The sequence below is a fragment of the Mirounga angustirostris genome, unplaced genomic scaffold (assembly GCF_029215605.1).
Source record: "Mirounga angustirostris isolate CCGP_5_RB_7025 unplaced genomic scaffold, mMirAng1.0.hap1 SCAF_14, whole genome shotgun sequence".
Classification (NCBI taxonomy): domain Eukaryota; kingdom Metazoa; phylum Chordata; class Mammalia; order Carnivora; family Phocidae; genus Mirounga; species Mirounga angustirostris.
The window spans coordinates 73,341,251-73,461,139 of NW_026991722.1; the positions used below are offsets into that span (position 1 = coordinate 73,341,251).

At 43.0% G+C, this 119,889-nt stretch overlaps 4 protein-coding genes and 1 long non-coding RNA gene across 16 annotated transcripts; 2 read left to right on the forward strand and 3 right to left on the reverse strand.

Moving 5' to 3' along the window:
• Window positions 1-411: 411 nt before the first annotated feature.
• Window positions 412-40,943, reverse strand: CCDC62 (coiled-coil domain containing 62). 10 transcript variants are annotated; one of them, XM_045887757.3, is made up of 13 exons: window positions 40,741-40,943; window positions 38,206-38,398; window positions 35,378-35,544; window positions 33,203-33,304; window positions 30,837-31,008; window positions 27,688-27,789; window positions 22,151-22,239; window positions 21,703-21,818; window positions 19,200-19,928; window positions 16,680-16,836; window positions 13,215-13,340; window positions 1,965-2,058; window positions 412-714 (listed from the first exon to the last, which is right to left on the reverse strand). In XM_045887757.3, the coding sequence occupies exons 1-12, from the start codon at window positions 40,774-40,776 to the stop codon at window positions 2,005-2,007; spliced, it is 2,043 nt and encodes a 680-aa protein (XP_045743713.1). In that variant the 5' UTR covers window positions 40,777-40,943; the 3' UTR covers window positions 412-714; window positions 1,965-2,004. The 10 variants fall into 10 exon arrangements, with proteins under 10 accessions (XP_045743713.1, XP_064434346.1, XP_054366515.1 ...); XM_064578276.1 differs by lacking the exons at window positions 412-714; window positions 1,965-2,058 and adding an exon at window positions 8,269-8,595 and having other exon boundaries at window positions 22,151-22,236; XM_054510540.2 differs by lacking the exons at window positions 412-714; window positions 1,965-2,058 and adding an exon at window positions 8,269-8,595.
• Window positions 40,944-43,593: 2,650 nt separating this feature from the next.
• DENR (density regulated re-initiation and release factor) lies at window positions 43,594-57,526 on the reverse strand. 3 transcript variants are annotated; one of them, XM_045887754.3, is made up of 8 exons: window positions 57,390-57,526; window positions 56,436-56,550; window positions 52,304-52,323; window positions 51,512-51,596; window positions 49,286-49,369; window positions 46,602-46,718; window positions 45,352-45,491; window positions 43,594-45,245 (listed from the first exon to the last, which is right to left on the reverse strand). In XM_045887754.3, the coding sequence occupies exons 2-8, from the start codon at window positions 56,539-56,541 to the stop codon at window positions 45,201-45,203; spliced, it is 597 nt and encodes a 198-aa protein (XP_045743710.1). In that variant the 5' UTR covers window positions 56,542-56,550; window positions 57,390-57,526; the 3' UTR covers window positions 43,594-45,200. The 3 variants fall into 3 exon arrangements, with proteins under 3 accessions (XP_045743710.1, XP_045743709.1, XP_045743711.1); XM_045887753.3 differs by having other exon boundaries at window positions 57,346-57,412; XM_045887755.3 differs by lacking the exon at window positions 57,390-57,526 and adding an exon at window positions 56,648-57,298.
• Window positions 57,527-74,107: 16,581 nt separating this feature from the next.
• HCAR1 (hydroxycarboxylic acid receptor 1) lies at window positions 74,108-77,894 on the forward strand. Its single transcript, XM_045887752.3, has one exon. The coding sequence runs from the start codon at window positions 74,914-74,916 to the stop codon at window positions 75,925-75,927; it is 1,014 nt and encodes a 337-aa protein (XP_045743708.1). The 5' UTR covers window positions 74,108-74,913; the 3' UTR covers window positions 75,928-77,894.
• Window positions 77,895-87,973: 10,079 nt separating this feature from the next.
• On the forward strand, window positions 87,974-90,415 carry HCAR2 (hydroxycarboxylic acid receptor 2). The gene has a single exon (XM_045887751.3). It carries the CDS (start codon window positions 88,460-88,462, stop codon window positions 89,549-89,551), a length of 1,092 nt encoding a protein of 363 aa, XP_045743707.1. The 5' UTR covers window positions 87,974-88,459; the 3' UTR covers window positions 89,552-90,415.
• A 464-nt stretch (window positions 90,416-90,879) lies between these two features.
• LOC135362558 (uncharacterized) lies at window positions 90,880-108,080 on the reverse strand. Its single transcript, XR_010407393.1, has 3 exons — window positions 107,800-108,080; window positions 94,849-95,056; window positions 90,880-91,067 (listed from the first exon to the last, which is right to left on the reverse strand). It is a non-coding gene; the product is annotated as an uncharacterized LOC135362558 (long non-coding RNA).
• Window positions 108,081-119,889: the final 11,809 nt, after the last annotated feature.

Below are 119,889 nucleotides of genomic sequence, written 5' to 3' on the forward strand. Positions count from 1 at the left end.
AGGGAAGTGTTCTGGTTTTTAATGATAAAAAAAATGCATATAAAACTTGATCTTCCAGCAAGCTTTTGTTTGTGTAAGTAGATGGGACTTACTACAGACCCAGATGAGATGGGGCTCTGTTCAGCTTTGGGACAGAAGGACCTCAATTGTCAGTTAACTGAGGAGATACTTTCCGGTTAAAAATATTTTGTATCATATCATTTTATGTCTATTTTACACAGCAAAGTTCAGGGCTAAAGCCACAAAGAAGAGACTACTACTTCTCATATATCTGCAGCTGACTCTTGAGAAGCTGTTGGTTATAATTTAAATGTATGCACAGGTTTTTAAACAATCAGATAGTTAAAAACAGCATTTTACATGCAGGGATTCTCTATTGGATGTCCACACTTTTAAAGAGCTTCTCTAGTATTTAACTGTAGTCTGCATCTTTATAGAGAAGTCCTTTTCTCTCTGAGCATAATTCCGAGTTTGTATACAGATAATACACAGTAAGGTCTAATTTCTTACACATTAAAAAAAAATTTCTCCAACATGAAAATGGTCAGCTTGAAAACAAACAAAATATAGACGTTGAAAAATTAACTTTCAGTTTCTGCTTCCCTTTGGTATTAAATGTTGCTTACAAAGGATTACAATCCCCTTTTTGTTTTCAAGGTTAAGTATTAGGTATTGATGTCTGCCTCCTGCCTTCCAAAGATGAGAAATCAGCTTCTGCAGGAAGGAAACACAGAATTAATAAAACCAAGGCAAAGAGAGCATTGGGTGGTGTGCTCTTTAAGTTCCCAGCCTCTAAAAAATTAACTATACATCCTGATTTTTATCTACATAAGGTCATGCAAAATACCATAAATATGAAAACTTCTCAGCAAAGAGAGAGAAAGAACAGGAGAGAGGAAGAGGGCTACCTACACTTACTGCTTTCACAGTGTTCTTGAGATGCTCTCTGCTTACAGTGAAAGCATCTGAAATGATTATACTTTTTAACTTACCAAACTGGATTCTGAAGAAACTTTGCATTTGAAATGCAGGTTTGATAGAAGGAAACAAAAATCAAGAAAGTACTTACTACATCAATGAACCTTTTTTTTTTTTTTTTTTTAAAGATTTTATAGTTAAGTAATGCTTACACCCAACGTGAAGCTTGAACTCACAACCCTGAGACCAAGAGTCACATGCTCCATGGACTGAGCCAGCCAGGTGCCCCAGTCAATGAGCCTTTTTATAAAACTTAAAACCCCATGAAAAGACTTCTTTCCAGCCAAATGAAATGCTGAAGTGTTAATTTTAAGAGAGACAGAGGTGGGAGGGAGGGGCAGGGAGAGGGGGAGAGAGAATCCTAATTAGGCTCCATGCCCAGCGCAGTGCCCGACCTAGGGCTCGATCTCACAACCCTGAGATCATGACCTGAGCCGAAATCAAGAGTCAACGCTTAACCAACTGAGCCACCCAGGCGCCCCTGAAATGTTAATTTAGATTCTGATTTTGAAAGCTGTCTGTAGGGGCGCCTGGGTGGCTCAGTCAGTTAAGTGTCTGCCTTCGGCTCAGGTCATGATCTCAGGGTCCTGGAATCAAGCCCCACATTAGGCTCCCTGCTTGGTGGGAAGCCTGTTTCTCCCTCTCCCTCTGCTGCTCCCCATGCTTGTGATCTCTCCAACATGCTCTCTCTCTCTGTCAAATAAATAAATAAAATATTAAACAAACACAAAAAAGCAAGCTATCTGTATTTACTTCCTTGTGTTTAAAATTCTAGGCACTGAGATCAAGAACTTTTTGATCTGCATTTCTCAAATAATTGACATTTTACTGATTAAATTTAGAAGGTATGTATAAATAGGTCAAATAAGAGAAAGGATTACAGGTCAAACAAATGCATGGCCTTGACTCTACATTATCAATGTTCCCAAGTTACTTATTAAATATCAAGGGAGATAGAAGGGGAGATACACACAAAGGTGACTTACCTATGACCACAATGAACAGTGAAGCTGACTTTTGTTTTCTTCAGTTACTAAGAAAGGCAGTTTTCTGAGCTGACTCTTCTGAGACTTCTAAGTTCTACAAAACAACTTCAAAATTAGTACCCAGGAGAGAAAAACTGGACAATACTTAAGACAATACACAAATATAGCAGAAATGCCTTTAAAACTTAAGGAATTAATGAAATACAAAGAAGTAATTTCATACAACTACCATCCATCCAGCAAAGAGGTACTGATTTCCTATTCGTGTGTGGGGCCCTTTTGGGTCTAACTGCCTAGTAAGAAGGCTCTGTTTGCTTTACCACGTATGTCATCTCTTCAACTACGGCAATCAGCTAATGCCCAAATATAACTGGCTCTTTGTCAGCCTTAATATGGACTATGTCGTGAACCCTTAATGAAGACAGTGGTCATCAATAGGAATGAACAACTGTGTCACTGTTAATAAAGTCCCTACTAAGGGCTGATTAGCATTGTTAGTTGTTTCAGGAGATATTTTTTAAAAAGAAGAAGAAAAAAAAAAGGAAAGAGGAGAATGATACCTGGAAAGACATGGGTAGACGCAGGTGGTGAACTTCAGCTTGCAGGGTAAACCCACCTCCTCAGCCTCTTCCTCTTTCCCTGTGGGGCCTGCATTTGAGCTAGGCTAGGGTTATTCTCTGGGCTTTCACTCATGCTGCTTCCTCTCTGCTCAAACAGCCTTCCTATGTATTTTATAACCCGATGTATTTTATTTTATTCATTTAGAAACATTATTCTAATGGGAGAAGATATTTGCAAATTACCTAGTGGATAAAGGGCTAGTATCCAGAATCTATAAAGAACTCAACAAAATCAACATCCCCAAAATAAATAATCCAGTTAAGAAATGGGCAGGACACATAAACACACATTTCTCCAAAGAAGACATACAAATGGCTAACAAACACATGGAAAAATGCTCAGCATCACTCATTATCAGGGAAATACAAATCAAAACCATGATGAGATAGCACCTCACCCCTGTCAGAATGGCTAAAATTAACAAGTCAGGAAACAACAGGTGTTGGTGAGGATGTGAAGAAAGCGGGGCCTTTTGCACTGTTGGTGGGAATGCAAACTGGTGTAGCTGCTCTGGAAAACAGTATGGAGATTCCTCAAAAAGTGAAAAATAGAGCTACCCTACAACCCAGCAATTTCATTAGTAGGTATTTATCCAAAGGATACAAAAATGCTGATTCGAAAGGGTTCATGCAACCCATGTTTATAGCAGCACTATCCACAATAGCCAAATTATGGAAAGAACCCAAATGTCCATTGACTGATGAACAGATAAAGAAGATGTGGTGTATATATGTACAATGGAATATTACTCAGCCATCAAAAAGAATGAAATCTTGCCATCTGCAACAATATAGATGGAACTAGAGTGTATTATGCTAAGCGAACTAAGTCAGAGAAAGACAAATACCATACGGTTTCACTCGTATGTGGAATTTAAGAAACAAAACAGATGAACATAGGGTAAGGGGAGGAAAATTAAAATAAGATAAAAACAGAGAGGGAGACAAACCATAAGAGACTCTTAACTATAGAGAACTGACGGTTGCTGGAGGGGAGGAGAGTGGGGGGATGGGCTAAATGGGTGATGGGCATTAAGGAGGGCACTTGCTGGGATGAGCACTGGATGATATATGTAAGTGATGAATCACTAAATTCTAGTCCTGAAACCAACACTACATTATATGTTAACTAACTTAATTAAAAAAAGAATACATATCAAAACAAACAAATATTACTCTAAAAGGGATCTATAGGGTTTATCAGCCTGCGATAAAAAAAAGTTAAGAACCCTGGCAGACAACACCAACAGTCTCAAAAAAGCAATGAGGATGTCCTGTCCCATGTACTTGTCAAAAGTCCAAATTCAGATTCCAGCTGAATCTCTCCCCATTCCCACCCCTCAAGGAAGTAGGAAGCCTGCTGTGGGGGAAGGTGACGTGGTCAGCTGTGCAGTGTTTTACTCTTTCTTTCCTTTTTTCTCTTTTTTTAAATTACTGGGGCTCTTTTTAAATGGTTACTACACTGACAGAAAATAAAGATAACATGTTCTTACTCCCATCCCCTTTTGTACATGTGAAGAATACCACAGAAACCTTTCAGTATCTCGCTTCTATTCACTTAATAATACATCCCAGAAGTATTTCCACATCCAAGATCTTCCTTATTCTGGTTAATGGCTCTGTAATATTCCATCGTGTAGACATACCATCACGACTCCCCCAGTTCTTTTTTGCTGGAGACCTGGATGGTTTCCGAACTTTTGCTATTACAAAGCAGTCCTGCAGTGAAAAACTTGTACCCGGGCCCCTTTGTACACACGTGGGTGTCCTCGTAAGAGAGATTCCCAGAGTGACACTGGTATGTCAAAGGGTCAGTTCCGCAATTTTTAGGCAACAGTACCAAGTTCCCTGGCAGAAGGTCTGAATCACTTTGTGCTCCCCCAGCGATGTCTAAGAGTGCACTGCAGAAAAAGGCTTTGAAATAAGACCCTTGTTCTCAGCACCAGATGGCAAAAAATGGTCAAGCAGACAGGACGCTCAGAATCTTATCCTGCTTCCATATTGCAAAAATTAAGGATTTTTAACCAATTATTTGCTTTCTCCTGTAACTAGCTATACCCAGTTCATAGGACCAGACGAAGCGAGTTGTAAAGTACTTTGCCAAGTAGATTTGTTTTGTTTTAAAGATTTTGTTTATTTATTTGAGAGAGAGAGAGACAGCGAGAGAGGCAACACAAGCAGGGGGAGTGGGAGAGGGAGAAGAAGCAGGCTTCCTGCTGAGCAGAGAGCTCGATGCGGGGCTCGATCCCAGGGCCCTGGGATCATGACCTGAGCCGAAGACAGACGCTTAACGACTGAGCCACCCAGGCTCCCCTCTTTGTTTTTTTAAAAGATTTTATTTATTTGAGAGAGAGAACGTACGAGCACAAGCAGGGGAGGGGCAGAGAGAGAGGGAGAAGCAGACTCCTCATTGGGCAGGGAGCCTGACTCAGGGCTCCATCCCAGAACCGTGGGATCATGACCTGAGCTGAAGGCAGACAGACACTTAACCAACTGAGCCACCCTGGCACCTCTAGATTTGTTCATTGTTTTTACAACATTTCCAGAATTAGTTAATAATCTTCTAGAAAATTTATTACATCTGAAGCCAATATTTTTTCCAACTAATTCCAAATGATCATCTGATTCTGGCTATGGGATGTTAAGTAAGAGATTTAATCACTTTTCCTTACCAATAAGATGAAAGGTTGAGATTACGTACCTCTTCTGGGTCTTTCTAGCCCAAAAATTCTCTTAAACCAATTTTTCATCAACATCAATAGTTTTAGCATGTTTTCAGTCTACAGCTGAGGTTACTGTTTTGTTTTTTTCCTATCATGTCCATTCTAGGTATTTACTGAGCAATCTCCGTAGCAGATACTGTCTGTGCTACAATGGGAATGCCAAGATGAATAAGAGGGGCTCCTGAAGGTGCTCACAGAGAAGAGGAAGCCGAGCATGTAATCTGTCATGCACTGTGACCTGCATGTTCACGGAGACACATGCACAGACACAGATACATGTAACCGGGCCACGAGGACAGAAGTGAAGGAGCTCTCGATTTTATCTCAGATAGGAATTTAACATAAAGTCCTACAGAAGAGGTTAAGAGCCTGAGGCCATAAGAATGAGTAGGAGTCTGTCAGGCAGATCATACTGAAGGACGGTCAGTTCTGTTATAACAGTTGTTTGGGAAAATATGAAGATGTTCCGACATAGCCGATATATTAGGGAACAATTTGGGCATAATGTGAAGTTTGCATTTATTCACGTGCAACTTTGTCCACGAGAAACACTAGGTAAACTATACCCAGCTGGACTGAGCCACGGCATGCAGGAATACATACATCCACATGCACCCCTCAAACATCCGCTGGCCCCCCAGCTTCCCCGGTGTGTTATAAGCCACACCCACCCACATTTGCTGCTACAACTTCCCAGCAGATTACCTTCCTGCCACTTCCCAGTGAATCACAAGCTGCCATCTCCCTGACACCCAATTCGACGTGCAAACTTCAGGTCTCTTTCCAGATAAAGTGCCATATTTATTGCAATATTTATGTATTTCTTAACCACCCAACAGGTATAAAAACTCCTACCATTTTGATTACATTCCTGTCCTTTTTAATAAAAATGTATCATTGGCAAAGTGAGTGTTATGCTCCTAACCCCATTTTTCCTGTAAGCTGTACAGTTTTGCACTGTGTGGACATATTTAGGAATCCATAAGTTGTATTACAGAAGTAATGTGGTTATCAAAATATTAAACAAGGCTGTGATATAATAATATGCACCCTTTTTTAAGTTTTAAGTAATCTCTACACCCCATGAGGGGCTCGAACTCACGACCCCAAGATCAAGAGTTGCACACTCCACCGACTCAGCTAACCATGTGCCCCTTGCACTTTTTTTTTTTAAAGATTTTATTTAGGGGCGCCTGGGTGGCTCAGTTGGTTAAGCGGCTGCCTTCGGCTCGGGTCATGATCCTGGAGTCCCGGGATCGAGTCCCGCATCGGGCTCCCTGCTCGGCGGGGAGTCTGCTTCTCCCTCTGACCCTCCTCCCTCTCATGCTCTCTGTATCTCATTCTCTCTGTCTCAAATAAATGAATAAAATCTTTAAAAAAAAAAATTAGTTAAAAAAAAAAAGATTTTATTTATTTGAGAGAGAGATAGCATGAGCAAGGAGGAGAGGGAGAAGCAGGCTCCCTGCTGAGCAGGGAGCCGACGTGGGACTCAATCCCAGAACCCTGGGATCATGACCTGAGCCGAAGGCAGACAGAATCTTAATAGACTGAGCCACCCAGACGCCCCTGTACCCTTCTTTTTTTTTTTTTTTTTAAGATTTTATTTATTTATTTGAGAGACAGAGAGAGAGAGAGCATGAGATGGGGGAGTGGCAGAGGGAGAAGCAGACTCCGCACAGAGCAGGGAGCCCGACACGGAGCTCGATCCCAGGACCCTGAGATCATGACCCAAGCGTAAGACAGACGCTTTAATCAACTGAGCCACCCAGGTGCCTCTGTACTCTTCTTTATTAAAGCATTAAATAATAAGATCTAGCAGCAGGTCTACTATTCTATAATTCTGAGGTAGTGCTGAGTTATAAAGGATATTTCAAGATATCTGCAGTAACTGTAATGTGATATGAAACCATCTATGATCTCTACTAGGGACAAAGTCACAGGCTTTACATACTACTGTGGCTTGTTTCCTATATTCATAATTAAAGGAAATGCTAAATTTCAATTAGAGGTTAGTTAAAATAAGCTTATGTGTGATTTCTATTCCCAAAGTTTATGGATCCCCCAAATTCTATTCAACAAACTGATTAAAAATCTCTGCCCAAAAAATCCATAGAGGAAAAAAAAGTAGATTAACAGTTGCCAGGGGCTAGGGGAGAGGGAATGGGGAATGACTGCTAAAAGGTACAGGGCTTCTTCTGGGATGATGAAAATGTTCTAAAATTGGATTAGGGTGACGGTTACACAACTCTGTAAATATACTAAACTACTGGATTGTACACTTCACATGGAAGAACATTGTTATGTACATTATATCTCAATAAAGCTGTTTAAAATAAAAACCCTTATGAATACTTAAAAACATTTTCTGCACCAAAGTAAATAAATTGCTTCACTAATGCTTTAAAGAGTTTGTCAAGAAAAAAAAAAATCTTCCCAGAAAGCACCACAAAGTCCATCAGGGTTTCCACTTTGAAAAGCTCGTATGGCATACATGGTATATATACTTTCAAAAATCACTATTTTGGGGGCCCATTATTCAAAGGTAATCTTTGAAACTATATTGAAGCTCAAGGCAATGAGCGTGTTGATTCTAAAATGGTTAATGTTCTTGGGGCGCCTGGCTGCCTCAGTTGGTGGAGTGTGCAACTCTTGATCTCGGGAGTTGTAAGTTCGAGACCCACGTTGGGTGTAGAGATTACTTAAAAATAAAATCTTCAAAAAAAAAAAATAAATAAAACGGTTAATGTTGTAGTTTCAGATCATCTGTGTCACATGGAAACAGTGCCATGGAACTCTGAATCTAATAAAATACCAATATGATGGAGAGCCAAGCAAGCAATACCCCCACCAGAGAGCATTTCATCCAACAAGACAAGAATGTCCACTCTCACTTTTCTATTCAGCATTGATATGGAGGTCTTAGCCAGAGCAATAAGGTAAGAAAAAGACATAACCTAAAGATTAGAAAAAGAAATTCTTTATTTATAAATGACATGACTGTCTATGTAGAAAATCCTAAGAATCTACAGAAAACCTACCAGAATAGGTGAATTTAGTTAAGAACAATTTACAAAAGTCAACTGTAGTCCTTCATACCATCAACAGACAATTAGAAAGTGAAATTTAGGGCGCCTGGGTGTCTCAGTCGTTAAGCGTCTGCCTTCGGCTCAGGTCATGATCCCAGGGTCCTGGGATCAAGTCCCGCATCGGGCTCCCTGCTCGGCAGGGGGTCTGCTTCTCCCTCTCCCATTCCCCCTGCTTGTGTTCCTGCTCTCGCTGTTTCTCTCTCTGTCAAATAAATAAATAAAATCTTAAAAAAAAAAAAAAGTGAAATTTAAAGTATCATGTATAATAGCATCAATAAACAAAGTAATAGGAATAAAATTAACGAAAGATATACAAGACACCTATGAAAACTACAAAATATGGTTAAGAGAAATGAAGAAAGACCTAAATAAATGGAGATATATACTCTGTTCACAAATGTCAATTCTTGAGCACGTGGGTGGCTCAGTCGGTTAAGTGTCTACCCTCGGCTCAGATCATGATCCCAGGGTCCTGGGATCGAGCCCCGCATCAGGCTCCCTGCTCAGCGGGGAGTCTGCCTCTTCCTCTGCCACTCCCCCTGCTTGTGCTCTCTGTCTCTTAAATAAATAAATAAAACCTTAAAAAAAAAAAAAGTCAATTCTTCCCAAAGTTATCTATAAATTCAATGAAATCAGAATATCAGAGTGTATTTTTATAAAAATTGACAGGTTGGTTCTAAAACTGCTATGGACCTCAAAATATCTAGGAGAGACAAAGCAATTTTGCAAAAAAGAACAAAGTAGAGCATGTATACTACTTGATTTCAAGACTTTCTACAGAGTTACATAATCAGTACAATGTGGTCTAAGGAGAACAACCAGATCAATAGAACTGATCAGAGAGTCCAAAAATAGACCCTTGTACATACAACCAACTGATTTTCAACAAAGTCACCAAAAGTAATTCAATGAGAAAGGACAGTTTTTTCAACAAATGGTGCTAGAACTGGATATCTATGTGAAGAAAAATGAACCTGATCCTTACTTCATACCTCCTGCAAAAATTAAACTGAGATAGGGGCGCCTGGGTGGCTCAGTCGCTAAGCGTCTGCCTTAGGCTCAGGTCATGATCCCAGGGTCCTGGGATCAAGCCCCGCATGGGGCTCCCTGCTCGGCGGGAAGCCTGCTTCTCCCTCTCCCACTCCCCCTGCTTGTGTTCCCTCTCTCGCTGCGTCTCTCTCTGTCAAATAAATAAATAAAATCTTAAAAAAAAAAAAAATTAAACTGAGATAAACCATAAACCTAAACAGAAATTTAAAACTTTCAGGAGGAGAAAATATTCACACCCTTGGGGCAGATTTCTCAGGATACAAAGAGCACCATTTGAAAAAAATTGATAAACTGGACTTCATCAAAGTTTTACCTTTCTGCTCTTCAGAAGACACTTAAGAAAATAAAAAGGCAAACCACAAACTGGGAGAAAATATTCATGATATATCTGACAAAATACAAGGCCGTGTGTGCAGACTATGTTAAGAACTCTTACAATTCAATAGCAAAGGAAACAATTCAAACTTAAAATGGGTAGAAGGCTTGAACAGACACCTCACGAGAGAAGATACCTGAAGAGCCAATGAGGATGTGAAAAGATGCACATCATCAGGTTATCAGGAAAATACAACTGAAGCAGGAACCAGATGCCACTTCACATTTACTAGGACGGCTAACTAAAATCAAGCTGACAAAACCAAGTGTTGGCAAGGATGCAGAGACCCTGGAACTTGCACACACTGCTGGCAGGGACGTAAAACCACCTTGAAAAACAGTATGGTGGCTTATTAAAAAGTTAAACATATGACTGTCCTATAACTAGTGATTCTACTTCTAGGTATTTGCCTTAGAGCAATAAAAACATGTCCATTTAAAAAAGGCTTATATAGGGTGGCTCAGGCAGTTAAGCGGCTGCCTTCGGCTCAGGTCATGATCTCAGGGTCCTGGGATGGAGCCCCACACTGAGCTCCCTGCTCTGCGGGGAGTCTGCTTCTTCCTCTCCCTCTGCCCCTCCCCCCACCCCGCTTTTGCTCGCTCTCTCTCAAATAAATAAAATCTTTAAAAAAAAAGGCTTATAGGGCGCCTGGGTGGCTCAGTTGGTTAAACGACTGCCTTCAGCTGAGGTCATGATCCTGGAGTCCCGGGATTGAGTCCCGCACTGGGCTCCCTGCTCAGCGGGGAGTCTGCTTCTCCCTCTGACCCTCCCCCCCTCATGCTCTCTCTATCGCATTCTCTCTCTCAAAGAAATAAATAAAATCTTTAAAATAAATAAATAAATAGATAGATAGATAAATAAATAAATAAATAAAAAGGCTTATATAAAAATGTTCATAGCAACTTTATTTGTAATAACCCCAAACTGGAAACAACCCAAATGTCCCATCAACAGGTGAATAGACAAACTGTGGTCTATTCATACAACAGAATACTAATCAGCAATAAAAAGGAGTGAGGTACCAACATATACGACGACATGGAGGAATCTCAAAATAATTCTACTGAAAGAAGCCAGACAAAGACTACATACTGTATGACTGCATTTACAGTAAGTTATAGAACAGGCAAAAGTATTCTCTCATGATAAAAATCAGATTGGTAGTTCCCTGGGGTGGGTCTAAGGGAGGGGTCCACTCCAAAGAACATGGAGAAACTTTCTGGGGTGATGGAAATGTTCTATATCTTGACTGGGATATCGGTTACATGAGCATATATACGTTTATCTAAACTTACTGAACTAGTGATCTGTACTAGTTTTCTTTCTTTCTTTCTCTCTCTCTCTCTTTCTTTCTTTGAGAGAGAGAGAACTCGAGCTGGGAGGAGGAACAGAGAGAGAAGCAGACTCCCCACTGAGCACGGAGCCTGACTCGGGACTCAATCCCAGGACCCTGAGATCATGACCTGAACTGAAGGCAGACGCTTAACTGAGCCAGCCAGGTATCCCATGGACTAGTTTTCATTAAAGAATGAGTATATATGCATTAAAGGCTACAAACAATTGATTTTAAAAGAAGTATTTCAGTGTTCTTACAGACCTTTTTTATTTTAGTTTTTCAGTCAGGGATACAAAAAATTTAATTTGATGGCTTTCAAGTTATCTTTATGCACACAGCACACCCAAGTAATGTACCTGGTCTCTTAAATTTAAAGCATCAGTTCAAAGCTCTTACTTGACAGATTAGGAAAATGGAGCCCAAGTATCCTGATTTCAAGTTCATTGTTCTTTTCACTATTTATGTTAAGGCTATAAAATCCACAAAGCAACTTACATCACTGCTATTGAAATGTTACTATGCTCAGAAAAAGCAATTAAAATTAATTTGTAAAACACTCCCTGAAGGAATGACAGATTTAGAATTACTATTTTGCAATTCCTAATGAAATAATAGATCTAGGGACACCTGGGTGGCTCAGTCAATTAAGCATATGTCTTCAGATCCGGTTATGATCTCAGGGTCCTGGGACCGAGCCCTGCATCTGGCTCCCTGCTTAGCAGAGAGCCTGCTTCTCCCTCTCCCTCTGCCCCCCTCCCTGTTCTCGCTTTATCTCAAATAAATAAAAAATTAAAAAAAAATTTTTTTTAAATAAAGAAATAATAGATCTGAGTAATAATAATCAAAGAATGCTAAAATCATTAAGTGAACTTTATGATAATAAAAGCTCAGGCTGACAAACTCTTGAATTTGCGATCAAGCTTTACATCCTCAAGTAGCACAACCAGATATTAGGATCTTCCTGGTATGATGGAATACGCAGCAGACGGCATCATCAGTGAAGGAGTGATGCCAAAGCAAACAAAAACCCCAAACTGATCCCAAGTCTAATCAAGTCACTAGATCTAAATACCAGTTCCTAGGAATCATGGAGGATAGGGGAATGTGTTAAATAACAGTGAGGACAGTTAGCAAGACCCAGAATGTGGGAAATGCTACAGGACAAATGACCCAATGTTTCTTCCACAAATTAATGGTATTAAAAAAATGAAGAAGGAGGGGGCGCCTGGGTGGCTCAGTCGTTAAGCGTCTGCCTTTGGCTCGGGTCATGATCCCAGGGCCCTGGGATTGAGCCCCGCATCGGGCTCTCTGCTCAGTGGGAAGCCTGCTTCTTCTCCCTCTCCCACTCCCCCTGCTTGTGTTCCCTCTCTCGCTGTGTCTCTCTCTGTCAAATAAATAAATAGAAAATCTTAAAAAAAAAAAATGAAGGAGAAGAAAAAGGAGGAAGTAAGAAGGAAGATGGGGAAGGACCTGTCAGTGATTAAGACTTTACTATTTTTTCAAGTTTATTTTTTTTTACTAATCTTACTACACCCAATGTGGGGCTCGACCCGAGATCAAGAGTTACATGCTCTTCTGACTGAGCCAGCCAGGTGCCCCTTAAAAGATACTTTATTATTTTTTTAAGATTTTATTTATTTATTTGAGAGAAAGAGAGTGCATGAGAGAGAGCACATGCAGGGGGAAGGGGCAGAGGAGAGGGAGAAGCAGGCTCCCCACCAAACAGGGAGCAGATGCCCAACCAACTGAGCCACCCAGGTGCCCTGTAATATTCTACTTCTGTATTTGAAATTTTCTATAGTAAAACATATATTTTTTATATCCCCAAGAATTTATATTCATAAACCCAGGCAATCAGGAAGAGGAAGTTTGGGTGCAGTGACACTGGAGTGTGATTTTTCCCTCATCTTTAAAACCAGTGTGCTACCTCTCTGCCTCAGAGACATAAAGGAACTTTCCTTCTAATAGAAAGGGATGCCCGACCAGTGATATTTGCAAATGAGTACTCAGTGGAATATTCAGATACACAGATGGGGTCAAAAGAAAAGTAACCACATACGTTTCTGGCATTGCTGCTGAGATTCTCAGAGCTGATGGGGAGCAGAGTACTCAGCTCCAGGTCTGTAACCATCTGGCGAGACTCTGCCAGCAAACGCTGAAGCTTGCTTGTGGGCGAAAAGTCATCCTGGGAAAACAACACAATGTAAGCATTCAAGAAATCAGGAAGCATTTTTAAATGTTTATAGTTACAAGTACAATGTTATAAACACAAATGTTAACTACCCATTAATATTTCTCTGACTTTACATATTATATATCAAAGCAGGACATTAAATACTAGAATAACCAAACTCCATTTATTTCTTAGAACCTACTTAGCTAGGGGCACGTGGGTGGCTCAGTTGGTTAACTGTCTGACTCTTGGTTTTGGCTCAGGTCCTGATCTCAGGGTCATGAGATCGAGCCCCAAGTCGGGCTCTGCGCTCCGCACAGAGTCCGCTTCAGATTCTCTTTCCCTCTCCTCTCCCAGTTGTGCACACTCTCTCGCTAACAAATAAATCTTAAAAAAAAAAAAAAAAAAGTACCTACTTGGCTAAATAATTTGATTTCAACAGAACTTACAACAAATTAAGTAACATCTATGTGATAAAAAGAATTATAGGCTAGGGTGCCTGGCTGCCTCAGTAAGTAGAGCATGCAACTCTTGATCTTGGGGTTGTGAGTTCGAGCCCCACACTGGGTGTAAAGATTAAAGATAAAATCTTAAAAAAAAAAAAAAAAAAGAATCCTAGGCATTGTTTAGCTCTCCTAAATCCACTTTCTAAAGCCATAATTAGCATGCTAATTAATTAGTATTAGCCAAAATACTTGCAAAATGTAGCTTTAACACTAAAGGCTTGTAAGCTTTTTAAAATATGTGGATATGTGCCTTAGTTTGTTCTTGTTTAATTTTCAACTTTGGGACCTGAAGTTTTAGCATGACAACTCTCAAAAGTACCTAGACTAATTTTTTCATTAAGGAAAGTTAATTCTGGGCGCCTGGGTGGCTCAGTCGGTTAGGTGTCTGCCTTTGGCTCAGGTCATGATCCTGGAGTCCTGGGATCGAGCCCCATGTCAGGGCTCTCTGCTCAGCAGGGAGTCTCTGCCTCTCCCTCTGCTCCTTCTCTCTCTCACTCTCTCTCTAATAAATAAATAAAATCTTAAAAAAAATAAATTTAGGGGAAGTTAATTCTAGGGGCACCTGGGTGACTCAGTCAGTTAAGCATCCGATTCTTGATCCAGGCTCAGGTCTTGATCTTGGGGTTGTGAGTTCAAGCCCTGCACTGGGCTCCAGTCAATTCTAATTTTCCAGGAACAAAAATGATCACTAGTGACCTGGATCTAGAAGATATGTGTGTGCATGCGTGCATACACACAGACACACAGGCACAAACCTAAATATGTATGTATATAAGGACTACATAAGCATGCAATGTCATATATTGCCTCAGAAAAATAGGTACAAATATAGAAAAAAAGGTCTCATGGAAGCTAAAAAAGATAGTAGCTAATACCTGAAACCATACCCACAATGTACAGGGATCCTATTCATCAAAACCTACGCTCCTTTGGAATTCCTTCCTCTTGAGTCCCTCCTCTCATTCTCAAGCAACATTGATCTGTTTTCTGTCACCAGAGACTAGTTTGCATTTTCTGGAATTTTATATAAACACTTTCATACTTTTGTCTGTCTGGCGTCTTTCATTCAGCAGTAATTATCTCGAGATTCACCCATGTTACGTATGTGTAAGGAGTTTATTCGAGAAGTACTCCATTGCATGGATACACCACAGTTTGTCTCTTTACCTATTGATGTGTATTTGGGTTGTTTCCAGTTTTCCAGCTAATACGAATAAGCTGCTTTAAATATTCACATGCAAGTCCCTGTGTGGACATGCTTCCATTTCCCTAGGAGTGGAATAGCTGGGTCATATGATAGGTGTATATTTAACTTTTTAAGAAATTATCGACGTGTTTTCCCAAATGAATTTCCCCACCACCAGTGAAAGTCTGTGTTGCTCCAGATTCTAGTCAACACTTGGTAGAGTCGATTTTTAACAAAGAGAACTAACACTCATCAGATACCTGTTAGGGGCTAGGCCCCATAGTATCACATTTAGACCAAGCAACTGTAATGTTATTATTGCATATTTGCACATAAGAAACTGAGGCTCAAAGAAAGTAAATAATTTTACTCAGGTCATTGAGCTAAGACAAAGCAAAACAAAGATCTGAACTCAGATCAATTTCAAAGCCCATTATCTTCCCCCCAAATAAGACCAAAAGTAATTAAGTTCACTTGAACTTATTTTCTCTGTGAAAGAGCTGCAATGAAGATCCCATTTATGGTGAAGATACTGACTGGCTCATCCATAATAGTGACAATGTAGTAACAACCTCACTGACCATCAGGAGGAGTGTATTCAAATCAATGGACTACACATCAGTCAAAAATCAAAATGAAGAGACTAAGTCTTCAAGTATGGGCATGGATAAATGTCACAAAATATTCACAAAGTTGGAAAAAATCATATTGCAAAAGGATAGAGACAGTGTTTTACCACTGATGTACATTTTATTTTATTTTTAAATATTTTATTTATTTGACAGAGAGAGCAAGAGAGCACAAGTAGGGGGAGCAGCAGAGGGAGAGGGAGAAGCAGGCTCCCCGCTGAGCAGGGAACCTGACAATGTGGGACTTGATCCCAGGACCCCGAGATCATGACCTGAGCCAACAGCAGACGCCTAACCAACTGAGCCACCCAGGCGCCCTTATTATTATTTTTTTTAGATTTATTTATTTAAGAGAGAGAGCACATGTGAGTGTGCAAGAGCAGGGGGAGGGGCAGAAGGAAAGAATCTCAGACTCCCCCCTAAGTGTGGGGCTCAATCCCAGGGCCCTGAGATCACGACGTGAGCCAAAATCAAGACTGGGATGCTTAACTGACTGAGCCACCCAGGCGCCCCCATTTATGTACATTTTAAACATAAAACAACATTATGTAGTGCTTAAATATATATTTTTACATAGGTAAAAGTGTAAGAACAAGGATGAATGCAACTTCAGGATAGTGATTAACTGGTGGGGGGCTGGGGCATGGGGAGAATGGTGCATGGGACTCACACTTTATCTGTAACATTTTATTTCTCCAACAAGAAAAATAAAGCAAATATGGCAAATGTAAACATGTTAAATCTGAATGTAGGTGCACACTGCTAGTTATAGCCTTCAATATATATATACATGTATGTATATATATATCTACCTATCACCTGGAGGGCCTGAGGGACATTTTAACTAGACTTAACTATAGGAGAATATTTTAAGGAAATTCTGACTTCGGTTAAATGACGTAATTAAAATAAAAAAATTGAAGAATGACCAAAATTAAGCTCACTAAAAGCAGTACTACAGAAGAATTAAAAGTACGTTGGGGAGAAGTTTTGCTTGAATAAACTGGGTATTTCTAAGTAAAACACAAACCTTGTCAGTGGATAATGGTGCCTCTTTGTTGAATAACAAAATCTTAGGTGACTTCTTTGTATCAGAAGAGGGCTCTGTCTCTATTAATTTCTCATCCTCTCTTGTGGCAGATTTTGAAGAACCCAAACAGTGGGAATGCTGGATGGCAATTAGCTCACTATAAATAATAAAACCAAACAGAAACAGACAACTTAAAACAGTATCAAACATATTATCACCCATAGTCTTATACTTAAAAGTATCTCAACAGGACCCCCCCCCCAAAAAGTTGTTTTTCTTTTTAATGAAGAAGCTCAAGTTTGAGTAGAACATTATAGATTTGAATGGAATACTTGAGTGGAATATTATAAATTAATGCATATACTCTGCAGTAAGAATTAAATCAAAATTCTTAGTGTAAGGGTTAACAACAGAACAGAGAATTTCCCTCCCCCTTCCAAAAACAAGAAAACAAAAAAAGAAGGTTCAAGGGACAGGATCATCCAAAAGGGAGGAAAAAACCTGTGAAAATTTTGGGTTTTTGGTTTGTGAAGTTGATTTTTGTTAATGGTTTTTAAAAGTCCTTTTGTGAAAGTAGAACAGCATTGTCAGCTATTAATTCTTCTGTAAGTCCTCAGTATTAGAGAAGAGACACATGCAGCCACGCGTCTGGTATGTTCTTAAAGTGTGGGCTCAAGCGGAGTGAACTGCAAAAGCTGTTCTGGAACAGACCAGAGGCACTGGAGCCTCCTCCTCCCACGTTCCCCACACCTGAAGGAGAACAGGCTGCCGCGGCTTCTCCCTCTACAGCTAGAGCCCTATTTGCCATACGGAATGGTGGTCTGATAATAGAGCAGGTACACAGTAAGTTCTTATAATCTAAGGAAAACTAGGAAAACATAATTATCTTTTGTTTAATCACATGTTTGGCATGTGCCGTCTCGGCATGCACCTCTGCCCACAGCACAGGTCGTTTGGGTTATTTCAAGCCAGGGAGGTCAAAAGGGTCTTGAAACAAAACTCCAAATTTAAATTTGAATTTCTTTCCTATGCTAAATTTAAGATAGGTCCAACATGCTCTTAAAACTAACATAAAGTTTTCCCTTAATATATATGCGTGTTGTTTGTTCAGTAGTGAACAATGTGCAGCTGTGCCCTATTGATACTTGCAATTATTTTTTTTAAAGATTTTATTTATTTATTTGACAGAGAGAGACACAGTGAGAGAGGGAACACAAGCAGGGGGAGTGGGAGAGGGAGAAGCAGGCTTCCCATGGAGCAGGGAGCCCGACGCGGGGCTGGATCCCAGGACCCTGGGATCATGACCTGAGCCGAAGGCAGACGCTTAACGACTGAGCCACCCAGGCGCCCCGATACTTGCAATTGTTTAAAGAAAATCTTTAATATGAATAGATAACATTTAGTGGGACAACCATTTTTTTTAAAGTTCACAACTGACAGAATAACTATCTGTATGATTTTTAAATGACTCAGGCTCCTCAAAGGGCCAAAGAAAAATCCAAATAATGAAAATAACAGAAAGAAATTTTTATCATAAGTCCTAGGAAAGTCAGTGTGATGATTAAAATAAGGCTCTCAATATAGCAACTTTGTCCTTTCTGTAATTTAAGATCCAAGGGCTAGCTTTTAAAAATAGCAAATATTATTATAGCGCCCCTCAACCACAAGAGTTAGCAATTCTAACAATAAGACGAGATTGAATAATGCAGCATATGCTAATAACTAATCCATTTTCTCCTCTTAAAAAAACTATTAACTTTTACCAGCTTGTTACGTAAAAAAATTTTTTTCTTGCATGATTTTAAAAAATAAGAAAGTTTGGGGGGGCGCCTGGGTGGCTCAATCAGTTAGGCATCTGCCTTCGGCTCAAATCATGGTCCCAGGGTCCTGGGATCAAGCCCCACATCCAGCTCCATGCTCAGCGGGGAGCCTGATTCTCCCTCTCCCATTCCCCCTGCTTGTGCTGTCAGATAAATAAATAAAATCTTAAAAAAAAAAAAAAAAAGGAAAGAAAGTTTGGGAGATGTAAAGTGAACAGAAAGGCAGAAGCAGTTGGATATGTAAATATGCCATTGGGGCGGGGGCGGGGTGGGGAGGTGGCCAGCAAAATTCTTATCAGGGGTCTAGGGAGTGTGATCTCTGCACAGACAGCTTATCAATTCACACTAGATCCAGGGGTGAGGAATGCTCTGGGGCAGCATTCTACTCTGTAAAGTGACCCCACTGTTAGTTTCTTTAAAAAAACATATTTGCCCAACTCATGACAACTGGCTTTGTTTTCAAACAAAACCTTTGCCTCAGAAGCTGTCCTAGGTACAAACTCTTCACTGGAATCTAATACGGTCTCCGCACAATCGAAAACTCAACAGCCTACGTGCTGATAGAGAGAGTACCGGGTCTGCCTCAGACACGACTTGTGTTCGCAAACACCGCTCTCCACGGAGCAGCAAGCACTCGGCGGCTACTGCAGCCCCTTCCGTTTCCCAGCATCGGCGTCGCCCAGTACGAAATGTTACTAACCTCGTGGCGGAGTTGTATTTCCTTCCACCGGCACCTTCTGAACAAGTACACACAGATTTATGGCGAACAATTCTTTGCACTTTAGAAGGCTTGAAAATGCTCATCCACTCCATGTCAGACATGTGGCCTGGTGCTTCAATGATGAAGTTACTCGGGTGGCAGCACTTGGATTCATACATGTCACTCTCCCCAAGACAGGTTTCATTTTTATGGCAACAGGAGACTCCAGACCTTTCTATGTCATCCTGACTTTCAACATCCAGCTTTTCTGGTTGTCTGGAACCAGAACAGCTGGCCAGGCCCAGGTACACATTGACATCATGCCACTGTTTCTCATCAGATAATGAGGTGGATGTTTCAGAGAGTTGTTTCTCTTCATTCTGAATCCCGATCCCATTACCTTTTGGTGACTTTGCATGGATCTTGCACAATGTACTTTTGTTTTCTGATTCGATCTGCATTTTTCCTCCCAGAGACCAAGACTTTTGCTTCTCCAGTACGTCTTTTGTAAACAGAGATGAGACAGCAACTACACCTTTTTCCCCAAATGAAGTATTACCCTGTCGTTTCTTCTCTTTGCACAGATCACAAGGGCTCCTGTCTGACCGATTTTGCTGAATCAACGTGGTCTCAAATTTTGGATCTTTAACCAACGACTTCTGATTTTTCTCCCTCTTAATACCGACTTTTGGGTGGTGATTCTCAAGGTCTGACAAACACATGTCTCTGCTGTGGTGGCATCACAAAAAGCAGAAGTTATAAGATACACTTGATACTGTCCCTTTAGATATTTCCCCTGAACCTTATTCGTTGAGCTAAAGCCTATTAAGACCCATCTGTCTGAACTGAAAACATAAGGGAGAATGTGTATTCTTTCCTCAGAGCCTGATTTCAGCCCAACTGCAAGGAAGTCTCTCTGACCAGCAGGCCCACATGCGCACTTTCCCCTTCCCGTCCTCAACTCCCACCGTGCTTACTGCCAATACCGCAGTCCTCGTTTTACTGTGTGTATCATCTACTTAATCAGGCAGCAAACTTCCTATTATAACTAACTATATTGTTCACTCACTCTCATGCACATATCCTGTCTTTCAATAGACTCCTAAGTTTCTTAATATGTAGACGCATTTTTAATCCTCCTGGCACTTTAGGATAGCCTTTCACAAACATTAAGTGTTCTGTAAATACTTGTTGATTGATCTGTTATTTCCTCTTCCTAATTCTGTTAGTTTCACAGTAAACAGAGGTAAAGCCAGGACTGAAAGGGGACAGAGACTCAAGGAACAGAGACACAGTGGGAAGATACAGCATTCACGGCCATCCCAGTTATCTGCTGGATATTTATATGGCGACATACTGAAAGCTGGTCTAAAGTAAGAATGACAGGTGTGCATAAAATGAAAATATATACAAACATGATAAAACTTTTCATAAACTGTCTTCAGGTATTTGGACATGGAGAGTTCGGAGCCCTCAGAAAACTCAACCCCCACCTCCTGGAAGAGCACAGGCCACTCCACACTCTTAAAGAACAGCCTCACTCATCTAGCCCAAGTGTCTCCCAGGGGCAACCAAGTACAGAGAAGGGAATAGCCAATACGGTAGGGGCTTTGGCCTGTGCGAGCACTCCGGGCCGGTGTGGTGTGAACCAGCGGTGGCAGCAGCCAGGGCACAAAGCAAGAGTGTAACACCCCCAGCAGAAGGCCTGGAAAGAAAAGCAAAGCCGGCACAGCAGTCACTCTGTGTAGCAAGAGCTGCTCCTTCCAGCGGTTCCTGCAACTACTAACTGCCAGGCCAAGGAGCCGCACGGTCACACCTGGTGGCCAGGAACTTCCCTAATTCCTGTTCCCATTCATGACTCCTTGTCACACTTCTGTGTGGAAAAGTAGACTAAATTTAACTGTGGGACAGTTATATGCCTATTAAATTAAACCACACCTCATATATTTATATTTTAACTTTACAAAACCAGTTTAGTTCACACACTGATTATAGGTAAGAAAAGGTGTCTCCTTCTATTAACAAGGAAAACAGGAAAATCCAGCTAAAAGCAGAGATCACCCTCAGCTAGCTGAACAACTACTACAGTTATTTATACCATTCGTTCATGTTTTTTTCTTTTAGGCAACTACCATATCCTATGTATCTTTATTTCCCCATTCCCAGCCCAGTGAGTGCTAAACACTAAACTCTGAGTCCGCATGAAAGAGTAAATGACTCACCTCTGGTTTCTACTTGAGCTCAAAGTCTTATACACAACAGACACACAAATAAGACTAATGAATTTCTTTTACCAAGTGGCTAAATCAGGATCAGGCCTAAAATTCTAAGATCAGGTCTCATTACAACCCAGGATTATAACAACAATTACTAGCTCATATTTATTGACTCCCTACCATATAGGAAATGATAGTAGATACCGGCCCATAGTAAGTACTTCATAAATAGACTGAATGATAAAATAAAATACAAGATCATACTAACAGCATCTTGCTACGATTACCTGGACTCCAGAACCTTTGATTCCTCCATCTTTGAGTCATATATCTGTATTAATTCCTGAGAATTTTCCACATTAAAATTAAGAAACTGCAGATCACTCTGTTGTTTTACATAAATCTGCCGTAGATATTGATAAATCAATAAGATGTGACAACTATAATGAGCCAACATTCAAATGCTAAAACAGATCAGTGATAGAGAAATATGCTAAATATGTTTGCTTTTATTTTTCCTATGTTAGCACTCAGATTTGTTAGTATAACTAGTTTCCAAACCTTTCATTACCATAAGCAAGATCCTATCAGCTATGCTAAATATGACATACCTTTAATGTAGTTAGGATTCCAAAAGCACCATAAACAAAAATTGACAGACACACACTTTTCCTAATTTGATGTTTGTTTATAAATGCTTCCCAAATAGTAAGAACAGTATAACTGGGGACATACCTGTCTCAGATTATGCAGTTCTGCATTTGTACGTTCTTGCTTTGACTTTGCAATATCAAGTAACTCATCTTTCCTTTTTTCTCTCTCTGCTATTTAAGAACAAATATTATTAAAATATTTTTCATCAGCCATATCAACACAAACCTTTTCATTTCCAAAAATTTAGTGTTCCAGTAACTTGTTTTCCCCTTGTTCCTGAACTTAAAATTTGCAAAATGCATGGCTGGGAAGAGCTTTAATCTGTGATTCGGACTAGATCTTTCACCAAATCTGAAAATTTTCACAATATAATTAATGGTGAGTCAAAAAAGGATTCAGAATTGTATCAACTATATGATCAAATCACACTGTATGTTTGTATACACAAACACACAGGAAAAGTCTGAGAGCAAATACACATAAGTATTTAAAAAAGCTTTTTTTGGGAGGATTAATGACAATTGTTTTCCTCTCTGTTTTTAAGGGGGGCGGCATGATAAAATACATATTACTTTTTAAATTTTTTTCACATTACATGAGTAACTTATGAATGCATTTGCATTGTAAAAACCCAAACAACATATTACCTCTATCAACAGAAAAAAAAATTAACATTACAAGGTATAAAAAAATAAATCATGATTTTTACCAGTATGCAGGTGAGTCTGATACAATCTCACAATCAGGCCCTTCCTATATATTGTCACTGACCAAAGACCAAAGATATTTGTGTTTATGAAGTGCCCGCATAGCAGATAAACTTGCCCAGCATTCCTTTAAAGATTTTCTACTTCTTGGGTGCCTGGGTGGCTCAGCTGGTTAAGCAACTGCCTTCAACTCAGGTCATGATCCTGGAGTCCAAGGATCGAGTCCCACATCGGGCTCCCCGCTCAGTGGGGAGTCTGCTTCTCCCTCTGACCCTCCCCCCTCTCATGCTCTCTCTCTCAAATAAATACATAAAATCTTAAAAAAAAAAAAAAAAAAGATCTTCTACTTCTTGAAAACTCTTCACCTGATAGGTAATTAAGATTCCGAATTCTCTTGAATACACATAGTTATATACTCAATTTTTCTCAGTGCAAAAAGACAGCAAAGAGATAATTTTTTTTTTTTAATCTTCATTATTTTACAAAGACCATCAACACTTTGCTGAAACACGGACACGCCACTAACTAGAGTTAGGGCACAAGAAAGTCATATTCTAAAAACAGTTTCAGAACTTGGTAAATGAGGGGCACCAGGGTGGCTCAGTTGTTAAGCGTCTGCCTTCGGCTCAGGTCATGATCCCAGGGTCCTGGGATTGAGCCCCGCATCAGGCTCCCTGCTCCGGGGGAAGCCTGCTTCTCCCTCTCCCTCTCCCCCTGCTTGTGTTCCCTCTCTCGCTGTGTCTCTCTCTGTCAAATAAATAAATAAAATCTTAAAAAAAAAAAAAAAAGAACTTGGTAAATGAGAACCCAGAGGAGGGAAAGAATCTAAAGTGCTGTACAGGGACGCCTGGATGGCTCAGTCGTTAAGCGTCTGCCTTCAGCTCAGGTCATGGTCCTGGGGTCCTGGGATTGAGCCCCACATTGTGCTCCCTGCTCGGCAGGAAGCCTGCTTCTCCCTCTCCCACTCCCCACCCCCCTCTCGCTGCATCTCTCTCTGTCAAATATATGAATAAAATCTTCAAAAAAAAAAAATAAATAAAATAAAGTGCTGTACAAGGGCTAATATCAGAAAAAAAACATTAATATTATTCTTTAGGAGAAATAAAGTGATTCACACAGAAGTGAGAAATCAACAATAAATGCTTAAGAAAAACATCAGTATCGGGAGCCTGGGTGGCTCAGTCGTTAAGCGTCTGCCTTCGGCTCAGGTCATGATCCTAGGGTCCTGGGATCGAGTCCCACATCGGGCTCCTGCCTCGGCGGGAAGCCTGCTCTCCCTCTCCCACTCCCACTGCTTGTGTTCCTGCTTTCGCTATCTCTGTCTCTGCCAAATAAATAAATAAATAGTCTTTAAAAAAAAAAGAAAAAGAAAAACATCAGTATCTTTATAACAAGTTCATGCTAAATGTATAAAATAACCCTCTACATGAATCAATTTTAAGTAAATCTGATGCAATCTAAATAAAAATTTGTATCTATGGTTCTTTCATAAAACACTTTTTTTACATGTCATTTTCCTCATGGATGAAAAAGGATAAAAATTTTTATTATCACTTCACATATGGACATCGCATAAAACACTTAAGGACAGGGTGCCTGGGTGGCTCAGTTGGTTAAGCGACTGCCTTCAGCTCAGGTCATGATCCTGGAGTTCCAGGATCGAGTCCCGCATCGGGCTCCCTGCTCGGCAGGGAGTCTGCTTCTCTCTCTGAACCTCCCTCCTCTCATGCTCTCTATCTCATTCTCTCTCTCAAATAAATAAATAAATAAATAATCTAAAAAAAAAAAAAAAAACACTTAAGGACAAAGGCATGCACTTTACTATAGACTGCAACTCCACTGGACCGCTGTTCTGCAGTGTTTGTCCGTGGTCAGGGGACCAAGGAGAGGAAAGAGTGACAGGGGTCTGCGCACAGCACCCTCTCTCCTCCCCAACATGGTTAATGCTCAGCCCTTCAGATGCGGGTCTGTAGTATCACCTCGCTTTCAAAGGTAATCCTTGTGCACAAAATCGAAAATGTGAAGACAAGCACAGTGGCCAGGTTTAAACTACTACGTCTTTTCTATTCAATTTTGAATTTATTTCTTTGTATTACATGAGTCAATACCATAATGAAAGCATATAAATGTAATGGATTTGCATTATTTATGCAGAATTGCATCTAGCTTATGAATTCGATCATAAGCACAAAGAAAAAAAAAATAAAAGGAATCACAGCTACTTTAACAGTAGAAGCAATGCCCACAAGGCATCTGTGACTCTTTCCTGATCTCACTTCCACCCCCTTCTTGTGTTAACAGCACTGTGACATGCTGGGTGCAAATCCTAGTGTGTAGAGATACTTGTTTTGAATTCAGTATGGCCCCTAAACAAAAGCCAACTACTTTATTTGGAGTTCAAGGATAATTTGTTTATTTTTTAAAGATTTTATTTTTAAGTAATCTCTACACCCCACGTGGGGCTCAAACTCATGACCCCGAGATCAAGAATCGTATACTCCACCCACAGAGCCAGGCAGGCACCCCTCAAGGGTAATTTTAAATATATCTGAATTTTGCCTTAATCCCTGACTTTAGAATAATCTATTATTGCATAGGAAGCAACTCCACTGGAAATATAAATGTTTTCCTAGATGAGATACTTTTCTACATGGCTGGGTTTAGCTGAGAGACCCAAGTGGAGTGGTCCACCTATTTTCACAAAGTGGTCACAGAAAACAAAGAGGTATTGGACTCCGCTGATCACTGCCTGAGCAAGGAGCCTAAACAAGACAGCACAGGGGAAAGGGGCCTGGAAGTCTGCAGCTGCCACAGTCTGGCCAAGGCTCTGCCTTTTACGGCCTGGGAGAACTGAGGCAATCACTCGATCCCATGGGGCCTCATTTACAGGACCGTCAGGATCCCAGAAATGTGAACTGGTATCCTCACTTTAATTGCAAACTTCTTATAAGCAGTATGTACAAACAAATGAAAACATGTCTCTAAGCTTATGTGAAGAACTTCATCTTCAATGAGAGGGAAAAAGTTCTGAACTTAACATAAAAGTGTAATTTTAAGACATCTTCCAGCTTCAAATAAAATATGTGCATTTTTAGCCAGAGCACCTGGCAACATATTATCATGTTAAGCCTTTTAAAATTATTTTTAGGCTTAATTCACTTTTATAATTTAAACATACAAAAACTGTTTTGAGACAGTGGTATGAGTAGAAAAGGTGTTTAATAAGCTTAGGGGGTGCCTGGGTGGCTCAGTGTTCAACTCTTGGTTTCAGCTTGGGTCATTATATCATGGGTTGTGGGACTGAGCCCCTCGTGGGGCTCCGATCCCAACAGGGAGCGTGCTTGAAGGTTCTCTCCCTCTGCCCCTCCCCTGACTCATGCGCTCACTCTCTCTCAAATAAATAAATCTTAAAAAAAAAAAAAGGAAATCAGCTTAGGAAATGATAAAAAAATATTTCACAAAATGGATTTTTTTTTTTAAGATTTATTTGAGAGAAAGACAGAGAGCGTGACCACAAAAAGGAGGAGCAACAGGCAGAGGGAGAAGCAGGCTCCCTGCAGAGCAGGGAACCTGATGCAGAGCTCGATCCCAGAACCCTGGGATCATGACCTGAGTTGAAGGCAGATGCTTAACCGACTGAGCCACCCAGGCGTCCCAAGCCTAAAAATAAATGGATTTTCTGTGGGCCTAGGAGTTTCTTAGCAACTAGCAGAGTTCCTGGCACACAAAAGATGATCCAAAGATTGTTTATAAATCAACTGTAAAGCTTCAAATATACATATATATTTTTATATATATTTACATATGTATTTTTATTAATAGATTAACTTTGGGAGAGCAATCCTAGAAATAACAGAAATAGTGACCTCTAATGGTAGAAAACTGTATTTTCCCCATCCTTATCATCAGACATGAAAATTAAGAATTCCATTTTATGTGAAAAAATGTTAATGCATTTTGCCCTTTAGCTTATAGAAATGTATTCTCCTCCTAGAAGAAAGGGAATTGAGGGTATATATAACTAGACCCCAAAAATGTCAATTTATTTAATTCTGTTTGGAACTTCACCTCCAAGTCTATGATTTTCCTCATACTAAATACAAAGCCTAATAAAATTTGGCTGGCAGGGACAGAGATAAGATCTATACATCAGTGATTCTCAACCAGGAACGGAGAGGGAGAGGTCTGAACTAGTGGAAACTAGTGGGGTGTATAGGGGACGGTGTGGGAGAATGTGGCTGGGGAGATGGAATTTTTTATGTTTATCTGGAGGGGGGCCTAAGGCAAACTACTGATAAATTTGCTATTTTTAATTATGAAAAATTCATCCTTAACATTATCACTTCAGGTTCATGCTGATATAACAAAACACATGTGCATTTTTCCAACTGTAATCACAAGTGATCTATTTGCAAAACTGGAAAATTGTTGAATTCCTAATTTTTACCTAGTATTTGCAGAAGTATAAACATCCTTCCTTCTTCAATTGTATCTCCTCATTTTATAGAAGAGGAAACAGGGTTAACTGGGAGGCATGATGACAACTTTAATATTCCCTGCCTGGTCCCTCCTGGTCCAAGTGTATTTAAAAAGTTACTATTTTGGGGGCGCCTGGGTGGCTCAGTTGGTTAAGCGACTGCCTTCGGCTCAGGTCATGATCCTGGAGTCCCAGGATCGAGTCCCACGTCGGCCTCCCTGCTCGGCAGGGAGTCTGCTTCTCCCTCTGCCCCTCCCCCCTCTCATGTGCTCTCTCTCATTCTCTCTCTCTGAAATAAATAAATAAAAATCTTAAAAAAAAAAAAGTTACTATTTTGAGAGAGGTGTAATTCCTTTAATCTGTCATAGTTGTACCACAGAAAGTTTAGGCTACAAAGAACTATTCAATCACTTAAATTAATTATCTGTTTTTACCAGTAAAAACCAATTCATCATGCAGGCAACTTTTCTCTTGCTTGAGACGAATGATCTCTTCTCGTTGTTCATTATTTTCTGTTGTCTTTTCATTTAGATCCTCTTCACAAATAGAAGAAAACAAAAGTCCTTGAATAAATACTATTTGCTAGAAGAATATACACTGTGAGTACCTCTCATGCCCTCGGCACCCTTTCCAATTAATGTGAAGTCCCGTCGGAGCTGCAGCCAACATATATCTAAACTCGCTGCATCCCTGGCAATGACCTTCTCAGGCTTCCCTATTCCTGACTGGTCTCTCTACTCAAACCATGCCTCTCCTGCTACAGCCTATTGCCCAGAGAGCAATAAGGGCATTTTTTTTTTAAAGAAGTGGGGCTCAAACTCACAACCCCAAGATCAAGGGTCACATGCTCTTCTGACTCAGCCAGCCAGGCACACCAGGGCAATCTTTTAAAAGTAAAAAATCTGGGGGCACCTGGGTGGCTCAGTCGGTTAAGTGGCTGCCTTCGGCTCAGGTCATGATCCCAGGGTCCTGGGATTGAGCCCCGCATCGGGCTCCCTGCTCAGCGGGAAGCCTGCTTCTCCCTCTCCCACTCCCTCTACTTGTGTTCCCCTCTCTCCTGTCTCTGTCAGATAAATAAATAAAATCTTAAAAAAAAAAAAAAAGGTAAAAAATCTGTGGGGTGCCTGGGTGGCTCAGTCGGCTAAGCGTCTGCCTTCAGCTCAGGTCAGGATCCCAGGGTCTTGGGACTGAGTCCCGCATCGGGCTCTTTGCTCAGTGGGGAGTCTGCTTCTCCCTCTGCCTGCTCCCCCTGCTTGTGCTCTCTCTCTCAGATAAATAAAATCTTAAAAAAAAAAAAAAGTAAAAGATCTGCTCATGTCACTCTTCTCCTAAAAGCCCTCCTAACTCCCTTAGGATGAAATCCAAATCACTACCCTAAGCCCTGAATGGCCTGGTTTGGCCTATCACTCTCCCCCTTCTTTTGTTCTGTTCCTTGAACATGTCCCAGCCTCAAAACCCACCCAGGGCTTGTGCATTTGCTGTTCCTTCTGCCTGGAAGGCTCTGGGCCCAGATCTTCACATGGTTAGTTCTTCCCAACATCCAAGCTTCTGCTCAAATGTTCTCCTCAAAGTCACCTTCCCAGTCCACCCAAACTGAGTCGATTCCCCTGTCCATTACCTTGTTGTCCTTTAAAGAGATGACAGAGTCTGTCTCTGCTGTCAAGGGGTGTATAGTGTGATTACGGTTTTAGCTGAAGCTACAAACGTAGACAAAGCGCATGATTTGCCACAAGTCAGGGCATCATAAGAATAAGATTTTAGAAGGCTGAGTCTTTTAAATTGACCACAATAAACTTTCACAATTTCAACAGCAACTCACTCACACAGGGTGTAGGAGTGTTGAAAATCCTGACTCCATCCTGTTCATGTCCGTGCAAAGACCTCCCTCGCGCCTACGTGCTCCAGGGCCTTTGGAGGTTAATGTGTGCCCTGAATGGAATTCGGGAAGGCTTATTCTGATCTTCCCTCTAGTGCACACATGGCACCACTTTAGATGACCACCCTTTGACCTCACCAGAAAGCCCCCTGTTCTATAAAGCTGTGGATTAAGGTCTGGGTGAATTTGTGGAGAGTAGGTATGTAGCACCAAGATCGTGGTCTACCTGATCCCCCCATCAGTAAGTTACCCTGAATAAAACTCCATGTAAATGGTATGGAGTGACTTGCTTTGCTTTTCAGTCTCAAAGTGCCTTCTCAGTCTGGAGGGTACTCTACTGTCCCTCCTCCACCTTCTAACAATGAGGCACCCCACTATGGACAGAGGTGAGAGTAACTTCCACCAAAACATGGCTTTGTCATTCTAAGGTTGCTTGCTGCGCAGTGGGAGTCTGCCTGTGTCTAACACGATGACCACTGACTCTGCGCCAAGGAGGGGAAAGGCCAGAGAAAAGTGGGCCTACCTCCATGCCCTCTGTAGGCAAATGTAAGCTCTTACTCCACCACCTACCTCCACATTCACATAAATAGGACTAACCTATTTGGTATACCTTGCCTCCCCTTCTTTATAAAACTTTAAGTAACATTACTCAGAAGGAAATGAATCATTGAGTTACTCTGAGAACAAAAATAGAAAAGGAGAACGCAAAAGGAATTTTCAAAAATAAAACATGCGCCGAAAGCTACCCTGGCAGATTGTGTTGTTAGTGGCAATCCCTCATCCCTCCCTGCATTCCTCCCAGAGGGACAGATATTTCTCCACTGCCTGACTTTGGGCTCAGCCACATGATGCTTTAGCCAACAGAGGGAGGGTGTGTCGGGTCCTTGCATGTTTCTGCTTCTTCTATTTTTCATCTATCTATCTATCTATTTTAAGTAAGCTCCACACACAACTTTGGGCTCCAACTCACGACCCTGAGATCAACAGTTGCATGCTCTCCCAACTGAGCCAGCCAGGTGCCCCTGCTTCTTCTCTTACGTTTCTGCCTTCGGGGATGCCTGGGTGGCTCAGTCGTTAAGCATCTGCCTCGGCTCAGGTCATGATCCCAGAGTCCTGGGATCAAGCCCCACATCGGGCTCCCTGCTCAGTGAGGAGTCTGCTTCTCCCTCTCCCTCTGCCCCTTTGTCTACTTATGGGTGCTCCCTCTCTCAAATAAATAACCAAAATCTTTTTTAAAAATTAAAAAAAAAAAAAAAGTTTCTGCCTTCACCGTGGGGAAAAGTGCCCAGGCCAGCTTACTGGTGAGAAGTGAGATATGGGAAGCAGAATTGCCCCAGAGGAGCAGCTCAGCTGGGCCCAACCAGGATAAGTCAATCCCCGTTGGGCTAATACCTGAGCTTATCAGATGCTTCTGGGTGCATACCACCAAGATGTTGTTGCTGGTTGTTATGAAGCATAAATTAACAATAACTAACCGCTACAGCAAAGGCAGTTTATTTTAAAAATATAACGTATTATACAGTTTCCTCCAAGTCTGTTATTTACCTCATAACATGAATACTGTAGCATAATTCTGTACAAATGAAATGAACATTTCATGGTAGGATCTAAGGCCAGCAACAGACCTCTTAATCACAAGATGAAGTGAACCCAAATGAAGAAGTATGTGCCCAAGGTGAAATGCTTGAATTGATGTCTCTTCCTTACCTTTCAGTTTATTGACTTCAATTTTAAGTGTCTTCAATTTCTGCTTGTAATCTTGCTTTTCTTTCACAATACAAGTCTCCACCATCTTCGCGTCACGCAAGGCATGCTCTAACAGTTTAAATTTTCCTGAGCAGTCTGCAATGTGATTGACGGCCTCGATAATATCTTTGTCCTAAGAACCAAATTTGAAGACTGTTCTGTAAGATTTTTAAGTTTCAACTAATCAGGGGCGCCTGGGTGGCTCAGTCGTTAAGTGTCTGCCTTCAGCGCAGGTCATGATCCCAGAGTCCTGGGATCGAGCCCCGCATCAGGCTCCCTGCTCTTCGGGAAGCCTGCTTCTCCCTCTCCTACTCCCCCTGCTTGTGTTCCCTCTCTCGCTGTCTCTCCCTGTGTCAAATACATAAATAAAATCTTTAAAAATATATATATATATTAAGTAAAATTTCCTCCCTCCCCCACTCACATGGAATAACTATTATTATAATAGCTATAATATATAATAGTTATTAGTAGCAGGTTTTCCTCCTGCTTAAGGACAAGTGTTTCTGCTATAGCACCATATATGCATTCCTGAAGATGCTCATGGTCTGCACATCTCACACCAGGAAGATTTTATGGGAAAAATGGGGCTGGCAGATCAATGGAACTTCATGATTAGATTGGTAGCAAAAAACAACAGGCCCATTTAAGTATGCAAACAGTTCAGCAAAAGCCAGGGCCGACACACCAGTCAATCATTCTTTTCCAGCATCTTCATTAGCACTCACAGCCTCACCAGGAGTTTGCCACAACGGAAACCAGAGTAGTTATTAAAGCCACTAAATTGGTCACTATTTGACTAAAGACAATTCCGTAGACTTTAATATTTTCTCTTCAATTTTAAGAAAGCTTGCCCGTGACCACTTTAAAATGCAGGGAGAAAGCACATATGAACTAGCATGAGGGTCCCATTATGCCTAAATCATTCCCTATTCATCAGCTGCCAAACACATGTTATAGCAGAAGAGACTGTTAGTCAATCACTATCATGACATGGTAGCGGCTCTAGCAACTGCTGGATCGCTAACAGTTTTTCTCTCCATCAAAAAAGAAAAACAAAGAACATTAACAAGCAATCTGATCATCAACGACTTTGTGAGAACTAACACTGGATACCTTGGAAGAAAACAAGTTAATCCAGACATGCTAAACCATGGAATGAGCCTCAGAGACAGAGACCAAAAGTGGAGTCCTGTCTCCTCTCTCAATGTCTTGGGGACATCATTTTAAACTTGTTTCCAACATTTCTAAAATGAATCTTATTTTATTTATTTGAGAAAGAAAGCACGCACATGCATGCGCAAGTAGGGGAAGGGGCAGAGGGAGAGATTCTTCAAGCAGACTCCCCACTTAGCCTGGAGCCTGATGTGGGGCTCAACCCCACAACCCATGAAATCATGACCTGAGCCAAAATCAAGAGTCAGACACTCAACTGACTGAGCCACCCAGGCGCCCCCCTTTTTTTTTTTTAAAGATTTTTTTTAATTTTTTGGGGGGCGCCTGGGTGGCTCAGTCATTAAGCGTCTGCCTTTGGCTCAGGTCATGATCCCAGGGTCCTGGGATCGAGCCCCGCATCCAGCTCCTTGCTCGGCGGGGAGCCTGCTTGTGTTCCCTCTCTCGCTGTGTCTCTCTCTGTTAAATAAATAAATAAAATCTTTAACAAAAAAAAAAAAGTTTTTTTTTTTAATTTTTAAGTAATCTCTACACTCAATGTGGGGCTGGAACCCAAACCCCAAGATCAAGAGTCACATGCTCCACTAAGCCAGCCAGGTGCCCCTAAAATGAGAATTTCACTTCTTTAAAAGATTTTATTTACTTATTTGACAGAGAGAGAAAGAAAGAGAAAGAGAGAGCACAAGCAGAGGGAGCAGCAGAGGGAGAGGGAGAAGCAGGCTCTCCACTGAGCAGGGAGACGGAGGCGGGGCCCAATCCCAGGACCCTGAGATCATGACCTGAGCCAAAGGCAGACACTTAACTGAGCCACCCAGGCGCCCCTATTTTCTTTTATTTTTTTAAAGATTCTATTTATTTGAGAGTGAGTGAAAGTGAGAAAGATCACAGAGGGAGAAGCGGGCTTGCCGCTGAGCAGACAGCCTGATGTGGGACCCGATCCTAAGACCCTGGGATCATGACTTAAGCCAAAGGTAGATGCCCAACCGATTGAGCCACCCAGGGGCCCCCCTAAAATGAGAATTTTAAAAGAGACAGCAACGTTGGTAGCTCTACCATCTCATTTGCAATGGGACATAAGTAAGATAATGTATGTGACCATACTTTGTAAAGTACAAAGTGCCCTGGCAAATGAAGGTATTATTATTTTGAATTACCTTTAGCTTTATCATTGTAGTGAGAGCCTGTTCTCGAGCTTGTAATTGTCCTACCTGGGCAGAAAGTTCCACTAATGTGTTGCTGAGATTTTCATTTCTAGCCTACAAGGGAACAACACATAAAATACTAAGTGAGTCATTTAAAAGTTTTCATTACTAGCATTAGCCGCAGTCTGTGCTCATTCTGTTTTGTTTTCTCTTTAACTTTTATTTAGTAACAAAGTGAGCCAAGTAAGCAGTCATCAAAAAAAAAAAAAAAAAAAATACAAATCTTTCTCTCCATTACCTCTAGCATCCTCTCAATGCTTATGTTTGCCCTCCTGAATCATATTGGTTATGCTTATAAATGTCTATTTCCCAATCTCTCTTATGTATAATTCTAGGTTGGCAAAAAAGAAAATAAATGAATGAAAATTGGATGAGTAAGAGACTTCCTTTGCTGAAATAAAGTAGCATTAGTCCTCCTCCCTCTCATGCTCTCTGTCTCTCATTCTCTCTCTCAAATAAATAAATAAAATCTTTAAAAAAAAGGGGGGGGGCGCCTGGGTGGCTCAGTTGGTTAAAGTAGCATTAGTGAACCTCTATGCGCATATATGTGTGTGTGTGTGTGTGTGTAATTTTTACTCTACGTTGAAAGACCTTCACTTCATATTGGGGTATTCTCATTTATCAGGTTTTTGGGGTGTTTTTTTTAACCCCAGAACTACATGATATATTTATTGGTTGGGAAAAAAGAATAATGAGGCTTTTTAAATAGTATCTCCATGAAGGAAATTTAAATACATGCTACTAAGTGAAAGAAGCCAATCTGAAAAAGGTACATACTATACGATTCCAACTATAGGACATTCTGGAAAAGACACAACTATGGAGATGGTAAAAAGGTCAGTGGTTCCAAAGGTTAGGAGAGACAGGGATGGAACACAGGATTTTTAGGGCAGTGAAACTATTCTGTACAATACTACAATGGTGGATACATGTCATTACACATCTGTCAAAACCCACAAAATATATAACACCAATCGTGAACCCCAATGTAAACTATGACTTTGGGTGACAATGATGTGTTAACAGATTCACTGATTATAACAAATGTACTACCGGGGTGCAGAATGTCCACAGTAGGGGAGATGCATTTGGTGGTGGAGGCAGGGGGTATAGGAGAAATTTATGCATTCTACTCTGTTTTGCTGTGAACATAAAACTGCTCTAAGAAATAAAGTTTATTAATAAAAAAAAAAACTTCCTGCTATGAACTGAACTGCATCCCCCCAAAACGCATATGTTGAAGCCCTAACCTCCAATATGATATTACTTGGGAGATGCTCCTTTGAGAGATAATTAGGTGTAAAAGAGGTCATGAGTGGGGCCCTCAGGATGGGATTAGAATCCTTGTAAGAAATGACACCAGAGATCTTGCTCATTCTCTCTCATACATTTCCTTTTCTTTTTTTTTAAAGTAAGCTCTATGCCCTATGTGGGGCTTGAACTCATGACCCCAAGGACAAGCGTCACATGCCTCACTGACTGAGTCAGCCAAGCACCCCCTACATTTTCATTTTTTAATTCAACATATCAATAGAATAGTTTTTACTTATTTTATAGCTAGAAACTGTCTAGAATAATAACCTGAAAGAATAAAAAAGGCATTATCATTATGAAACAAGCATAATACAAAGGCTATAACAAAAATAATGGCTCTCTGTGCCTCTCCTAAAACATGAGTTCAAAAAATATCTGATGACCAGTTAGAACTGAAAAGTGAAAAATCAGTCCTACAAATTTTATTCCCCATGTGCCACTAACATGATGTGGATACCGTTTATCATATCAGATAAGGCACATTTAGAAAGCATCATGTGAAGCTACCAAAATTTGATGCTATTCATCTCAGACTTTGAGACTTTCTAAAATAACCCATTGTTGATAAAGCGACAGATGCTCCCAGACCAAATGGGCTGACAGTCAGAAAAGGTGGTAATGAGGTTTACCTCCCAGACAACTCAGCACTGTGCAGCCAACCAAAGCCATAAAATGAACACAATACTATGGTGGCAGATGGACGGAGCGACTTTCATACACACACATACATTTTAGTGGAAACATTTAAATCTAATTTCTCAATACCTGAAACAGAATTTGGGCTAGAGAATCTTATCACAAAATAAAACCAACCTCAAGGTCTTCAGAGAGAAGAGAGGAATGGGTTGCCTTCTGAGCCATTTCCTGAAGCTGTAGCTGAGTCTTCTGAAGAACCGTTTGGCATTCAATCTGATTAGATTCAAGGGTTTTTACCTTCTTTGTGAGTGACCTGATTATTTCAGTTCTTTTATGTAGTTCACCTGAGGGAAATTTCATCAATAACCACCCTTTGATCAGATCTGAAGCTTAAAATGCATTTCAAACACACAATTAAAAGGTTAAGTGTGCTATGGGGTGCCTGGGTGGCTCAGTCGTTAAGCGTCTGCCTTCGGCTCAGGTCACGATCCCAGGGTCCTGGGATCAAGCCCCGCACTGGGCTCCCTGCTCAGTGGGAAGCCTACTTCTCCCTCTCCCACTCCCCCTGCTTGTGTTCCCTCTCTCGCTGTCTCTCTCTCTCTGTCAAATAAATAAATAAAATCTTTAAAAAAAAAAAAAAAAGGTTAAGTGTGCTAAATAATTTTTTAAAGGATAATTCTTTTTAAAGAATGTGTTATGGAATCCACGATACTGGATAGTATAGAAACAGAACAGTCAGTAACCCAGAAGCCCCACGGATGTCACTTCCTAAACACGATGTCTCCCAATTCCCACCTTCCCAACCACTGTCCTGATCTTAACCATTTGCCTGCTTTTTAATTATAGTGTTACCACCTATGACCACATCCCTAAAACACAGTTTGATTTGAACCGTATATAATTGGGATTATACTCTATGAGTTCTTCCCTTCACTTTTTTCCACCTAAGATGATCCTGAGATTTATCCACATTGTTGTATGTGACTGGTGTTTGTGCACTGTTGTTGCTACATAATATCCCATTACATGATTATGCCAAAATGTAATTACTACTATTGGTAGCCACTTCAGTTGTTTCCACTTTACAGCTATTATGAACAATGTTGCTCTGAATATTCTTAAATGTGTATCTTGGTGTAATTTTGCAAGAGTTTTTGTAGAGCCTTTCTACTCAAATGGGGTCCTTGAGCCAGCAGCATTGACATCACCTGGTAATTTGTTAGAAATGCAGACTCAGGCCCCAGACCTATTGTATCATAATCTACATATTAATAAGATCCTTAGGTCATTCACTTGTACTCTGACCCATGGGTATATTCCCAGAAGTGGAAATGTGGGGCCATGAGCTATGTGTATCTTTAACTTTACTAGATACTGTCAAATGATTTTCCAAGTAGTTGTACCAACTGACACTCCCACCAGCAGTCAATGAGTCTTCCCTTGGCTCCAAAATACCTGCTACCTTTATATATACCTGATATCTTTACCAATACCTGATCATTTTTGCTGGTCTGATAAGTGTAAACGGTATCTCATTACGGTTTTAATTTGCATTTCCCTAGTTACTAATGAGAATCTTTTTTTCTAAGTAGGCTCCACGCTGGGCTTGGAGCTCCAACACAGGGCTTGAACTCATGACCCTGAGATCAAGCCTGAGCTGAAATCGTTAGATGCTTAACCAACTGAGCCAACCAGGCGCCCAAGTTTCTTATTTTAAAACCAGATACTGTTGGCTATATGCAATGCCATCTTCATCTTTAACACATTTGTGCAAGATATTATATTACATCTAATGTGCAATCAAATCAAACATGATGCGTGTATGTGTGTGGCTGGGTATGGTCAGAATAAAATCAAGTGATCATCAAAGAAATGGAAAATTATGCATATTTAGTTTGTCATGTTTAAGAATCCTTTGGGTAACAGAAGATAAAAAAAGGAGTTATCTATTAAACAGATCCAGTGTTTTCCCTTCTAATACAGTCTGGCATTGATGTAGTGTCACTAGAACATTCAGACCTTAGAGCAGCACTAAAGGGATGACAGAATTAAAATATGGTACAAGAAAAATTTTTGCAAGCCATTTTTGAGACTGCTATATTTTTAAACGATGACTGTTTTAGATACTTAAGATCAAGTTCAATACCAAAAATTTAAAATCTTTGAGTCAGTTCAACAGAAATGGCTAGTCCTATGGCATTTCTATTCATATTCTAGCTCAAAACTAATTTCATTCAGATTCACTCGGGACACTTCAGGTTAACTGGAGCTCTCTCCAGCACCCTCTCTACATTTAAACTGTCTGCCCAGGGCGCCTGGGTGGCTCAGTTGGTTGGGCGACTGCCTTCGGCTCAGGTCGTGATCCTGGAGTCCCTGGATCGAGTCCCGCATCGGGCTCCCTGCTCAGCAGGGAGTCTGCTTCTCTCTCTGATCCTCCCCCCTCTCATGTGCTCTCTCTCGTTCTCTCTCTCTCAAATAAATAAAATTTTTAAAAAATCTTAAAAAAATAAATAAAATAAAAAAATAAACTGTCTGCTCAACTTCAACTCACATTGTGTTTGTTCAATTTTGAGTGTTCATAAAGGCCTCCTATCTTCAATTAAACTAAACTCCAGGGCAGCAGGGATTGTGTTGAGATATTTTATCTCTTATCTTTCCCGTGCGCCCCGCTTTTTTCCCCTAATGTATTTAATATTTAAATACATTTGTGTTTCGGGTGCCTGGGTGGCGGTCAGTTGAGCATCTGACTCTTGTTTTAAGTTCAGGTCGTGATCCTGGGTTCCTGGGACTGAGCTCTGCATTGCGCTCCATGCTCAGCAGGGAGTCTGCTTGGGGATTCTCTCCCTCTCCCTCTGCCCCTCTCCCTGCTCACATGTGCGTGCGCACTTTCTCTCTCAAATAAAAATATTTATTCTAAAATAAATATATTTGTGTCTAACCCATGAGCCCTTTGACTATGCTGGCACATAGAGATATATAACAGATACTGCTAATGTATTTCTGACCCTCTAATTTGCTGCAACGTTCTTCCAAAGTCAATACTTTCTGCCGATCCTCTTCCCATGAAAGAAGTTGTCTCTGATGTACTGCAACCATATCATTGAGCTCTTTATCGCGATCTTTTAATTCTCCAATAAGCAGCTGCAGCTCTTTCCGTTGTTTCTCGATAGTGGAAATCTCAACTTCTGACCCGATGTTCTAGACAGAGAAAGTGGTTTTACATCACAATAGAACTAATCAATAACATAAATCAGCTGAAGCATTTTTTCCCAAATAATTGTATCTTCTTTTGCTGCCAAATTCAAGACAGTTAAATTATTTTTTATTCACTGCTTATAACATGGCATCAAAATTATGTATATTTAAAACGAGTTCATGCCTACTGTGTACTCTGCCTCTATAATTTTCTGTCATACCACACATGCCACTCTTAAATAAAAGTGGGACCGTTTGTAAAACCTTCATTGGCTAATCACAAATAAGCTCATTTTGACATTTGTCTTTGCTGTCAACCCATTCCTTGTATCAGTCAACAATATTACCCCACACTTTGCCCCAGCAATTCTGGTTCAATCAAGTAAAGGAAAACATGAAATAATTACTGTTTAAATGTAAAGAATTCTCATAACATCTAGCACATATACTCAATCTACCAGATTGGTCCAAACTCAACACACCTGTTTATAAAGGAAAATTTTCAAACATACACAGAAGATAAGGGAATTGTACAATAAACTCTTATGTTCAGTACCTAAGTTCTACCATTATCAAGATTCTGCCACATCTGTTTCAATTTTCCTTTCTCTTTCTGTTGTTAAAAAAACTCTTACATATTTTGGCATGCATCTCTAAAAATGAACATTTTTTATATCACCATGATGCCATTTCATACCTAATAAAATTATCTACAGTAATTCCCTTTATGCGTATGTCATTTTTTTTTTAAAGATTTTATTTATTTATTTGAGAGAGAGAATGAGATAGAGCATGAGAGGGGGGAGGGTTAGAGGGAGAAGCAGGCTCCTCGCTGAGCAGGGAACCCGATGCGGGACTCGATCCCGGGACTCCAGGATCATGACCTGAACCGAAGGCAGTCGCTTAACCAACTGAGCCACCCAGGCGCCCGTGTATGTCATTTTAAAGACTAGCTCGTTAAGTTGGTCTGGCCTAAATGTGAATCCAGAATTAATCACTTTAGTGGCTCTATAACATTGCACAAATTACTTAACCTCTCTAAGCCTTGGTTTCCTCACCTGTAACATGGTAATAACAACGCTTTAACTTCTTAGTTGTGTGGATTAAGCAAGATAAACTGTGTAAAGCATTCCACATGACTTGGCACAGGGTAAGCACTCAACAAACATTAGCTATCGTTATTTTTCTTTTAAGGAAAAATTTTAAGATACCAACTTAAACACGTGAAAGGGATATAGTTTTTCCAAACATTGGCTATTATTGATTGTGAAGCACATTTTGAAATATGGTACTGCCCCCATCCGTGAAATAAAAGAACTGAAAGTGTTACTTCAAGAATTCTATCTTGGGGGCGCCTGGGTGGCTCAGTTGGTTGAGCGACTGCCTTCGGCTCAGGTCATGATCCTGATCCTGGAGTCCCTGGATCGAGTCCCGCATCGGGCTCCCTGCTCGGCGGGGAGCCTGCTTCTCCCTCTGACCCTCCCCCCTCTCATGTGCTCTCTCTCATTCTCTCTCTCTCAAATAAATAAATAAAATCTTTAAAAAAAAAAAAAAAGAAGAATTCTATCTTAAAAATCGTAGTTAAAACTTCACGAGAGGCCCATTTGTATCATTACTGCTTTCTGAAAAATAAGGTTTGTAAATAAATAATGACGAATGAACTACAGTTCGTTACAGAATTACAGTAACTAAACTAAAATTTGGATCAAGTGATTCCAAATCACAAGATTTAAATTCTAAGTCTTTGGTAAACCATTCGTTAATTCACTGATTCACTGAACAAGTATTTGCTGAGCGCCCAGTGCCTGGGGATGCAGTAATGAGCGCGCCGGCAAGGAGCACATACTGTAGGACAGGAAAACAGGCAATTCGCCAAACATGCCAAAAAAAAAAAAAAAGCTCATTTCGCCGTACTGATGAATGCAAAGCTCACTTTTCTTCGTACACTCATAAATGCAAAGCTCGCTTTCAACACTTTCTGGTAAAGCGGAGTTGCGAGAGCGCTCGTCCCCTCGCATGTTACCGTGAAGGAAATTAAGGGCAGGAAGCGAGGCGGCGCACAGAAAAGCTGCTCTCCAAACGCCCAAGTGTCGTTAAACAGTGAGCACCCAGTTACTCGCCGCCCGTCTCGGCGCCCGGGCCGGATGTCGTTCTTACTAAGGAAAGGGGCCAGATGCGACGCCCCGTTTCTCCTCTTCGTACTGTGTATCGCTTTACATCTTAAGCAGAAACCGTTCCTTAAAACCACCCCGGTTCGGCCAGACTGCTCCCCGCCCCGCGAGGCTCGCGGTCCACTCGCACCCCGACGCTCCAGCGGAGACGCTGAGCCGGCGGCGGCCGCTCACCTGGCGCCCGACGAGGAAGGTCGCCGAAGGGTTCATGGGTGCTTCCTCCGCCCCCGGAGAAAGTCGGTGAGCGCAGCGTCACCTTACAAACGCCATAGGCGCGCCTGCCCGGAGCGGGGGGGGCGAGCCCCGAACCCCGGAGCCCCGCGCCCTCGGCCGCTCCGAGTAAGGCCCCAAACCGCCCGCCCAGAGGAACGCGCCCGCCGGCCCCGCCTACGGCGTCGCCGAGGGGCCACCCCGGCTCTCGCGAGAGCTGAGGTGCGCCCTCCTGGCTCTCGCGCGTGCGGGTCGGGGCTGCGGGCTCTGGGAAGGTTGGTCTGCGGTTGTGAGGTCCGTCAGCCACCGTCCGCAAAGAACCGGTTCTTCGCCGTTAGCCAGCGAACGAGGAAGCAAATTAAAGGCCGTTTCTGCCCCCGCCACCGCAGTTTTGACAGTTGAGCTGCTCACTTCTTTCCCGGTCTTGTCGGCCGCTGTGCACACCGGGCACTGAGAACGGTACCTGGCCGTTCACCCGAATACCTGGACGGACGCAGACGCCAGCCCCGGTAGTTAGCAGCTGCTAGCCATTCTAGCACACAGCTCGAAACTACGAATCACAGATTGAGGCGGCGGCGGGGGGGGAGGGGGTGGGGTGTGTGTGTGTGTGTGTGTGTGTGTTTTGTCTTTTTGACTCTTGATGAAGCTTTTGAATAACAATGAGAACTTGGGCACTTGGTCATGACAAAATCTACCACATTCTGGGTGTGTGTGTGTGTTTTGTTTTGTCTTTTCGGGAAAGCAAGTTCCTAGTTAAAAGCATCCTATCAGGGGCGCCTGGGTGGCTCAGTCGTTAAGCGTCTGCCTTCGGCTCAGGTCATGATCCCGGGGTCCTGGGATCGAGTCCCGCATCGGGCTCCCTGCTCCTTGGGAGCCTGCTTCTCCCTCTGCCTCTCTCTCTCTCTGTCTCTCATGAATAAATAAATAAAATCTTTAAAAAAAAAAAAAAAAGCATCCTATCAGTAGATGACTGTACAATTAAATCTTAGTGGAATGAGAAAGATAAAAAGGAATGTGGTTGAATGTCAACTTTCCAGTTAAGGAGCATTTCAATTCAGGTTTCCCAAATTTCACCATTGTTAAAATGTGGCGTTTTTCTACCAGGCAACCACATACCTAAAACTCTCTAAAAGTATGTGTGCAGGGGCACCTGGCCAACCGGGTGGAGCTGCTACTCTTGATCTCGGGGTCCTGAGTTGGAGACCCACATCGGGTGTAGAGATTACTTAAAAAAATAATCCAGTGGGTGCCTGGGTGGCTCAGAGGGTTAAGAGCCTAACTTTGGCTCAGGTCATGATCTCAGGATCCAGAGCTCCCTGTTGGCCTCCTTGCTCATCCGGGAGTCTCCTCGTTCCTCTGCCCCTCCCTCACCCTACCCCATGCACTCTGAAATAAAATCTTTTAAATATATATAGTATACTTTGTATACAGAAAATAGTAAGAAATGAGGCTCATTTTATGGGATTATAGTTGTAAGTAAATTTTATGTGGTAAGAGTATGATGACTAGTTGCATATCAAAAACCCTCAGTATTTTAAGTTCACTCACTCCCACAGGTTTTCTTTAAAATAGAAAAGAGAGACGCCTGGGTGGCTCAGTCAGTTGAGCATCCCACTCTTGATTTTAGCTCAGGTCATTTTCTCAGAGATCAGCCCCACCTAGGGCTGCACACTGGCCATGGAACCTGCTTAGGATTCTCTTGCTCTGCCCCTCCCCTCCTCAAAAAAATGAAACAGAAAAGACCTTTAAAGATATCTTTTAAAAATATATAAAACGTTTTATGAAAGCTCCAAGCAGGGGTACCTGGGTGGCTCAGTCAGTTAAAAGTCTGCCTTCAGCTCGGGTCATGATCCCAGGGTCCTGGATTCGAGCCCCACATCAGGCTCAGTGGAGAGCCTACTTCTCCCTCTCCCTCTGCCCCCCACCCCATACACTTGCAAGCTCTCTCTCAAATAAATAAATAAATAAATAAATCTTTAAAAAAAAAAAAAGGCAGCTCCCAGCATTATACCGCATCTGATTTTACACTCAGTCTAACTGATGGAACTAAACAGACTCATTCCTGTCTCCCTACCTTATTTCCTAAGTAATTTAGAAAATAACAAAAACAGGATCTAAATGGTAGTCTTCATCTTTAAAATTGCAATTTATCACATTTTTTTAACTAAGAGGAAAAAACCTACCATGTATCTTTTTTTTTTTTTTTTTTAAGATTTATGGGGCACCTGGGTGGCGCAGTCGTTAAGCATCCAGCTCTTGGGTTTTGGCTCAGGTCGTGATCTCAGGGTCCTGAGATGGAGTCCTGCAAAAGGTTATGCGTTCAGGGCAGAGTTGGCTTGGTACTCTAAAATAAATAGGTTTAGAGAGAGCACAAGTGGGAGGGACAGAAGGGCAGAGGGCAGGGAGAGAGAATCTCAAGCTGACTCAGCACTGAGCTCAGAGCCTGATGGGGGGCTGGATCTAAGGACCCTGAAATCACAACCTGAGCCAAAACCAAGAGTTCGACGCTTAATAGACTGCGCCACCCAGGCTCCTTTACCATGTATTTTATCTTAAGCAACAGCTGATTTACTGAGGCTTCTATGTAGTAACTAAAACAGAATGTAAAATCACTTGTCCGCATCTATTTTTTTTAAGAGAATAAAATACTACATATCAAAGCTGGGTTTGCATTTAAGTTGCCAGCTTAACTGCAGCAAATCGTTTACAATTATGACATAAGGCTGTTTAAAGGTTAGTACTCTTTTTGCTAAAAATACTAGCCCGCAAAAACATTTACATAATACATAAAGAGAATGTATGAATTAAAGTCAATCCTTGAATTTAGCACATTTTAATCAGAGATTAAACTAATGCTCCATTTTAAATTTCAGGTCAAAGAAAAAGATTCACACATGTTATACACAAGGACAATTTTAATCCTCCATTATCCTGCAGTAACATCCACTGCTGGCTTTATATGGATTAAAACTGCATTTGCCAAGAACTGTGAACACTGAGAGTCTTTACATGAAGTCACATAGTTGATAGAGGCACAGACATCTTCCAGCACCAACAGGATACATACACAACACATACCAAATGATCTTGATGGGTAAATTTGCTTCATCAGATACTCCTATTCAGTAAAATCCAGTTAATGCAGAATTCTGTTTTCTTAATTTGCATCTTTATTACACATTTTTTCTAAGATTTTAATTATTTAAAAAACCACACATTCATTCAAGGTTGTAATTTGCATGGCAATAAACAATGGGTTCTAAATTTCTTAAAGGTATCTATAGCAATTTAAAATACCTGGAGTCTTCTTTTCAATTTGTAGAGCCTGACTTAAGACCTTTATAAAAACAAAGTTTAAATTCGTTCAGTGCATTCGTTAAAATTCATTGTCACTGTTTCTGAGAAAGACTCATTTCAATTGCTATTTCCCAGACCATATTTATATTGAGTATCAGTGTATATTCTTTTCAATTGGCTAGCAGACTGCTAGAACAAGAACTCAGCAGCATCTCTGAATGGCCTTCCACTCAAAACAACGGTGGTGATAACGTATAAAATGAATTTGGGGTCTGCTCCCCACTTAAAATCACCAAACAGGTTTCCAAAGTACTTTTAGAAAATATTTTAAAACATATGCATAATATTCTACCATATGGTGCACCATCATTCTTTAACCATTTCCCAATTGTTCATTTGTATCAGTTGTAATTTTTTTTGCATTTATGAGTAACATTGTGATGAACACCCTCACCCACAGTTTTAAGCAAGAATGATTCTATCTTTAGGATAATGTCAACTAAGTGGCTTACTGGGTCAGACTGCAGATGGTTTTAAGGCTTTAATATACTTTACCAAATAATCTCCAGAACAGTGTGAACAACCCCTACCAACATTAAGTTAATGTGACCTCGAAGTGGACTTGGTTGGTAACAGTGAAGCAAATTCAACCACAAATCTATTAGATGCCCAAGCATCTCAAAAGTATCACACCAAAGAAGCAAGGAGACAGTTATTAATGGTGATGAAGCCAAAATTCAAATTCTTTAAAATATTACTCAGCTTTAAATCATGATTTCATTAAATCATGATTTTAAGATAATAAACAAAAAAGCTCTGCACAAAAAATCTAATATTTTTCCAAAAATAAAAAGTTAATAAGAGAAAGAGAAAAGTCAGTACCAAATGACCAAAAATTTTTATTTGACTAAATTCTATTTCATGCATAAGCATGACAGTCTCCCCTGTTTATTAGACTTTGGCAATAAAAAAAACAAGCAGCCTTATATAGAACAGTGAAAATGCCAAGGGTGAGGGTAATCTACAGTTTTACTGTAGGATAAATATATATATTTTTAAAAGGCCTCTCTCCCTTTGGCCATATCAACTCTCAGTTCAGATCATTAAATAGAGACAAGTTTTCAAAATCACTTCTTCACTTCTCCAAGATCTTCAATGCTATCATCATCCACCTATAAAACACAAATAATTACATCTCATGAATTGTGGTATCAGGTAACATGAAGCAACTTGCTTTAAAAACTTATATCCACAGGTACCCATGTTCTACCTACTCACCTCTGGCCATTTTTCCTGAATGACATCAATTATGTCATCTGTAAAGTCTCCCTGAATGATGATTTCATCCTCTCCTGTTACTGAGGCACCACAGGAGAATTTTTGAGCAAAAAATCTTTGTGCTTCTTTAAGATCAATTTCTGTTATTTAAAAAAGAGAAAGAGCAAGACTATAATTGGAACTGTTTATCAAAGATATTTTTCCATTTTGAAATTTAATCTGTATCTTAATTTCATAAAACAGATTACCTTAATGGGTTTTATATTTCTTTCGTGATAATTACAAACTACCACAGGCAGTGGTCTTAACCATTCAACTTATATTTTCAAGGTCAAATAAAGCTTCAGTACATAAAAATAGCATTATTCGGGGGGATGGGGTACCGGTAATGGGCATTAAGGAGGGTACATTATGTAATGAGCACTGGGTGTTATATGCAATTGATTAATCACTGAACTCTACTCTGAAACTAATAATACACTATATGTTGATTAATTGAATTTAAGTAAAAATTTAAATAAATTTTTAAAAGATGCATCCTATCACACACACACACAAAGCATTATTCATACTATTCCTAACTCATATGGTAAGACCAAAATAAATCCAGGAACACATTAATTCCAAGCATGACATATACATTTCCAAGTACAATGAAGTTCTTTCATTTATCCTTTTTTACAAGAGAAATAGTTACAGCAGGGAAACAAACCTACTAATGATTATTTTTCAACTATCTTGTCACAGGAAGGGACCTTGGTTTACAATTTCACTGTTCATTCAAAGCCTCCAGAAGGAGCTCTGAAGCAGGACATTCTGCTGATACCCACATTCCCTCACCCGCTACTACTGTTCCCAGAGGGCAGAAGCCATTTTGCAGCCTTTTGCCATCTAGCCTGCAGGGACAGAGAAGCAGTACTGATAGGCTTCAAAGGGAATCCTACCTAGCCCTCCTCATTCCACATAAAATGTGCCCACGCAGGTATTCTGTAAAGGAAAAAGTTAAACTAGTTCCCTGTGCAAAAGATTTTTAAATTTCTTCAAAATCTGATTTTGAAGCTATAGTTAGACACGCAAAATCTCATTTTGTATCTTCTTAGCAAAAAATAGACCTGTGAAATTTTCATGATGCCAGATTAAAAAAGAGACAGAAAGAGCAAGACACAGACAGAAAGAGGGAGGTAGAGGGGCAGAGAGCAACAGAGAGAATACAGTTCACACATTTTAAACATACTTAAACTTGAACTCACCGAAAGTTGCAAGGCCACATACTCTTGTTACGTATTTCTTCTTTGCTCTAGGAATTTTGGCTATTGTAACTTTTTGTGGTACAGTCTTCTTTTTTTGCTTTATCTGACCCCTTCCACCTTTATTTATTAAAAAAAAAAAAAAGAGCTCCACATCAACTGTTTTGTGTTTAACATAAATACCGTCTTTAAGCTTAATTTTCAAAAGGTACCAAACATTAATTTCTAAAGTTCCCTCTTCTAACACAAAACTAATAAACACATGCATGAGTATTCATTCAATAAATATTTATTGAGTACTATGTCCCAAGCACTGCACTAAGGGCTGAGGACACAAAGATGAACAGAAAAAACATAGTCCCTGCCCTCCAGGGACTCTCAGTCCAGTGAAGGAGACAAAAAAAAAAGTTTAATCATTACTGCAACTGACATATACTGTAACAGGAACCATGAATACTGCACTACCATAGCTCTGCAGAGGAATGGCTTACTCAGCTCCTGGAGGACAGAAAATGTTTCCCAGAAGAAACAGCATCTAAGTTCTTGTAGAAGGAACTGTCCAGATGAAAGCAGAAGAGCTGGAGAGATATGGTAAGAAAAGATATCCCAGAAAAAGGGAACAAGTACAAAGATAAGAGAAGGCATCATATTTGAGAACTGCAATTGTCTCGATGAAGGATGCTTATGGATACGTAGGAGATAAAGCCAGAAAAGCAAACGATTACCTACCAGTCATTAAAGGACCAGCACATCAAGCTCTGTTATTTGATTTTATATTGAGGCCGAAGAAAAGCCACCGAATGAATACAGGAGTGAAAAAAACAGATTTAGGTTTTAGGAGATCACTCTATAGCATGGAGGGTGAGCCTTTGAGGAATAAGGCCGACAGAGAGCTACTGGAGGCTCCTACGTTAGTTCAGGTGGAAATTAATCAAAATCTAACAAAGCAGTGGTAACAGTAATGGCAATTAGGCACAGGGTAGAGTAAGGAGGAGAAATAAAAGAATTTAGAACTGATTAAATAGAATTAAAAATAATTAGTACTAAATAAATTAAGGAAGATGACTATTTAAAAAAACTGATTAGGGCGCCTGGGTGGCTCAGTTGGTTAAGCAACTGCCTTCGGCTCAGGTCATGATCCTGGAGTCCTGGGATCGAGTCCCGCATCGGGCTCCCTGCTCGGCAGGGAGTCTGCTTTGCCCTCTGACCCTATCCCCTCTCATGTGTTCTCTCTGATTCTCTCTCTCTCAAAATAAATAAATAAAATCTTTAAAAAAAATAAAAATAAAAAATAAAAAATAAAAAAATAAAAAAACTGATTAAAACGAGCAAAGGGACGCCTAGGTGGCTCAGTCACTTAAGCAGCTACCTTCCACTCAGGTCATGATCCCAGGGTCTGGGATCGAGCCCTGCCATCAGGCTCCTTGCTCAGCAGGGAGCCTGCTTCTCCCTCTGCCTGCCACTTCCTCTGCTTGTGATCTCTCTCTCCTCTTTCTCTGACAAATAAATAAAATCTTAAAAAAAAAGAGGGGGGGAGCAAAGAAAGAGAACCCAAGATGAGTGTCAGGTTCTGGCTCAGATGAATGGATACAGTATGCTGTCATTAACAAAAGATATAGATTTGGGACTTAGTAAGTTTGGTTTTCTTGGAAATACTGCATTTGAGGTGCCTGTGGGACCATGCACATTGCCAGTCTAGAGACACAGGCCAGGACCAGAGGTACAGATTCAGGAATTTCAAGTGTAGAGTGGTGTTAGAAGTTAGGGATGTGAAAGAATCATTCAGGGAGAAAACTGCAGAATGAGGAGGTAAGAGGGCCAAGCATAGGATCCTGGGAAATACAACTTTTTAGGGACAGAAGGTAGAAGAGAAGTCTGCACAGAAGACCGAAGAGGATCGACAGGGAGGATGAAGAAGTCTGTCGCAAAAACCAAGGAAGTATGGCATTTCAAAGAAGGGTGTGCTCAAATGCTCTTATTGCTTAGCAATTACTGAGCCACTGATGACCCCTATTAGAGGAATTTCAGTGGTGTGACAGTCAGCTTAGGACGGAATGAGGCATGAGCAATGAAGGACAGAAGAGCAAGGACAGTGAGTCTAATCTTACTACAAAAGTCTGGCTAAGAAGGGCAGGGCAAGGGATAAGGCAAAGACATGGGCTCTTGGGGGAATTTTTCTTGAAAGATGCAGTCCTTATTTATAAGCTAATTTTAGTCATAGGGGAGAATAATTAAGGCAGAAGAAACAGGCAGGGACAGGATCCAGAGTACAGGAATTCATTTTAGAAGGAGGTAGACAGTTATACACAACAGCTATTTAAAAAAAAAAAAAAAAATTCAACTGAGCTGACAACATAATGAGAATAAAATCTTTTATCAATGTCCTCAACTCTATAACTATTTTAATAAGGTAAAGTTTTCAAGTCATAAACAAGTTGGTTGGTTGCTTTTTGCATATGCATACAGCAAATAAAGCATGTTTTCTTAGGTCCAATTTACTGTAAAAGCCCAAATCATATGACATCCAGTCATCCTGAGAATATGATTCTGTATTGCTCTGTAGGATATACATATGGAACTGCAGCAGCAGGGAGGTATTACTGGCTTTGGGATTGTGCTCATTATGTATTTCCTCTGACAGAGGGAAGGTGTCTTTATATAAATCAAGCCATGGATTTAGGCCTTACCTCTCTTCTGCTTTTTCTTCTCTTCCTCTTCCCCTGCTGTGCCTTGACCCTCACTAATTCCAGCTTCTTGTTTTGGTGAATTTTCTAGATGTTAACAATGAAATCCAAAGTATTAACATTACTTCAAAATAACCTTTAAAAAATCACCTTTGAGCAACTTCATACACAAAGAAGCATCTTGCCAACAACAGCATGCCATTTATAATGCAAATGATGATACTGCTAAAGTCCCATCCAGTCTAGTTCTGGTCATTAAGTCCATGGTGACAGAAGACAAAACAAAGTCTTTGATATGTGAAGATTAGGATCTTTTCAGCACATGAAAGGAGCACAAAACACTCAGGCTCTGCAGGCATGTTTACATCTAAACACACTAATCTAGGGAACAGGAAGTCTGGGCCTAAGAAGACTCTTTCCTCAGGTCTTATCACGTCCTAGGCAGGTCATGTCCCATGTTACCATGACCACGCAGACTGTAACACCCGACTTTAGGGTTCTTAACCAACCACGGATGACGACTGTGGTTACTACCCAGAAAGGCCTTCTGTAAAGTTTCAGGGGTTGTGCCTCTTGGAAGCAGCAAATAGTGGAACAGCATCAGGTACATCTGACATGACTGTTTCCAGCTCAGGCTTTCCCTTCTTCCTGCTACTACCTTCATTTCCACCAATCTCGTAAGAGAAGCAAACAGTTTTAACGAAATGAAGAAATCTGTTCCCTTCAGTCTTCCCTTCCACTGGCAACAGCAATTCCATTCTTCTAGTTGCCAAAACCCTAGATGCCTCCTTTTCTCACATCCCACATGCAGCACATCAGAAAGCTCTGTCAGCTCTACCTTCAAAACACATTGAGAACCTGCCTACTTTCCCCGCCTCCGCTGCTACCATTCTGCTCAGGTCACCATGGTCTCCTGACGCGATTACAGCCACAGCCTCCCATCTGGTCTCCCTTTACTGCCTGCGCTCCTCTTCAGTCTGTTCTTTAGCACAGTAGCCAAAGAGATGTTGAAACAAAAGTTAGACCTTATTGCTCTTCTGCTCAAATCTCTCCAATAGCGCCACATCTCATTCTGAGTAAAAGCCAAGACTAGGGGCGCCTGGGTGGCTCAGTCGGTTGGGCATCTGCCTTTAGCTCAGGTCATGATCCCAGGGTCCTGGGATGGAGTCCGACATCGGGGACATCGGACTCCATCCCTGCTCAGCGGGGAGTCTGCTTCTCCCTCTGACCCCCCCACCCTATGCTCTCTCTCTCTGCAATAAATAAAAATCTTTAAAAAAAAAAAAGAAGGGGGTGGGGGAACGCCTGAGTGGCTCATTCGTTGAGCGTCTGCCTTCAGCTCGGGTCATGATCCTGGAGTCCCTGGATTGAGTCCCACGTCGGGCTCCCTGCTCGGCGGGGAGTCTGCTTCTCCCTCTGACCCTCCCCACTCTCGTGTGCTCTCTCTCTCATTCTCTCTCTCAAATAAATAAAATCTTTAAAAAAAAAAAAAAAAAAAGCCAAGACTAGGCCTTTAAGGTATGGTCCTCCATTACTTCTCTGACTTCATCTCTGACCCTTCTCTCCCCCTTCTTCAATAAGCTCCAGACACAAAGGCTTCCTTGATGTTTCCTGAATATGACAGGTAAGCTTTTTACCTCAGGGCCTTTGCACTTTCCCCACACCTGGAATATTCTCCCAGATATCCAAATGACTCACTCCCTCCCTTCCTTTAGGTCTTGTTCAAATGCAGTTTTTTCAGCAAAATCTTTCCTGCCACTACCTAAAACCTCAAATTCTCTCCCCAACAATTCTTATCTCCTTATTCCCTGCTCACCACTATTTAACATAATTATTTCTTATTTTCCTTAGTCTCCCATTCTAGAATTTTCAAATAGATCTTTTGTTCACTGCCTTATCCTCAACATCTAAAACAAAGTGAAGGATATAGTATACTCACAAGAAATAATTGTTAAATGAATGAGTGAAAATACATTTGCTCCTAAACCATTACTCTTCTTATAAGAAGTTATCCTAAACTATCTCAGAGAGATAAGACACATGAAGCAGTGTGTGATTCTATATAAGGAATTTTAACCCAAGAATGTAAAATAGTTTTGAAACTAATAGATATAAATACAATTCTGTAATATCCTACTAAAGGAGCACTTTCTTATCTTTAAAATAATGCCTTATGGGCATTTGTTTCACATATACGAGCTTTCAGATGAAAGAAAAAAATGTTCATACCTACAGTAAGTTTTGCAAACTCATTTGGAAAATTCTTCTCTAACCACTGTCGACATTTAGCAACATCAGGCATATATTCACAGTACTGGGGGAGTGGGGGGGAGGGGAGGAGAACAAATTGCGTCACAACAGAACATTTTCAATCAACCAATACATTTTAATTAAGTCCTTCCCTATATTTGCTATATTAAGAATGATGAAACCAACTACTCCCACCCAATATCTTATTCACAGGAATTCTGTGTTCGACCAGGAAATGCCCCATAAGAAATTAGAATTTAAAAAGGATTAAGCACCTCCTCACTGTAGTAACATATTTTTTTTCCATCAAAGAGAAGGGCCATTAGAAAAAGGAGCAAACAAAAAAAAACGAGCATGTTCATTTCTTGCTTTGGGCACACAGGTGTCTATTTTTGTGACTTGCCCACAGATTCTGACTCAGAAGCTTATTAACAAAAAATCTTATACATAATTTTAATTTATGCTTTCCTCTGCTTATACATTAGATTTTTTACTTTAAGGCTACTCGTTTTATTAGGTAACTATTCATAAGTTCCAAGCAGAAGTCCAAACTGGATAGCCAAGTACAAAAGATGTACACATATGATACAAAGTCTAAAGAAAACAATTTGTAAGACCATAAAATTATTCCAATCCAAAGTTTCTATAGAAGTTGAAACTCTACTATCAAATGACAGAACATGAAAAATAAAAAAGTTCTCAGGCTAGCTCTAAAGTCAATGACCTCAAATGCAGAAGTTAAAAAAAGAAAAGAATTTTAAAAGGACTTACCTCTGTTGGTAATGAACAGACTGGGGAAATGGAGAGAAAAAAGATTAGAAAATTTAAATATATAAACACACATGGTTCATCCTTTTATTTTAAATTGGACAAAATGCTTCATTTCTACTTTTTCCTATAATTCTGTATCACTTTTCAAATACCGCCCATCATGCTTTTTTTTTTTTTTTTTTGAGGTAAAAGGCACATGGTTCATAGAGATATTCTCTTTAATTTTTGTTTTTGTTTTTAATCTAAAGAACACCATAACCTCAGTGGATTGAACTTCAAACTATACTATCCCGCATATCTTAAAGTTTTACCATAACTATCTCAACGGGTCTGAAGTTAAGCTGAGAACAATTCCCAATACAACAAAGCTTGAAAAGAACTGGTTATTTCCTTTGATAGTTTTATCAAAACAGCCACCAGTTTTTATTCATACTAACATATTTATAGACTTCAGTAGCACTTTTGCTACCATTTCTTTGCAATATACATTTCCTTTTCTTTTTCATAGTGTGCTTTCAGATTATGCCAACTGTAAAGCTAGAGGGAATGCAGGTTCAATTTTGTCCTCATGTAGGCTCCATGGGTTAAAGAACCAAAAGAACTCAGGTTTCCAGATTGTAAACAGAATTCTGTTACTGGGTCAACTATTTTGTTTTTACTTTTAAGGGAAAGAATTGAGTAGTTCAGTGTGCCCAATATCTTGAGATTTGTGAGGGAGAAGAGCACCATTACTCATCACAGCAATTATCATTACATGATTATGTGTCATCATCACCACCCTGTAAGTAAGAATCACCATGTCTGCATTACCGATAGCTAAATAACCTGCTGCATCTGGTTAGTAGAACAGGATGGTCAGTTTCTGAAGCTCTTAACCACGAAATCAGATCACATGACACGCAGATAGCGTAGCTCTGTGCCAGCCACGTGACAGTGGTTGGCCTCTTCCTCATCCCACTATCACTTTTTTATAAATGAAGCTCTAAAAAAGGTTCAATAGCTCAGCCAAGGACAAAGGTGATAGGTATGTGGCAGAAGAAAACTGGAATTTAGCCTCTTTATTTCAAGTGTGGAGATCTTTCCACCAAAGTTCTCCCTGGTTAACCAGAGCTCTACAATCCTCAGTAGCTCAAGTTCAAATACCAGTAGGTACAGATATTCAGCCACACTTTCAGGATAGAATTATAGGTTAAATACCATTACAGCAAATACTAAAGCTATAAAACTTTGTACACCATTTCAAAGAATATTCAGTTCAACAAAATTCTAATGCAATGGAAACATTTGGACAGTTCACTGTTACTTGCTAGTAAAGTCAATTTCCCGGGGCGCCTGGGTGGCTGGCTCAGTCGGTTAAGCGTCTGCCTTCGGCTCAGGTCACGATCCCAGGGTCCTGGGATGGAGCCCCACATTGGGCTCCCTGCTCAGCGGGGAGCCTGCTTCTCCCTCTCCCTCCGCCTGCTGTTCCCCCCTGCTTATGCTTGCTCTCTCTCTCAAATAAATAAAATCTTAAATAAATAAATAAATAAATAAATAATAAAATAAAAGTCAATTTCCCTTTCTGCAAACTATAGCTTTTCGACACACAGATCTAACAGCTACCATCAAACTTCACATCACTAATAGTGCAATAACCTGACATTATGTACTTGCTGATGTGATGCTGTAACATGAAGAAGGCATCATCAGCCATGAAACCTTCTGCTACGGTCTGAATGTTTGTGTCCCCTCAAAATTACTATGTTGAAATCCTATTATCCAATGTGATGGTGTTAGGAGGTGGAGCCTTTGGGAGTATTATTCATTCTTCTCGACAGCCTTCTGAAGTAGGCTCTTTAATAAATGAGGGAACTAGCCGAGGTCACACAAGTAAGTAAATGGCTGAGCCAGGATTCAAACTCAGATTGAGTCTGAAGTCACAATCACGAAGATAAAATCTCTTCAGAAAGGACCCCATTCTACCTACCCGTTTCTCACTCTACTCCAACCAGCACTCTGTTCCAATCAGCCCTTTCTTTTCCCTCTCTCCTTAAGACACCATATTAAATCTTACCACCATACTGTTCTTACGAATTCCTTCACCTTTCCTTACAAATTCTACCCTTTATCTAAGGCTTCTCATTTCCTTGGAAATTTCCCTACTTCCTCTGAGCAAAGATCCCTCCTTTTCCTCAACTCCTAATTCATAGTTATAATCAGTACTATTTAATTTAGCATTTAATATTCCCTAAGTGCTTCTCCTACAACTAGACCATAAACTCCTTGAGGAAGTAATCCTGTCCCCAGCTTAGTGCCTGGAATATCAATACAAACTAAGAAGGGAAATGAAAATAAACCTTTCTCAAAAAGGTCAGGGACTGCTGGTCAACACAAATTATCACCGGGGTGGTTTGCATATTTAGCGCAGTTGTTCAAAAGTCACCTTAGCAGTCACATAAGCAATTTAATAAGATGGTTTTCATATACCGTATTTCATCAATCCTAAATTTTCTACATTTTAATAGGGATACATCTTATAATTATGGCATGTCAATGTGACAGGTTTTTTTTCTTAGTGGAAAATAATGGCGAATCTTATAAAATAGGAGTCTTAGATTAGATAAAATAGGGCACAAAGAACAACAGCTCTTAACTACATCTGACAAAGATAAATAAACCATACTAAACTAGTATACTTCTCTAATAATAAAACTTACTGTATTATGTTCTTGTGTTAGTTGCTATACCAGAAGCTTCATGCAAATCACCTGACTTAGGATATAATCATTATTTTCATTGAACAGACCTTAAGAAACAGACCTTTAATCCTTAATTGAATTAGGTAACTTGCCCAAGGTCACATAACTGGTAATACTGGAATCAGGATGCAGACCCTGGTCTGCGACTCCAAAGGCAAACAAGATGACCAAATAAGACCAATATCGTAACAAAAATCAATCAACCCTACAAAAAGTTCCCCTGCCTTATTCTTACTGAGGTATTTTATAATTTTTACTCTCAAAGATATCCAATAAATGGCAACTTGACAAAATTTAACTCAGTGACATCCCACTCCTTCTGTAGTACTTGAACTCCAGATAATGTCTCTATTACACTCACAAAATGTAAAATCTCCAAACACAAGGACCCTTCCTGACTTATTCACTCACTACTCAGTCCCTAGCACCTAAAACACTGCGAGGCAGAGTAAGTGGTCAAAAATATTTCCTGAAAAAAATCAGTACTTACTTGCCCCTTTGCTATCCTGTACCTTCAAATTTTTCTAGAACTTTCCAAAATGCTAATAAATTAAAGCATTTCCAACTCACAAATATTTCTGCATTGAAAATGAGGAAAAACACTCCAAGAAAAAAAAAGAATCCAGATTCAATCTAATATGTGTATTATTAATCAAACCAAGAAGACTTCCCCAAGACTGTCCTATGACCCATCGCTCCAACCTCATCATCTTCCACTCCTTACTGACATCCTCCCTATACTATATCCACACTCTACTAATCCAAAGCTGCTCATTTCTCCACAGACGTGCATCAAGTCTTTTCTTGCATAGCCATTCACTTCATCTGGGATGCCCTTCCCCACTTCCTCATCCAGTTCTTGTCATCTCTTCAGACTCAGTATCTTCCAAGAAGTGCTCCTTTATTTATTTTTTTAAAGATTTTGTTTATTTGACAGAGAGAGACACAGCGAGAGAGGGAACAGAAGCAGGGAGGGTGGGAGGGGGAGAGGCAGGCCTCTCGCGGATCGGGGAGCCCAATGTGGGGCTCAATCCCAGGACCCTGGGATCATGACCTGAGCTGAAGGCAGACGCTTAACGTCTGAGCTACCCAGGTGCCCCAGAAGTCCTCCTTTAGTAGCCAGACTAGCAAATAACATTAGATTGAAATAATCTATTTGCATGTCTCTATTCTTACTGGACTGTAAGCTTCTCCAGGCCAAGTAGCAAGACACAAGTCATACGGGTCCAGCAAAATCTGTTAACCCATGCCTCCTCTTACCAACGCCTCCCCTCCCCCAATTAAGGATTTCCCAGACGGATGAGAAAAGGATTAATAAAATCAAATGTGATACCACTATTACAATGCATAAAAATAAAGTGAGCAAAAGCCATTTTCAGCTTTGTAACACTTGCCTCCACAGTAAAGGACTCGAAGTGGGTAGTCTGCATCTAACTTGGTATTGCCCCTCGGGTCTCCTTTGCAATCATGCCCACCGGATTCAGAAATATCAGCAGCCATCTCACAAACCTGTAAGCAAGGAAAATAACACATTTTCACTATTGTGGACCAAGACCCCAAAAAGGCAGTGTTCAGATGTAGCCTCACCTCCTCCCACTAGAAATACCTCAACCCTAAATCTGTTCCAATTCTGTTTTTAAGTGAAGGATACAAGCTGCATGAGGATTCGTAAAATATGAGCAATTCCGGGCGCACCATTACCAGCTCCACAGGTCTACAGGGAAGCAAGTGCCAGTAGCAAAAGGACCGTGAAGAATGGGGGCGGAGGGGGGGGGCGGGGAAGACTAGTGGAAAGAGGAAGCAATGGGATAATAGGATGGGGAGGATGATCTGCAGTGACGGGACAAAAGGTCTGGGGGTGATCTGGAAGGGATGCAAACTGCAGCAATGAAGGCCACAAAGCAGCTGGACGAAAAGAGGCTGGAAAAGCCTGCGAAGAAGGGGTGGGTGACTGGAGGTGCCCAGAGTACAGGGTGTGCGGGCAGCTCAACGCCGAGAGAGGGCCACAGGAATCAGGGAAGGGGATGGGAGTGGGAGGGGGCGGGGAGACCAGAATCTGAAAAGAGAAAATGGGGACGGAAGAACCAGCAAGGGGCAGAATGTAAGAGCACTGGAGAGACAAAGGCGGCCAAGAGTTAGGGGAAGATCTGAGGCGAAGGGGCAATCCCGGGGACACCAAAGGGGCCCATGTGGGCGGGGGTGTGGAGACGCCCGGCCCGGCCCCCTTCCGCCGGGCAGCACCTCGGCTTCCCCCACGCTCTCTACGAGCTTCTCGGAAGAGGGAGAGGCACGAGGGGTCGTTACCCGGGCGGTCGCACAACCCCCGCCGCCTCCGCTCCCGCCACTACCGCCAGCTGAAGCGACACATGCAACTCCTCTTCCACGGCCAGAGCCGCCTGAAAGCCCGTCTACCAGCCGCGGTCCCGCGAGACAATAAGCCTTTATCGCGAGATTCAGGCCGCCGCCGGGCGGCTGTCGCGAGAAGCCCGGAGGCGGGGGCGAAGGGGAATTGAGGAGCATGCGCGTTTTGCTCGGGGGCGGGGCCAACCCGCCGAGCGGCTGACTTCCAGTAGGCGGTGCTCGTTACCCGCGGGAGAGAACGGGCGGTCGGCGTGCGGAGCGTGGAAGCGGGCGCGGATAGCGAAGTGGGGACGTGCGCTGCAGTCATCAGTGACTTCCTATTAATGAGCTGGGGAATGTTGCCCCGCGTCTGGGGTGCATCCTGGAGTCCTGACTAACCTCCAGCCTGTTGGATAAGTCACTGCTTCGCGGGTGGATGGCAGCTGGAAAAGGCGTTGGGTGTCAACACCTTTCCGTACGTTGGCTGAATTATTCTTGAAAAGATAATGTCAACGCTACTTAGATTGTTCTCATCGCCCATAGTCTCACCACCCTAACAGCTATTTTCATCACCTTCCTCGTATTTACCTATCCTTACATGTGTTGCAAATTGAAATTAATCTCTCCGGTCTCAGGCTGTCTCTCAGCAGCCGGAAGCCAGGTAGACACAACCACACGCGGGGCGTCTTAGCTTTGCTTCCATCTGGTTGTTTTCATTCGGGAAAATCCCTTCCTAACCTTGCTCCCCCTGAGTCCCATTTGTGAAATGGGAACAACACTACAGTGCTTGCAGACCTATAAGGGTTAGGAAAATGATGACCAAAACGTGCTTTGTAGCTGGTGGAGGTTGTTCTTCTATATTTTGTCTCCCACCTCATTCCCCTCCTTCCCTGCCACCACCACCACCCCCCTTAAATTTTCTGCTCACGATTTACTTTGTGTGCACAAAGCCATCTGGCATAATCTTTTCCACCAGAGACTGTGGCCTCCACTCTGACATCTTTCTTAAATAAAAGAGGAGTCCCCCCACTCCCCCACAGAAGAGTCAATTCTAAGTAACTAGTCAAAGAAGATCTTGTTCCCAAACATGGTTGATTCCAATAATAATAGTTTTCTGTTCCAATAATAACTTCCATTTATTGACACCCACCTGTCACTCTGTGCCAATAACCTGATCATTTGGGAATACAGTGTCCATGTGGATTCATTCCACAAAATTTTCTTGAGTTCCTATCATGCACCAAGCACTGTGCTAGGCACAGGGGACACAATGAACAAGAGACAAAGTGCCTACTCTTCCTAAACTTAACAGTCTTAAAAGTGTTAGCTGATTTAATCCTTACAATAACCCTATGAGGTAGGTATTGTCTTCAATTTCAGATGGTAAAATCGTAGCTCAAAGGTGGAAATGAATTAAGTTGACATGTGCTTAAGATCACACAGCTAGGGCGCCTGGGTAGCTCAATCGTTAAGCGTCTGCCTTCAGCTCAGGTCATGATCCCAGGGTCCTGGGATCGAGTCCCACATCGGGCTCTCTGCTCGGCGGGAGGCCTGCTTCTCCCTCTCCCGCTCCCCCTGCTTGTGTTCCTGCTCTCGCTGTCTCTCTCTCTGTCAAATAAATGAAATCTCTTAAAAAAAAAAAAAAAGATCACACAGCTAATAGCATATTTTATTGATCTTAAGATGCATATTTTTTCACATTTTAATAACTCATACCAAGACACATTGCAATGGATGCAGTTTTAGCATTGTATCATAGTTTAATTGGCAGCTTTTTTCTTCCTTAGGGGTGCATAAAATAATGGCATCCCATAATCAATGGCATCTTAGATGTGATGAAATATGGCTTAGTGGCCAGTCCTGTGTAGTGGACCCAATGGCTTCAGTTCCAGTCCTCACCCTTTTCCTGTTCTGCTTCTTAAAAAGGGGGGTGCTGGACCCCCAGAGACTACATTCCCAGGCCTTCTTACTCCTGAGCTTCCAGCTAGGTTCAGCCAGCAGGAGGCAGCAATAGGAACAGCCACCTTCCTAGCCATCCCACCCCGCCCCTGTGAGCAGCATCTTTGATGTAACTGGTTCTCCCTCTGTATTGTTAGGGGATCCCAGACCCTGGGTACCTGTAACATAATGTCCTCCTAGATCTAATCTGTAGCCTGGCAGTGGTGATTGGTGGCTTCTTGCTGCTGTTAATCTCTGAATTGCCTCAACCCCGTCTGGTTAGCTTTTCAACACTTTATTCCCCAGGTAACTAATCCCCTGAATGAACCCACCCACCCCCGCCCCCACCCCCGCCCCTGCCCTGCTTTAAATACTTAGATGGGGTTACTTTCTGGGCAGACTGTGCCTGACACCACTGACATTCAAACCCAGACTTGAACTTTCTAACACACACTACAGCCTATAAGCTCTCAAATTCTAAAAGCAGGAGCAACATACTAAATAAAGAAACTTCCCGGAGGTTTCTCACCAGGAAGCCACAGACTCTTTGAGGAGCAGTGGGATTATTGCAAAGAACATAGGAATCCACTTGTGCACCAAGCATTGTCAGGAAATTGACTAAACACCTTTAGGCTTAAATATTACTATTTTCTAACCTAAATCACACTTTCATTCCAATGAAATTTCAAAGATTGAATCTAATTGGCCTGGCTCCAGCTGCATCCAGTCCTAAATCAATCACTGTAACTAAACAAGCCCAGAGTCAAGCGTCCACCTTTAGAGCTGGGTTTAGAGAGTGGAGACAGGGTACAGCCTAAAGGAAATATGAGGTACTGTGATCAGAAGGGGGAATGACATTAAAGTATCAAAACAACAGATGTCCACTGTAGTCATCCTCATACTCATGTATGCTAAAAATTTTTAAATAATCTAGTGCAGTTACATCAAGTGGGTATATAGATGAGGCAGACTTCCTTACTAACAGAATCCTACTTCGCTTGAGAGAGCAGTGTGTTCAGCTAGAGGCTTGATTTCCAGCCTCTTTTGCAGCGAAGGTAACTATATGACGCAGCTCTGGTCAATGAGATATAGGTAGATTGTGGGGGGGGGGGCATCCCTTCTATCAGGAAACATAGTGAAAGATTTTTAAATGGACAAATATATGGTGTCCTAGCACTCTTTGGTGTCATCTCCAACTTTCACTATCTTTGAGCTATTTTACAATTTTGTGAATTGTGGAAAACTGATAGGAATGCAATTGGCTCTTGTCCATAGAAATGCAAATGAATTGTCTGGTGGAGCTGCAGCCAATTATTTCTCTGTTGACTAACTTTCCATTTGTCTGTAAATTCACTGTAGCATTCCAGATTGCCTCTGTATGTGTATATCATTGCCTATATGCGAATGTTTTCAAGAATTCTCCTTTGAACTGGTTTCAACATCTTACTGATTTCCTTATTAATTAATCAGTGAAATAAAATATTTGACAGTTGTTTATTTTATGATAAGAGTCATGCTTTTATTCTTTTAGAAATTCATCATTTAATACTTCTCCAATAAAAAGACAAGACCTCACATTAAAAAAACAAAACAAAACAAAACAAAAACAGCACACACACACCTTTGACCTTTCTCTCTTCTTTCTGACTGCAACATGAACATAAACCATCTTGCAACCATGAGGATCTAGCCTGAGCATGAGGGTACCTATGCTAAGGATTTGGGATTGGAAATGTATAAAAAGCCTGTGTTCTTGATAGCATTATTGAGTTACTGGATCAGTTCTTGACTGCCTCCCTTCCACGGCTCCCTATTATGAAAATTTCCTACTCTTCCCCCCCTCCCCCAATCAGTTTAAACCAGTGCAGTAGGGTTTTCTATTATACTACAGAATGCACTCCTAAATTATACTATCAAAGAGCCAGAAAAAGAAAGAAAGCTAGACATTTCCTTTCTTTTTTTTAATAGGCTCCACATGGAGCCTAATGTGCAGTTTGAACTCAAAACCCTGAGATCAAGACCTGAGCTGAGATTAAAACCTGAGCTGAGATCAAGAGTCAGACACTTAACCGACTGAGCCACCCAGGTGCCCCTAGATGTTTCCTTTAGCACAAGGGGGAAACCTGTGGTCAAGCAAAGCATGACTGAAAAAGGAACAAATGGGTGAGCCCTTGCTAAAGGATGATGGGGAAATAATGTTGCAAGACCAGTCATTCAGATGAAGCATGGACGAAGGGGCATTCTGACACTCACTTTCTGAGAAGTCCCCTAGTAAAGAGAATGAAAGAGTTCTCCTAGGGCTTCTTGGATTAGAAGTGACTTCTTACCACAGGTGACACCTTATCATAAGATCATCTATTTTTTCAAGAAGTCATGGGTTTTATTTTTCCACTGTTGGGGCTGGATGGGCCCTTAGCCAGACATTTTCTACTACCTGGTTCCTTCTGGGCATTTTCAAGATGGTTACTTGGGGTCAATTGGATATTTGTTGATTGCCTTTCTAGCATCCACTCTCCGTAACAGGCCCATTTTAGTTTGGAAGGGTTTTCTCTCTCCTCCCTACTATACCCACGTGGTTCAATTGGACCTTCACAACCCCCGTCCAGAGGTAGAGCATGTGACCCAGGTCTAAGACAATCAGCCCATGGTACCCTGTTACTAGCAGTGATTAAATAATTCAAGGGTAGATCAATCACAGTGAATTCCAGCACGTTTTTGAGGGAGCTTCTAGAAAAGACGTTCTCTCCTCCTCATGGGACTGAGTCTCAGATGAGCGAGAGTTGCTGGCAGTCATCTTGCCACCATGTGACCTGAGAATAAAGTCAATATGAAGGAGAGCAGAGCTGAGAGACTGAGAATATTGACCCCTGATTCCAGCCACATTTCAAAATCAGCTCTAACCCCGGACCTTTAGGTTATAAAAGTCAACAAATTCCCTTTTTTGCTTAAGCCAGTTTGCATCAGAGTGTTACTTTCAAATTAGTTCTGATGAACACGTAGGTTTAGGGGTTTATGAAGACCTCTTCTAGCCTAATGTTTCCCAACATTTTTCCCCCACTGTAACACATACTATGGACATTATGCCCTTGCAGAACACAATCGCATTAAAAAAAAAAAATCTACATTTTGAAGAAACCCCCAAACGACTGCTAAGATGTAAAACATTTAAAAATTTATGATTTTTAGGGTGCCTAGATGGCTCAATTGGAAAAGCATGCAACTCTTGATCTTGGGGTGGTGAGTTCCAGCCCCATGTTGGGTGTAGAGATTATTTAAATAAATAAAACTTTTTAAAAAAGTAATAATTCATAAATTCCACAATTACTTACAATTCATGTGTAAGACAGGTTGCTATGAACTATGGCAGATTCAATGGATTATCACTTGTTTTGTTTTGTTTTGTTTTGTTTTCTCTCCTACTCAAGAAGGCATTTTAGAGTTCTTAGAACAAGGGCTGGCCCAAGGGTGCCTGGGTGGCTCAGTCGGTTAAGCATCTGCCATTGGCTCAGGTCATGATCTCAGGGTCCTGGGATCGAGCCCTGCATTGGGCTCCCTGCTTACTGGAGAGTCTGCTTCTCCCTCTGTCTCCCACCCTGCTTGTGCACTCTCTCTCGCTCTCTCTCTCTTTCTCTCTCTCGCTGTCAAATAAATAAGTAAAATCTTAAAAAAAAAACAAAAAAAAACAAGGACTGGCCCAAAGAGAAACATCATAGGTTTAACCTTCAATCTGTCTCATTTGTTAAATAAAATTTCAAGTTCTAATACTTTCATACCTATTAGCAATAAATTACCAGACATATACCATACACACCACTGAATTCAACATACCAGTGGATCGAGATGCCCATGGAAGAGAACTGCTTAGTGAATTGGGCTCAGTTTATTCCCAAGCCATATGAGCTACCTTTAAAACTAATAAATTCTTCATCTGTTAGCCTTGGTCTAAATTGAAAAAAAAAAAATCATTTTTTTTTTCTGAAAAGAAAGTTTTTACTTATCATCTTTCTTTCTTGAAGGAGGGATATCCTTCAACAATTGTTTTCTCAAGAGCAATTGGATCTTTGATGTGCAAACTGGTTTAGAATCGAGGAGCAGATTCCAGTTTCAGGCATGGCTAGATCCTAGAGATAAAACAACATATTCAAGAATCTATCTCAGGGCGCCTGGGTGGTTCAATCAATTAAGCATCCGACTTTTTGTTTCAGCTCAGGTCATGATCTCAGAGTCTTGAGATCAAGCCCCATGTCAGGCTCCCCACTCAGCGAGGAGTCTGCTTAAGACTCTCTCTCCCTCTGCCCCTCCCCCTGCTCCTCTCTCTCTAAAATAAATAAATAAATCTAAAAAAAAAAAGAATCTATCTCTCTCAGAGAACAAAAGCGAATGTGAAAAGGGTTTATGTTTGGTAGTTCTGGGTAAATGTATGGGACTTACTTTGTACTGGACTTGCAGCTTTTATGTAAGCATGAAATTATTTCAAATTTAAATGTTTTTTTATTTTTATTTATTTTTTTAAAAGATTTTATATATTTATTTGACACAGAGAAAGAGTGAGCACAAGCAGGGGGAGAGGGAGAAGAAGACTCACTGCTGAGCAGACAGCCGGACACGGGCCTCGATCCCAGGACCCTGGGATCATGACTGGAGCCGAAGGCAGATGCTTAACAACTGAGCCACCCAGGTGTCCTCTTAAATGTTGGGTTTTTTTAAAAGGAAACCATCTCTTTTCTTTTCCTTTTTTTTTTTTAATAGGACAATTTATACTTCTTTTTTTTTTTTTAAGATTTTATTTATTTATTTGAGAGAGAGAATGAGAGACAGAGCACGAGAGGGGAGAGGGTCAGAGGGAGAAGCAGACCCCCCGCCGAGCAGGGAGCCCGATGTGGGACTCGATCCCGGGACTCCAGGATCATGACCTGAGCCGAAGGCAGTCGCCTAACCAACTGAGCCACCCAGGTGCCCAGAAACCATTTCTTTTCATCTCTTGGCTCCTTCCCTATGCTTTCTTCACATTCCCTAAATACTTAGGTTAGTTTCTGCTAGTTTAGCGATCCCCGAAGAAAGAGAGATTATCTTTTCCAATAGTTACAGCAACTCAAGTTATTATCTGCCAGGATGCCTGAATGTTTGTGTCCTCAAAAAATTTCTATGTTGAAATCCTAACATATGATGGTAACAGGAGGCAGGGCCTTTGGAAGGTGATTAGGTCATGATGGTGAAGCCCTTATGATGGGATTAGTGCTCTTATAAAAGAGACCCCAGAGAGTTCCCGTCCTCCTTCTGTCATGCAATGACATAGAGTGAAGATAGCCAGCAATGAACCAGGAAGCAAACCCTCACCAGACAGTGAACCTGATGGCACCTTGACCTTGGACTTCCCAGCCTCCATAACTGTGAGAAATAAATTTCTATTGTTCGTAAGCCACCCAGTCTATGGTATTTTGCTACAGTAGCCCAAATGGACTAAGACACTGAATCATTAGCCTTTCAAGTCCTGTGCCCACCCCTGAGCCAATCACCTGTGGGGTGGGGATGAAATTATCTGATTTGCCAGGCCAGGGCACAAGCCCATTCCTCAAGCCAAAGGATGGAACCAAATCCTCCCAAACCTCAGAGATGGTCAAACCCCAGGGATGGAGGGATCACTAAAGGAAATCAGGGTGTTAATGGCAAAGGAGGGCACATGGATGCTGGGAAGGCAAAAACAGCATCTAAGAACCCCATCATAGGAGCTCTTGGTCCCAGAAGCTCTGCTCAAAGGGAGAAAGGGCAGGGGACTGAGATAATAGGCAAGGAGCAGGCATGACAGAGGCTAATGGAGACCAACCTGTTCTGCTTCTCCAAAAAGCAGATGTTTAATAAGGTCATTTGCTCTTCTTGCAATGCAGGACTGACAAGGGACACAACCGGTTCCGCCACAGGAGGCCCATAAATATTCAACATAGAGGAAGACTAATTTACAAAGATGATACAATGTTATCATGATGGGCAGCGCTTTAAGTTTGCAGTGAAACCTGTCTTTGCTTAGTCTAACCAAAGACCCTCCCACTCCCTCATGTAAAGGGCCCAGAGCTCCTTGATAGTCTGAGTCATGTTGCAGTACATTTACCTATATCTCTCTTTTATTATGAAAATATTACTGGGGCTCCTGGGTGGCTCAGTCACCTAAGCACCTGACTCTTGATTTCAGCTCAGGTCATGATCTCAGGGTTGTGAGGATCAAGCCCAACGACGGGCTCTGAGCTGGGCGTGGAGCCTGCTCGAGATTCTCCCTCCCTCTCCCTCTGCCCCTCTCCACCCCCACTCCCTCCTCACATGCGCACACTCGCTCTCTCTGTCTCTCAATTAAAAAAAAAAATTAAAACAGAAGCCTGTATAGTAAAAAATGAAAGTTTCCCCCTCTCCAGAGTGCTACTAACAGTTCAGTACGGGGGCGCCTGGCTGACTCAGTGGGTAGAGCATGTGACTCTTGATCTCGGAGTTGTAAGTTTGAGTCCCACACTGGGTATAGAGATTACTTAAAAATAAAATCTTAAAAAAAAAAAAACAGTTTGGTGCATATAACGATAATAATAGAGATATTAGTTAAACCATAGATAGCATCCACACTGTGTTATGCCCTATTCTAAGCACTTTACCTAGATTAACTCATTTTGCCTTCATATTAGAGTGATGTGGGTAGCATTGCTTCCATTTCACAGGAACAAATTGAGCCTTAGAGAAATGAAGTAGCTTGTAAGATATCACAACCAAAAAGTGAAAGAATTAACTTTAAACCCAAGCAGTCTAACTTGAGAATATGTATTATTCCAGGTTTTTAAATTGTATATACATATTTTTTGAGTTGTGATTCACATAAAATTAACCATTTAAAGTGTACAATTCAGGGGCGCCTGGGTGGCTCAGTTGGTTAAGCGACTGCCTTCGGCTCAGGTCATGATCCCAGGGTCCTGGTATCGAGCCCCACATCGGGCTCCCTGCTCCGCGGGAAGCCTGGGGAAGCCTGCTTCTCCCTCTCCCACTCCGCCTGCTTGTGTTCCCACCCTCCCTGTGTCTCTCTCTGTCAAATACATAAATAAATAAATCTTTAAATAAAATAAAGTGTACAATTCAGTGGCATTTAGTTCATTGTTGTGTAAACATCACCTCTATTTCGTTCCAAAACATTTACATCACCCCCTCTGTAGCCATTAAGCAGTCACTCCCCATTTTACCCATATTCAGTCCCTGAGAAACACTAATCTACTTTTTGTCTCCATGATTTATCTAATCTGGATGCTTCATATGAACGGAATCATACAATATGCTACTTTTTGTGTCTGGCTTGCTCCACTTAAAATGTTTTCAAGGCACACATACTTTGTAGTATGAATCAGTACTTCATCCCTCTATGGTGGAATGATTTTCCTTTGTATGCATATACCACGGTTTGTTTATCCACCCATCTGTTGATGAACATTTGGGTTGTTTCCACCTGCATGAGTCACAGTTCTTCAGAGAAACAGAACAAAGAGGATATGTATATACTTGGTGAGAGATATATTTTAAGGAATTGGCTTATGCAATTGTGGAGACTGGCAAGTTCAAAACCTTCAGGAGAGCCTGGCGGGCTGGAGTCCCAGGGAAGAGCTGACGTTGCAGTCAAGTCTGAAGGGCATCTGCTGGCAGAATTCCTTCTTGCCTGGGGGGAGGTCAGACTTCATTCTAGTAAAGCTTTCAGCTGATTGGATGAGGCCATCCACATCATAGAGGGCAGTCTGCTTTAAAAGTTCACCAATTTGGGCGCCTGGGTGGCTCAGTTGGTTAAGCGACTGCCTTCGGCTCAGGTCATGATCCTGGAGTCTCGGGATCTAGTCCCGTGTTGGGCTCCCTGCTCGGCGGGGGGGTCTGCTTCTCCCTCTGCCCTCTTCCCTCTCCTGCTCTGTCTCTCATTCTCTCTCTCAAATAAATAAATAAAATCTTTAAAAAAAAAAAAAAAAGCTCTTTGACTCTATAATTTCTCCCTCTCTCTTCAATTTCCCTTATACTTTATATGTACACAAAAATCATTGCAATTTTTTTTTAATTTTTTAAAGATTTTTATTTATTTATTTGAGAGAGAGAGAATGAGAGAGAGCACATGAGGGGGGGGGAGGGTCAGAGGGAGAAGCAGGCTCCCCGCCAAGCAGGGAGCCCGATGCGGTACTCGATCCCGGGACTCCAGGATCATGACCTGAGCCGAAGGCAGTCGCTTAACCATCTGAGCCACCCAGGTGCCCCCATTGTCTGCAATTTTTAAGACTCATTTTGAAATGGCCAGGAAGTTCCTGTTAGAGCTTGTTTCAGATCAGGGTAACCCCTCCCCACCCACCACACAGTGAAGCAATCCATGTCCCTCTGCTTAACTGTAGGGCCCCAGTTTTCTCCTGGGCTGGGGCCTCACAGAGCAACACAAACAAAACATAGGGTAAATCATTCAGTCCTTAAATCTGGTCAGTAATTCCTCCTCCCTTCCAGAGAGGACATTTTGAAATAGTTGGGTAGAGAAAGGAATTCAAGGATGCAGTCATTGACACTGGAAAGGTCAATGGGTTGCCATGGGTTGGGCAGTGGGCTGTGGTTGTGGGTTGAATGGTCGCCGTCCCCACAACAGATATGTCTACATCCTCGCCCCTGAAAGCTGAGAATATGACTTTATTTGGGAAAAGGGTTTTGCACATGTAATTAAGTTAATGATCCTGAGATGAGATCATTTTGGATTATCTGGGCCCTAAATCCAATGACAAGTGTCCTTATAAGAGGCACGAAGAGAAGGCCATGGGACCCTGGAGGCCGAGATTGGGGTGCTGTGGTCACAGGCCGAGGAGTGAGGACAGCCACCAGAAGCTGGAAGAAACAAGATACAAGCTCTTTCCTAGAATCCTTGGTGGGAGCATAACCCTGCTGACACCTTCATTTCAGACTTCTAGTCTCCCAAACTGTGAGACAATACATCTCTGCTGCTTTAAGCTCCCCCAGCTTCTGATAATTTGTTAGAGCGGCCGCAGGAAGCTAATACGGTCACATACTAAGGGTCCTCGCTAGGAAAGGCATTTTGGGGAAGCAGGGCCCCTGGATTTCTACCTGTGAAATAATAGGAAATATGTATATTGCTCTCTGCCCTTGGTTCCTGATACAAAGCTCCTAAATCTCTTGGAATTTCCTGAGTAATGGGAGCATCTGACACTGAGCTCCTAAATCCCTTGGAATTTCCTGGAGTGTCTTTTGTTCGAATGAGGCGATTCTTGGGGAGCTCCTAGAGGGAGGCTGGTCCCCAGAAAGACCCAGCTATGATTAAAAGCTTGCAATTTTCAACCCCTCCACACCCCCATCCTCCAGAGACGGGAGAGGGCCTGGAAATGGAGTTAATAATCTATCCTGTCCATATGATGAGGCCTCCATAAAAATCCCAGTAGAATGGGGTTGGGGGCTTCTGGGCTGGTGAGCCTCCATGAACCAGGAGGGTGACACACCCCAACTCCATGAAGACAGAAGCTCCTCCAGATCTCGCCCTAGTACCTCTTCATCCAGCTGTTCATCTGTATCCTTTATCACATCCTTTATTATATCATAAACTGGTAAACAAGTGTTTCCCTGAGTTCTATTAGCTGCTTTAGCATATGATCAAATCCAAAGAGGGGTCATGGGAACCTCAAGTTGTAGCCAAGTCAGACAGAAACTGTGGGCAACCCAGGAACCTACAACTTGCAATTGTCATCTGAAGTGGGGGGTGGCAGTCCCATGAGACGGAGCCTGTAACTTGTAGGGTCTGCACTAACTCTAATCAGTGTCCGAACTGAGTTGAATTGTGGGACCCCCAGCTGGGGGCACAGAGCCTTGCTTGACGTGGAAACAAAATCGCCCACATCCCGCGTCAGACGTGGGACACACAGGGGGAGGATGTCTTTCCAGCACCCCACTCCACGGACTGTTCCTCCTCCTGACACGAGCCAGGCGGCCCCCACGGGATTGTCCACTTCCTACCCCTGTCACATATAGAGTGCGATGTCATTTCAGAAAACACTGGAGAAGGAGGCATGCAGGGCCCAGAAGCCCCAGGCTCACGCCCCCTCAGTCTGGCAGGTGTGTTCTGAAGTTTTTTCTACCTGCCTTTCCTGTTCAGTGGTGTCTCCTCACAGCTGGGAGAATAAGTAAACCGCAGAGGTCTACACTCATTTGTTCATTAGGTCATTCATTTATTCAAGGTGTACTTACTGAGTGTCCCCTTGGGGTCAGGCACTGGGCTGCATCCTGGGCATGCAAAGCTGAATCCAGTGCATGTCTTTAGAGAGACAGAGGCAGAGGGAAACACACAGGTAAATAATGTGTGATAAGGAGCGCCTGGGTGGCTCAGTTGGTTGGGCAGGCTATCTTGATTTCGTCTCAGGTCGTGATCTTGGGGTCCTGGGATCAAGCCCCACTTTGGGCTCCACAGGCAGGGAGTCTGCTTGGAGTTTCTCTCTCTCCCTCTGCCCCTCTCCACACTCGAGGGCACACTCTCTCTCTCCAAAATGAATACATAAATCTTTAAATAATAATAATAATAATGTGTAGTAGGGGCGCCTGGGTGGCTCAGTTGTTAAGTGTCTGCCTTCGGCTCAGGTCATGATCCCGGGGTCCTGGGATCGAGCCCCGCATCGGGCTCCCTGCTCTGCGGGAAGCCTGCTTCTCCCTCTCCCACTCCCCCTGCTTGGGTTCCTTCTCTCACTGTGTTTCTCTCTGTCAAAAAAGAAATAAAATCTTTAAAAATAATAATAATAATAATAATAATGTGTGGGAAGCACATGGGTACCAGAAGTGGGGCTGAGAAGAGGGCCTAACCCAGACTGGAGAGGGAGATTCACAGAAGACTTGGCACTTGTAAGAAGTGGGTTAGTCACAAACCACATATGGCTTTTAAACTTTAAATTAATTAAATAATATTGAAAATTCAGGTTCAGGGGCGCCTGGGTGGCTCAGTCGTTGGGCGTCTGCCTTCGGCTCAGGTCATGATCCCAGGGTCCTGGGATCGAGCCCGCATCGGGCTCCCTGCTCGGCGGGAAGCCTGTTTCTCCCTCTAACTCTCCCCCTGCTTGTGATCCTGCTCTCGCTGTGTCTCTCTCTTTCAAATAAACAAAATCTTTAAAAAAAAAAAAAAAAAGAAAAGAAAATTCAGGTTCCACTAGCCCCATTTCAAGGGCTCAATAGCTACATGTATATTACAGAGCATTTCCATCATTGTAGAAAGTTTTATCGGAAGATGCTGGTCTAGGCTCAGGCTGACAAAAGAGGAGTTATCCAGGATTGGGGGAAGGAAGGATGTCCCCAGAAGTTTCTATAAGACAGCCTTTGGATACTAAACACAGTACCGCTGCTGTGGGAGGTGTCCAGACCAGTTCCTGCCGTGCCTTGCCGGTCATCTTGAATTCCCTGCTAAGGACAACAGGAGAGCGGCTGGAGCATTCAGCCAAGTGAGTAGCCTCATCAGATTTGAATTTTGGACAGTGGATTGGAGGAGGAGCAAGGCAGGAGGCAGGAGGACCCGTCAGGAGACGGTCCCATTCCTCCAGAATCTCGGACCAGCCGAAGTGGTAGCAACGTGGGTGGAGAGAGATTTAGGGCATATGCTGACAGATTGGGGACTGTGGTTCGTGAGGAAGAAGAGGGAACCAAGCTTAGGGCTTGTGCTACGTGGGTGGTGCTAAGCGTTCCCTTTGTCTGGTGTGGAATCTGAGGAAGAGGATGAGAAACCTTTTTCTTCAGTGTTGGTACTTAAGGGAGTGGGCTTCAGTGACCTGGAGGCCCGCGTTCCTCAGTAATACCACAGACCACACTAGAGGGAACACATGGGTTTGAGCCTAAAGAATTCCTGGGGGCAACTGTAGGCAGCTCTGTGGCTCCAGAGCAGGCAGGAGAAGCCTGTTGCTCCCCTTTCTCTCTTTTTCAACCATTCCCCTGATCTTTCACGATGCCGCTCACTCCAAAATGGCTCCCCACCCCCACTGAGTTCAAAATGTCCCGTAAAACAGCTCCACTCAACGTGCACTGTTTTATTCCTGATGGTTCTGTGACGTGGACTCCAGATTCCAAACTCCTCAAATGCCTCTCTTCTTACTTCTTCCACACTCTTCATTTGGTCTGGAATGTCTGTTCCTTTCATTTCTGCCCCTACAGATTTTTTTTTTTTAATTTTATTTATTTATTTGAGAGAGAGAGAGTGAGAGAGAGAAAGAGCACAAGAGGGGGAAGCGGGAGAGGGAGAAGCAGACTCCCCGCCGAGCAGGCAGCCCGATGCGGGACTCGATCCAAGGACTCCAGGATCATGACCTGAGCCGAAGCTCAGTCGCCCAACCAACTGAGCCACCCAGGCGCCCTCTGCCCCTACAGATTTTAACAGCTCTCCCTTATTCCCCTTATTCATAAAACTCTGGTGGACCAGTTGGATTTTTTTGAAACAGATTTTTAAAGTAAAGTTGTAGCTACAAAGTCAAAATATATATGTATTTTACACCAGATCATCCACAATAACCTCACATATCATTTGTGGTGTGTCTACTACATTTTGAAAAATACTACCTCAATCTGCTTATTCAATGTGCTTCTTAAAATTGTTACTTACATAGTTGTCTTATTTTCCCTACTAAACACTCAGCTCCAGACAGCGAATAATATCTTCCTCATTTGGGGGATCCTAAAGCATCTAGCAAAACACCTTATAGGTTCATTGACTATGCATTCTTAAATCAATAAAGCCTCAATTTGCATTAGGCTTTGTGATCAGTAGCTAGGAGTAAAAAAAATCAGTAATAAAATTTGGCCTGAAATTTTTAAGACTATTTCTTTATTTTATTTTTTTCAAAGATTTTATTTATTTATTTGACAGAGAGAGAGAGAGCACAAGCAGGGGGGAGCGCCAGAGGGAGAAGCAGGCTTCCCACTGAGCAGGGAGCCTGATGTGAGACTCAATCCCAGGACCCTGGGATCATGACCTGAACCAAAGACAGATGCTTAACCCACCGAGCCACCCAGACACCCCAGACTACTTTTTTTAGAGAGGTTTTAGCTTCATAGCAAAATTGAGAGGAAGGTACAGAGAGTTCCCATATGCCCCTGCCCCACACATGCACAGCCTCCCCTATCATCAATAGCAGATTTTCAGGGAAATGGAAACCTTTCTTCCTTAATCCTCTGCCTTCCAGAGAATTCTGTAGTCAAAGATAAAGAGAAGGTGATTTGGCAAGAACGTGGAAAAAGGAGGCACGTGTTAGTCATTTGAGAAAAGGGAAACACTCATGTTTACAAGAATCTCAACAGTGTCTGCTCCCACAAAATGAAGAATATTTTCCACTTGTTGAAAAATCCAGCCTGACCATATTAAGGTATTCACCAAGAACATGGACTTTATCTCCCAAGACCTCTTGGATTAGTGGGGGACCTAAGTGAACATGTTCGATGGACACATTTAATTATTAGAAGTTATGAGACTAACAAAGTGTGAGGAGAAAAAGTAGGAGGATGACATTGGAAAGGTAGTTGGGGAACCATCTGTGAAGGGCTTTGTATACTAATCTGAGGAATGTGACCTTTAGCCTAGAGCAGAGGTGGCAAACTTAAAATCCCACAGAGACCAGGCATGTAAATGAGTGAAGCTGACCAGGTAATAGGGAGTGGTGGGGACTGGGGCAAAATGGAGAATGCTTACCCTGTCTCAGGGGAGCAGCTACTCTCAGCTCCAGCTGATTGTTACTATGTGTGATTGTTGGTCCACAACAGCCAGATCTTCCAGTTTTCCAAGAGAGTCTGGAAATCCAGGTTTTTATAGGACGTCCTAAGTTTTTAAAACGTGTGGCCCAAATCCGACTGGCTTTAGAACCCAGTCTGGCTCACAGGCCATATAGCAATCACCGTGGCAGCTTGGAGGGAGTGAATGAAGTTTTTTTTTTAAAAAGGATATGATCCCATCTGTGCTTTAGAAAAATCACATGGTGGTGTGGGAGAGAAATTACAGGGAATAGATTAGAGGAAAGGAAACCAGTCAGGGAACTCTCTCAATAGTTTCCACAGGTGGGAGGTGGCAACAGTCATGGTGAGGTGGGGGGAGTGTGGTTGGGCTGATCTAGAGTCTGGGATTCGGTGGGAAGACCTTTGCTTTAATCAGCGTCTAAAAAGGGGCGCCTGGGTGGCTCTGTCAGTTAAGTGTCTGCCTTCAGCTCAGGTCATGATCGCGGGGTCCTGGGATCAAGTCCCGCATCAGGCTTCTTGCTCAGCTGGGAGCCTGCTTCTCTCTTTCCCTCTGCTGCTCCCCCTACTTGTGCTCTCTCTCTCTGTCAAATAAATCAATAAATAAACTCTTAAAAAAAAATCAGCTTCTGGAAGAAGGAGTATATGCATTCTCTCAACGCATTTCCCGCCCCTGTACCCCTTTCCTGAGCTGGGAGCTGAAAGGCACAGGGCAGATAGATCACCTCTAAAGCCAAAGGATAGGAAATTTTAGCAAAGACTCTGCTCTTGGGTGCAGTCTAATTTTACCCATGATTATTTTAGAGATAGACTCCTTGACCAACTGCCCGACCCTCGCTTGCCCCACCAATGGGCTCTGCACGTAGTTAAAATTAAAAACATATCTATCATTTGGTATTTGGCTTTTTTGAACAGCCAGTGAGAAACTCAGAGCCAAAGCCTCTTTTGCAAACAGCAGAGAGAGGAACTGGCTCCCCAAGAGGCAGTTGTATGGAGACAGACACGTGAGAGGTGACCTCAGATCCACTGCATGGTCTTGCTAGTTATGCAACCGGTCACTTGGGCCCAGGGAAGGATGCAAAGGGCAGGATGTATGAATGGAGGGAAGGAAAGAAGATGTGCCTCACAGAATTTTTCTAACAGCCATCAAGTGCTGTTTTTAGAGCTGTTTTTCCTCCACAGACCCTTCTGAGTTTTGAGTGTTGTCTTTTGGGGTGTGGGCAGAGGAAATGGCTCTGAGGAGCTCTGGAGCAAAGCCTCCCCCTCTGGCACCGCCTGGGAGAGCCCCATGGGATGGGGAGAGAACGGGGCAGTCAGGCAAAAGGTTAGGGGAGGAAAGCAAAGGCAGAGGCCCAGAACGGCTCCAGGAAATGTTTGTATTTCTCCACCGGGAGGGAGGACAAACAAGCTTTTTTCGTGCCTTCTGGGCAGCTTTGCACGCTCCCCAGCACAGGAGTCTGAAGAGCAAGAGTGAGGCTGGAAAGAAAAACCATTCCAGGGCTGGACCCAGCGACACCTCTAGGGCATGAATCTCACCGGACCCGCCTGCCGCACCCCAGAAATGACCACCTGCGTGTCACAGCCCGGCCGTGCTCCGTGCTTCACCTGCTGGGGAGACAGGTAGCGTGGGACAGCCAGCCGAGAAAGGACCTCCCGGAGTCTCTCATTTCCTGGCTGAAGTCCCTGCTCGCCTAGCGGTGGCTGTGTCCACCCACACGTGCAGTCGGGACCTGCATCCCGGGGTGAAGTCAGAAAACCAGCGGCCAGGTGAGTGGGTAGCATTCAGCGGAGCATCTGTGACTTTGCGGGGACTCCCGGGGCCACCCGGCACGCAGAACGCCCCCCCATCCTCTGTCCACCATGGACAACGGGTCGTGCTGCCTCATCGAGGGGGACCCCATCTCCCAGGTGATGCCGCCGCTGCTGATCCTGGCCTTTGTGCTTGGTGCACTGGGCAATGGTGTCGCCCTATGTGGTTTCTGCTTTCACATGAAGACCTGGAAGCCGAGCACTATTTACCTTTTTAACCTAGCTGTGGCCGACTTCCTTCTCATGATCTGCCTGCCCTTCCGGACAGACTACTACTGGAGACATAGGCAATGGGCCTTCGAGGACATTCCCTGTCGGGTGGCCCTCTTCATGCTGGCCATGAACAGGGCGGGGAGCATCATCTTCCTCACAGTGGTGGCCGTGGACAGGTACTTCAAAGTGGTCCACCCCCACCACATGGTGAACACCATCTCCAACCGGACTGCGGCTGGCATCGTCTGTGCCCTTTGGACCATGGTCATCCTGGGGACTCTCTATCTTTTGATGGAGAACCATCTGTGTGTGCATGAGAAGACCATATCTTGCGAGAGCTTCATCATGGAGTCGGCCAACGGCTGGCACGACATCATGTTCCAGCTCGAGTTCTTCCTGCCCCTCGGCATCATCCTGTTTTGCTCCTTCAAGATCGTTTGGAGCCTGAAGCAGAGGCGGCAGCTGGCCAGGCAGACTCGGATGAAGAAGGCTACCCGGTTCATCATGGTGGTGGCCGTTGTGTTCGTCACGTGCTACCTGCCCAGCGTGTCGGCCAGACTCTATTTCCTCTGGACGGTGCCCTCGAGCGCCTGTGACCCCTTGGTCCATGTAGCCCTCCATGTCACCCTCAGCTTCACTTACATGAACAGCATGCTGGACCCCCTGGTGTATTATTTTTCGAGTCCCTCGTTCCCCAAATTCTACACCAAGCTCAAAATCTGCAGTTTGAGACCTAAGAGTCCAGGACGCTCCAAGACCCAGAGGCCGGAAGAGATGGCAATTTCAAACCTCTGTCGCAAGAGTTGTGTCAGCATGGCAAATGGCTTCCAGAGCCAGCCCGACATGCAGTAGGATCTCCAACTGTGCCGAATGGCGCTGAAACAGGCAGACAAAACCAAGGAGGACAGACTGATGACCTAGAAATAGTTCGCGCTAAGGCGGGGAGAGGCTTTGAAAATGCTGCCCTTCCTTAGCTGTATCCTCCTCACTCTGTCTGGAAACGGAATCCAGGTTACTATGCCTTTTTGGAAGGTTCCAGCTGAGAAGTGAGTCCGTTGCCTTTCTATGACCCGATTACAATGACGGGACAAGACGTGCATGAAATGGGGCTTGTGTGTATCCGATGGGGCCATGGGAAGAGCCCGGCTCCTGTGTAGTTTTAAACGGCTGAGGAAACAGGCATCAATGTGTAAACCAGTCATGTTCTTTCTCTGGGGGAATCGGTGAACTTAATGACTTAGCAGTATTTCCCATCCTCTGACCTTAAGTCGTTATTTTGGAAAGCAGACACCAGAGTAAGTCAATAGCTTTATTTCAGGCTGAGTGAGGCTCTTTAGAGGGGGATGTCTTGATCCTGATGATTGTCATCTTCACAGGGCCCCTCGGTACGATTCTGATTTCTCAGTAGCCCAAGAAGAACGGCAGCAAAACAATCTGCTCTTCTCAGAGCTCCACATTTTTCTGCAAGTCTTTGCATTTCAGAGGAGGTGCTGGGGGCTGTGCTTACCTGCCCTGATTTTTCCAGTGGGAGCTGAGTGCTTGGAAAAAAATCCTGTTGGCCTTTGGGAAGTGCTGAGTCCAGTATGATTCCTTTTGACCGCTTGTTATGTGACTATGAGTTGAGATTATTTAGTCATTCATTCTCCAAGTATCCACTGCATGCATATTCTGTGCTGGGCACTGTGGTAGTATCCCTTTTACCTGGAGGGTCCTTAGTCAATTCCTGTGTGACAGCAAAGTATTTTGGGGGAGGGCAAACAGAGAGGTTAACACTCTCACCCCCTCAGTGAATATAGTTTCTAGACCTGTTCATGGCAAACATCAGTATATTCCTCTTGTTTCAGGCTTCTGTACAAACACCCAAGGGTGGAAAGGGTAATGTCCCTTACGCACATGAATTTCCCACACATGTACCTGGGGCCCTCAAAACTAGATGATTCTATGGAATGATAGGCTGCCTCTGCCCTGTACTGGGGGGAAGGAGGCCAAGCCAACCTTAGCTCTGTTCTCAAGCCACAAGAGTGCTGAGAATCGTTCTTGGCTCTTTTGTTTACACTTTCTCAAATTTCCAGGGTACTCTCTGCACCAGATGACCTTCCCAGCTTTTAGTTCTTTGGGCCTTAAAACACCCCTATCGGCTGTCTTTTCTATTCCCTTTTGCAGAGACACCGCACAGCCCAGTGATGAAAAGTATTGGCTCTGGAAAGTTCGACGAACCTAAATTTGAATCCCAACTCAACCACTTAACTAGCTGTGTGATCTGGGGGCAGATTTTATTTCAACACTCAGCTTCCATTTCCTCATATGTCAAGCAGGAGGAACAATAATGTGGATTTCAAGAGGTTGGTGGGGAGATTCCACGAACGTAAGCTCCCGAAGCATAGGGATTCTGTTCACTGTTACGTCCTCCCCAGGGCCTAGAAGAATGCCGACACATAGTAGGTGCTCAATAGATAATTGAATGAATAAACAAGTGTAGGCAAAGCATGAGGTGCTGTGTCTGGCAGGAAGGACTGAATATTATGACTTCTGACATTAATGCAGTTTGCACACAAAGATGCTGAGGCAAAGAAGTCATTTCCCTCAGGGTTCAGAGTCCCTGAGTAGCTGCTCTTTTATCACTACCCGAATTTCCCCGCTCCCCAGCTTCCTGGGAAGGAGTGGAAGCAGGATTTTTATCCGCATCAAAGAGCCATATATCCTCCTGAAAGAAATCTGTGGAAGCTCACACTTCTGCTTTGGATTCTATCCCTGCTCATAATTCTTTCCCGGACTGCTCCTCCTTTGTTGCTTCATGTTAATAAAAATGGTTTCCTAAAGCAAGGCCACATCCTGTGTGTGATTCGTGAAGACTTTACCCTCCAAGGAAAAAGAGTGTAAAAAGTCCAGAAGCTCAGGGTAAGCAGAGGTTCTCACAAAAAAAACAAAACAAAAACAAAACAGCAAGAACAAACAAAAAAGAGGGAAAAATGAAAAACCCAAACATAGTTTAGGCTCCAATTTCTCTTCCCTTTTTAAATTCACAGAATGTGATGGAAAAAAAATCTTATCAAGTGTTCTTCAGAAACTGTAAGGACGAGGATTACAGCTTTGTTTGAGTCAACACAGGACCCTTTTGAGCTCATCCATGAAGCTAGGGCCCTAAATTTTATATATGTATTTATACACACACACACACACACACACACGGGTTGAGATGGAGTAGAACAAACAGATGGGTTCACATATGGACCTAACCATATTCACTTTCCAGTGATGATACAATAGGAGTAGGAAGGGGTTAATATTTTATCCCTTGAAAAGATTCATTCATTCATTCATTCATTCATTCATTCATTCCATCTTTCAAGGAACATTTATTAGGCACCAGCTCTGTACCAGGCACAGTAGAAACACAAGTGGAAAACACAGCCCCTGATCCTGTGGGTTCTATTGTAGAAACCAAGGGAAAAAATCAAATCACCATTCAGAGTAACTGTGTGAATGTGGTAAGCATAGGGGTCTGCAGGAGAGCCCAAGGGCTTCATCCTGACCTTGGGGGTTAGGGAGGGCTTCTCAGAGGAAGTGACTCCTGAACTTAGCCCTGAAGATTGCAAAGGAGGCAACCAGATGACTCAGTGGGGAAAGGTATCCTAGTGAGAGAGAGTGTGGTGAGAAAGGTCCCTTGGAAGCTGCGGGAAGGTCAATGGGAAAAGAATGAAAGGTCCTGGGCGGTCTGAGGCAATCGGGGAAGAGGTGAAGCCATGAGATCCACTGCGGAGAGAAGGTCTATTCACAATTCCTTTTTTTTTTTTTTTTTAGAGAAGGAGCGAGGGAGGGGCAGAGGGAGAGAGACAAACTCAAGGAGACTCCCTGCTGAGTGTGGAGCCCCACATGGGACTCGATCTCACAACCCTGAGATCACAACCTAAGCTGAAACCAAGAGTCGAATGCTTAACCAACTGAGCCACCCAGGCACCCCTCACAACTCTTCTTGCTGGAAGATTCAGGACTAACCTTTCAGATTCTTTGCTTTTTAAAAAAAGAACTAAATTTCTTTAATTATCAAAGGCAGATATGTTTTTGATCAGAATTAAAAGAACATGCAAATATATAAAGAAGTGAAGTCTTCCTTCCATTCCCCTTAATCTCATTACCTAGAAGTGATAACACTTGCACACAGATGATGAATCTCATTTTGTGTTGCTGAAGCGGGATACACAGAAAGATAGTTTTGCAAGGTATTTTTGTCATGAATAGCTTCTCACATCAGAACAGAGATCAAATTCATGGTCTTTAACTCTATTTCATTGTATAAACAAACCACATATGGTTTATCTAACCAATGCCTATTTATTTATTTATTTATTTATTTATTTATTTATTTATTTGAGAGAGAGAGGGAGAGAGAATGCAGGGGGAGGGGCAGAAGGAGAGGGAGAGAGAGAATCCTAAGCAGACTCCCCGCTGAGCGTGGAGCCCGACTCAGGGCTCGATCCGTGACCCTGAGATCGCGACCTGAGTGGAAACCAAGAGTCAGATGCTCAACTGACTGAGCCACCCAGGCGTCCCAACCAATGGCCTTTTAATGGACATTTAAGTGATTTCCAATTTTCCCTTTTGCCACCATGCTATGGTGAATAATCTGAATGATGTATCTTTGGGCACATGTGCTAGAGTTTTCGAAGGAAGATTCGGAGACGTGGAAGTGCTGGGTCAAAGGACAGGTGTACTGGGTGAGGCGGTGCGTGCGCTGGCTGAGAGTGTAGACCCTGGAGACCGACCATCTGGGTTCAAATCATATCTCCTTTACTTACTCGCTGTGTGGCCTCAGGCAAGTTACTTAACCTCTCAGTGCTTTACTTTCCTTCTCTGTAAAATGGGGACAAGAATAGTACCTGCCCATAGGGTTGTTGTGAGTACTAAATGAATTTAGATGAATAAAGCACCTAGAATAGTACCTGACGTAAACACTAAAAAAAAAAACAAAAACAAAAACAAACCAACGTCGTACTCTTTTAAAGCGATGAAGTCCAATAATCAATTTTGTTATCGTTGTTTGTGTGTTTGGAGTTATGCAAAGGAAGGTTTGCCTAAGACAAGGTTGTGAAGGCTCACTCTTACGGTTTTCGTCTAAGAGTTTTGTCTTACATTTAGGTCTGTAATCCATTTTTAGTTAACTTTTGTGTTTGGAGCAAAGAAGGGATCTGACTTCATTCTTTTGCATGTGGCTATTCAGTTGTCCCAGCAGCACTGATTAAAAAGACTATTCGTTTCCCCACTGATTTATTTTAGAACCCTTATTGAAAATCAGCTGACCACAAAGGCAAAAGTTTATTTTGGGACTGTCAATCGTTCCCTATTGATTTACATGTCTTTTCTTATGCCAGAAGCCCACTGTCTTGATGACTGTAAAGTGTCTGAATCGGGAAGTGTGAGTTCATCTTTCTTCTTCTTTTTCAAGATTATTTGATTATTCTGGTTTGTCCTTAGGTTTTTTTACATGAAATTCAACACTATATTTCAAAACCCTGAAATATGGTTATCTCTCTCTTTTTTTATTTTATTTTATTTTATTTTAAGATTTTATTTATTTATTTGACAGAGAGAGAGACAGCAAGAGAGGGAACACAAGCAGGGTCAGAGGGAGAGGGAGAAGCAGGCTTCCCGTGGAGCAGGGAGCCTGATGTGGGGCTCGATCCCAGGACCCTGGGATCATGACCTGAGCCGAAGGCAGACCCTTAACCGACTGAGCCACCCAGGCGCCCATCTCTCTCTCTTTTTAAAAGATTTTATTTATTGGGGCACCTGGGTGGCTCAGTCGGTTAAGGGTCTGCCTTTGGCTCAGGTCATGATCTCAGGATCCTGGGTTCAAGCCCAGAGTCGTCGTGTCCCCCCCGCCCCCGCCCCCCTGCGTCAGCCGGGAGCCTGTTTCTCCCTCTCCCCACCCCACTCACTCTCGCTCAAATAAATTTTATTTGAGAGAGAGAAAGAAAGAGAGAATGCTCCTGCATGCACATGACTTGAGGGGAAGGGCAGAGGGAAAGGAAGCAGCAGGCTCCCCGCTGAGCAGGGGGAAGACTCTGAACTCTATCTCAGGACCCTGGGATCATGACCTGAGCTGAAGGCAGACGCTTAACCGATTGAGCCCCCCAGGCACACTCTCTTCTTTTTTCTTTTCAAAGTTCTCTGCCAGCTGGTAAGGCCAGCTTCCTCTCTATTTCTTTACTACTTCTCAGTTTCTCCTTCATCTTCCGTAGTGGTCCAGAGGTTTATTTCCCACCAGCCAAGTGTCCCAATTCAGAGTTACTTACGGCCTGCAGGGGCAAATCTCCCACAATGCCCCCGATGAACGACACTTCCCATACTCCCACCCTCATGTGACCCCTCCTGGTGGAATATGGACCAGCTCTATGACTCTTTTTAACCCACAGAATGTGCTGAAAGTGCGGTTTCCAAGCCCAGGCCGTAAGAAGTTCTGTTTGTCCGTTTTTTGAAAGCCTTGAGAAGCTTCATAAGAAGCCCAGCCTACCCTGTGGAAAGAACACTCAAAGAGGCCACATAGGCAGATACAAGCCATATGGAGAGGGAGGCAAGGCCAGGGGTCCCAGGGTCCTGCTTGAGCCTAGCTGCCCCCAGACAAGAAATGGCCAGCTGAGCCAGTCAACTCATAGGATCAGGAAAGATAATACAACCGTGGTTGTTTCAAGCCACTGAACTTTGTGGTGGTTTGCTACATGGCAACAGATAACTAAAACACAAATCCCAGCTAAGTCCAAGACAAACAGGGAAAACTTAACCTAAGTCTTGGTTTTCTAATCTGTAATGAAAATGATGGTGAGGATAATCATAGAACACCACTCACAGGGTTTTTGTGAGGATTAAATGAGATCACGCACGCAAATCTCTTAGCACAATACCTGGCACAAAGCAGACAGATGATAAATAATAGCATTTTTTTTTTTTAAGATTTTATTTTTAAGTCATCTCTATACCCAACTCGGGGCTCGAACTCACAACCCAGAGATCAAGAGTCGCGTGCTCCACCAACTGACCCAGCCAGGGGCGCCTCGTTGTTATCATTTTTAATTTAAAAAAATTATTCAGTCCAGTTCAGTGGCTGTGATAAGATAACTAGGCATAAAGATTCAAGTTAAATGTGAAAGTCACAGATTCCAAGTGGACTTTCCACAAAACCCGGTGGGATCACTCACTTCCTTAGCTGTTGAAATGATTCATCACAAGTTTCTATACAATCATGCGCCAGTAAGAAAAAACATAAATACATACAAGAAGGACACAAACAAGACAAAACCTGCCCTCGGCACAGCGGGAAGACCGGAAATTCCACAGCAGGCACCAGAATCCAGGGAGGCCGAAATTTATATTCAGTCTGAGTGGTGGTGAACTTTCGGTTATCATCATAGAATGAGCTGGAAGATTATCTAACCCCTCAATTTATTTATTTTTTTCAAATATTCTATTTTATTTATTTGAGAGAGAGAGAGAGTACGCGAGTTGGGGGAAGGGCAGAGGGAGAGACAGAAGCAGGCTCCCGGATGAGCAGGGAGCCCGATGCGGGGCTCGAACCCAGGGCTCCAGGATCATGACTTGAGCCGAAGGCAGATGCTTAACGACTGAGCCACCCAGGCACCCCTAATCCCTCAATTTATACATGAAGAAGCTTGGGGGCTAAGAGGGTTCACGGTAGTTGACGACAGCTCCAGACCAAGCATCCAGGCCTCCAGCTTTTCTTTTTTTCAAACTTAACAATATTTGTTGTTCTTTCCTAATTTTACCCATGACTGTTGTTTTTATTTTTATTTTATTTATTTATTTTTAAGTAGGCTCCATGCCCAACATGGGGCTTGAACTCATGACCCTGAGATCAAAGAAGCAGATACTCTACCAACTGAGCCAGCCAGGTGTCCCAACAACTGTTTTAAATACACACACACACACAAACACACAAATATTATAAAACTGTAAAACTTAGAAGGGGAGGGTACCTCGCAAATTCCAGCTCCCGGAAATAAATACTGTCAATAGTCAGTTTTTCTGACTCTTACTTAATAAAGTTAATAAAGATCCTTAGGTTTGAATATCGCCAACAAATCTACATTCATCCAAGAAGGAAGCAGGATATTCACAGGCAGCAAGGACAGGAAACAAATACCAACCATCTCACTAGTGCTTTAATACACCCACAGGAGATGATCTCAATCCAGTGCAGCCTTACAAATGAGGCAATAGTGTCATAAGAGTCCATGTAGTTTCATGGTTAGGGACACAGGCTTTGAAGCCAGTGCTAGATTCAGACCCAGGGCTCTGCTCTCACTGGCTGGGGTGGCCCTGAATCTTACCAACCTCTCTGCGCTTCACTTCCCTCATTTTGAAATCAGAATCAGTAATGAGCCCCACTTTGTGGACTGCAGTCAGGGGAAAACACGATCATGGATTTAAAACATTTGCACATGGGTGGCTCAGTCGGTTAAGCATCCGCCTTCAGCTCAGGTCATGATCCCAGGGTCCTGGAATCGAGTCCCGTGTCGGGCTCTTTGCTCAGCGGGGAGCTTGCTTCTCCCTCTGCCTGACGCTCCCCCTGCTCATGCTCTCTCGCTCTCTTTCTCCCTCTGATAAATAAATAAATAAAATCTTTTAAAAAAATAAAATAAAGCATTTATGCATGGGGTCTGCAATATTGGAAGCTCTCTGTAATGTACGAGTTAACATCACTTTAACTTCTTTTTTTTTAATTGAGGAATAATTGACATAAAACATTACACTGGTTTCAGGTACAACATAAAGATTTGATATTTGTGTATATTGAGAAATGATCACCACAATGAGTCTAGTTAACTCTGTCATTGTACATAGTTACAGAATTTTTTCTTGTGCTGAGGACTTTTAAGATTTACTCTCTTCGCAACTTTCAAATATGCAATACAGTATTATTAGCTAAAGTCACCATGGTGTACATTACATGCCAAGAACTTATTTATTTTATAACTGGAGGTTTGTACCTTTGGACTCCCTTCGCCCATTTTGCCCACCCTCCACCCCCTGCCTCTAGCAACCACCAATCTGTTCTCTGTATCTATGAGCTTTTTTTTATGACTCCATATGTAAGAGAGATCATAGGGTATTTACCTTTTTCCATCTGACTTATTTCCCTTAGCATAATACCCTCACAGTCCATCTATGTTGTCACAAATGGTAAGATTGCATTCTTTTTTATGGTTCAATAATATTCCATATATATATATATATATATATATATATACACTTTTTTTAACCCATTCATCTGCCTATGGACACTTAGGTGTTTTCCATATCTTGGCTATTGTGAATAATGCTACAAGGAACATGGGCGTGCAGATCCCTCTTCAAGTTAATGTTTTCGTTTTCTTCGGATAAATACCCAGAGGTGGGATTGCTGGATGGTATGGTATTTCTTTTTTTAATTTTTTGAGAAAACTCCATACTGTTTCCCCCAGTGGCTGCACCAATATCCATTCCCACCAACAGCGCAACAGGGTTCCCCTTCCTCCACAGCCTTGCCAACACCTGTTATTTCTTGCCTTCTTGATAATAGCCATTCTAACAGCTGTGAGGTGATATTACATCTTGGTATAGATTTACATTTCCCTGATGATTAGTGATGTTGAGCATTTTTCATGTACCTATTTGTCATCCATATGTTTTCTTTAGAAAAAATGTCTATTCAGATTCTCTGTCCTTTTTTTAATAAAACTGTTTTGCTATTAAGTTGTATGAATTATTTGTATATTTTGGATGTTAATCCCTTACCAGATATATAATTTGCAAATATTTTCTCCCATTCAGTATCTTGCCTTTTCATTTTGTTAATGGTTTCCTTTGCTGTGCAGAAGCTTTTTAGTTTGATATAGTCCCACTTGTTCATTTGTGCTTTTTTGTCTTTGCCTTTGGTATCAAATCCAAAGAAATCATTACGAAGACCAAGGTCAAGGAGTTTAGTGCCTATGTAGGGAGTTTTATGGTTTCAGGTCACACGTTCCAGTCTTTAATCTATTTTAAGTTAAATGTTTTTTAAGATTTATTTATTTTAGGGGCGCCTGGGTGGCTCAGTCGTCAGGCGTCTGCCTTCGGCTCAGGTCATGATCCCAGGGTCCTGGGATCGAGCCCCGCATCGGGCTCCCTGCTCAGCGGGAAGCCTGCTTCTCCCTCTCCCACTCCCCCTGCTTGTGTTCCCTCTCTCGCTGTATCTCTCTCTGTCAAATAAATAAATCTTAAAAAAAAAAAAAAGATTTATTTTAAATAGAGCGAGAGAGCGCTTGTGCGCGTGCGCACGTGAGTGCAGGGAGGAGCAGAGGGAGAGAATCTTCAAGCAGACTCCCTGCTGAACGGGGAGCCTGAGGCAGGGCTGAATCCCACAACCCATAAGATCATGACCTGCGCAGAAACCAAGAGTTGGACACCTAACAACTGAGCCACCCAGGCGCCCCTTTTTAAAGTTAATTTTTGTGTATGGAGGGAAGGAGGGAGGGAAAAAATAAGTTAATTTTCATGTATAATGTAATTTGCATGTGGCTGTCCAGTTTTCCCAGTACCATCTATTGAAAAGGTTGTCCTTTCCCCAGTATCTTGGCTCCTTTGTTGTAAATTAATTGACCATATTTGCATGGGTTTATTCTGGGCTCTCTGTTCCATTCCATTGATCTATATGTCTGTTTTTATGCCAACACCATACTGTTTTGATTACTATAGCTTTGGTATATAGCTTGAAATCAGGAGTGTAATGACTCTAGCTTTGTTCTTCTTTCCCAAGATCGCTTTGGCTACTTGGGGTCTTTTGTGATTCTGTACACAAAATTATTATTTTTTTCTATTGAATTATTTGTTCTATTCTACAAAAAAGTGCTACTGGAATTTTTGTTCTATTTCTACAAAAAAATAAATTATTGTTCTATTTCTACAGAAAATGCTATTGGAATTTTGATAGAGAGCGCATTGAATCTGTAGATTTCTTTGGGTAGTATAGACATTTTAACAATATTTGTTCTTCCAATCCATCAGCATGGAATTTGTCTTTCCATTTTTTTGTGTCTTCTTCAATGTCTTTCATCAATGTCTTATAGTTTTCAGGGTACAGGTATTTCACCTCCTTGGCTAAATTTATTCCTGTGTATATTATTCTTTTTTAAAAAAGATTTTATTTATCTATTTGATAGAGCGGGAGAGAGCATAAGCAGGGGGAGCGGCAGAAGGAGAGGGAGAAGCAAGCTTCCTGCTGAGCAGGGAGCTTGACGCAGGGCTCGATCCCAGGACCCCGGGATCACAACTTGAGCTGAAGGCAGATGCTTAACTTGCTAAGCCAGGCAGGCGCCCCCAGTTTCCTTTTTTTTTTTTAAAGATTTTATTTATTTATTTATTAGAGAGCGAGCGAGAGAGAAACAGCATGAGAGAGGAGAGGGTCAGAGGGAGAAGCAGGCCCCCCGCTGAGCCGGGAGCCCGATGTGGGACTCGATCCCGGGACCCTGGGATCATGACCTGAGCCAAAGGCAGTCACTTAACCAACTGAGCCACCCAGGCGCCCCCCAGTTTCCTATTTTTAACTCAAAGTAGAAGCAACACATTTTAGAACCTCTTGCTCAGCAAGGATCATAGCCAAAATATTAAAGGATAGAAATGTTCCATAGGGTTACACCCAATTATACTAAAAAGCAAAGAAATGATGTGTGAAATGGTGATCTGCTGTGAGGCAGAGTTCAAAGTCCTCAAAGGTCCCATCCCTTTAAGTTTAATTTCCTGAAAATAGAGGCTTTTAAAATATCATGCACATGCACTTAGTGGGGCGAGGCTGTGGGTGGGGGGACAGGAGGATACAGGAACTCTCTGTACTTTCTGCTCAATTTTGCTGTGAATCTAAAACTCTAAAAAAAATAACGCTTATTGATTTTTAAGAATCACATACTTTAAGGGCGCCTGTGTGGTGCTGTCGGTTGAGCATCTGACTCTCAGTTTCAGCTCGGGTTGAGATCTCAGGGTCATGAGATCAAGCCCCACTTCAGGCTCCACGCTCAGCACAGAGTCCGCTTGAGAGTCTCTCTCCCTCTGCCCCTCCCACTCGTGCTCTCTCTCTCTGAAATAAATAAATAAATCTTTAAAAAAATAAAAAGAGGGGCGCCTGGGTGGCTCAGTCGTTAAGCGACTGCCTTCGGCTCAGGTAATGGTCCCAGGGTCCTGGGATCGAGCCCCGCATCGGGCTCCCTGCTCCGCAGGAAGCCTGCTTCTCCCTCTCCCACTCCCCCTGCTTGTATTCCCTCTCTCGCTGTCTCTCTCTAAGTAATAAAATATTTTAAAAAATAAATAAAAATCACATACTTCAAAATAAATTGCTTACTTGAGCACAGAAGCCTATCAAAGTCTAACACAAACAAACAGAAACTCAGTTTATTGTAACATACCACTGGCAATCCAAACCAGGTTCAAGTTTTCAAACATCTTATGAAATTGTATGCTGTTCTCAAGTATCTTTTCTCCTTTTTCCTAACTAGAGCTTAATTGCAAAGTTCTGGTGTGGAAAAGCAATCCGTGTTTGTACAGAGAATATAGCAGGGAAGCATCAAATGCAACACGTCTGTCCTCATAAAATAGACAGTCACTGTCTCCTTGGTGTTTCCAAAGAAATCATATACATGTTACTGTTTCTTAAGTCATATGCATGCTAATACTACATAGTCGTTTTTTTTTTTTTTTAAAGATTTTATTTATTTATTTGACACAGAGAGACACAGCGAGAGAGGGAACACAAGCAGGGGGAGGGGGAGAGGGAGAAGCAGGCTTCCCGTGGAGCAGGGAGCCCAACGCGGGGCTCGATCCCAGGACCCTGGGATCAGGACCTGAGCCAAAGGCAGACGCTTAACGACTGAGCCACCCAGGCGCCCCACTACATAGTCGTTCTTAACGTTTCTGGAAAACCATGCTGTTTAGCACAGGAAATTATTATTGCCGTTGTCGTTTTGTTCATTATGTAAGTCAACCACCCAACAGTGAATCAATTCTCTAAAGCTAAGCGCTCAGGATGTCAGCACGCAGCCTTCCAAAGGGAAGCCCTTCACATTGCCATAATTCACAAAGGACCAGTCGGCTTGCCTAAACTTATCCTTTACATTTAGGAAACTTTGTGGGTTCCTGTCTTCCCCGGGGGATTTTTATTACTTGTTTATGCAAACAGCAGATTGCATAAGAGCCTTGCTGGCTTTTTTTTTTTTTTTAAGGGATTTCGTAGTTTCCTGGTAAGCACTCAGTCACCAGTTTCATCACCCTGACATGACATAAAGGCGGGAGCTGAACCTCGCGTTCGCCACTCAGACACACACCTCTTTCCTTGAGCACTCGCTAGGACCGACTCGTTCCACTCATGAGCCTGCACCAGCAGCAGAATTATTTTCTGGAAATAGACAAGAAGAACTGCTGTGTGTTCCGGGATGACTTCATAGCCAATGTGCTGCCGACGGTGTTGGGGCTGGAGTTTGTGTTTGGGCTCCTGGGCAATGGCCTTGCCCTGTGGATTTTCTGCTTTCACCTCAAGTCCTGGAAATCCAGCCGGATTTTCCTGTTCAACTTGGCTGTGGCTGACTTTCTCCTGATCATCTGCCTGCCGTTCTTGACGGACAACTATGTGAGGAAGTGGGACTGGAGGTTCGGGGACATCCCTTGCCGGGTGATGCTGTTCATGCTGGCCATGAACCGCCAGGGCAGCATCATCTTCCTCACGGTGGTGGCTGTGGACAGGTACTTCCGGGTGGTCCATCCTCACCATGCTCTGAACAAGATCTCGAATCGGACAGCGGCCATTATATCCTGCCTCTTGTGGGGTGTCACCATCGGCCTGACGGGTCACCTCCTGTACAAACAAATGTTGATCAAGAACCAAGATGCGAATTTATGCAGCAGCTTTAGCATCTGCCATACCTTCAGGTGGCATGATGCCATGTTCCTCCTGGAGTTCATCCTGCCCCTGGGCATCATCCTGTTCTGCTCGGCCAGAATCATCTGGAGTCTGCGCCAGCGACAAATGGACAGACATGCCAAGATCAAGAGGGCCATCAACTTCATCATGGTGGTGGCCATCGTCTTCATCATCTGTTTCCTGCCCAGCGTGGCTGTGCGCATACGCATTTTCTGGCTCTTACGCACCGTGGGCACGAGGAGCTGTGATATCTATCGCTCGGTTGATCTGGCGTTTTTCATCACCCTTAGCTTCACCTACATGAACAGCATGCTGGACCCTTTGGTGTACTACTTCTCCAGCCCATCTTTTCCCAACTTCTTCTCCACCCTGATCAACCGCTACCTGTGGAAGAAGACGCCACAACAGCCAGATAATAACCAGAGCACAAGCATGGAGCTCACGGGGGATCTGAGTGCTACCAGGAGTGTGCCAGACAATTTGGTGGCCCATGCCGGTGAGCCATGGAACCCGTCTTATCCGACCCCAGCTTCTCGCTAAATACCCGAGCCAAGAAGTGAGATTGTCACCAAGAACCAAGGTCTCCGGGGAAAGAGTTTGGCTGGGTGCACAGAGTACCATCATGAGACGTGGCCTGTGGTTTCCTGGAATTTCCAGATTCGGAGAATCGGATTTAGAGAAGGAGTGTGGCGGAGTGGGCTGCCCGGTTGTCCAGCGTCACCAGAGGACTCTTGGGGGGAACGGAGAGTAAAGCTTCTGAAACTTCTGCTCAGTCTCTGGCACTCACAGAACCGAAGATGGCCAAACTGTCCACAGTTCTGCCGAGCAGAGCTGGAGCCAGGGAGACGCCCGTGAGCACCTGTGATTCACTGGCCTCTTTCCCTACCTGCCTGAGGCGGGGGTGGCTCTCAGCTCCTGAGGGCGATACCCAGTCCATCGAGCTCCAGCCGGGATGAGGAAAGCTAAGTGGTTGGAGGGGAGTTATGGCCCCTGGGCGGAGGCCAGGAATCACTAAAGAAGCCAGTAGGTCACCCACATTCCAAGGGACCGATTCATCTTTCAGCCAAGCTTTAGCAGAAAAGCACCCGGCAGAGAGACTCACCGGTAGGGGTGAGAGAGGGATTAGCCGGGGCGGGACTGAGCAAAACAGTCTTACTGAGAGAAAGAAAAGGCATTTGTGCGGGGACCTGTGCCTAATCCATTCCTCTCCTGTTGACACTAACTGGAAGGCTGAGGGTTAGAGGCTTCAGAGAAGACGGCTGCTTCCCACCTCTGTTTGGTTTTGTCATTAAAAGGGAAATGCTGCCCAGTGGTTAGAGGGAGAAGGTTCCTCCTGGTTTGTTTGCTTGTGTTCCTGTCCTTATAAGAAATCTACCACTTCAATAAATTTTGATGTGAGATGCACAGTCTGGTGTTGCATGTGTCTGGGTGATGGTTCACAGAAAGGGACTTCTTACTTAAGCGGAGACCTTTATGGGTTGTTAACTGTGTCCCGACGGAAAATACCAAATACTGTCAAGTAAGGAAAGGAGGCAGACGCTGAGCTTCATCAACAGAGAGGTAAGTAAAAATTACACCTACATTAGGACGAGGATGAGGAAGGGCTGGGAATAAGTAAAAATCATTTAATTTGGAAGGGTGGTACAAATAGGGTTGCAGGGGCCCTGTACATTTAGGGTTAGGTGAATACTGCTATGACTATTTGTGTATTTAAAAAGGAATCGGGACAGACTGGGGTGTTTGCAGAGGAGGGAGGGAGAAGAAAGAATTTCCTATGGAACAGTTCCTGTTCCCAGTTCTGGGATGGAAAGGAAATGTACTGGTTTGAGTCTGTGATCAGTCCAAGTTTCTGTTATGCTTTCATCCCCAGCCTGTCCCTCCTTGATTCTTTAGCAAGATGCGGCTTGCCTTGCCATCCTGACTCAGATACAGATAAGAAAGGGAGAGACTCAGACTCCAAGCCAGAGCTTAAATGGCAATAAATGAAGAACAGACAGACGTTCTCATATTGAAGTGCTTTTGGAGTGCTTTGCTTGCCCGGTTCTCCCGTTGATTCCTAGAAGTAGAAAGTTAAAGCAGAGATCACCTCAAAGAGGAAGAAGTGGCAGAGATGAGCTGAGAGGAAAGGAGTACGTTCCCGCAGTCTCCCCTGCATGAGTCAGCAGCGAGCCTGGCTGGGAAACTCAGACCAGTTCAGCACTAACTCACATTCGTCCGTTTGCTCAGGAGTTCCATCAGCTTTCATTCATTTATTTTTAAAGCAGGCTCTACGTCCAAGGTGGGGCTTGCATTCACGACCCTGAGATCAAGATTTGCATGTTCTACTGACCGAAACAGCCAGGGGCCCTTCCATCAGCTTTTAGGTATTAAGTGCCAATGATGTGTCAGATGCTGCTCTGAATGGTTGGTGGAGATAGAACAAGGAACAAGGGGGGACGCCTGGGTGGCTCAGTCGGTTAAGCATCTGCCTTTGGCTCAGGGCACGATCTCGGGGTCCTGGGATCGAGCCGGCATCAGGCTCCCTGCTCAGTGGGGAGTCTGCTTCTCCCTTTCCCTCTGCCCCTCCCTACCACTCATCTTCACTCTGTCTCTCACACACTCTCAAGTAAATATTTAAAAAAAAAAAAAAAGAAAGAAAAATCTTTAAAAAGAATTAAATCACAATTTGTCATGTCTATAAAATAAGAACATCGTCATCATCCTTGATCATCAATAATATTTATTAAGAGAGGAGTCTCCTACTAAATATTTCTGTTTCCCTGTCCAGAGGAATGCCAATATTAATGTAACCTGGCTGGCTCTGTCAGAAGAGCACGCGGCTCTTGATCTCAGGGTCATGAGTTCAAGCCCCACGTTAGGCATAGAACTTACATAAAAAGTTAATTAATTAATTAATTAATTTTAAAAAATGGGAGCAAGTAATGTTGTTATTCTGAACTAAACCAATGATGTGTTCCATCCAGTCTCACACTGTGGTATAGCATATGTGTACTGTCTCTATGCTGGAAGGGGCAGTTATTTGTTTTTAAGATTTAATTTTTTTAAGTGATCTCAACACCCAACATGGGGTTTGAACTCACAACCCCAAGATCAACAGTCACATGCTTTACTGACTGAACCAGCCAGGCGCCCCTGGATGGGGCAGTTATAATCATATATGCATTGATTTTCCATTACTTCCTCTTTATTTTAGAGGGTACCAGTTTGGGGGCTATGAGTTCTATGAGTTTATTATATAAAAAGTAGGACTTCAGGGCGCCTGGGTGGCTCAGTCGTTAAGCGTCTGCCTTCGGCTCAGATCATGGTCCCGGGGTCCTGGGATCAAGCCCTGCATCAGGCTCCCTGCTCTGCGGGAGGCCTGCTTCTTCCTCTCCCACTCCCCCTGCTTGTGTTCCTGCTCTCGCTGTCAAATAGATAAATAAATAAATCTTTAAAAAAAAAAAAGTAGGACCTCATTTTAACTGCTCCCAAACAATCTCTTCCAAACTTGAAGAGATTACCCCTAAGTCTAGAACCATAAAATTGGGGCTTTAAACTCATGTTTGTTTCTGATTTGATGAACTCCCTTACCTTTCCAAATTTATTAGTCTACCTGACCCACAGTGCCTTGCCTGAAGAGAGGGATCTAACTCACATCTAGGATTCTGGTCCTTAATACACCTTGTAGTTTCATTTTCAACATATTTCCGGATTACGATCTGTCGCTCTGTTGGCCGTCCCACTTACAACAAGCAGCTGTCTTCCCAAATGGTCCTGACTCCTTTCTTCCCCCACTTGGCTTCTGTAATCAGAATTTTGCTGAGGAATTGGTTATCCGTGGTACCCTGGCCTGTGGTGGCATTTGGTTGGGTCACTAAGTATCAGAAATGGATCATTTAACAACCAAATTGGGCCATGGATCATCTCCTACTCCCCTTATCTTTTGGTTTGAATTGGGAACTTCTTCAAAGCAGAACTGGAATTTTGATGAAATTCTTTGACAATTGACGCTGGGCTGTTCGTGTTACCAGCCAAGTTCCTGAGAAGGAAATTCCTTTTTTTTTTTTTCCCCTCATTGTAGTAAGAAGATGCCTTATTATAATTGTTCAACTCAAGGTCCTCATAAATGCAAGTATCTGAAACACACTTCAAATTAGCTTAAGCAAAAAATGAAAAATCAAAAGTGAGGAAAGATCCTGGAGTATCTCACAGAAACTGAGAGAGAGTTAAAGCAGGGTCAGGCAGCGCCAGGGGACAAGCTCACAAGCCTTCGTCCTGCTCTTAGCTGTGAACCTGACTTAACCTCTCCATACCTGTGTCTCTCCAGTCAGACTCTCACATGAGAGAATCTGACTGGTCCCAAACCACTCTCTATGAAAGAGTGATGAAGTCATGAAGATTCACACAACAGCGGTGCAAAGGGTATTTTAAAATTACTGTCTGGGGGGCATCTGGGTGGCTCAGTCGTTAAACGTCTGCCTTCGGCTCAGGTCGTGATCCCAGGGTCCTGGGATCGAGCCCCGCATTGGGCTCCCTGCTCTGCGGGAAGCCTGTTTCTCCCTCTCCCTCTCTCCCTGCTTGTGATCCTGCTCTCACTGTGTCTCTCTCTGTCAAATAAATAAATAAAATCTTAAAAAATACGCCTGGGTGGCTCAGTCGGTTAAGCAGCTGCCTTCGGCCCGGGTCATGATCCCAGGGTCCTGGGATCGAGTCCCATATCAGGCTCCTTGCTCGGTAGGGAACCTGCTTCTCCCTCTCTCTCCCTCTGCTTGTGCTCTCTCAAATAAATAAAATCTTTAAAAATAAATAAATAAATAAATAAATAAATAAAATTACTGTTTGGGTAAAGCCATGCTCTCTGCCAGGTGTTCCTCAGATAACATTCCAGATCACTTTCCATGCCACTCATACACAGCATGTTTGGACTTTTTTTCAGTGGATCTCAGTTCTCTTGCTGCCATGTTATAAGACAGTCGTCCCAAAAGAATGGAAAAGTCATCAGTTGACCTTTGGAAGCCACACAGTTCACGTGCCCCAAACCCATTTGGATGTGGACCTCCAGATGTGAGTTTTAGAGCCCTTCAGAAGGTCTTCCTGGAGAATTAAAGTCTTTGTAATTTTATATATTGCTTCACAAATTGGGGGCAAAGAAATACTCTTCAGCAGGCTTAGCTGCAGAAATACCTAGCCATGACATTCTGTTCACTAAGTTTTGTGTCTTCTACGACAAATGAAACATGACTATTTTGCAACTGGTGTTGTTGCTATTTTCTTGGAGCTCAAATTTAAGATTTGGCCACCTTGTCTCTTTAGGGCATTACAAATGTCAGGCTTGACCTATAGTCCACAATCCCACGGCCCTGGCAAATGAAAGGCAAGCACTTCTATGCTCTTAACAAATATTGATATACTCAGTGTTCTGGCCACACCCACAGAGGGATTTACAACCATCAACAGGTATTGGGAAAGGTACATGACGTTCCCTATACAATCGAAAAGAAGAAAAAGTGAGTTGACCTACTGATGTCATGAGGTTGAAAAACTGGGTTCCTTTTCAACATGTTTACAAAATATCCCTCCTCTAGATTATGATACTTGAATAAGAAAATGGTACTGATGATCTGCTTTTTTTTTTTAATTAAAAACATTTTTTTAAGTAATCTCCATACCCAACATGGGGCTCAAACTCACAACACTGAGCTCAAGAGTCCCATGCTCTAGGGACTGAGCCTGCCAGGCTCCCCTGCTTTTGGTTCTCATAAAGCAACATGAGGCAAAGACAGACCCACAATAAGAGAAACATTGCTTTCATCAGCATCATCATTTGATTGCCACCAGTATATCTAAGATTTACTCACCTGTCAGACACTGAGTGAAGTATTTTATGTGGGTAATCTCACTTCATCCTCCCAATAACTTCATAGGGCAGGTGCTATTTCCATTTCGCAGGTAAGGAACTGAGGCTCAGAGAGTTGGAATAGTTTGCCTGAAGTCAACAGTCTATGAGTGAGGGACCAAGAGAACAGAGGCCAGAGGTCTGACTCCAGAGTCTTTACCTTTAAAGTTCTGAAAAAATGCAAAATAAGAGATAAGCAATGTGAACTGAAGAAGGTAGGGTGAATACCTCGACACATTTGGGGTCAATATTCCCAGAATTTTCCAGGCTGCCCAACAACTTAGGCACCCAGGCACCTCCCAGGTCCAAGCTGAGATCATGTACTTAAGCTGCCCGGCACAGTACCTTGCGCATGGAAGGTGCTCTAGACATCAGTTTCTGTTCTCAAAGCTAATTAGTGATTGGCCCCTTCCTTCCTTTTTGAAGGCCCTTCTTGTCTTTCTAAAGGAACTACCATTTCATAAGGAGGCAGATCAAGGATATTCACTGTAACACCATTTGTAATAGTGAAAGAAAAAACAAAAAAAGGAAAAAAGAGGAAACAACCTAGGTGTCCATTAGTAAGGGAAGAGATACATAGGGATACAGGCTCCCAGCGGAATACTAAGTAGCAGGGAAAAAAAAGAACCAGAGGTAGCTGTATCAGCAGGACTGAATCTTGAGCATAATATCTAAAGCAAAAACCAAGTTGTCAAAAGATACATTCAGGGGTGCCTGGGTGTATCGACTCAGGTCATGATCCCAGAGTCCTGGGATCGAGCCCCTCATCAGGCTCCCTACTCAGCGGGGAGTCTGCTTCTCCCTCTCCCTCTGCCCCTCCCCCTGCACCTGCTTTCTCAAATAAATAAATAAATAAATAAAATCTTTTAAAAAAGATACATTCAATATGATAACATGTAAATGTTTAAGACATGCTAAACAAAATAACATGGTTTTTGGAAGCATCAATATGTAAGAAAACAACAATCTCAGATGAGAAGAATGCACAGTAACTACAGGATATACATTACTTCTGTGGCTGGAGGGAGGGACACGGATGGAAGTTGGTCTCAACTCTATCTGCAATGCTTTTACTTCATTTTAAAGATTTTATTTATTTATTTGAGAGAGGGAGAGAGTGTGTATGCGTGAGCAGGGGGAGGAACAGAGAGGGAGAGAGAATCTTAAGCAGACTATGCACTGACGGTCAAGTCCAACACGGCTCAATCTCACCACCCTGAGATCATGACCTGAGCCAAAATCAATAGCCAGATGCTTAACCAACTGAGCCACTCAGGCACCCTGCTTTTACTTCTTCTTTTTTTTTTTTTGGTATTTAATTTTTTTTATCATGTTATGTTACTCACCATACATTACATCATTAGTTTTTGATGTAGCGTTCCATGATTCATTGTTTTCGTTTAATACCCAGTACTTCATGCAGTATGTGCCCTCCTTAATACCCATCACCAGGCTAACCCATCCCCCCACCCCCCTCCCCTCTAGAACCCTCAGTTTGTTTTTCAGAGTCCATAGTCTCTCATGGTTTCTCTCCCCCTACTTCATTTTAAAAGAAGGATCTGAGGGGCTCCTGGGTGGCTCTGTCAGTTAAGCGTCTGCCTAGGGCTTGCAAGAGTCATGATCCCAGGGTCCTTGGATCGAGTGCCGCATCGGGCTCCCTGCTCTGCGGGAAGCCTGCTTCTCCCTCTCCCACTCCCTGCTTGTGCTCCTGCTCTCGCTATCTCTCTCTCGGTCAAATAAGTAAATAAAATCTTTAAAAAATAATAATATAAACAAACAAGGATCTGCAAATGTCCCTCAGTAGGTGAATGGTTAAACAAAGTGTGGTGCGTCCATACCATGGAATGTTACATAGCAATAAAAAGGAACAGACTATTGATTCACACATCAACTTGGGTGGATCTCAAGGACATTATACTGAGTGGGGAGAAAAAGGCCAATCTTAAAAAGTTATATACTGTAGGGGCGCCTGGGTGGCTCAGATGGTTAAGCGTCTGCCTTTGGCTCAGGTCATGATCCCAGGATCCTGGGATCGAGCCCCACATCGGGCTCCTGGCTCGGTGGGGAGTCTGCTTTTCCCTCTCCCTCTGCCTCTCCCCCTGCTCACGGTCTCTCTCTCTCTGTATCTCTGTGTCTCAAATGAATAAATAAAATCTTAAAAAAAATTACATACTCTACAATCCCATTTACGTAACATTCTTAAAATGATTAAATTATAAAGAAGAACAGATCAGTGGTTGCTAGAAGTTAGGGAAAGGGCGATAGGCCTGGTAGAGCGTGAGGATGTTTCTTTAGGGTGAGAGCCATTTGTATCCTGAACATGGTGGTGGTTATACAAAAATCTATGTATGTCTGGGGCACCTGGGTGGCTCAGTCTGTTAAGTGTCTGACTCTTGATCTCAGCTTGGGTCTGAGAGAGCAAGAGAGCACAAGCAAGGGGAGGAGCAGAGGGAGAAGGAGAACCAGGCTCCCCGCTGAGCCGGGAGCCCAATGTGGGGCTGGATCCCAGGATCCTGAGATCATGACCTGAGCCAAAGGCAGACGCTTAACCAACTGAGCCACCCAGGCGCCCCTGAATTTTTATTCTTTATGAGCATTAGGGTATATGTACACACACGTGTGCATGCTTAGGTCAACTGACGACTTCAGCTACCACCCATTCTGTTGATGAGGCCTCCATCTGACCAGATTCAGCTTATCCTCCACCTTCTTTTGCATCCCTGCCCCCAGATGCCCTTTATGTTTTAAAGATTTTACGGCTAGCCACTTGGGAAACAGATAAAAGGTAACCAAAAATAAGCTTGTTTATAAAAAAAAAGTAATAAGATTAAAAACTCTCACAAAACGACCATGGAAAACTTTATGCTGACTGGAAGAAGCCGGACAAAAAAGGTCCACATAGCGTATGATTCCATTTATATGAAATGTCCAGAACAGGTAAATCCACAGAGACAGAAGGTAGAATGGTGTGGTGGCTGCCAGGGGCTGGGGGAGGGGGGAATGGGGAGCGACTGCTAACCGGTGTGGGGTCTCCTTTTGGGGTGATGAAAATGTTTGGGAACAAGACAGAGGGGTGCTGCACAACATTGAATGTACTAAATGCCACCACATGGATACGTTGTGTGAATTTCACCTGACTGAAACTAACAAAAAATGGGTGGGAGCAGAATCCGTAGAGTAACTGTCCCTGCTTCTAGTTCATCCTCGCTCCTATCCCTCACTTCTCCATCGTCCCTGGTTCTCTCCTGTGTCAGGCAAGACCTCTGCCCCAGAGACACTGAAGGGGAAGTTAGGACAGGATATTAAGTATGAGCCAGAATCTATTGTGGTTGCTGGTAACCTCTAGATTGGGTGATTCTCATGTAACCGTTTTCCTTAACTCTTGCAAACTCTTGGAGTGCGACATGGAGCCAGAGCATCTGACTGAACTGCTTTGTTGAAATCCTAACCCCCAGCATCTTCGAATGTGACAGTATTTGGAGATAGGTTCTTTATTTTTCTTTATTTTTATTTTCTTAAGATTTTATTTATTTAGGGCGAACTAAATTCTTGTTTCAGCCCCCAGTCTGTGGACCTTTTGTCATGGTGGCCCTCGCAGACTCACAGGGTCTGATCACCCTTCTTATATGCATCAGGCAGCCAGTGGTTCCAGAGCTCAGCTGGAACGCCCTATGTGTTTATTTAAAACTGCTTACTCCTATAAATCTGAAGAGAATTTGACATAAGGCCTGCCGTGCTACACAGCAGAGAAATTCAACTTTAGAGAAAGTAGACCAACACTAAGGACAGGTTGACTTTTCATAGGCAAACAGTGCCCAACTGCTTCTCTCTCTTCCTCTACCTTTTGTTTGATTATGGAAACCGATCTCAGAATTTATTAAAACACATATTTTTTTTTTTAAAGATTTTATGTATTTGTTTGACAGAGAGAGACATAGTGAGAGAGGGAACACAAGCAGGGCGAGTGGGAGAGGGAGAAGCAGGCTTCCCACTGAGCAAGGAGCCCGATGCTGGGCTCCATCCCAGGACCCTGGGACCATGACCTGAGCCAAAGGCAGATGCTTAACGACTGAGCCCCTCAGTCATGCTTTTAAAAATATGTATCTTGGGGCGCCTGGCTGGCTCAGTCGGTAGGGCATGGGACTCTTGATCTTGGGGTCGTGAGTTCAAGTGCCATGTTGGGTGTAGAGCTTACATTAAGATATATATATATATATCGTAACAAAATTACTAAAATTATTATAGTCAATCCAAAAAAAAAAAGCCTTCCTCAATATTCTTATCCACTGTTTTTTCTTTTTTTTTTTAAAGATTTTATTTATTTATTTGAGAGAGAGAGAATGAGAGACAGAGAGCATGAGAGGGAGGAGGGTCAGAGGGAGAAGCAGACTCCCTGCCGAGCAGGGAACCCGATGCGGGACTCGATCCCGGGACTCCAGGATCATGACCTGAGCCGAAGGCAGTCGCTTAACCAACTGAGCCACCCAGGCGCCCCTATCCACTGTTATTTCTAACAAAAAATATTCACATAAAGCTCCTAATGATTATTTTCCTAAAACAAAAAATTGAATTGTATCTCTTTTCCTGCTTCAGAAACCTTCAATTATCAGTAGAATAAAATTCAAACTCAGCATGGCCTTTCCCTGCCGGGCTGCATGGGTACCCACACGGTATGGCGGACGTGAAGGAGAATGGCCTTTGGAATCAGGATGAAATTTCAGTTTTACCACCCACCGGCCAGGTGCCTGGGACAAAGAGAATGAAAGAGGCCGAGGACCTTTCCAGCTTTTGCAGCTCCCGATTTATTTTCTTACTGAAATATAGTTCACATACTATAAAATTCACTTTTTTTTTTTTTAAGGCTACTTATTTTTATCTTGTGCTGGACACTTTCTGACATTCAGACACATGCCTAGAAGGGCTGAGAGGGTCCGGACAAGCAGGGCACACAAATCTGAATTGACGTCAATGCCTTTGTGTCTTTCCCACTGAGGGCTCAGCCAGCGCTTTCCTGCACTTCTCGACTGCCCAGGGGTCGGTCCTTTATTACTGATAGAGTAAAATGAAGACAGGATTGAGGAGAACCAACCGACTGCGGGAAGCCAGAGAAACCCCTGAGAGAGATGGCCCTGTGATTCTGGCAGCTGCAAGCAAGTCCCCTGTGGGTGGCCAGGTGTCCTTGGCAGGGCTGGCTTCCAGATGCACCACCTGGATTCCCAGCCACCCGAGCCATTTTTCAAGAAACCAGTATACCGTGCGACTCCCAGTGACCCTGGCATCAAGCTCTCAACCTTGATCCAGCCCAGGACACCTACCCAAACCGTACTTACACTTGATCTTGGCCAAAAGGCCTAGAAATGATAAATCCACCCTAGTATATTCACAGTGTTGTGTAGCCATCCCCTCTATCTGATTCTGGAACTTCTTCATCATCCACCAAAAAGAAACCCTATACCCGGGGCTCCTGGGTGGCTCAGTTGTTAAGCATCTGCCTTCGGCTCAGGTCATGATCCCAGGGTCCTGGGATCGAGCCCCGCATCAGGCTCCCTGCTCCGCGGGAAGCCTGCTTCTCCCTCTCCCACTCCCCCTGCTTGTGTTCCCTCTCTCCCTGTGTCTCTCGCTGTCAAATAAATAAAATCTTTAAAAAAAAAAAAGAAACCCTATACCCTTTAGCAGTCTGGTAGAGTTCCTGAAGCCCCTGACAAACACTAATCTACCATCTCTCTTTATGGGCATGATATATTTTTAAAAATGAAGAAATGCGGGGCGCCTGGGTGGCTCAGTCAGTTGGGCGTCCAACCCTTGATTTTGGCTCAGGTCGTGGTCTTGGCATCATAAGATCAAGCCCCACGTCTGGCTTGTTGTGGAGTCTGCTTGGGGTTCTTTCCTTCTCCCTCTGCCCCTCTCCCTGCTCTCTCGTAAATAAATAAATAAATAAATAAATAAATAAATAAATAAATAAATAAAATCTTGAAATTCTTAATACTTTTTTGTTTTTGAAATCTTAATACTTTTGAGAACAGTTTACTGAGATGTAATTCATATAATAGAAAAGTCACCCATTTAAAGTGTGCGGCCCATGGGCGCCTGGGTGGCTCAGTTGGTTAAGCGACTGCCTTCGGCTCAGGTCATGATCCTGGAGTCCCTGGATCGAGTCCCGTATCAGGCTCCCTGCTCGGCAGGGAGTCTGCTTCTTCCTCTGACCCTCCCGCCTCTCATGTGCTTGCTCTCTCTCATTCTCTCTCTCTCAAATAAATAAATAAAATCTTTTAAAAAAAATAAAAAAATAAAAAATAAATAAAGTGTGCGGCCCAGGTGCGGGCATCTGTCTGAATTCCTGGCTCGTGGAAACCGTCAGAGATAATAAGTAATTACTGTTGCTTTAAGCCGCTATGTTTTGGGGTAATTTGTTAGGCAGCAATAGATAGGTAAAGCAGGCAGAAAACAGTGGATTCTGGGAAGAGCCTCCAGGTCTGTGGGTTCTCCAAGAGGAAGTTTCCCTTGGCTTCTGATGAGCCTTCTGGGTCTTCTTGACTTCTGAAATCCCCATAAAAACCCCTAAACAGGGGCACCTGGGTGGCTCAGTAGCTTAAGCGGTTAAGCGCCTGCTGTCAGCTCAGGTCATGACTTCCCAGAGCTGAAGAAATCATTATCTTTAAGGAACAATCTCTCATGAAGCTGCTTGGGTATAATATATGTATTAATATATCTGTATGATACATTATTTTTTGAAAATTCAAATGACCTATTTGGACTACACTCATATGGTTTATGTACTTTAACATCCGTAATCTTACAGATGATTTTTTGTATTAAAAATATAATTTAGGGGCGCCTGGGTGGCTCAGTTGGTTAAGCGACTGCCTTTGGCTCGGGTCATGATCCCGGAGTCCCGGGATCGAGTCCCGCATGGGGCTCCCTGCTCAGCGAGGAGCCTGCTTCTCCCTCTGACCCTCCCCCCTCTCATGTACTTTCTCACTCTCACAAATAAATTATCTTAAAAAAAAAAAAAAATATATATATATATAATTTATAGGGGTGCCTGGGTAGCTCAGTCATTAGGCGTCTGCCTTCAGCTCAGGTCATGATCTCAGGGTCCTGGGATCGAGCCCCGCATCGGGCTCCCTGCTCAGCGGGGAGTCTGCTTCTCCCTCTCCCTCCGCCTCTCCCCACTGCTCCTACTCTCTCTCTCTCTCTCTCTCTGTATCTCTCTGTCTCAAATGAATAAATAAAAAATTCTTTAAAAAAAAAAAGATTTATTTGTTTATTTGAGAGAGAGCGAGTGGTGAGAGGGGCAGAGGGAGAGGGAGAGAAAATCCCAAACAGACTCCCCGTTGAGCTCAGAGCCCAATGCGGGGCTCAATCCCACAACCCCAAGACCATGACCCAATACCACGACCCGGGTGAAACCAAGAGTCGGATGCTCAACTGACTGAGCCACCCAAGTGCCCCGATTTTTTAAGTAATCTCTATACCCAACGTGGGGCCTGAACCCCAAGATCAAGAGTTGCACCCTCCACCAACTAAGCCAGCAGGTATCCCTATAATCAGATCCCACATCTTTTTATTGGAAACTGATGCACAGAGAGGCTTAATCAGGGCCTTCTGACTCTAAATGAGGTTAACATTGACTCTGAGAAATCCAAAAGACCAAGAAGAGAGTGAAGATGGGCTGAGCATTCCCTGGCACTGGGCAGCTCAGGGAGACTATTCCTGGCACACAGTTCCTAAAGCTCTTGTGGTCTCCAGGGATAAGAGCAACTTTTATATGCTAATGAGGTTGACTGGTGGCTGAGGACCCCTCCAGCTCTTTGGGATGGGGAGCTGATTGCCAAAAAGACCAAGACATGATTGGAGGGTTGGAACTTTTAGCTCCCTCCCCCAACATGTCTCCCCCAACTTCTGGGGAGACTGGAGGATAATCACCAATGGCCAATGATGTAGTCAGTCATGTCTCTGTGATGAAATCCCCAAAAAAACCCCTAAACAGGGGCACCTGGGTGGCTGAGTAGCTTAAGCAGTTAAGCGCCTGCTGTCAGCTCAGGTCATGATCCCAGAGTCCCAGGATCCAGCACCGCATCAGGATCCCCTCTCAGCGGGGGTCTGCTTCTCCCTCTGACCCTTCCCCCTTTCATGCTCTCTCTCTCTCTCAAATAAATAAATAAAATCTTAAAAAAAAAAAAAAAAAACCCTAAACAATGAGGTCCAGAGAGCATCTGGGTCATAAAGCATCCGTATGCTGGAGACTGGTATACCCCAACTTCACAGGAATAGAAGCTTCTCTGCTCTAGACCCTTGCAGATTGCCCAACATGAGAAGGGGCCATGGAAGCCACTGATTCAGAGCTGATTGGTCAGAAGTACAGGTTGCAATGTGGGACTTGCAGCTGGTATCCGAACTGTCAGGACAGTCATGTAGGACTGAGCCCTGAACTTGTGGGGTCTAATGCTAACTGCAGGTACTTAGTGTCAGAATGGAGCTGAATTCTAGGACACCCACCCAGAGAGCTGGAGAATCGGTTAGTATGGAGAAAAAAACCCACACATTTGTCAGAAGTGTTGTGAGTAAAAGCAGATCACTCATACAGAGGAACAGAGGCTCTTTGTCAGCTTGCACAATGTAGGGAGGCCTCAACGATGAAACCTCAGCCCCAGCGAGCTGACCTGAGGAATAACAGCCCATTAAAGGGGCCCCAGCACCCAGAGACAGAAGTGGACAGAGATGCTTCTGAATTTAAAACAATTATAAACAAGAGCACTTCAGCAAATCCAAATACAGCACATAATGAACTTTCCAGAGCTGAAATACATGATTTTCAAGATTAAGAAACTCATGAGTTAAAAGTGAATAGGGACTCGGGCGCCTGGGTGGCTCAGTTGGTTAAACGTCTGCCTTCGGCTCAGGTCATGATCTCAGGGTCCTGGGATCGAATCCCTCATTGGGCTCCCTGCTCAGCAGGGAGTCTGCTTCTCCTTCTCCCTCTGCCTGCCACTCCCCCTGCTTGTGCTTTCTCTCTCTCTCTGTCAAATAAATAAATAAAATCTTTTTTTAAATGTACACATGTGACTTTTTTTTTAAAGATTTTATTTATTTGACAGAGAGAGCGAGAGAGCCCAGGCAGGGGAGCAGCAGAGGGAGAGAGAGGAGCAGGCCCCCCACTGAGCAGGGAGCCTGATGCGGGGCTCGATCCCAGGACCCTGAGATCATGACCTGCCAAAGGCAGACGCTTAACCGACTGAGCCACCCATGTGCCCCCACATGTGACATTTTAAATCTAAATGGAGCAGAATACACTGGGATTTGTGGAACAGGGAAGGACTCTTAAAACCAAGCAAAGATCCTCCAAGGGAATTCTTACATATACTAGATTATCTCAGCCAAAACTGAGAGAGCAAGGTGGGGCATAAAGAGTGTCATGAGTCTCAGTAGGAAACACACATGGGGAAGGAAAGATGAGGAAGTGAAACTGTTCTAAAGGTCTCATCCTACTGGGTGAGGGAGAAGAGGAGGAAATAAATCAAGGAAATGGTTAGTTATGTGCCTCTGATTATGGGAGCAGGGAAGTTCATCACGGAAGAGATACGGGGATCTTAACCAAGCCAGGGAACTCAGAAGCCAGGAAAGAAAAGATGGATATATTTCACTATGTAAACTTTAAAATGTTTTGTGTGACAAAGGATACCATAAATACGGCAAGTTCAAGTGATGGAGCTGGAAAAATATTTGTAATATAAATAACTGTCAGCTACTGGAATTGGCTTATGATGTGCCCAGCACCATTCCGTTGACTCTACGTGTATTAACAGTTTTGTGTCTACAGCATGCTATGAAGCAGGAATGGTGAAGACAATGATGATCACTCTTTTTTCTTCCTTTGGGGAGGGGCAGGGGCAGAGGGAGAGGGAGAGAGAGAATCCCAAGCCGAATCCACGCCCAGCACCGAGCCAATGCAGGGCTCGATCTCATGACCCTGAGATCATGACCTGAGCTGAAATCAAGAGTCAGATGCTTAACCGACTGAGCCACCCAGACACCCTGATGATCACTACTTTATTGATGAGTAAACTGAGGCCTAACAAGGTTAAACAATTGGCCAAGGTCACATGGCCTGTCAGGGCCTGAGTTCCGATGCGACCCTTGGCAGCCCTATCCAGAAAACAATGGCCAAATGGACGCTATATAAAGAGCTTTACAAATTGACCTGAACAAGACAAACAACCACTACAGAAACAGATTTAGATTATAGATAGACTGTTCATAGAAGAGCAAAATGAAATGGCTAGCAAATGTACAAAAACACCCTCAATTTCAACAGTGGTCAGAAAAATGCAAATTAAAGAAGCAATAAGACATGAGACTGACACAAATGGAGAAGAGAGATCTTGTCAAATGCTGGCAGGAATGTGGAGGAAAGGGCGCTCTCCCGCATGTGGTGCTTACAGCCATTTGGGAAAGCTATCTGGCAACGTCTGTTAAAATTAAAATTAAACATACCCTTTCACCCAATGATCCCACTCCTGGGAATCTGGCCCAAAGAAATAAAAACACTAATACTCAAGGACAAGGATATTTATTAGAGCATTGTTTTTTCGTGGCAGAAAACCTGTCACAAAGTGAATCCCCATTAAAAGGAAAGGGGATCCATTGCCTGAATTATGTTACATCCACTGTATACACATTTCAATAAAATAAAATCAATCAGGGTCAGCAACATGGCAGCCCACTGGCCCAAAGGGCTGGCTAATGTGCTTTTCGTGAGCCAGCAGTGTTTTTATAAATTCCTGCAGGCTTCTGAGTCTGTGACCCCCTGCAAATATTTCCATTAGACACAGAGCCTGCCCTCCATAGGGTCATGGTACATAAACAAATACATGGTGTATGTGTGGTATTAGCATTTCATGGTGGGTGGAGGGGAGGTTGGCAAGCAAGTGGAGGGATCAGAACTCTGCTATGTTGCTGGTGAGATATACAGCAGTGCAGCCGCTGTGGAAAACAGTTTGGGAATTCCTGAACAGGTAAAACATAGAGGTACCATATGACCCAGCATTGCCACTCCTGCAAACATATCCAAAAGAATTGAAAACGGGTGTTCAAACAAAAACTTGAACACAATATTCACACCAACACTATTCACGACAGCCAAAAGGTGAAAACAACCCAAATGCCCATCAATGATAAATGGATCAACAGATGTGGTCCATCTGTACAACGGAATACAATTCAGCCATAAAAAGGAGTGAAGCACTGACCATGGCACAATGTGGATGCACCTTGAAGACACGATGCTGAATGAAAAGACGCCAGACACAGAAGGTTCCATATTGTTTGGGTCCATTTATAGGAAATCTCCAGAACAGGTCAATCCATAAAGACAGAAAGCCGATTAGAGGGGTCGCTAGGGGCTGGGGGTGGGCGCAGGGGGAATGACTTTTCAGTGGGTATGGAGTTTCTGTTGGGGGTGATGAAAACGTCTTGGAACTGGGTAGGGTGAAATGGCTGCACAACATGGTGAATGTACTTAATGCCACTTTATTTTTTATTTTAAAGATTTTTATTTTTGTTTGACAGAGAGAGAGAGCACAAGCAGGGGTGGCAGCAGGCAGAGGGAGAGGGAGAAGCAGGCTTCCCGCCAAGCAGGGAGCCCGATGCGGGGCTCGATCCCAGGACCCCGGGATCATGACCTGAGCCGAAGGCAGATGCTTAATGACTGAGCCACCCAGGCGCCCCTAATTTTATTTTCTTTAAGGAAAGGCAGACTAGCACATGCAGCACCTCCTTTGGATGTGTCTGGAGTCTTGGAAGCTTGATTACCATACGCTCTCCTGCAAGTGGACCTTGAGAGCTTGTTTGAAGGCTCTAGCTGGGGATATCATTGGGTATAATAGTCATTAGCCAATTGTAGTAGGTTGAATGGTGACCCCGAAAAAGATATGTTCCCCAGCCTAACCCCAGGCACCTTATTTATGAATGTGACCTATTTCGGAAAAAGGTCTTTGCAGATATAATTAAATTTAGGTCAACAACATGAAATCATCCTGGACTACCTGGATGGGTCCCAAATCCAATCACAGTGCCCTTATAGTAGACACACAAAGAGGAGAGACACAGAGGAGAAGGTGACATGAAGACAGAGGCAGAGAGTGGAGCGAGGCAACCACAAGCCAAAGAATGCCTGGAGTCACCGGAAGCTGGAAGAGGCACAGAGGGATTTTTCCTTAGAATCTCTGGAAGGAGTATGACCTGCCAAAACCTCAATTTCAGATTTCTGGCTTCCAAAACTGTGAAAGAATAAATTTCTGTTGTTTTAAGCCACCCAGTGTGTAGTAACTTGTAACAGCAGCCCTAGGAAACAAATATGCCAGAATAGAGTGCCTTTCTAAGCAAAACTTAGATACCAGGCCACCTCAGGGGCTGCCGGTCAGCCAATGGATGATCCCCGGGCATGGGTACCAATAACTGTTCTAATCAGCTGTAGCCAGAATGCGGACAAGACATGGTATTTGGGCCACAGACTTCTCTTCCAGCAGAACACAGAGAAGAGTGACACAAGGGATTCCAATTCAGTTTTTAAAACTTCCCTGCTCTGGGATTTATGGGTATAAAACAATCGTTCGTCTTCAAACTTAGTTTGACTTTTCTCATGAACATTAAGCTGAAAACAAATAGATGCCCACTGTGCTCCAGATAGTGTCCCTGGAGTCTGCCCTTGGCCTTGCTGGCCTATTAAGGGACCTCCCTGACATCTTGCTGTAACCGCTTTCCCCAAGCCACCACATTAGGGGAGAACTTGCAGCCTAACAGGCCTATTGTCAGGGAGGGTCTGATCGGAATCCTTCCTCTCTTCTGTACTTTCATAGGACCCTGGGGTTTTTCTTCTTCGTAGCATGTATCATAACGTGAATTAAGTAATTACCTGCACAATTACTTGTTTAGCTTCAGTCTCGTCCACCACACTGGAAGCCCCGTGAGGGCCGGAGCTGTGTGTCTCTGGCTTGCTCTCATTTCCACAGTGTCTTGCATACTGCCTGACACATAGTAGGTACACAACACACATTTGTGGAATAGAGGAATAGACGACTTCCATATCACAGTGGTGGAGGCAAAGGCAAATCTGGGTACACAAACCAAAATCTAGAAGACAATTAAATCAATGAAACACATTCTCCTTTGAAGCATACCCCCAGGGTCTCTCCAAGGGTACCACAGGCAAGGCACACTCTGGATCCACCAGGGTCCTTCCTCTAGTATTTTTAAGGTCTTCTACTTCACATGCCCTTGATCCTCTGGCTGTTTGTTATGACTCTAGTTCCCACACTTCTTCATTAAGACAACTGTTTATAGAACAGACAATCCCTGAAGGAAAGGTTGTTTGGCAGCTAGAACAGAGAAGTTCACACCCTTGAACGGGATATAGATTTGCTCTAATATTATTGAGAGGAGTGGTTGGCAGAGAACTTGCTACCTGCGTCATGGTGTCCGTGCTCACAGTCACCACCTTCTGCAAATGGCCTTCCTCCCAGTGTCCGTGTCCTTCAGAGGTCACTGGGTTGAAAGCCAGCTCAAGGGTGTGAATCTTGTGAGGTTAAGCCAGTCATGGTGGTCTTATTCTCCTTGCCAAGACATTGCTGTAGGTACGGAGCAGTGACACAGTTCTGACCAGTACGATGTGAGGGGGAACCTTCTAGGGACACTTCTCTGAAAATTTCCCAGCAATGCCATTGCTGGGTATATGCCCCCCAAAATTGAAAATCAGTTACTCAAACAAATACATGTCTAAGCACGTTCATGGCAACGTTATTCACAATAGCCAAAAGGTGGAAATAACCCAAATGTCCATCAACAGTTTGATGGATAAACAAAGGGTGGTGGATCCATACAATAGAATATCATAAAAAGGAATGACATGCTGTTACAAGCCACGTTGTGGATGAACCACGGGAACATTAGACCAAGTGAAGAAAGCCACAGAGAGGGCCTCATATTGTATGATTCCAATTTTATGAAATATCTAGAATACGCACATCCTTAGAGACAGAAGGTAGATCCCTGGTTGCCCAGGGATCAGGGAGGGAGGAATGGGGAGTGACTGTTTAGTGGGAATGGAGGTCTCCTTTGGGGGAGATGAGCATATTTTGGGACTAGAGAGAGGTGGTGGTTGCACAACATTGTGAATATACCAAATGCCACCTTTAAAGAAGGTTAATTTTATGTTGTGTGAATTTCACCTCAATTAAAAAAAAGGATTTGGGGGGAAAAAAAGACTTTTGAAAATTCTTGCCTAGGGATGTAATGCTTGGAGCAGCTGAGCCCTTTTGCATTGTGAAGAGACAAACTAAGGACAAGCCAGCACAGTAGAGGATGGCCAAGTGGAAAAATGGAAAGAATCTGAGCCCTTGATTACACCATTGGCAAGTTGGGGGAACTTGGTCTCTATCTAGACTTCTGATTATGTAAGATATAAATGCCCTCTTTGCTTCCAGCCACATCTAGTTGGGTTTTCTATGACTTGTAGCCAGTCAGTATAGACTTCAAGGTTCTGAAAAAGCAAGGCAAAGACATTAATTTTATCCAAATGGGAGCAAGAATCACAAGACTAATAGTGGCCACCTTCACCCACTTTATGGGTGCTCTCATGGGAGAGAAAAGATGACATCACGCATTCCTACGGCCAACGTGAAAGAAACACACCTCTTCAGCTTGTAGGTAAATAGCAAATGATGACAAATTCTTGAGAGCAGTTAATCCTCAGGGTTAGACAGAGAGTGTGTATGTGTGTTCCTCAAGATGAACCCCAATCTCATCCTCCCTGTTGTCTCTAGCCAATCTTAGTACTTCAAGAACAGGATGGACAAGATTTAGGTGCAATCTTGAAATAATTACAGTTGTCGGCTCTGAGCACAACAGGCAAGATGGAACCACTGGCCAGGCTGTGGTGTTTGTGTGGCTTCTCTTGGGATTTGAGAGCTTAGCATCTAACACTGACACGTGACCAAGCCTCATCAAAAACTCAGGCTTTCTCTTTCCAATCTATGTGGTGAAGGTGAACACTTGCCTTTTGAAAAACAGGTTGACTTTTCTGCATCACTAGGTTGTGACCTGGGGAAAGCAGTGAGAGATAAGTAGTCCTGTCTCCACCGTCTTTCCTTCACTTTCCCATGGTTCTAGAAAGTCCTGGCATCGCCACCTTAGAAGGTTCCTGCTGGACTCCACACATAGAAAGCTTTCAGGAAAAGGATAATGCAGCTGGGTAGGCTTTTATAAGGGCATTTAAGGGCTAATATTAGGGATTAGTACTTGAAGGGTTGTTGGATTTGATCTGGCTCTTCCATAGTTCTTGGCACCTAGTCCTAAGTCATTGTGTAATGTGTAAACTATGAAAATAAATGACTTAAGTTGCCTACCATAAAAACCTGTTTCACAGCTGATGGATTAAAGGAAATAGGTCCTTTGCCATGCTGATTGAGAGGCTACATTTGTCTATAAGGATTGCAGGGAAATAGCCATGATGAAAAATGAATTAAGTTTTATCCCTCCGAGAATATCTGAGAGGGATGTGGCATTACATTTCTCCCTGTTTTCACACCGCCATTTTTTTTTTTTTTTAATTCAGCTAGGAATTCAGATGGTCAATGGGTCTTGTCTATAAAGAGGTTGAGTTGTTGATTCAAGAAGTCTTCAATCGCCTGGAATGTGAGGTATTTACAAAACAATGGGTAAGTGCGCTAAAATAAAAGGAAACAAAACACAAAATCTTGCTGACTTTCAGAGGACTGCCTGCAGGAGGTCACTGAGTTCTTGGAGTTAAATCTAGACCGTTGGCCATGTCCTGGGGGGTTTGCCTGGGAGCCAGCTGCAAAGATAGGAAGGGGATAGAGAAATAAAAAAGATTGTTCTTTGAGAATTGTCCTTCTGGTTACTCTTACCCACTTTTTTTTTTTTTTAAGATTTTATTTATTTATTTGACAGCGAGAGACACAGCAAGAGAGGGAACACAAGCAGGGGGAGTGGGAGAGGGAAAAGCAGGCTCCCCGCAGAGCAAGGAGCCCGATGCGGGGCTCCATCCCAGGACCCTGGGAACATGACCTGAGCCGAAGGCAGATGCTTAACAACTGAGCCACCCAGGCGCCCCGTCTCTCACCCACTTTTGAAACCTGTTGATTCCTTAGCTTTCCTATAGATTCGGTAGTGGGGTAATTAAAATGCACATGACATTGGTTCACAGGGCAAAAATGACAGGACCCAGAGCAGAGGGCTAGGTTCTGTTTTAAAAACCTGAAACGGGGCACCTGGGTGGCTCAGTCGTTAAGCGTCTGCCTTCGGCTCAGGTCATGATCCCGGGGTCCTGGGATCGAGCCCCGCATCGGGCTCCCTGCTCAGCGGGAAGCCTGCTTCTCCCTCTCTCACTCCCCCTGCTTGTGTTCCCTCTCTCGCTGTGTCTCTCTTCACAAATAAATTAAAAAAAAAAAACATAATTATTTAAAAAATAAAAAAATAAAAACCTGAAACACTGAAATCTGTAATCATCAAGGAGGAAACATGCATGGTTTATTAATTAGAATCAGGGATGAAAACAAGTAAAGATAAAGTCATAAAAACCCAAAGAAAGGAGGTTATGATCACCTTTCAAAAGAATATGGTTCCTGGGGTGTCCAGGTGGCTCAGTGGATTAAGCGTCTGCCTTCAGGTCAGGTCATGATCCCAGGAGTCCAGTGTCGGTCTCCCTGCTCTGCAGTGAGTCTGCTTCTCTTCCTCTCCCTCTGCTCCCGCCACCTCGTGTGTGTGTGTGTGTGTGTGTGTGCGCGCGCGTGCATGGGTGCACCCATACTGTCTCAAATAAATAAATAAATCTTTAAAAAAAAGAATATGGGGCACCTGGGTGGCTCAGTTGGTTAAGCGACTGCCTTCGGCTCAGGTCATGATCCTGGAGTCCCGGGATCAAGTCCCGCATCGGGCTCCCTGCTCGGCAGGGAGTCTGCTTCTCCCTCTGACCCTCCTCCCTCTCATGTGCTTGCTCTCTCTCATTCTCTCTCTCTCAAATAAATAAATAAATAAATCTTTAAAAAAAAAAAAGAAAAAAGAAAACAGCTCAAGAATTCTTTCTTGGCCGTTGGCTCTGAACCCCAACATTTCCCATCAGTTCCTATATTGTTCAGCCCTAAAAAGGAAGGAGACACCTGTTACAACATGGATGAACCTGGAGGACGTTGTGCTGAGGGAAATAAGCCAGTCACAAAAGGATAGGTACTGCATGATTTCACACATGAGAAGTCCGTTGTGTAGTCAAATTCACTGAGACAGAAAGCAGAATGATGATTCCTAATGTGAAATGTTGAGGTTCGAGAGTGAATGGTCAAGAAAGAATTCCTGAGATGTCTTTGGTGCAAAAAAGCAGCACGGGGACAGGACCCGTGGGCAGAAGAGCTGCCCTGGGGTTGGGAGGGGTGACTGATAATATACTTTTTTAATTAGTGGGGCTTAGGGAGAGCTCAAGTCTCTAAGGAATTTGGAAGCAAGGTTTCCAGGACCTTGAGGAGTCATTTACTACTGTCTATTAAAACCTTAGTCAGGAGACCCTTCAGATATATATCGGTGGCCATATGCTTGGGGGATGATTGTCAACGTATATCTTGGGGGTCAGGACAAAGGGAGTTTCCGAAGGGATTTTTATATGTTAAAGACTTGCAGGATCCTGGAGGTCTGGCTAATGCCATACATCCTTTTTGCGCTTAGCAAAGTATTAACATCGAGGCAGTTGAATTCCTGGAGGATGGTCACTCTGCCTGTCCCAAGTATCTGTCAATGGGCCGCAAGTTATAAGTGATGTGGTTTTGGAATCTAGGTGAGGTGTGGTGCGGTGGGGTCCGGAGCCGACGGCCAAGAAAGAATTCTTGAGACGTCTTTGGTGCAAAATGGTGGTTTTATTAAAGCCGGGGGACAGAACCCCTGGGCAGAAAGAGCTGCTGCCCTGGGATTGTGAGGGGTGACTGATCATATACTTGGGAGTTGGGGGAGGTAAGGAAAAGGGAGGTTTTCAAAAGAACTTTCATATGTTAAAGACTCACAGGATACTGGAGGCCTTGCCATTGTCAAGTTAAGGTTGGTTTTCCCTCCAGCAAGACATTAAGATAGCTGGGAGTTTCCTGGAAGAATATCACACATGTCCTACCTGGGATTGTGGGGATGGGGGTTGCAGGGTGTCAGCTTGTGCTTTGTCCTCAGCTAGTCTTCTACTCCCTCATCACAAAGATGGAAGTAGACTTTGAGGAGCTTGTAGTGGGTTGAACAATGTCCACTCCAAGATTCATGACCATGTGGAATGTGACCCTATTTGGAAACTGGGTAAAGATTAAGATGAGATCCAATGACAAGTGTCCTTATAAGAGACAGAAAAGGACATTCAGAGACACACAAAGAAAGCCATGTGATGACGGAGGCAGAGACTGGAATAAAGAGGACACAAGCCAAGGACACCTGGAGCCACCGGAGGCCAGATTTTCCCTTAGAGCCTTTGGAGGGATCATGGCCTTGCCAACGCCTTGATTTTGGACTTCTGGCCCCCAGAACTGTGAGAGAATAAATCCCTGTTTTGTTTGTTTGTTTAAGTAGGCTCAATGCCCAACGTGGAGCTCGAACTCACAACCCCCGAGATCAAGAGTTGCACCCTCTACGGACTGAGCCAGCAGGGCACCCCAAATTCCCACTGCTTTAAGGCTCTCAATTCATGGTAAATTTTTTTTTTTTTTTAAGATTTTATTTATTTATTTGACAGAGACACAGCGAGAGAGGGAACACAAGCAGGGGGAGTGAGAGAGGGAGAAGCAGGCTTTCCACTGAGCAGAGAGCCCGATGCGGGGTTCGATTCCAGGACCTTGGGATCATGACCTGAGCCGAAGGCAGACGCTTAACAACTGAGCCACCCAGGCGCCCCTCATGGTAATTTGTTATGGTAGCCCTGGAAAGTAAGAGACATTCAGGGCAAACGGGAGAAACTGAATTTTCGACAACTGCCTTTCAAGAGACCTAACATAGGAGGCCAACAGAAAACGTGGCTAAGAGTATGGCTTGGTTTCTGACTCTCATCCTTCTGAGCCTTTCTTCCTTCACATTGAAGATCTCTTCATCTACCTTATGACCCTCACCACTTACCTTTTCTTTCCATCCTCACTGTCAGTCTCTTTTCCACCTCTAAGCCCAGAAGTAAAAATGAAAATCTAGAAAAGTCCCACCAGCAATCCAGATGAACCCAAAGCATGTAACTTCCTTAGAAAAGGTGACCCGTTAATCCATGACTATGCAGAATTCTTACTTCCACATGGCAAACTTATAAATTTTTTATTTTTAAAAATATTTATTTATTTATTTATTTGAGAGTGAGAGCCTGTGAGCAAGGGGAGGAGCAGAGGGAGAAAGAATCTCAAGCAGACTCCCCGCTGAGCAAGGAGCCAGATGCCGGGCTCTATCTCACAACCTCAAGATCACGACCTGAGCCAAAATCAGGAGTTGGATGCTTAACTAATTGAGCAACCCAGGCACCCCTTGATTTTTATTTTTTTTTAATGTTTTTAATTTAAGTAATCTCTATACCCAGTGTGGGGCTTGAACTCATGACCCTGAACTCAACAGTTGCTTGACCTTCTGACTGAGCCAGCCAGGTGCCCCAAGAATCTTTTTTAAAAAGAGGGTGAGAGGGATGCCTGGGTGGCTCAGCTGATTAAGCATCCAACGCTTGGTTTTGGCTCAGGTCGTGAGATCAAGCCCTGTACTGGGCTCTGCTCTCAGCATGAAGTCTGCTTGTCTGCTCCCACCCCTCTTTTATTAATCAATCAATCAATCAATCAAATCTTTTAAAAAAATTAAAAGAGAGCAAGAGAAGCATGAGCAAATGCATTCATATCATTTGATGACAAAAGTTTTCCTACACATTCTTACACATTTGGCTTCTATGACCAAAAACAGCAACTACAGCACATGTGACATTATGGAGTGGGAAAGAGGAGAGGAAATTTTGTAAATTACTACTACTTCTTTTTGATGACATAACAAAAAAGGCAAGCTGAGAGCAAAAGGTGACCTGACACTCTGCATACTCCCCCACCCCAAGGTGGAAGTGGGATATATGTGGCATTTCTCAGGTACTCACGACTGCCCAAGAACTAAGGAAGGAAAAAGCAAATGGTTAACTGATAAAGATCACAGTCACGAAGGACATAAGACTCCATCAGTTTGCAACTGTCTTAATGATTTACCAGAAAAGCACAATCTTGAGAATAGTCAGATCTCCAGCAACCTATAGATTCAATTTCCTGGAGCCCTAATGTCACCTTCCTCCTCCATAGGATAAAAAAAAACCTATATAATCAGTCACTCTATACTTATAATGTAGCTTTTTCTGCCCACAGGTCCTGTCCCCGTGCTTTAATAAATTCACCTATTTGGCATGGAAAATGTCTCAAGAATTCTTTTTTGACCATTTGCTTTGAGACCCAAACTCCAAATTACATTTTGAGGTATGAAATATAGTATGGATTATGAATAATATATCTTCCTAAGACTTAAAAAAAAATCAAGTCTATAAAAAGAACATTAGAAAAAGATGAGTTGGTAATAATCTTGGTTTTGAGGGGTGCCAGGGTGGCTCAGTTGGTTAAGCATCCAACTCTTAATTTCAGCTCAGATCATGATCTCAGGGTCAATGAGATGGAGCCCTGTGTCTGGCTCCAAGCTGAGCTTGAGTCTGCTTGAAATTCTCTGTCCCCCTCGTCCTCTGCTCCTTCCCCTGCTCATGCTCTCTTTCTCTCTCTAAAAATAAATAAAATCTTTAAAAAAAAAAATCTTAGGGGGGCGTCTAGGTGGCTCGGTCGGTTGGGTGTCCAACTCTTGATTTCGGCTCAGATCATGATCTCAGGGTCATAAGATCGAGCTCCACATTGCGTCTGTGCTGGGCATGGAGTCTGCTTAAGATACTCTCTCTCTAAAATAAATATTATTTTTTTTAAGAGTTTATTTATTTGACAGAGAGAGAGAGAGAAAGCACAAGCAGGGGGAGTGGGAGAGGGAGAAGCAGGCTCCCCACTGAGCAGGGAGCCCGATGCGGGGCTCGATCCCAGGACCCCGGGATCATGACCCGAGCCGAAGGCAGACGCTTAACCGACTGAGCCACCCAGATGCCTCATGATCATCGAGTCTTATCTGGTATCTTGGATAAGTCTGGGTATACATATTGGGAAAAAAGTTGAAAAAATCTAAAAGTACCAAGATGTTTCAAAAGCTATTGGATATAGTGATTTTTTTCATAATAGAAACAACCCAGATGTCCGTTAATGGACAAAATATGGTCCGTCCATAATAGAGAACGTTATTCTACCATAAAAAGGAATGAAGCAGTGACACATACTCCATGATGAACTTTGGAAGCAGCATGTGAAGTGAAAGAAGCCAGGCACAAAAAGACACATATTGTAGGACCCTATTTATAGGAAATGTCCAGAATAGGTAAATCCATAGAGATGATGGTTGCTTTGGAGAAGGGGGTTGGCGGGGGGAAGTACAGGGCTAGCAGCTAAAGGATATAGAGTTTCTTTTAGAGGTGATGTAAATATTCTAAGATTGACTGTGATGATGGTTACATCCGTGAAACACCCGAGTTGTACGCTTTAAATGGGTGAGTTGTACGGTACCTGAACTAGATCTCAATAAAGCTTTTTTTAAAAAAACAGTAAGAGTAGTTATCCAGGGAAAGTCAGTTTCGAGGTCACATTCTTGAGTCCTACGAACACTGGAAGGAGAGGATTGCTCTAGAAATTTCTGTTTTCCCTTTAGAAAATATTCAGCTTTTGTTGGGTCTAGAAGCACATGCTCTTGTTTTCTGGGTGTTTTCAAACATGTAAAGAACGCCAGACAACACCACCACCACTTTGTCTTTCTCTAATGGTTTGTAGCGTTTCTGGTAAGACTTAGCTGTTTTGAGTTAACATTTAGACTCATTTCGAGGGATCCAATGTGTTAACATAAAAACTGCAAACAGGTTCCAAATCTCTGGGCCCCAGAAGACACATTAGAAAGAAGACTGATTGGGGCGCCTGGGTGGCTCAGTCATTAAGCGTCTGCCTTCGGCTCAGGTCATGGTCCCAGGGTCCTGGGATCAAGCCCCGCATCAGGCTCCCTGCTCCGTGGGGAGCCTGCTTCTCCCTCTCCCTCTGCCCCCGCTTGTGTTCCTGCTCTCGCTAACTCTCTGTCAAATAAATAAATAAAATCTTAAAAAAAAAAAAAAAAAAGAAAGAAGACTGATTATCCTACCTTTTTCCAGGCCAGCATTTCTATCCAGAAGGGAGGGGAGGGAGAGCATTCCACTAACAAAATTCTCTACTCCAAGTAGTCAAAGCAATGAAAACTTAGCCACCTCGTTCAAAGCAAGAGAAGAATGAAAGTCTGGGTGTGAGTCATGAGAATATAGTAGGACATTTACTCATTCAGTTGTTGCTAACTTCCCCCTTTCTGTATAACAAGGTGCTATCACATGTTCATGTTAATAAATTAGCTACCCATTTTCAGGGTAAAATACATTCAAGGAAGAAATTTTACCCTGAAAATGGGTAGCTAATTTATTTTATACATATTTATTAAGTCTATTATATGAGACTCTATTTTAGAGTTTGGGGACGACATGATGAGTAGTGAGACAATCAATAAACCCGTCAACCATGATAACTTTGGATTGCTTTAAGAAGTAAATATGGGGCGCCTGGATGGCTCAGTTGGTTAAGCAACTGCCTTTGGCTCAGGTCATGATCCTGGAGTCCCTGGATCGAGTCCCGCATCGGGCTCCCTGCTCGGCAGGGAGTCTGCTTCTCCCTCTGACCCTCCCCCCTCTCATGTGCTCTCTCTCTCATTCTCTCTGTCAAATAAAATAAATAAAATCTAAAAAAAAAAAAAAAGTAAATATGTTAACGCCATAGGAAGTGACTAGGGTGGTGGGGGGAAGGCAACTTTGGTTGGGCTGGTGGGGAAGGCGGGTCAAAGGAGAAAGTGGTAGACATCCAGGCTAGAAAGGTAGGTGGGACTGAATCATGCAGGACCTTCTAAGCCACAGTATGAATGGCAGGGAGCACTGAGCTGTAACTGAAACCCAGCTTTCTTTCTTTTTTTTTTTTTTTTAAGATTTTATTTATTTGAGAGAGAAAGAGAAAGAGCGTTTGCACATACCAGTGGGGAGAGTGGCTGAGGGAGAGGGACAAGTAGACTCCCCGCTGAGTGAGGAGCCCCATGCTGGGCTCAATCCCAGGACCCTGAGATCATAACCTGAGCTTAAGTCAGATGCTGAACCAACTGAGCCACCCAGGTGCCCCTGAAATCCAGTTTTTAATCCAGTGCATTATACAAATGTGACAGTTTCCAGGGAATGCCTTTTTGCACTAGATCTACCAAGAGGAGAGCCTTTTATTTATTTATTTATTTATTTTTAATGTAGGCTCCACACCCTGTGTGGAGCCCAGTACAGGGCTTGAACTCACAACCCTGAGATCAAGACCCGAGCCGATATCAAGAGTTAGATGCTTAACCGACTGAGCTACCCAGGCACCCCTGAGGAAAGCCTTTTTTTTTTTTTTTTAAAGATTTTATTTATTTATTTGACAGAGAGAAACACAGTGAGAGAGGGAACACAAGCAGGGGGAGTGGGAGAGGGAGAAGCAGGCTTCCTGCAGAGCAGGGAGCCCGATATGGGGCTTGATCCCAGGACCCTGGGATCATGACCTGAGCCAAAGGCAGACGCTTTACGACTGAGCCACCCAGGCGCCCCTAGGAGGAAAGCCTTTTTATAACTCATCTTCCTAAAGTGGAGTCTGTTTCTAATTTGAACAAAGGTGCCTGTGTGCCTCAGTTGGCAACTTGGGTCTTGTACTAAGTGAAATGAGGAGCCCGTGAAAGCGTGATGCGGGCACAGACAAGATCTGGCTTGTTTTAAGGATAAACAGTATGGAGAATGGCTGTATGGGGACAAGAGTAGAAAATAATCAAGGCTAATAAAAATATAATAAATAGAACAAGGATCCTACCTAACTGTATTTTTGAACTTCAAATGAACTGAAAATAAAAGTTAAATATATTTATATTTCAGGGGCACCTGGGTGGCTCAGTTGGTTAAGCGGCTGCCTTCGGCTCAGGTCATGATCCTGGAGTCCTGGGATCAAGTCCCACATCAGGCTCCCTGCTCAGCGGGGAGTCTGCTTCTCCCTCTGACCCTCCCCCCTCTCATGCTCTCTCTCTATCTCATTCTCTCAAATAAAGAAATAAAATCTTTAAAATAAATATATTTATATTTAAAAAAATTACTTCTGTGGCGTACCTAAAGCTCACCCTTTGCTGATCAGAACTTTATTGGAAACACTGAAACCAGTGTTAAGAGTGGGAAAGAATCATGCCCCTTAGCTTGAGTCCATCAGGCGTGCTGAGTCATTTCCCATTTGTTACCTTCTGGTGCCACCACTTGACCCCTTCCATTCCTTGCACATTTATGCCCAAGAAGACAATTCCAGGCTCTGCTTTCAAAAGCAGTCAGATAGTTTTCATAAGGTTCCATCACATAAATATCAAAGAAACACAGACGTAAATAGTGAGATACCATTTTCACCTATCATACTAGCAAAAAGTTTTTAAAAGTCAGACTGGTCCATGTTAGGGAGAAGAGGTAAAGCAGACATGTCTTTACCTGGTGGGAACGGGCATTTGTGAAGATCTTTCGAAACATAGGGAGTCTGGCAAGGTGCATCTAGGGCTTTTAAGATCTTCAGTCCCTTTCATCTGGTCAATCTGTTCCTGGGAATCCATTTTAAGGAAATAATCCCAAATAAGGAAAAAGCTTCGTGAAAAATATTGGTGTAGTCTGAATGTCCAGAACAAAGCAAGTGAAGGATCATTTAAATCTCCTTAGGAGGTTTTACAAATGCAGGAACTAAGGCTTTGAGAAGTTACAGAGCTTGTCCAGGATCGTCAGGCAGCTAGTATG

What these genes read in the sequence shown, in the direction of transcription:
- CCDC62 (XM_054510540.2), bottom strand. Translation starts at nt 40,776, where the DNA reads ATGAACCCTTCGGCGACCTTCCTCGTCGGGCGCCAG. An exon ending in ACGTTGCAGCAAATTAGAGG is followed by an intron (nt 35,545 to 38,205) that starts GTCAGAAATACA and finishes AATTTCCCTCAG; the next exon opens with GTGAACTACATAAAAGAACT. An exon ending in TGAAGTCAATAAACTGAAAG is followed by an intron (nt 27,790 to 30,836) that starts GTAAGGAAGAGA and finishes CTATTTGTGAAG; the next exon opens with AGGATCTAAATGAAAAGACA.
- DENR (XM_045887754.3), bottom strand. Translation starts at nt 56,541, where the DNA reads ATGGCTGCTGATATTTCTGAATCCGGTGGGCATGATTGCAAAGGAGAC. An exon ending in TCGAGTCCTTTACTGTGGAG is followed by an intron (nt 52,324 to 56,435) that starts GCAAGTGTTACA and finishes CCATTTCCCCAG; the next exon opens with TCTGTTCATTACCAACAGAG. An exon ending in GAAGAAAAAGCAGAAGAGAG is followed by an intron (nt 46,719 to 49,285) that starts GTAAGGCCTAAA and finishes TAATAAATAAAG; the next exon opens with GTGGAAGGGGTCAGATAAAG.
- HCAR1 (XM_045887752.3), top strand. Translation starts at nt 74,914, where the DNA reads ATGGACAACGGGTCGTGCTGCCTCATCGAGGGGGACCCCATCTCCCAG.
- HCAR2 (XM_045887751.3), top strand. Translation starts at nt 88,460, where the DNA reads ATGAGCCTGCACCAGCAGCAGAATTATTTTCTGGAAATAGACAAGAAG.